This window comes from Pelodiscus sinensis, chromosome 5, assembly GCF_052426305.1.
Source record: "Pelodiscus sinensis isolate ZL-2025 chromosome 5, ASM5242630v1, whole genome shotgun sequence".
NCBI lineage: Eukaryota > Metazoa > Chordata > Testudines > Trionychidae > Pelodiscus > Pelodiscus sinensis.
This window is the reverse complement of record NC_143056.1, coordinates 116815347-116927237: the sequence shown is the minus strand read 5'-3', so window position 1 is coordinate 116927237 and position 111891 is coordinate 116815347. Positions and strand designations below refer to the sequence as shown.

General features: G+C 45.0%; 2 protein-coding genes across 2 annotated transcripts; both read right to left on the bottom strand.

Moving 5' to 3' along the window:
- Positions 1-37110: 37110 nt before the first annotated feature.
- On the bottom strand, positions 37111-42226 carry INS (insulin). Its single transcript, XM_006134914.5, has 3 exons — positions 41956-42226; positions 40453-40656; positions 37111-38129 (listed from the first exon to the last, which is right to left on the bottom strand). Exons 2-3 carry the CDS (start codon positions 40637-40639, stop codon positions 37996-37998), a joined length of 321 nt encoding a protein of 106 aa, XP_006134976.1. The 5' UTR covers positions 40640-40656; positions 41956-42226; the 3' UTR covers positions 37111-37995.
- Positions 42227-58945: 16719 nt separating this feature from the next.
- TH (tyrosine hydroxylase) lies at positions 58946-93798 on the bottom strand. Its single transcript, XM_006134913.5, has 13 exons — positions 93652-93798; positions 83693-83914; positions 78301-78475; positions 76678-76766; positions 75436-75503; positions 71722-71772; positions 70395-70540; positions 69927-70062; positions 69724-69793; positions 66842-66898; positions 65223-65318; positions 64906-65039; positions 58946-61549 (listed from the first exon to the last, which is right to left on the bottom strand). Exons 1-13 carry the CDS (start codon positions 93739-93741, stop codon positions 61390-61392), a joined length of 1494 nt encoding a protein of 497 aa, XP_006134975.1. The 5' UTR covers positions 93742-93798; the 3' UTR covers positions 58946-61389.
- Between the last annotated feature and the right edge of the window lie 18093 nt (positions 93799-111891).

The window sequence follows — 111891 nt, the reverse complement described above, 5'->3', positions numbered from 1 at the left end:
TTTAAAAAGAATCCTGAAAAGTGCTTTGAAACTTGTGAAATGGAATCCACTTCAGTGGGTGGAATTTTTTTACAACATCTTGTTACTTTCCTTGATCAATTCTATGCCTCAGTCCTCAACACATTGCCTCTGTGGGTTTGGTTGGCCACTCAGTCCTTAGTTCCTTACCAGGAGGCTGCACAGGTGCCAAATGCAATGCTTGAGAACAGTGGTTGTTGGTGAGAACAGTCACTAGGGTTGTGATCCAAAGTCTGGGGACCCCAATGGCCTTTCACCCATGTCCCAGGAAGCGATCCACTAACACCCCATCAGTAACAGCATGGTACAAGCAAACAAAAGCTGAGTTGTTGTGATACTTGACACTTCTAAGGGTTATGAGAGAAAGGGGAGTCCCAGATGACACTGCATCTGTGCATCATGGAGGAGGAAATGAAGTTCCGGAAGAATATCTAGGCTGAGGTTTAGCACCAACGTTAAATTAAAACAAAATGAGGAGCAATGGAGAAGAGTGAATAACAATGACGCACTGTAATCTCTTTGGGGCACAGTGGGATCCTGATCCATGATGTAGCCAAAGTGCTACAACAATTCAAATAATAATAACAATAAAGAGTTGCTGAAACAGACCAGAGGGAGAGAGAGCTTGTTCTACCCCATCTTGGTCATACTTCTTAAAACAGAGTTAATTACTGGAGGAATTTATCTTCTTGGGGAAGCAGCCATAATCCGGTTAACAGAAGAATCATCCCCTCACCACCACACGTGCATACACAAACACACACACACACACACACACACACACACACACAAGATTTCTAGGTGGACTAATGATTTCATGGAAAAGGTGTGGAAGATGTTGCCATTAGAAAGGCCAGCCTTTCCAATTTGTAACCTCACTACAGAGAAGTCATCCTACTCTATGAGAGGGATCAAATCCCTACAAGAACAATAGAAGAGAACAGGCAGACACTGCATTAAGCAACTGGTGTTATGAAAGAGGTCTTTAAAACAACAACGGTGATTTTCAGACTTATTTTTTTCATTTGCAGACCCTTACAGAATTCCAAAGGGAAGTGCCGACCCCTTTGGAAATCTTAGACATACTCTGCAGAGCCCTAGGGACCGCAGACCATACGCTGAAAATCACTGTTTAAAAAGAAATAAAGGCATTCAACGTGCAATTTAGATATCCAGTGCTTAAGATAAAGGTGGGTGCTACCAGGCATTCTCAAAATATCATTTCAGATGTCGTAGTGATGACAGGATCTTCCATCCGGAAGGATCCCAAGGAGCTAAAAGGCTTATATATAACACTAAAGTGCAATCACCTCTGAGGTAGAGAGCAGCAACTCCTTCCCCACATGTGGATGAGGAAAGTTTGGCCAAAGACATTGGGCCAGTGCCCCTTGCCCAATTACTTTTTTTTAACAAAATGTTCCCATGGGGATCTTAGACGCCCATGTAGAGAAGCCAGGACCTAGGTTTTATTGTCTCGTCAGAAAAATACACACAGTAAAGTGCAAGGAACTCAATTTATCTACCCGAGAAGGATGAAGAAATGAGTTGACTCTGGACCCTGGCTCCAGAGTGTCTGAGTATTTCATACCTTAGGGTTAGGTAATTCAGCACCCCCGCAGAACTTTAATGTACTTCTCAGATGTTGCTCTCAAACTGACCTCAGACTGTTAACAACCTATTTGTTGTTAACGGTTCTAAATCCTGCTGGAAAGGGATAACAAGTGGAGTTCCTCAAGGGTCTGTTTTGGGACCCGTACTGTTCAATATCTTCATCAATGATGTAGATATTGGGATAGAGAGTACGCTTATTAAGTTTGCAGATGATACCAAACTGGGTGGGGTTGCAACTTCTTTGGAGGATAGAGACATAATTCAAAATGACCTTAGCAAGTTAGAGAAATGGTCAGAGGTAAACAGGATGAGGTTTAATAAAGAGAAATGCAAAGTGCTCCACTTAGGAAGGAACAATCAGTTCCATACATACAAGATGGGAAGCGACTGTCTAGGAAGGAGCATGGCGGAAAGGGATCTAGGGGTCATAGTGGACCACAAGTTGAATATGAGTCAACAGTGTGATGCTGTTGCAAAAAAAGCAAATATGATTCTAGGTTGTATCAACAGGTGTGTTGTAAGCAAAACTTGTGAAGTCATTCTGCCGCTCTACTCTGCACTAGTTAGGCCTCAGCTGGAGTACTGTGTCCAGTTCTGGGCACCACATTTCAAGAAAGATGTGGAGAAATTGGAAAGGGTACAGAGAAGAGCGACAAGAATGATTAAAGGTCTAGAGAACATGACCTATGAAGCCAGGCTTCATGAACTGGGCTTGTTTAGTTTGGAAAAAAGAAGATTAAGGGGGGACATGATAGCGGTTTTCAAATATCTAAAAGGGTGTCACAAGGAGGAAGGAGAAAATTTGTTCCTCTTGGTTTTTGAGGACAGGACAAGGAGTAATGGGCTTAAAGTGCAGCAGGGGAGGTTTAGATTGGACATTAGGAAAAAATTCCTAACTGTCAGGGTCGTCAAATATTGGAATAAATTGCCAAGGGAGGTGGTGGAATCTCCCTCTCTGGAGATATTTAAGAACAGGTTAGATAGACATCTGTCAGGGATAGTGTAGACGGAGCTTGATCCTGCCTTGAGGGCGGGGGGCTGGACTCGATGACCTCTCGAGGTCCCTTCCAGTCCTATTATTCTATGATTCTATGATTCTAAGTCATCAACATTTCCCAAGATACTTTGTCCTCTTTTTAACATGCCCCCTCTGGTGGAGGTATGGTGTATTGCAAGGGGGCAATAGTTTGGGGAACAGTCTGGGCACCATTGTTGTGTTCTGTGCAGGCAGGCCCACTCTTTGGGAGGAGGGGAGACGAGACCAAGAGGGTAATTGCCTTGCGGCCTGGCAATTCAAAAAAGTGCTGCAGTTGCCCCTGACAGCAGCAGGCAGAGCCCCAGGCTCTAAATTGTTGCCGGAGCCATGTGCAGCATGTTCCAAGCAGCACTGAGAGTTACCTGCGGGGAGCTAGCCCCAGCCCTGCTCCTTCTGCCAGAGACCCCACCCTTTCCAAGGTGCAGAGCTGCCCCCCACATCTTGCCCAGAGGCCCAGTAAGTCTGTCAGACCCTCTGTGTACAGGAACTGAGGTAACCATCCTTGGTTGAATTAATTGGGCCATTGCTAATCATGGATGGCGTACTACAATTCAAGCAGTTTAAAGGAGTGCACAGTCTACTTCCAACGTAGACAATTAAGAGTTGAAAGTCATCCCACATGACATCAGAAAGTAAGTTTACTCTAGATTTGGAATCCATCTGTAGTACCCAGTCTTCATAGGCTCTGAGCACCTCACAACCTTTAAAATATTTGTTCTCACAATCTCCCCATGACGTTAGGAGGGGATATCTCCATTTTATAGATGGGCATCTGAGACAAAGAAACTGACTGACTTGTCCAGATTCACACAGGAAGCCTATGCCAAAACAGCAGTTTGAACTGCGGTCTCAAGTGCTAGGCACACTAACCACTGGACCCTTCTTCCTCTCATAAGAATCTGGTCTGAGTTCTATGAACTTGATGTAACAATATCTGAATAGAAATAGTAGTAAATGTGTTAACTGATTTACTTTTCAAATGTAATTTAAGCAGAAGCAAAATCTTAGTGCAAGGCCAAGACATGGTCAGAGAGTAGGTGCTGTAAATGGAGGCCTGGTGAACAGATTTGGCATACTGCATGGCAAGGATGAAATGCTGCAGGACACAGCTAGGGGACAATGTTTGCCAGACAAGGCTCTGACAACATCCCTTCATAACTTGGACCGTGCTCATAAATCTGACCGCAGCCTATTTTTAATCCCTAGGAATGATGCCTTAGGTGAGACCTGCTTGGCCCACATAGGAAAAGGTTTATTTATTTATTTATTTGAATTCCCTAACTCCACTAAGGGTATGTCTGTCTACACTGAAGTTAAAAACCCACAGCTGGCCCATGCCAGCGGGCTTAAACTAAGCAAGTGTTTAATTGTAGTGTAGACATCTGGACTCAGGACGGAGCCCTGAATCTGGGACTCTGAGGTGGGAGGGCCCCGAATTCAAGCTTCAGCCCAAGCTGGAATGTCTACATGGCAAATAGACAGCTCAAGAGCCTGAGTCTGAGTCAACTGGCACAGACCAGCCATGATTGCAATGTAGACGTACCCTTATCGGCTCACTCCCTTAGGGTACGTCTACACTACAGCGCTAGTTCGAACTAACTTAGTTCGAATTAGTTAATTCGAACTAAGCTAGTTCGAACTAACGCATCTAGAACTAAAAACTAGTTCGAATTAGCGTTTTGCTAGTTCGAACTAGTAAGTCCACATTGAGTGGACTCTGAACAGGGCTTAAGGATGGCCGGAAGCAGTGCCGGCAGGGCATAAAAGGAGGACTTAGAGCATGGAGATACTGTCTCAGGCTAGCCGAGGGCTGCGCTTAAAGGGTCCCGACCCCCACCCCGGACACACAGTTCTAAGGGGTGCCCCGCTTGCAAAGAAGTTCTGGCTTGGAGTGCCCTGAGTGCCCACACTGGGCACATCACACCACTCGGCCATCAGCCCGGCTGCACTTGCCGCAGGCTGCCATCTGGGGAGAGGGAGTAATTGGGGGGCTGCAGGAGAGCTTCCACCCCCAGAAGCCCGCAGAGCCAGCCCAGTCCTCCCCATCGGGGGCTCGTACCCCATTCCTCCCTCACCTCCTTCCACTTGCCCTTCCCTAGCCCCCCTTCTTATTGATGTACAAAATAAAGATAACGTTTCTTCCAACATTGACTCTGTCTTTATTGAAAAAAACTGGGGGAGACTGGGAAAAGGAGGTGGGAGAGGGGAAGAGAAAGGCTGGGAGAGGGGAGGGCAACTAACATGATCAGGGGTTGGGAACAGGTCCCAGATGAAGAGAGGCTACAGAGACTGGGACTGTTCAGCTTAGAAAAGAGGAGACGGAGGGGGGACAGGATAGAGGTCTCTAAAAGCAGGGGTTGGGTGGAGAGGGTGCATTCAGAAAAGTTCTTCATGAGTTCCCATAAAGAAGGACTAGAGGACACCAAAGGAAAGGAATGGGTAGCAGGCTTCAAACTAGTAAGAGAAAGTTGTTCTTGACAAAGCAAATAGTTAACCTGTGGAACTCCTTGCTGCAGGAGGCTGTGAAGGCTAGAACTAGAACAGAGTTTAAAGGGAAGTGAGATCAAGTGATGGAGGTTGGGTCCATGGAGTGGTATTAGCCAGAGGGTAGGAGTGGTGTCCCTGCCCAAAGTTTGTGGAAGGCTGGAGAGGGATGGCACGAGACAAATGGCTTGGTCATTGTCTTCGGTCCATCCCCTCCAGGGTCCCTAGGGTTGGCCGCTGTTGGCAGACAGGCTACTGGGCTAGATGGACCTTTGGTCTGACCCAGGACGGCCATTGTAAGCTCAGGGCTCAGTGTCGGGGGCCTCAGTGGACCACCTTGATTTTCATGCACACCTGGTCCTGGGTGGCCAGGCTGGCAGCTCTCCTGCCCTAGACGGCCACTTTCCTGTGCCTAGTGCGGAGATCGTGGACGAGGTCCACGATGTCCGCACTAGCCCAGGAAGGTGCCCGCCTCTTGCGGTCCAGGGCAAGCTCCCGGGAGCCGCCAGCCTGGTCCCGGCAAGAGGGGGTGGGCTGGGGGGCATCGGGTGGGTGGCTCTGTGCCGTGCCAGGTGCAGGGTCTGCTAGCTGGGTGCTGGCAGGCTTGCACCTGGCACGGGCACCGTAGCCAGCCCGTGCCCCTTTAAGGGGTCCGGGGCCGGGAGGGGGGCATAGAGTTTCCCTGGTGTTGGCCAGAGTGGCCACCAGGGAAACCTGGGGAGGGCTAGCCTCCCACTAGTTCGAACTAAAGGACTACACAGCCCTTAGTTCGAACTAGCTAGTTCGAACTAGGCGTTAGTCCTCGTAAAATGAGGTTTACCTAGTTCGAACTAAGCGCTCCGCTAGTTCGATTCAAATTCGAACTAGCGGAGCGCTAGTGTAGCGCATAGGAAAGTTAGTTCGAACTAACGTCCGTTAGTTCGAACTAACTTTCTAGTGTAGACATACCCTTACAGATTCAAAGCCCTTGTCTTTGATATGCTCTGCTTCAGTTGCAAGAGCCACACTCATCCCATCAGGGAGAATAAACAATACCTTGTGACTTAAGTGACCAATCACAGCTAGCTAACCAACACAGATTGAAATTTGAATATCAAACACTCATGGGGAGAGACTGTGCTCGCCTGTTTGGTATGTGAGGGACTGTAAACAGCCTCCAGGCAGGACTTTAACTATCATCATCATGCCTACATTGTTTGCAGCGCTGGGGTAGAGCCAGTTGCAGGAGTGTGCAGGGCGGTAATAGGGTGTGCATAGGCAGATCCCAGAGTAGCCCAGAATCTTGAGCATGCAACAGTGGCTTACAGAAGTCTTTGTACTGTCAGACATAGGCAGCCTAGGAGGGGCAGCAAAGAATCCCAGCATATATAAACTCTACCTCACTCTGCAGCCGATATAAACTCTATCTTACTCTGTGAGAAAGCTGATTACTGTGTCATCCAATTGGTAATTAAAAAGCAACCTACACCTGGCCAAAAAAACCATGAAATAAATGCAAATGAATGATAGAGGGAATTTGACATCTGCACTGACATTTCCTCAAACAGAAGCTAAATTCACCTAGTAAATAATTCCCAGTAAATTATTCACACAGCTGGAAAATTAATCCACTTTGCCAATGTCTACTTCTCCTCTAGGATGGGATTTTTTTTTTCTGTTTGGATCACAGCATTATTATTTGTTTATCCATCATCTCGGGAAGAGCAAATTTTTGAGCTTGGATTGGTAAATTCTCCTATAAGCATTGCAAAGCTGCATGGATCTACAATCATGCCAGGTGCCCCATTCCCTCCCCGCCCTTTTAAGGACCTGGTCCAAGGCCCATTGAAGTCAATTGAAAGAATCCTCTTGACTTCTGGAGAGTCTGAACCAGGCCCTAAGGGATGTGAAGTCTTCAGCATAGAAGAGTTCCAGCTATGAAAGGTTAACACACTGAGCCTCCATAGCTATGCAAATACATGAATGTCATTAATGATTAACAGGCATGTAATTACAGCAATGGAAATTGAATCAGTCTGTCAAATCTGCCCCCCTCCTTCTCGTCCCCCGAATTGGTTTATTACTCAGCCATAAACATCACCCAGGTGAAACTTTGGTGCACCAGATCTTAGCCCCAGAGTGAAACATTTAGGGTTGGTTTTGATTTGATTAAAACATTAAATTAAATTAAAATATATTACTACTGGTTTACCCTTTCAAAACAACCCAAGTGCAATAAACTGAAAATATACTTGTTCAGATTTTTTCCCCACAAGTCTAACTCAAAATAGGGGTGTGATTTCTAAAAAAAAAATAACTCCTCAAAGTGACCAAGAAAATTACAGAGACTTTGATTAGTTTAGTATGCAGAGAAAACAAAACACAGAGAGACAGAACCTCTAAAAGTCACCTAGTAGGCATCCTCAGTGCCCGCTTCTCAAAGAATTCTCATAATTAGAGTGAGCTGAAAAAACTGTTAGTCTGTAATTTCTCAACAAATAGCAGGGCCAGATTTCTTTGTGACAATGTTCATAATTTCCCCCCATACTTTAACCAGCTTTAATCTTGAAGGGAGGGATTTTCAAAGGCTCCCCCTCTGTGGATCACAAAGGAGAGCAGTCTGATTACTCCCATTTTACAGATGTGAAAACTGAGGGACAGACAGAGGAATTGACTTGGTCAAGGTCACCCAACAGACCAGTGACAGAGCAGGGAATACAATCCGGATCTCCCAAGCCCCTGTTCAGTGCTCTATGCACTGGGGCATGAAGGCCCAGATCCTTTAGGGATTTTAGTTTAATTTTAAATTAATCTCACTGGCTGTGCTCTTAAATCACTTTGGTGCTTTTAAAGTTCTCCACCAACCTCCTTACATTGAACCCTAAATTCCTATTAGAATCATAGACTCATACGGTTAGAAGAGACCTCAGGAGGTCATCAAGTCCAACCCCCTGCTAAAAGCAAGACAATTCCCAGCTAAATCATCCCAGCCAGGACTTAAAAACCTCTAGGGATGGAGATTTCACCACCTGCCTAGGTAACCCACTCCAGGCGCTTCACCAGCCTCCCAGTGAAATAGTATTTTCAATATCTGACCTAAACCTCCTCCACTGCAACTTGAGATCATTGCTGCTTGTTTTGTCATCTGTCATAACTGAGAACAGCCTCGCTCCATCCTCTTTGGCATCTCCCTTCAGGTAGTTGAAGGCTGCTATCGAATCCCCCCTCACTCTTCTCTTCTGCAGACTAAATAAGCCCAAGTCCCTCAGCCTCTCCTCATAGGTCATGTGTGCCAGCCCCCTACTCATTTTTGTTGCCGTCCTCTGGACTCTCTCCAGTGCATCCACATCCTTTCTGTAATGGGGTGGGGGGCAAGAATTGGATGCAATACTCCAAATATGGCCTCACAAGTGTGAAATAAAGGGGAATAATCACTTATCTAGATCTGCTGGCAATGCTTCTACTAATGCATCCTAATATGCCATTAGCCTTCTTGGCTACAAGGGCACACTGTTGACTCATATCCAGCTTCTCATCCACTGTAATCCCCAGGTCTTTTTCTGTCAAACTGCTATTTAGCCAGTTGGTCCCCAGCCTGTAACAGTGGTTGGGATTCTTTTGTCCCAAGTGTAGGACTCTGAACTTGTACTTGTTGAACTTCATTGAATTTCTTTTGGCACAATCCTCCAATTTCTCTAGGTAACTCTGGACTCTCTTCCTACCCAACAGCATATCTACCTCTCCCCTCCTCCTCCCACCCGCTCCCCGGCTTAATGTCATCCACAAACTTGCTGAGTGTGCAATCCATCCTCTCATCCAGGTCATTAATAAAGATGTTGAACAAAATCGGTTGCAGAACCAATCCTTGGGGACTCTCCTTGGTGCCAACCAGCTATTGAGCTATTGATCACTGCCCGTTAACCCTGTTGATCTAGTCAGCTTTCTATCCACCTTACAGTCCATTTATCCAATCCATTCTACTTTAACTTGCTCGCAAGAATACTCTGAGAGACCGTTTCAAAAGCTTTGCTAAACTCCAGGTAGCACATCCATCACCTTTCCAATATCCACATAGCCAGTTACCTCAAAGAAGGCAATCAGGTTGGTTGGGCATGATTTGCCTTTGGTGAATCCATGTTGTCATTCCTGATTACTTTCCCCTCTTCCAAGTGCTTTAAAATATATTCCTTGAGGATTCCCTCCATGATTTTTCTGGGGAATGAGGTGAGGCTGACTGGTCTATAGTTCTCTGGATTGTCCTTCTTCCCTTTTTTTAAGATGGGCAATGGATTTGCCTTTTTCCAATTGTCCGGGACCTCCCCCGATCTTCATGAGTTTTCAGAGATAATGGTCAATGGCTCAGCAATTACATATGCCAACTCGCTCAGCACCCTCGGATGCATTTGATCTGGCCCCATGGATATATGTCCAGGTTTTCTAAGTAGTTCTTAATCTGTTCTTTCTCCACTGAGGGCTGCCCACCTCCTCATACTGTGCAGTAGGCTGGGAGCTGACTTTGTCTGTGAAGACAGAGGCAAAAAAAGCTTTTCCCACATCATCTGTCACTAGCTTACCTCTCTCTTTCAGTAAGTGTCCCACTCCTTCCCTGACCACCCTCTTATTGCCAATGTGCCTGTAGAAACCTTTCTTGCTACCTTTCACATCCCTTGCTAGCTGCAATTCCAATTGCACTTTGGCCTTCCTGATTGCACCCTTCCATGCTTGAGCACTCTTGAGGCTCCACTTCAGCAAGTCGGTACACCCCCTGTGCCCAAATGGGGCCCCACTGACTTGGAAGCAGCTTGCTGGATCAGGGTATTTATTACTCACTAGGCGTCTGTCAGGAAGGTTCCCCTTGTCAACAGAAACGTAACCAGGAGGCCCACAGCCCCTTCAGTGAATAATGCATGTTTTACAGCCTGCTTTCTCCCATCCACCTCCACCCTTCTGGTACCACAGGGACTCCTCACAGTGAAGCTTTAATAGCAAAGCCAGGGAATGCAGGGTAAAAGCTGACGCACTGCAGCACTTCCAGGACGCTGTTCCCTTCACAGCTACAGGCCAAGGGGTAACACCAAGGTTAACTCTGAGTTTCCTGGATTTTGCATGTATAGAACATGACCTCAAGGGCTTAGCGGGGTGGGGGTGGGGGAGACATAGGAGAAAGAGGGTAGAATTTATTGTAATAAGCAGAATAATTAAAAAAAAACAGCGTTTGTTTAGTGAAAACAAATGGGTTTGAGATGTAGGGAAGACCATAGTGTGGTAAATCTAATGCATATTGCTGGGCCTGATTCTGTCAACTTTGGCCTGATCTACCTGTAAAATTTAAAGCTGACCCAACTGTGGTGCTCAGGAGTGTGAGAAACCCACCCCTCTGAGAGGTGTAGCTATGCCAACCTAACCCTTCACCTCAGTAGAAGAACAGGGGTTGGTGGGACACCAGCAGAAAGAGCCCTTCCTTTGCTGTAAGGTAGCCTCTATGCTACGGGGTTATGTGGCCATAGCTGTATCGAGTATCTAAGCCAGTGTGATCCCTGCAGTGTACACAGAGGAGTTGACAGGATTGCTGGCCCCCTCGGTAATGTGTGTGGGGGGGTGAGGGGGGAGGGCAGTTCTACACACCCAGAAGGAGCCAGGCCCGGGATGGAAAGGGCAGGGGCATCCAGCCCCCAATGTTGCCCAGATAGCATGGCACCTTCCTCCCCACTGGTCCTCAGCACCAACTGGAGCACGTTGTGTGGGGTTCTGGGGCGTGATGTGATGGTGCTCCTGAGATGATTTTCAAGGGCCCGGGCTTCAGCTGCCTCAGTACCAGTGGCAGTGGCCAGGAGCCTTGGGTCCCTTAGAATCGCCAAGCCTTCAAGCCTCCCTTTTCCCCCTCGTCAATGGGTCTGAATGTAGACATAGCATTACATTCTAAGTATTGGGCTATTCTTCCCGTCATCACTAACCACCCACCCCAACTGACTGTCAGCCAAATAAGGATGCCACTTACAGTACCTGTTATGAACTTTTAGTGGTACCCAACCCATTTTTGTTACCATGGCACCAGACTTTCAGAAGACTGGCTTTATGTCTGAGAATCAGTGTGGACAATGATACGTGTAGTTTAAATTACCCAGGGAAGTAGTGTTCGCTCACAGGTACAGATAAAAGCACAAAGTCTAGGGCATTGGGTTACTTATTCTTGTAGCCCCTGCTACCGTGGACTACACTGACCCTTTGTATTACAGTAATGCCTGGAGATCTCCAGCTTAGTCATTGCATTAGGTGCCAGATATACACGTGATAAGAGACAGTGCCTGCCTGTGTAATCATTTATAGGATAAATAGATAAGTTGGACAAAGATGGGAGAAAAGGAGGATGATTATTCCCATTTTATAGATGGGTAATTGAGGCCCAGGTTAGGTGTCTCCTGCAGGAATGCAGTACTTTTCAACATTTCTCATCGCTACTCTAAGCATTGTTAAATGTCATGTGGTTCAAACTGAACTCTTCCTACAGCAATGATAGTTTGTGGAATATAAGAAGGTTGGGGACTATAGGTTAAGACTGAAGTGAAATTTATAAAGCTGTGCAGGAGCCCGCAGGTCCTTCCAGGCCTAAAAAAGAGATAGTGGCCGTTTAGTTGTACTACCTGTATCTACAACTACATGTATATCACTTTCAGAAGCCCCAACATTTGATCCATAGTCATATTTTCAGATTATTTTCATTGTTTTTTTTTTCCTGTTCCATTCTGCTTCCATTCTAATTATTATAATTAAATGTGGCCCATTTCTAAAAGGCCAGCAGCCCAGCTTTGATGTGAGAACAAGTTGCGGGATTTAAATGGACCATCTATATCACAAACTGCACATGACTGCCGAGAAAACTTCTCTAAGTTGTTATTGTTTGTCTGTACCAACTTGAAACCTATCTCCGACCATCAGTGGCATTTTGAAACTGAAATCTGCTAAAGGCATGTTGCATGATCATTATGACTAGAAAGCTTGATAGTAAATCAAAGATGGGCTTTCCTACATTGGAAACCTTTAGGCTGTGTCTACATTGGCAAGATTTTGCGCAAAAATGGCCGCTTTTGCGCAAAATCTTGCCGCCTGTCTACACTGGCCTTGAGTATTTGTGCAAGAACACTGACGTTGTACAAAATCAGTGTTTCTTGTGCAAATATTCTGACGCTCCCGCTCAGGGATAAGCCCTTTTTGAGCAAGTATTCTTGCGCAAGAGGCCAGTGTAGACAGGCAATGTTAATTTCTTGCGCAAGAAAGCCCAATGGCTAAAATGGCCAGCAGAGCTTTCTTGCGCAAGAGAGAGTCTACACTGGCACAGATGCTTTTGCGCAAAAGCACATGCCAGTGTAGACGCTCTCTTGTGCAAATACTTTTAATGGAAAAACTTTTCCGTTAAAAGTATTTGCGCAAAATCATGCGAGTGTAGACGCAGCCTTAGTGTTTGTAGGAAAACCAAACAAACATGAGATTCAGAATAAAAACTCTTCTCACTCTCTCTTCAGTCAGTTGAACACTTCAGATCTCCCTTGTGTATAGAGAATGGAATAACAAAATCTGGGGATGGGAAGAGCAGTTGTGCTATGAAATCATTGCTGTGTTGAAGCTGTGAAGTAGCACAGACAGAATTCAAACATTGCCTTTCTCTAAAATTGTGGCTGTCAAACTTTTGTACTGGTGACCCCTTTCACACAGCAGGCCACTGTGTACAACACCCCTCCCCCCACCTTTATAAATTAAAACCACTTTTATATACTTAACACCATTATAAATGCTGGATGCAAAGTGGGATTTGAGGTGGAGGCCGACAACTTGTCGTGACCCACCTATGTAATAATCTCAGTTTGAGAATCCTACTGAGAATCTAGAGCATCCAAACCATCAGTCATGCAATTTGGCATGAATAAGCTCCTATAAATATTCAGGAGTCTGTATGACAGATCTGAGAGCTTAGTTTATCATGGCTCTTTCTCCACCCATACAGACAAGCGCCTACTTCAGGACAAGTGGAGCACATGAACAAAAAGTACTAGGAGGACCCATGACACTTATGGGATATGGGAGGCCTAATCAGGACAGTGCATCCTAGGAATCCATCTGAAACCTGGGCACAGAATTCTCCATCCAGAAGTGGGTATTGGAAGCCTCCATGGATAATGAAGATGTAGGGGAACTTATTGGATACTGATTTCACTTGAAGAATAAATTGTAGAAGTCCACCCACCCAATCCCAGCAGCTCATTCACACTAGGAAAATGGCTCATGGAACTAATTCATCCTCCTTCTTAGACACGGTCATCCTGCACATAATGGAGGATCAAGAGGACAGGTGCCAAGAGGGGCAATAGATTTGGGCAGGCAGGAGCAGTCGGATAGAAATGGAATGGGAGAAGCTTATCAAAAAATAAAAATGCTCGAAAGAAAAGGTGGATCAAGATACAGAAGGAAAAGTGCAGAAAAGGAAAACAAGAGGGCAGTGAACCAACAGGTATGTGTTTAGCAACGTGCTAATCTTTCTCTCATGCTTGCTACATATAATGTTCAAAATCTATGATTTAATGGTAGCTTGGGGCTCTTATAGCCAAAATAAGAAGTCTGACTATCTTCACAGGTGTGGGTGAGGAAGGAGAAATCCCTCCCCTCCACAGACCAGACATCAGCTGGATGAAGCTTTCAGGCTCTTAGGCTGTGTATAAACTACATCCGTTTTCTCGAAAAAGTGATGTAAATTAGACACTTGGAAATTGCAAATGAAGCCAGGATTTAAATTTCCCGTGCTTCATTTGTATACTGGCCGCCGCGGTTTTTTTCAAAATGGGGCTTTTCAAAAGAAAAACGGCCATTTAGACGGGGATCAATCGAAAATACAACCCTTTTTCGAAAGATCCTGTACTCCTCAAATAATGAGGAATTTTGACAATAGCTCCCTCAGCTATTGTCAAAGAAACTGAATACTGGGAGCATCAAGTAATATAATGGGACACACCTAAACACCATGTCCTTAGCTTGGTTGAGAGTGATTTTAATACAAACATGCCACCAAATGGTTCAGAAACCCAACTTTGAAATGCCAGTCCTGAGGGAGATAAAAGAACTTTTTGGTAAGCTCACCTCTAATGAAAAGCATTTCACAACTGAGGATATAAAATCAGATCATTCATCCTGAGAATGGGAATGGTCAGCACTGCCGGGTCATAGTGTGGAGTTGTACCAGCTCACTGCTTAGGAGTTAAACATTTACTAACTGAGTGGAAAAAGAAGATTTCCGAAGAACTCAGGGCCAGATTTTCATGTGCTCTGCACCCACAATTGAAATCAGATTTTGAGGAAGTCTCAAGACCCAGCACGTTGAACCCTTCTGCAAATCTGGCTACTTATTTTGGTGCCTATATAGATTTTAAGGCCAGAAGGGACCACTATGAACATTCAGTCTGTTTTTCCTGCCTAAATTAGGGCCAGAGAATGTCACCCAATGATCCTTGACTCAAACCCATCATTTCTGGCTGACCCAGTGCATAATGTTGAGAAAAAGCCAATCTTTATTTAAAGACTGCATGTGATAGACAGCCCACTGTCCCTAAATAAAACCTTCTAATGGTCATTTATCCTCACTGTTAAAAATCTGAATCTTATTTCTAAGAATATAAAAACAGCCATACTGGGTCAGACCAAAGGTCCATCTAGTCCATTATCCTGTCTTCTGACATTGGCCAATGCCCGATGCCCCTGCAGGAATGAACAGAACAGTGAACCATCAAGTGATCTATCCCCTGCCACCCATTCCCAGCTTCTGACAAACAGAAGCCTGGGACACCATTCCTACCCATCCTGCTAATAGCCATTAATGGACCTATTCACCATGAATTTATCTAGTTCTTTATTGAACGCTGTGAAAGTCCTGGTCTTCACAGCATCCTCTGGCAAGGAGTTCCAGAGGTTCTCTGTGTTGTGTGATAAAATATATCCTATTTGTTTTAAATCTGCTACCTATTAATTTCATTTGGTGATCCCTAGTTCTTGTGTTATGGGAGTAAGGGTATGTCTACACTACAAAGTTAGTTCGAACTAACGGATGTTAGTTCGAACTAACTTTCATAGGCGCTACACTAGCGCTCCGTTAGTTCGAACTAGGTAATCCTCATTCCACGACGATTAAGCCTAGTTCGAACTAGCTAGTTCGAATTAAGGGGTGTGTAGCCCCTTAATTCGAACTAGTGGGAGGCTAGCCCTCCCCAGGTTTTCCTGGTGGCCACTCTGGCCAACACCAGGGAAACTCTACTGCTCCCCTCCCGGCCCCGGACCCCTTAAAGGGGCACGGGCTGGCTACGGTGCCCATGCCAGGTGCAAGCCTGCCAGCACCCAGCCAGCAGACCCTGCACCTGGAACGGATCGAGCCACCCACCCGATGCCCCCCAGCCCTCCACCTCTTCCCGGGACCAGGCTAGCGGCTCCCGGGAGCTTGCCCGGGACCGCAAGAGGCGGGCACCCGCCTGGGCTAGTGCGGACATCATGGACCTCGTCCATGATCTCCGCACTAGGTACAGGAAAGTGGCCGGCTTGGGGAGGATAGCTGCCAGCCTGGCCACCCAGGAGCAGGTGTGCAAGAGAATCAAGGGGGTCCACTGAGCCCTGAGCCCCCGACCCTGAGCTTACAATGGCCGTCCTGGGTCAGACCAAAGGTCCATCTAGCCCAGTAGCCTGTCTGCCGACAGCAGCCAACCCTAGGGACCCTGGAGGGGATGGACCGAAGACAGTGACCAAGCCATTTGTCTCGTGCCATCCCTCTCCAGCCTTCCACAAACCTTGGGCAGGGACACCACTCTTACCCCCTGGCTAATACCACTCCATGGACCCAACCTCCATGACTTGATCTCACTTCTTTATGGGAACTAATGAAGAACTTTTCTTGATGCACCGTCTCCACCCAACTCCTGCTTTTAAAGAACTCTATCCTGTCCCCCCTTCATCTCCTCTTTTCTAAGCTGAAAAGTCCCAGTCTCTTTAGCCTCTCTTCATATGGGACCTGTTCCCAACCCCTGATCATTTTAGTTGCCCTCCCCTCTCCCACCCTCTCTCTTCCCCTCTCCCACCTCCTTTTCCCAGTCTCCCCCAGTTTTGTTCAATAAAGACAGATTCCATTTTGGAAGACACGTTATCTTTATTTTGTACATCAAGAAGAGGGGCTAGGGAAGGGTAAGTGGAAGGAGGTGAGGGAGGAATGGGGCACGAGCCCCCGATGGGGAGGACTGGGCTGGCTCTGCGGGCTTCTGGGGGTGGAAGCTCTCCTGCAGCCCCCCAATTGCCTCCTCTCCCCAGATGGCAGCCTGCGGCAAGTGCAGCCGGGCTGATGGCCGAGTGGTGTGATGTGCCAAGTGTGGGTAGTCCGGGCACTCCAAGCCAGGACTTCTTTGCAAGCGGGGCACCCCTGAGAACTGTCTGTTCGGGGTGGGGGTCGGGACCCTTTAAGCACAGCCCTCGGCTAGCCTGAGACAGCATCTCCACGCTCTAATTCCTCCTCTGATGCCCTGCCAGCACTGCTTCTGGCCATCCTTAACCCCGCTTCAGAGTCCACTTAATGTGGACGCGCTAGTTCGAATTAGCAAATGCTAATTCGAACTAGTTTTTAGTTCTAGATGCGTTAGTTTGAATTAGCTTAGTTCGAATTAACTAATTCGAACTAAGTTAGTTCGAATTAGCGCTGTAGTGTAGACATACCCTCAGTAAATAACTTTTCCTTATCTACTTTCTCCACATCATTCATGATTTTATAGACATCTTTTATATCCCTCCTTAGTCTCCTCTTTTCTAAACTGAAAAGTCCCAGTTTCATTAATAATTCCTCATATGGCAGCCATTCCAAACGTTCATTTTTGTTGCCAATTTCTGAACTTTTTCCAGTGCCAAAATAACTTTTTTTGAGATGAGGCAACCATATTTTTCTGCAGCATTCAAGATGGGGCATACCATAGATTTATAAAGAGCCAATAAGATATGCTCTGTGGGTATGTCTACACTACCCCGCTAGTTCGAACTAGCGGGGTAATGTATGCATACCGAACTTGCTAATGAAGCCCAGGATTTGAATTTCCCGAGCTTCATTAGCATAAAGCCAGCGCCGCCATTTTTAAAAGCCGGCTAGTGCGAACCCCGTGCCGCGCGGCTACACGCGGCACGGGCTAGATAGTTCGAACTACGTAGCCATTCCGAACTATCTGTACTCCTCGTGGAATGGCTACGTAGTTCGAACTATCTAGCCCGTGCCGCGTGTAGCCGCGCGGCACGGGGTTCACACTAGCCGGCTTTTAAAAATGGCGGCGCCGGCTTTATGCTAATGAAGCCCGGGAAATTCAAATCCCGGGCTTCATTAGCAAGTTCAGTATGCATACATTACCCCGCTAGTTCGAACTAGCGGGGTAGTGTAGACATACCCTGTCTTATTCTCTAAACTGAAGTTCTCTAGCTTTAGTTTCTAGCCATTGGATCTTATTATGCCTTTGTCTGAAAAACAAACCCCACACTTTGTTTTAGATCCTGGATCCATTGAGTGAGGCTTGCTCTATGGGCCTGAAAGGAGCACAGATAGACTCTGAGACTTGTTGCTCTCAAACTTGCTGCTGCAGGTGTTTTTCTGTAATGTAGATGTATTCATGTTACATCAGGCTATGTTTACATGTACAAGTTTCCAGCGACACTACTGTCCTGACACAGCTGTGCTGCTGTAAGAGCACCGGTGTAGTCACATTATGCGGATACAAGTGAGACAAAGTAATAAAACCAGCTCAACAAGTTACAATTGCTGTCACTGGGGGCATGTCTGCACTATGAAATTATTTTGAAATAATAACTCCTGAAATAACTATTTCGAAATAGCACGCCCCCTTGAGCAACATGAATTTTGCTGGAATAAGTGCTCTCTGAGCCCTGGTCTACACTAGGGAGTTATTTTTAAATGACTCCCCTTATTTCGAAATAACAAGCGGAGCGTCTCCAAGCCTGTTATTTCGAAATAATAAGTCCTGCTTTCTATGAGGAATAACACTTATTTCAAAATAGTTATTTCAAAATAGCGAGAGTGTGGTTGCTCCACTGCTGCTATTTTGAAATAACTGCTCACCCATTACCAAGACAGTTTCCCCAATTATCACCTGTAATACCATTAACTCACAAACATCCCACTCTCCCTACCTTTAATATCAGCAATTCACAGACACTTACCTTCCTTCCTCCCCCTTCCCCCCCCCCCCATCCCCCTTCTGTTCTGCAATGTGATTTGTCCTTTTCATATTTGTTCATTTTTTTTAATTGTATCCTTTGGTATATATGGTTGTGACTACTTTCTTCCACTATTTGATCTGAGGAAGTGGGTCTGGCCCACGAAAGCTCATCATCTAATAAACCATCTTGTTAGTCTTTAAAGTGCTACATTGTCCTGCATTTTGCTTCAACTACCCAAGACTAACACGGCTACATTTCTATCACTGCTCCCCAGAGTCATTCAAAGAAATTACTCCCCAGTGCTTCCTGGAGCTCTAAGTTGAGGTAGCGTGTCCATATTCAGGGAGCCTGCCATGGACTAAATTTGAAGCCTCCCTGTTTTTTTCTCACACCCTGAATGCAAAAGTTTTGCGGAGCTAAGTGCTAGTGTAGACATGGCCTATGTCTCTTTCCAGTTACCAATCTGTGTAGAAATACATTTGATAATTGCCCATTTGCTCATTCAAAGGATTCATTTAAAAACCTGGGGAATTTAAGTAATTAAGATTCTCCAGAATGTTATGTAATTATCACCACGCTTACGTGATTGTATCTGAGAACAGTGAGACTCTGTGGAGAATAAATGCAACCCTTTTACTGAGTCAAATTAAGAGCAAATTACAAATTTGCTCTTAATTGTCTTTGGACCCTTGATGGGCAAAGAAAACTTTCAAAAATTTGTGTTGCTCATTTTTCTCTGTTGTTCTGGACTTGAACAAAGCTCTAGTTAAAATGTAACGCCGGACACAAGAATTGGCTCAAACTGGAACTAAACTTGGTGCAGGTTCCAAAATATCTTAGTGTTGTTCCTGGTTGCAGCTGAAACTAGAAGCAGAACTAAAATAGTGCTTGAAAGGCCATTTCACTGGCAGTGTTATGTGCCATGGGGGTCAAAGGTAGGAGGAAGTGCTTTAATAGAAATAATAGCAGTAATGGGGGAGTTATTTTCTCTGAATGCCTGACTTGCAACAGTGACCTGAAGGAACTTGAGAATGCAAATATATGGACATAATCCTAAATTATAGTTAATGAGAGCTTTCCATTGACTTGAATGGGCTTCTGATCAGGCCATATAACAGGGCCTAATGTCCAAGAAATGATGCCATGTTGCAGGTTGTAGGAGTGTAGTGAGCAGGATGTCCCAAGGCCTTCCCATTAAAGGGGCTGGGGTTCTCCATGGAAGGCCACACCCTTTTGCTACTCCCGCTCTAGAACTAGTTCAATAGTGGGGAATGAGCATTGTCTGGCTCTAGGTCCTTCTCTAGAGTGGGACCTATGTGTTCAGTGGGTTGTGTCCTGAGCATGGGTTCCAGGCACCCAACAACACAGAGTTGAGGCACCCAGCACCAGTCTAGGGAGTGGGGGAAAAGCTTGAGGCACCTTGTCCACTGAGGAGGGGGAGTACTGCCACTCGCTGCCAGGCATAGATGGCAGCCCCGCCCCAACCCAGGGCCCTTTCAGTGGCAGAAGTGCTAGCAGGGAATCCCACCACAATACACTGACCATTGCTCGCAGAAGCCCACAGCCAAACAATACTTACGCTCCCCTGGGCTACTTCCTAAATTCCCCCTCAGTCATATTTGCATCTGCAGCTCGTCCGTGTCCTCCTTAGGGTATGCAGCGAGGAGTAGCCCCAACAGTTCCTCTGCTTTGGGTGCATCTGGTGGTCCAAGATCCCTGGAAAACCCCTCAGCATGGCAGTCGCTGCTCACTGTAATCAACCTTTACTGCTGGTCAGAGGCCCCCAGCCTGTTGTCAGCACTCCCAGAGGTAGTTTCCCAACTTGAGTGCAGGGGGGAGGGTTGTGCCTTCTCTTGCAGTTCATCCCAGAATGAGCTGCAGGTCCCACCTCTTATACTTCCTGTTCCTGCAGGGGCTCCACCCTTCCGCTTCCAGCAAGGGGTCAGAGACGTCACCAGTTGCTGCCACCAGAAGGCATTGGGTTCCTCTTCTTTGGGATTCGCCGTGGAAGGCTACGCCCCTTTGCTACACAACCGCAATACAAAGTTTTTGCACCTTTTTTCTTTTGTCTAGGGGCCAATGCTCATTAGGAGCCTTGGGTTTATTAGGGGGGCTTTGGGCTCCTAACTCACTTGAACCTCACAGATGGAGCTCCATATACAGGAGGAATGTATAACCACATGTTATTTTTAAAATGCCTTTGCATCTTAGCCAAACAAAACCTAACAGTGCTTTAAATCTGGTGTTTTTAAAATTGTGAACTCCATGCACATCAAGCCTGGTTTGAATCAGGCCATATTTTGGCCTTGATTGTGCAATGACTTTTGTATGGGCAGACCCCCGTGGGACTTCAGTGGAGCTCCATGTGGATATAATTTACATCCACAAGCAGGTTGTTACAGGCTCAGGGTCTTTGTACCAAATTTTTAACTCTTATGATCCTTTTTAAAATTTGTTTTCCTCCTGAATCCCCACTATGTTTTGTTCTGTTGATGGAACAATGTGAGCACCCTCTGCTGGCCAACACAACACATTCACATCTTTCTCAAATCTTAAATTTTCTCCGGGCAGTGTCAGTCTTACGTTGCAAAGACGCTGAGTTCAAGTCCTAGTCAAGAAGATGATTTGTTAACTTCAAAAAAATCTGTCTCAGACTTGCTTTGATTTAAAATGTTATTCCTGAATTTTTAAACACCAAATCCTTGTTCATCCCTGAATCTGCTTCATTTAACCACATATTTAGAAAAAGCTTTATGCTGAACAAAGTATAACACAGCGGTGGAGGAGAAGGGTTATATCCGCTCCCCCATCCACATCCACATCCCCATAGACCATTCATACTATTCCCCGTTCCTATGTGGAATGAGCCTTCATTAATCTCTGTCACACTATCCCCCAATTCCTTCCTTCTGCAGAGGCCTCTTTCCCCCTCCCCCACTCATCCACATAGGCTAATCCTTAACACTTACCCAAGAGCAAATCAAAGATTTTTGATCAAAGCCTGTTCATGTTTTGTTAAGCCAGCCTGAGCAGGGTGGCGGTGGGGAGTCCAGCCATTCATTGAAAGAGCATAACAGTGGTGCGAGAAACAAGGAACACTCCTGCAGTACTGCCTATCCCAAACATGTAGAGCTCATACATTAGCCATTCTCACAGATCATGAGTTTAGCTCAAGCTCAAGAGTTTGGAAAAAAAACCAACCTTATACACAACTTCACCTTATCCCCAGGACTTCAAGATGAAGGGCACTGGTGTGAAAGAATATGCTATGTACACGCTAAACAATTTACAGACATAGCAATACAAGAAACAATGAAGACACAAGAAATTCTGAAGTCCGGATCCACCAAAGCACTTAACTCTTTCCATGATGAGACTGCATACATGCTTAAATTGACACACATGATAAAGTATTGCTCCCAGGCCTGAATGACTGGCAGAGAATGCAGGTGCTAGCATGCACATGGGAGCCTGAACAAGATGCTTAGATTTCAGACACTTTTCCAATGGAGCTGCAATCTTGGCTAGGGGCTTTAGGCATTGGCATAGTGTCAATGGTAGGTAAATTCCATTTTGGTTTTGAACTTCACATTTATATACTGCACAAGGGAGGATCTGGGGGGAGGGGGGGCGGGGCTCTGGCAGCTCGACATTGTTGCAGGGACAGGCAGAAGGGTTTGCTGCGAGATGAAGGATTCTTGGGAACAAACTACCGTGATGTAGTAGAAGGAGCTGGGCCAGCGCTTTTAGTATTGCAGTCACAGCAGTTCCTTAAAAGCCAGTGTGGAAGCCTTATGTTTTCCTAGGTGGTTCCAGCTAGAATTAGCCAGTGTCACATGGACATCAGCAAATTTTAAATCTCAGGGAAGATGGTGGCTGGACACACAAACAGTTTACTTTGGAAGGGAGTTGCATCTAACCCCCTTTACATTTAGGTCATGAACTCAGACGTCCAACTTCCCTTTAAGGGGAGAAGCTAGAAGAAGAGGCGACTGCTGCAGATTGATTTACACCAAAATTTTCAGAAATGGCCATTGTTTGTGACTGGACAACATGAGATTCTTTAAAAGGGGAGAGGGGTCTGATTTTCAGAAGGGCAGAGCACCAGCAGCTGCAACGGCTGTCAAGTTTTGGAAAATCAGGTTCCAATTGGGTGTCCCATATCTGGGACCCAGTTTTGAAAGTGTGAACCCCAATTGCTAGTAAAAGCACCTGCAAGTGGGTAACAACATATAAAAACAAACCGGTGGCTGGTCCAACCACTGGGCTATTGGCTTTGTTCAGATGGGTTTCCCGTTTTTGTTTGGTTGTTTTTTTAAGGGGATCTGGTGTTCATTCTGACAGCCAATTGGAAAATTTCCAAACTCACAAACGTTTTCGCAAGCCAGGAAAATAATTTCCTACCCAGTTCTATATATGACAAGAATAAAGAATATGAGGACACACCCACTCTCTGTGTCCCACCTTGACCCAGGCCAAAGAATTGCTTACTGCAGGAGTGTTGTCTAGTAATTGGGAAAGCTGAGCAATCATCAGATTGGTTATCTCCTGCTGCTCTGACTCAGGACCTGTGCCACTGACTTGCTGTGTGAGCAGCTTAACACACATTTTCAAAGGTACTGAACATCCGTAGTTCCCCCTGACTTTAATCAGACCAGTGGGTGCTCAGGAACTCTCAGAATCAGCCCTGTAGTAGCATATCTGTATCTCAGTTTGCACCTGCCTCAAAATTCGTACAAAGCCTGGCTGGCAGGGAGTGGATTGTTGGCTGTGAAATAAATATTCTGAAGGCCATTTAAATCCTTAGATGAAAGCTGCCACATTGGGGGCAAAGGATGATCTTCATTCCTAACAGAAATACCGCCTGCAAACGCCCAGTGCTCTGGTGCTTCGAGGTCACCAAATGTGCTTCTGCAAACTGATGCCATGCAACGCCCTTCATTCTGTTTACCAAAACCACAAATCTGCTGGAATCTTTATCAGAAACACTCCATGCATTTACGCATCGCTCCCTCCATTGTTCAAGCTGTTTCTAGCTACTGTTCTGCTTTCTTTAGTCCCCTGTCCTTGATGCTAAGACTTGATGTAGTGTCACGTGCTAAGATATTGTTGGTTTACAGACACCTCGACTGTACTTTTTCGGGGAGGGAGGAAGGACTATGTTCAGCGTACAGTAACAAGGTTACTTTCTCTCTGGGAAACAAATAGCATTTTTGTTTTATTGTTCAAATAGATATGAGTGAGGCCTTGTGGTCTAGCAATCACTGCAGTGGGCTGGATCTACGTAACCATTCGTGCTGGTCAGTCCAAACAGATTTGATTTAGTTTTATTCAGCCTGTCATGGCCAACAATTTTACACACAATAGATGTGGGGATTTTAAGGCCAGAGAGGATGCATACCCATGCACTGCCCCTGCTCCTGGGCTGGCAGCCTGGTGGGCCTTATTACAGAACTTTTCCAAAATACTTCGTGGGCCGCATTTGGGAAGTGCTGGGGCCATTTGAGACCCCCTGCTTTATATGGTAGTTTGGGCTTCCTTAGCAAAATACCTTCCCAAGTCAAAAGACAGATTGTAGGTGGGTTTAAAACACATCACATCTCTATATTCTGGCCTAATCCTTTTAAAAAATAACCTGGGTCAGTTTAGCTATTTCATAGGAAAGAGGGACTCCAGGGGCCCTCAAGGCCATGGATAACATTCCTTTGTCCATGCCTTCCAGGAAAGGGAAATAATACAGTGAGATTAGCTTCAGCAAAGTGGGAAGCTTCCCTTCCTTTTTAGATAAAGCCAAGCTCCTATTCTTGAGCTCTCTGGTCACACAGCAACATCATGTGTCACTCTCTGTCTGAGGCAGCCACACAAGCAGCATTGACAGCTTCAGCCACCCACCCAGCAGCTGGTTCATCTCCCTTGGTTTCCAAAGAGGTAATTCAGATTCACAATTATACATGCCGGGTTTATGTCAGACTGATTCAACCCTGTTTCCTGGAAACTAGACCAAGGCCTTTGGGGTAAAGGCACACAATCAGAGACGGAGGGTAACTTTTATCCCTCTCTTTCTAGGCATTGTTAACAACACGTTGGCTCTGCAGCTTAGTTTCCAGTTCTCTATTCAAACAATCTGAATGAACTTAAGTCTTTGTTTGCCTTCTCTTCAAATTGACCTCCGCTGCTGGCATGAGACCTTTGTATGCTTGTTGCAAGAATAGCAGAGCCAAGATATTTTAGTCGGGCTTGAGGCCACACCACCTCCACAAAATCGCTTCAAGGGGATTGCTGAGTCAGAATAAATTGCTCAGGATAGATTCTCCTCCTCCCAAAGCACAATGATGGGGCAGAGGGTTATCACATTTTGTCACTCTGAGTCACTCACCCCTTTACGAATCTACAAGTGTTGTTGGCAGCTCTTCATTGGATTGATTATAAGGGCTGGGGAGTTGTCCCATTCCTATGTGAGTGCAATGTGCCTGCCAAACTTTTGAAGGAGGTTCCATATGTAAATTTGTCCTGAGCTACAAACTAGGACACTGTCTGTCCTAGGCATATGTCAGTTCAGGTTGCTGCTTGTCCATGTTCTTGATGTGTATCTAGGGCTGTCCTGCATGCTGCATTGTCACTGGGCTTGAGAAGCATCACACACCAAATATTCCAAACCATGGCTTCAGCTAGCATATACCGGTGTGGCATTGACTTCAGTGCTGCTGCCCCAACAGACACCAGCTGAGGATCTATCCGTGGCTGCCTAAATAGCACTGGAAAAATGTGCATGGGGAGGGATCCCAAGTGCACACAGAACTGTAGGCAAACAGAAAACACGCCAGCAAAACTGGTAACTGCAAGCACAAACAGACACACACATACCCCTGTAATTACTCATCCTGTACTTGGAAATGGCCATCAGAGCAGTGTACACACAAAATGTGTGCCACCATAAATGTGGGGAGTGCAACTTAGATGCCAAGTTTTGAAAATTTGGTCCTAAAAGTGACCCCAAAATATCTTCAAGAAGGAATCAAGATTACCATGGCTGCAGAAGCCCCTCTGGGATGAAAACATTGGGTTTCCCATGAGCAGACTATCACTGGAAATTGAAAAACCTGCATTGAAATAACGTATATAAATTAATTGTACAGCAGCTAGCTGGGACTGGGGCCTCTTGGCACTACAATAATCCCAAGTAATTAATTATAATTATAATTATAATTCTATTAGAAGATTTACATGCTGTTGCTCAGGTCCTTAACTCACATACGTTTTTTTTTTTCATTTAAATCATTGTTTTAGGGTGGGTCTGGGAATGAGGGGCTCGGGATGCAGGCTTCCCTGAAGAGAGAGGACAACCCCAGCTCTCTCACACTGCAGCAGTTTGGGTCCAGGTGAGAAGCACTCTCCATGGCTGCTGCAGCTCCAGCGGGCAGAACTGAGAGATGTGTGCATGTCCCCCAGCTGCGGGACAGAGACATACAGACAGACACACAGACAAGATCTCTAAAATATATAGTCGATAGCTGTCCCTTTCTCCACTCCTGCCCCCTGTTGGCCCAATGGAGTTATAGCTGCCTGGTCCCCATCCCTGGCCCCCTGCTGACCTCCCTCAGTGGTCATTCTTCAGTATAACTGTCCCTCCTACCAGACCCCTCCCTTTCCATTTTTTGAGAAACAATCAAATTCCAGGCACATCCCATTGTCCTGGCACCACCAAACCCTGACCCTGATTTAAGTTAGGAAAAGAGGAAGGATAAAAGCTGCATTTGTCTAGAATCTGGATGCACAGTTCTCTCCTGTTGATGTGCACCCATACCACCCACACTGCTCCTAAAACCTTGTGAGGGAAGGAAGAATTTTACCCCCTTATTACAGATGGGGAAACAGAAGCACGTGGAAATGAACTGTTTTGCCCAAAGTCACATGGGAATCAGGAGCAGACTTGAGATAAGTACTCAGGTATTCCTAGCTCCCAGTTCTTTGCTTCAGCCATTTGACGATAGCCTCTCTCAAGTTAACTCTGTCCATTACAGAATTCGTCCTAGCGGAAGGAGAGCCGCATCCCTCAGTACCTGGCAATTGGCTCAGTAAAGGGAACTTTTACTCCTGCATCCTCACAGTTCATACCTATATCCATGTTAATTTGGTCCTTGATGGTAATGCCCTGTCACTGAAACAGCTGACTACTAGCGAAGCTATATTGACATCCAGTCTTGACTCTGGGAAATAAATGGACTCCCACAATGCTTACTACAGGTGAATTACAAATTGTAACAATTTTAAATAGTTCAGACTGATTTTCAAGTCAGCAACTAATAACCTCAATTTTTGAGTTGTGCAAAGTGAATATTGGACTGACCATTGGAGTATTCCCAGGAAAAACAACCCAGATAATTAATTTGAATATCTCCTAATCACTGAGCTCTGAAAATCAAGACTCACCATGGCTCCCTGCTTACTCTAAGCCTAATAGCTGCATCCCTTTTGGGTGCTTCATATATGAATGTCTGGTGCTTACCATTTTGTATTTTCTTTGACACCATAGGAAAAAACTATTTCTCGGAAGAGAAGGAAAAGGGTGTATTTTTTATTATCAGTAGAGGGAAACAGTCATTCCTCTTGAACAAGTGTTTCAAGTTTCCATCTCCTCCTATCTAAATGATAAAATATGAAAGAACACTACTTACTTTCCGGCTGCGTCTAGACTGGCCACTTTTTCCGGAAAAGCAGGTGCTTTTCCGGAAAAACTTGCCAGCTGTCTACACTGGCCGCTTGAATTTCCGCAAAAGCACTGACGATCTCATGTAAGATTGTCAGTGCTTTTGCGGAAATACTATGTTGCTCCCGTTTAGGAAAAAGTCTTTTTCCGAAAAACTTTCACGCAAAAGGGCCAGTGTAGACAGCAGAGATTTGTTTTGTGCAAAAAAGCCCCGATCACGAAAATGGCGATTGGGGCTTTTTTGCGGAAAAGTACATCTAGATTGGCCATGGACGCTTTTCTGCAAAAAGTGCTTTTGCAGAAAAGCGTCCTGCCAATCTAGATGTGCTTTTCCGAAAATGCTTTTAATGGAAAACTTTTCCATTAAAAGTATTTCCAGAAAATCATGCCTGTGTAGACATAGCCTCCATGTTTCTCCCCACCCCTTACTGCCCTCTAAAGATCAAGCTAGCATGAAAGAGCTAGGATATCTTCTATGAGATAATCTTGATTTTCCTCTGATTTTACCTACCATTTCCATGTCAGCAACCAGAACAAATGTAAAGTGCTGGGAATTTCCCCTCCACAATCCTGCAGGATTTTGGAATAACCAAAGTCACTCCATAAATCCATTTCAAGCTTTACAGAAGACTTGTTGCATGAAGGGCTAGGAGTCTTAGTTCTAAGTAGGTATGAAGCCTGAAAAAGCTGCTAGCTGTTTACATTAAAATAAAGCATTGGTGTATTAATTAATTGGTGTATGCTCTCCGAAATAGAAGACCTGGCTCTGGTTTTATTAATATAATGGAGGTACAGCATGTCTGTGTTCATGCTTGATTGGTCAGAATAGGGAAATAGACTCTTTTGTGAAACTAAATTTTGCTCATGTCTGTCTGGGAAATCATGTCTGTCTGTCATGGCACAGCCTGCCCTAGTGATGTCTGCACTAGCAGCCCACCCTAATGATTTCTTTCTTTATGCTGATGGCTTAGATTTGTCTTTTAGGCAAGGTCTGATGAGATGCCTACTCTTGAAAGTTATAGCTTGCCTTCAAATTTTCCTATAGGCTGCGTCTAGACTGGCATGATTTTACAGAAATACTTTTAACGGAAACGTTTTTCCGTTAAAAGTATTTCCGCAAAAGAGCATCTAGATTGGCACGGATGCTTTTACGCAAAAAGTGCTTTTGTGCAAAAGCATCCGTGGCCAGTATAGACACACTTTTGTGCAAGAAAGCTCCGATGGCCATTTTAGCCATCGGGCTTTCTTGCACAAGAAATTAAGGCACCTGTCTACACTGGCCCTCTTGCGCAAGTATTCTTGTGCAAGAGGGCTTATGCCTGAGTGTGAGCATCAAAATATTTGTGCAAGAAGCACTGATTTTGTACATTTTGTGCTCTTGCGCAAATTCAAGCGGCCAGTGTAGACAGGCGGCAAGTTTTTGCGCAAAAGCGACTGCTTTTGTGCAAAATCTTGCCAGTCTAGATGCACCTATATAGTTTACCTTCTCCTTTCATTTCCCCCTTCCTCCCTCCCCCTCCTTTGCCAATATGGTGTCCTTCATGTGAATGATGAATTTTTAGCAAATACATTTCACGTGTAAAGTAGATCCTTCCCTCTTCTTCCATCCTCACCCTCTTCGAGCAGCAGGGAAAGCAAAGCTAACGGGCGAGGTTACAGTACATGTGACTCATTCCCATTCCTAGAAAAACACAGTCAAGAGCTATGATGACAGCTAAGGGCACGTTTGACCTTTTTTTTTCTGAGAAATTGCTTATGTCATCTTTAGAAAAAGGTTAGGCAATACAGGGGCCGCTAACTCACCCTTTTCTGCTCTCCTCCAGCTGTGCCTTCTCTGCAACAGAGCAGGAAGCTATGGAACGAATAGGCCATATGAGGGAATTCAATTTGGAAATGTTCAAACAGTGTCAGAAGTGGTTAAAGGTTATTGATGTGAAACCAGCTGACCCAGAGAGAATAGACTTTGGTCCTTGCTCGCTCTCTCATACCTCTGGTTACCAGAAATGCTTGCTCTGCATTCTCCCTCCTCTACCCCCACCCTAGCCTCTAGGCAGGTTTGCATGGCTAGCCTATGGACGCTCCCTGTGAAGCAAGCAGAATGCACCTTCTCAGTGATGGGTCTTGCATATCTTATCCCACTAACAGGCTCTTGTTTATGGTAATGTTGCGTGGAAAGGGGAAACATTCTCTCCCTAAAAAGGGAAGCGCCTGTTATGCCTCAGGAACTTGCCAGTTTCCTGATATGAAGACAACCACTTTGGATACAGCCCTGACACCAAGCAAGACCTCCATCTTTGCTCACTTTGCAGCCTGGCTTTAGTTCAGCTCCTCCAGACAGACTGGAGTCTGCCATGAGACTATATCTGCAGAGAGCTTTAGAGATGACCTGCAAAGGAAAACATTGCGTTGGTATTCCTCTCTCCACTATTTGATAAAGTCTGAAGGAGGGCTGAAAATGCTGTTTCTGCTTGGGATGTTTTTGTTTTCATAAGAAGTATCAGGTTTGAACTGCCCTGTTAGTGCTGGAAAATTCCATGGAGGACTGGCGATCTAGCGGTACTAAGACATGACAAGCATTGTGTAATAGGGTGTTCACCCCCATAGAAGCCTTGAGTAGATTAATCTGGGACAGAAGGGGACAATTAACATCATGGTGCATTCCATCTTTTTAATTGGCTCCTTCCATCCCAGATTAAACTACTCAGGACTTCATAGGGCCTAATGGCTGATGAAACAGCTGCGGGAGGAGCTGGTGTACAAGTATAAAGCTGAGAGGGGGCTGCAGGGAGGAGGTTGGCAGTCACTCTACAGAAGAAAGGGGAGTTGGTTAGGGAGAAGAAGGAGACCTTGCAGGAGAGGAAGCAGTGGGATCCTGCCCTGGGGTAGGGACTCTTACAAGAGGGTGAAGTAGCTAAGAGGAGTGGAGAGCCCTCTGGTGGTAAACCCCTACCATCTCTTGCAAAAGTGGCACCTGAAACTGAGGAATGCCTAAAAAGGCAAAAAAAATCTTGCCCAGTGGCAAGGGGACTCTGTTACCCTGAAGTGGGATACAATATAGTACCTTTCCAAAATCTTCTTCACTTAGCACAAAAGGGCATGGATTTATTTTTCCCAGTGGTGGGTCACCTTTAAAAAAACAGCTACTCACTATGTGAGACCCTTCATGATACCAGTTCTCCCCCTTCCTTCCCACACACACTTTCCCCGGCTCTGATATTGAATTAGAAGAGGCAGGAGAGGCATGTGACTACATCCAATGAGAACATTCAGTGGGTGCTGCTCACTGGGGTATGACACGAAGCCCTTTCTCTAGTGGGGAGTGGCCACTGCTACCAAGCAGAAGAGAGACACCAGAACGAAAAGATAATTCTTGTGGTTAAGGTGCTGACCTAGAACTTGGGTGATACAGGTTCAGTTTTTGGCTCTGGCACATGTTTCCTCTGCTACCCTGAGCAACTCACTTAATCTGCTGGTGCTTCCATTTTCCTTCTGTAAAACAGGGATGACAATAATGTTCTCTCCAACCTTTGTCCGATAAGAGCGTGTGCACGCTTTTGGGTAGAGATGCTCTACGTGTGTCTTGGCTCCATCTAGCACAGGGGGTCCTGACCTCAGCCGGGGCTTCTAGGTGTTACCGTCATACAAATAGCTAATGCGGATGAAGACACTTCTCTAATTTCCATAAGCACCTACACCATAGCAATCATGCAATGTACGAAGCTTCCCCTACCACCAGTGGAAGGGGGGCTTAAACATGATAGCACCCAGGGATGTTCAGGGATGCAAATGTGTTCATTGTTGTATTTGTAATGGGGCCCTCACTGTTTCACTCTGACAGCATGCAAGCAAATGTAACACTGCCTTCTCTCCAGGTACTGCTATTGCACTCATTGCTGAGTGCTTTAAATACACAGGAAAGTAATCCCAGGTGCCTGAGAGCTGCTGATTTTGACTAGGAGCCTTTCTCATCCCTGCTCCTCTTCTATATGCACACAAAGTAGCTAAGGGATGGGACAGGAGGAGGAGAGTGGTCATGGGAAGCAGGTGAGAGACTCCTTTCTGAGTGCTCATGTGCAAGAAAATAATGCCCAGGCTGGGAATCTCTTCTGGGAGAAGAAGCAGAGAAGGAGAGAGGAATCCTGGCATCTTTCGGGGCAGGCTCTATGGAGAGGACCAAGAGTGGGATGTGCTTTTTGGGGGGTGAGCCTCCAGGATGAACATTCTCATCCATAGCATCCAGGCTGGTGTAGTAAATCTGTGGCTCCCTGAAAAGCCCTTTGATGGGGCTTTCACCTGCAAAGCCCAGGAAGCAGTGAATAACTTTCCCCATCCACCCCAAACTGCTCTCCAGGGGTGCTGGGGCAATTTTTAGAGTGGTGGTGCTGAGAGGTGTTGAACTGGAAACCCTGTAGATAATGGAAACCACTTAAAGCCAGGGGGTGCTGCAGCACCCGCCACACCCCTAGCTCCAGCACCTATGCCGGTCTCATGCCAGCTAGAGTGAGGGAGAGGTAAGGAGGTAAGATTTCAGCCCCCGCAATAGGGTAGGATATGGGCAAAGAAGTGGTGTATGTGCTTGGCCAGGAGGAGTTGGGGGGGGGGGGGTTTCCTGAGCAGGAGGAGAAAGAGTCTGCCAAGAGAAATAGGGAGATGTCCTGGTTCCCCTTGGGGGCTTCAGACACTTCTGACCTCCCCCCAGTCTTTGTCTTCATGAAGCAGCCTCCACACTGTACCAGACAGCACTGGAGCAAGAGCGTAAATAATGGTCTAATCTAATGGGCCCCATAATGCCAGGGACTCTATTGCTGCTGTCTGGCAACACTGTGAAGCAGCCTGTGCTAAGGCGAGCAAGCGGCCCGCGAGCCAGCCCATGCAGTAGGATGATGCTCCAGGCCACTGGCTTAGCTCCAATTCCAAGGGGAGACTGCCATTTGCTGAATGGCCAGTGCCACTTGCTGCAGCCCGGGGGTGTTTCTTGAGCTTTTCACTCTCTAAAGCGCTGCTCCTGATGGAAAGTCGATCCCACACTGTGCTGCAGGTCTCAACAGACTGACCTCGAAGGAGACTTACTTAAGCCGGGCTTTTCTGCTGCTATTGCTAAGAGGACTCCAATCTGCATTTTTCTCTAAGGAAAGAACTACTCTGGCACCTCTCAATCCGGCCACAGAGGCTATGTCTACACCACAAGTTTTCTCTGCAAAAAATATGCATGAGTCGCGATCTCATTTGCATGTTTTCTGTTGATCCGTTTTGCACAAGCAGTGGGGACGTTTTCTTTTTGCGCAAAAAAAAACTTTTTCCGGAAGATCCTTATGCCCCAAAAAAGGAGGTATACCAATTTTGCAGAAAAAGGGCTGTTTTGCGCAAAAAGAAAATGTCCACACTGCTTCTTTTTGCACAAAAACCCCTAGTGCAAAAATGGATCAGCAGAAAAGATGCAAATGAGATTGTGACTCATGCAAATGAGTCCCTCATTAGCATATTTTTTGCCGAAAAAACTCGTAGTGTAGATGAAGCCGGAGGAACGCCTGCCTCACGATGATTCTTTGTTCATGCAGCTTTCCTCTTTGGAGCTGCTGGGCGTTCCACGTATGCAGGGGGAGTCTGCATCGGATTCTCGCTTCTGTCGCTGGGTCGCCATGTAGCTCTGCTCCTCTGGCATGACAGGGAGTGTGTGATGGGTGGAACGCAAGCTGACTGCCTGGATTTAATTAAATAACAGCCTTATCATTAGCGATTGCTCTTGGTATTTTTATTGCAATAATCTGAATCCGGGTGATCTCACTGTGCATTAGAGCAGCTGTGATAAGTGCTTCTCCGTGGTCTTCCCTAGAAACTAATGAAGTGCTTCTCAGATAGCCTTGTTTGGAGACCGGTTACAATGAAAGTGCCCCCCCATGCAAATGTCTTGAGGTATCTTCCCAGCTGCAGGCTTGTGGCCTGGGTCTCCCTAGCAGGGGTGCAGAACCTAAGGCCCGGAGGCTGGATCTGGCTTCTGGCTTGCCTGGGTCTGGCCCCCTAGGCTCAAGCTCCTCCCCACACAGTGGGGAGCTAGCACATGTGGTCTAGCCCCACCCCAGTTCCCCCCGCACAGCTGGAGCACCAGCACTGGTTCCCAACTGTGCAGGGAGGAACTCTGAACCTTGTGGGCTGGAGTCAAGCAAGCCAGAGCAGGATCCAACTCACAACCTTGGGTGTGCGAGGGGCATGTAGGGGAGTGTCTTTCCGCTTCTCACTTCGGGGCTATGTCAGGGGCAGGCGACCTTTGGGGGTTTTTTGGGGGGGGGGTTGGCTCAATAACTTTCCCCCTATCCTTCCCCCCTCCCCTGATTTTTTTTTTTGCTCAACCAAAGATCCTTGGTGTTCTTCATAAAATTATTGTTTGGTGTTCCTCGGTCTTAAAACATTTAAGAAACACTGCTCTAGCACAACCACAGGCAGCCATTCTACAGAAGAGAGGCAAAAGAGATGTGCTCTAGTCCAGGTTGGTGGAAGTTGCAGAAGTGAGCTGCTAAGATACGAGTGATCCTGTGGTTAAGGCACTGAACTAAGAACCCCCTGACCCAGTCTCAGTCCCTGCTTCTACCACAGGCTTCTTGTGTGATGTTAAGCAAAGCACTTAATTTCTTTAGGTGAAATCCTGACCTGGTAAGTGACTGGGAATTTTCAATAGAACTGGGCTTGAATCCTTCGTAGCTCAATTCCCCAGTAGTAGAATGGGGACAACAGCCCTGCCTTCCCTCTCGGGGTATAGTGAGGATAAATAAATCAATGCATGAGGCTGTAAAATTGGGACCATATACGTGCCTAGAGTGGAAGGAGTTATCGGGATGGAAAGTCTCATGCCGTTTGATTTTTTCCATTTTGTGCAGGTGTGGTGTTTCCTGCCTGCTCTTCTGCCAAGGTGCTCACCCAAGCCCTCATTTTTCCAGCCCTTGCATTTGTCACCAATTTTGCCAGATCGTGTCTGTGGTTGAACTAGGAAAATATTAAAAGATGACACCTGGGTTACTGTGATCCCATACTAGGAAACAGCAGTTCTGGCATCTCTGCAGCCGGGTTCTGTGAAGAGGGCTTGTGGGCAGAGTAAGGAATCTGAATCTTTGTGAGGCATATACAGGTAGAACCCAAGTAGGGCACATTATGCTTGTGAGTCTACAGACCAGCAAGGATGCTCTAGAACCCATGGCTGTGTCTAGACTGGCCAGTTTTTCCAGAAAATCAGATGCTTTTCCAGAAAAACTTGCCAGCTGTCTACACTGGCTGCTTGAATTTCCGCAAAAGTACTGACTTCCTACTGTAAGGGTATGTCTACACTACAAAGTTAATTCGAACTAACAGATGTTAGTTCTAATTAACTTTGATAGGCGCTACACTAGCAAACCGCTAGTTCGAACTTAATTTGAACTAGCGTAGCGCTTAATTCGAACTAGGTAAACCTCATTCCACGAGGACTAACGCCTAGTTCGAATTAAGTAGTTCAAATTAAGGGCTGTGTAGCCACTTAATTCGAACTAGTGGGAGGCCCAGCTTTCCCTGGTGGCCATTCTGGGCACCACCAGGGAAACTCTTCTGCCCGCCTCCCGGCCCCGGAGCCCTTAAAGGGACACGGTCTGGCTATGGTGCCCGTGCCAGGTGCAAGCCTGCCAGCACCCAGCCAGCAGACCCTGCACCTGGCACGGCTCGAACCAGCCACCCGCTGCCACCCAGCCCTCCGCCTCTTGCCGGGACCAGGCTGGCGGCTCCCGGGAGCCTGCCCAGGTCTGCAAGAGGCGGGCGCCCGCCTGGTCTAGTGCAGACATCGTGGACCTCATTCACGACCTCCGCACTAGGAACAGGAAAGTGGCCGTCTAGGGCAGGAGAGCTGCCAGCCTGGCCACCCAGGAGCAGGTGTGCATGAAAATCAAGGTGGTCCACTGAGACCCCCGACCCTGAGCCCTGAGCTTAGAATGGCCGTACTGGGTCAGACCAAAGGTCCATCTAGCCCAGTAGCCTGTCTGCCGACAGTGGCCAACACTAGGAACCCTGGAGGGGATGGACTGAAGACAATGACCAAGCCATTTGTCTCGTGCCATCCATCTCCAGCCTTCCACAAACAGAGGCCAGGGACACCATTTCTACCCCCTGGCTAATAGCACTCCATGGACCCAACCTCCATGACTTTATCTCACTTCTCTTTAAACTCTGTTCTAGTTCTAGCCTTCACAGCCTCCTGCAGCAAGGAGTTCCACTTTCTGTTAATAGTTTGAAGCCTGCTACCCATTCATTTCATTTGGTGTCCTCTAGTCCTTCTATTATGGGAACTAATGAAGAACTTTTCTTTATGCACCCTCTCCACACCACTCATGCTTTTATAGACCTCTATCATATCCCCCCTCAGTCTCCTCTTTTCTAAGCTGAGAAGTCCCAGTCTCTTTAGCCTCTCTTCATATGGGACCTGTTCCCAGCCCCTGAGCATTTTAGTTGCCCTCCCCTCTCCCAACCTCTCTCTTCCCCTCTCCCACCTCCTTTTCCCAGTCTCCCCGAGTTTAGCTCAATAAAGAGAGTTTATATTTTTGAACACACATGTTCTTTATTTTGTATATCAGGAAGGGAGGCTAGGGAGGGGTAAGTGGAAGGAGGTGAGGGAGGAATGGGGTACGAGCCCCCGATGGGGAGGACTGGGGTGGCTCTGCGGGCTCCTCGGGGTGGAAGCTCTCCTGCAGCCCCCCTATTGACCCTTCTCCCCGGATGGCACCCTGGGGCAAGTGCAGCCGGGCTGATGGCCGAGTGCTGTGATGTGCCGAGTGTGGGCACTCAGGGCACTCCAAGCCAGGACTGCTTTGCTGTCCCTCATCGAGTTAGACAAGCGAGCAGGGAACCCTGAGAATTGTCTGTCCGGGGTGGGGGTCGGGTCCCTTTAAGCACAGCCCTCGGCTAGCCTGAGACAGCAGCTCCACGCTCTAAGTCCTAATATGATGCCCTGCCGGCACTGCTTCCGGCCAGCCTTAACCTTGGTTCAGGGTCCACTCAATGTGGACATGCTAGTTCGAATTAGCAAAATGCTAATTTGAACTAGTTTTTAGGTCTAGATGCACTAGTTCGAATTAGCTTAGTTCGAATTAACTAATTCGAATTAAGTTAGTTCAAATTAGTGCTGTAGTGTAGACATACCCTAAGAAATCAGTGCTTCTTGCGGAAATATTATTCTGCTCCCATTCAGGCAAAAGTCCCTTTTGCGCAAAAGGGCAAGTGTAGACAGCTGAGATTTGTTTTCCGCAAAAAAGCCACAATCGCAAAAATGGCGATCGGGGCTTTTTTGCGGAAAAGCGCATCTAGATTGGCCAGGACGCTTTTCCGCAAAAAGTGCTTTTTCAGAAAAGTGTCCTGCCAATCTAGATGTGCTTTTCCAAAAATGCTTTTAACGGAAAACTTTTCTGTTAAAAGCATTTCTGAAAAATCATGCCAGTCTAGACGTAGCCCATATGTTTATCAGTCAATTAAAATTAACCATGGACAGTGTCGCTTCAGCGAAGACGGGTGGTCTATGTTTCAACTACTATTAGCCTGCCTCGTATACTGAACTCCAAGTGAAATTATCAGAATTTGCCTCTGAAAGGAAAGAATTGGGTTTCTTTTCCTGAAAACAAGCAACCATTCAGTGGTGACAGAGGAAAGAAAAAAATGGACGCCACAGCCACATTGAAGTGCTTGCTTTTTACTCAGTGGACCAAAAAGTCCTTCATAATGCTTGTCTCTCTCACCATCCGAAATTAAAAGAAATGATTTCTCCCATCTGTTTCTTTGCGTGGGCCGGGGGTGGGAGAGTGGTAGATCCCTGGCTGATGCTTCAGTAATGGGGCTGGCTGTGGAGCACAGGAGTGTGCAGGATCGCCCCACAAAAAGGGAAGATAAAGTCAAACACCTAGGTGCAAATATAAGATGGGAATCGTCTCCCTATGCATGCAGCATTGGAGTCTCAGTAACCTTCTTTTTATTGAATCGAGGCAGTTTAGGTTGCAGCTGAGATCGGACCAATCAAGAAATGAAACTCATGTTGTGATGCAGCCTCTTGTTTTGAGTGGAAACGGCCATTTGTTTATATGGGTTAGGAAAATCCCAGCAAAGAGAATAGAAACAACTCCATGTTCCACAACTCAAGCAGCAAGTTCTGAACAGTGAACAATCCATGAGTCGTCACTACGAATGGTTTGGGGGAAACTCCTTTCACTGAAATTAGCTTTATAGCTACAGTTTGTCAAAGACTTTTGAGAAACACATTTTTAATAACTATGAGCTCCTTGTGGGTGATTTGCAAACAGAAAGCGGGCTGGATTCATTTAATCAGGTGTTTATAATGGTTAACATAACCAGCTATATAGTTAAGAGATTACTCCACTTTCTGCTTATAATAACCTGAGCCCTGCTAGCTTCTGCTGTCTGAATGGGATCCATTTTCCTAGCAGCACTTCTGCATTTGGACTATAGACCTACAGAAAGTTAGTCAGTATCAAATGGAGATGGTACAATAATTTCCTGGCAAAACGTGCTTCCTCTTAGCCTCCTCCCCCTTTTAGCACCCATCCCTACGTCACTGATGGTAGTTCCTATTACTAACTGACATCATGCCCAGTTTAGGATTGTGTTTTCCTTGGTGCTTTTAGGATTCTCCACATCCCAAGAAGTCTTCAGAGCTGGGTAAAGGTATTGTTACGTGGTGAGTGACTCTACTCCTCTCTAATCCCTTTGAGACGGACCTATCCAACTGCAAAGGACTTTGCAACTCCGTATTCCTAAAACAAATATGGAGCAGGCGCCCAGGGCAAACATAATGGATCCCCCAGCTCCTGAAGTAGATTCACAGCATTTTTATTCAATTGCTTTGAAGGTGCAATACCAAAAGTGCCTTTTTCTCTCACAGACACACCCTTTCCCCCAATCTGTGTCTCTTCTAATTGCAGTAGTTTTCCAACTGGTACAGGGAGCAGGTGTTGTGGCAGCATTGCTCAACAATTCCCCTCTTTGCTTGCTGGAATTCCTGTTGCTGGAATGGCAGTTCCACCTCATTCTGCAGATGACCATTCACTGCCAGGAAACAAAAAAAAAAAACACACCTTATGGATACGTTTAGAATTACTGTTGGCTGTTATAGCTCGGCTGGGGCACCTCTTTCTAGTGACCAGTACTTGTGATCTAGAGCTGGTTGGAAAATAGGGACAAGCTGCATGTATTTTCCTTTGACTTGTAGCATCCAAAGGCCCTGTATTTAGGGTGACCAGATGTGCCACTTTTATCAGAACAATCCCAATATTAGGGGCTCGGTCTTGTGAGTTGGAGCAAACAACTGCACTGCCCACAGGATTGTGTACAGAGCCATCTCATCCATAGGGACAGCCACCTCAGGCCCTGCACTTTTGGGGCAAGGGGGCCCCCCATGATGGCCACCCCAACCATCCTATGGACGGGAGGGACCAGGGGATTACGGAGGCCCGGTCAGGCAGCAGGGGTCACCTCCCTGCCCCCATACACACTCACCACATAGGCAGCAGGAGCCAGAGCAGCCCAGAAGCGAGCTCGGCCTACCCCGCTGCATGTGGCTTTTCAGCAGCATCTGGAAGCAGGAAGCTCCAGTTCCTGCCGCCTGCATGGTGAGTGTGAATGGGGGGAGGAGGTGATCCCCGCTGCCTCTGCCTTGCCAGACCCCTGTAATCACCCAAGCCACATTGCTTGGGCAAGGGGGTAAAGGAGTAGCGTGAGGGGAGGAGCAGAAGTGGGATATGGAGAGGGGCGGAGGAAGCTGCCCTGACCAAGAGCCTAGGGCACTAGAGGGAGTTGCCCTAGACCCTGTGCCCACTTTAGGACAGCCCTGATTGTGGATCTTGGATAGTCTCTCTTCTTTGGCTGCACATACCCTAGGACTGGAAAGGGTACACATTTATGTTTAGTGAAACATTTTGAAAAAGAAAAAAGGAATATTTTACAAAACATTTCAACCAATTTTTCCAGATTTTTTGATTAACTGAATTTTTGGTCAATAGAAATATTTGGCTTTTTAATAGAAAACATGGAAAACTTCAAATGAAATGAAAACTTTTGCTTGGAATTAAAAAAAAAAAAACCCCAAGCAATTGTACAACTCCAAAAGTTGAGATGAAAAATTGTTGACCTTTTCTATTAGTGCATCGCGTTCCCACCTGCTCTTTGTCTTTGTTTACAAGTTCTTTGGAGCTCTTGGTTTTATGTTTGAAAAGCACCTAGCACAAAGGGGCTTCCTGCTCAATTGAAATTTTCCAGCCAGTCCTTTTACTGTCAAAGAGAGTATCTTGAAAAGGAGCCCACTTACTCCGCACCTCAGTCAGAACAATGCTACAATGCCACTGGTGCCCAAGTGAGCTCCAGATTTCAGCACCATGGTGTTTTTACCTGGGGAGCCCCTCTTTGCCTTAGGCTATGTCTATCCCTAAGGAGAAAGTCAACTTAAGATACGTAACTCCAGCTACAAGAATAGCATTGCTGGAATTGATGTACTGTACTTTACATTAAATTTCCGCAGCATCCCCATTGTAGGAGGTTGACAGGAGAAAGTCTCCCATTTACTTCCCTTACTCCTCGCGACCCTGTGGAGTACTGGGGCTGACGGAGGCGCTGTCAGTGGTCGATTTAGCAGGTCCTTACTAGACCTGCTAAAACAAACCCAGGACAATTGATCTCCAGAGCATTGCTCTCTTGAGAAGTAGAGTCAAGACCTTGGAATGCATCCAAAGTCTTGGGCCACCATGCAGACAAGCCTTGCTCTTCCTTCAAAAGTTGTGCCAGCTGTCTGAGAAGAGCCTTGGTGCCTGTCTATCACTTCCATGTAGTCCATGAGGCAGCATGAAGTGCTTCATGAGCCCATCAGGAGCTGGGAATGGCACTGTTCCTGGCTCCAGCTTTCCATGGGAGAAGACAAGTGTGAGCCTGCAGTGATAATTCCTACAGCCTGGCAGCATGTCGCTGTACTGCTTGATCAACCAGCCATCCTTTGCCTTTTAAAATAAGTGCTTCAGTTGAATGATGATTTCCCAGAATTTGTGCAGCGGCTACCACTGTGGGATCCGGATTTGTGCCTGGGATTTCTAGGCTCTCCCTCTGTACTAATCAATAATCAGCATCATTTCTATGAGGGAACTACTGAGACATGTTGTGCCCTAGTTTTCTCCCTTCCATCACTTGTCATACAGACATCCCCTTTTCTGATTGGCCACCCTCCGATGGAGAAACATCTTCTTGTTCTGTTTCAGCAATATCTTCCTACCTGCGTACACCTCACCTGTGAGTTCCTGTGTAAAGAGGAGTGGCTTACAAAGTAAAAGAGGCTCTAGCGAGCTGCAGGAGATGCAAGTGGGACTTCTGGAAAGAACTGACTTACCTAGGGGCTGCTCAAGGTCCCGTCGGGCTTTCGGAGAGTAGAAGAAGCCCCTTTCTCCACACACCAGGTAGAGGGCCTCCACTAGGTGTGAGCCACAGAGGTGCTGGTTGGCAGCAGCATGGCTGATAGGTGGGCCAGAAAGAGCAAGGAGGGCCAGGAGAGGCAGTGATCGGATCCAGAGAGCCATGGCGAAAGAGGTGAGACCTAAGAGAGCGGCAGAGAGAGGGAGAGGAGGAGAATGAGGCCGATAATGAGCTAGAGACAGGGAGGAGAGCGTTTAATATGAGGCTTGTGTCATCATGCATCTTAAACTCTTGGCAAGAGATTCAATGCAAGATGATGGGAGGGCTCTGCTACCAGTCCATGAGAATTATGGGTGAGAGGGTGCTTTTATGTATCCCAGCAACAGGAAATCTTTTGGTGCTTCCCACAAAAATAATATTTCAAAGCAGCATGTACCCAGGATGTATGGCTCATGTCTAATTTATCTGCCCCGGGGGCTCTTCTCCCAAGGAACTTGACAGGACCCTAAGTGCCTGAGTATGAAATAAGAGAGCTGCTCTTCTGTACATCAGCCACCGCTCACAGCCTCGGGAGGAGAATGCAAAGAGAGCTGAGGATCTCCCCAAATCCTGGGGCAGCAATCAGTCAGCATTCCTATCACCAGCGCTGAGGGGTTGTTCTCTAGGAGTTCTTAGAGCAGGGTGAGCCTTTTACAACCAGTAATGCTAGTCGCACGAGGCTAGCTATGGGATGGCTACTCCACACACCAGGACCGGGGCTCTAGTCTTTTGAACGGAATGCTGCAGACCCCTTCATTCGGTATGTTAATCCCAAGACGCACGCAAAAGGGTGACACAGGCCCACTCAAGCAACTTCTGCTTATCCACAGAGCAGGCACAACGTGTGCCATAGCTGTGCCAGCTTCCATACCCATCCTACCAATGCATTCAGCCATGGCCTGGATAAGAAGGCAGTCCTCACCCAGTCATAAAAAACTAAGGGGGGCACTTTAAATTTTAGCTCAAATTTGCTTAAAGCCCTGTGGGTTTTTCTCCCTTCCAGCAGGTTACCCCAGCAATAAATACTTGAGAGGAAAGCACTCAAGATCGACTTTAATTGTTCAGTCTTGTCGGTCATCTCATCCCATATCCGGTGCCTCTCTGTGCTACAAACATCACAAAACCGCGATGGCTGCGGGCACTAGCTAGCACCCTTGTTTGCTGTCCTAGCAGAGAGACCACAAAGACTGAGCAGGTGTGGATGCTGCCGTTCTAGAAGCTAGTGTCCTAGAAGTAACATATTCATGCCCAACTTTGAGATTCTTTGCCAGGGGTGCGGGAAATTTTGATTCCTGTGTTGTGCTGATACTGCAGAGAAGCGACCTCATCTGCCAGAGCTGTCAAGCCGATACTGTTCACTAGCACTACATTCTCCTAAGAAAAGGGCTTGGGAAAAAAGCACAGATAGAAGCTGAGAGGATAGCGAGGAAAATGGACTTACCTAATGAGGTGCAGCAGGACAAGGGAAGTCTGCTTGGAGAGGCAAGAGTGACTGCGCCATCCTCCTTCCCTGTATTTATATCCTTCACGTTTGTCCGAATAACACAGGAGTTATTCAGAACTCCACCTTCTCAGCATGCCCAAGCCAAAATTTTTGCTGCCTAGGCACATTAAGTCCCCAGTGCACAGTGTCAACAAAGTGTTTAGGAGGGCTAAGATAGAAGCAACAGTTTGCAGTTTCCATCTCATTTCACCTGCAAGCCTATGTTTGCTTGGCAGAAGCTCTGCCCTGAATGGTGGCAACCCTTTTAGCAGGAGATAATGCGGCTATTAAAGCGCTAACGATTACACTAATGCCGGGCAATAGGCACTGCTGGGATTGAGGAGGCTAAGTGGCTGCCAGTCTCAACAGCTGTTTCTGAAGTGTAAAATTAGAGAAGAGCAAACATGTTAATATGTTAGGTTAATTTCATCCCACTGAGTAACTGATGCTAGGCTGGAGCTGTTGATGAGATTGTGCTAGAGCCAGGTGTTAAGGAGGAAAGAAAACACTTCATTAGAAGGAAGGAAATCTGAGGCCAGGGATACTGCTTTAGGTAAAATGCAGGACAATGTAGCACTTTAAAGACTAACAAGATGGTTTATTAGATGATGAGCTTTCGTGGGCCAGACCCACTTCCTCAGATCATTTTGAAATGAGGAAGTGGGTCTGGCCCACGAAAGCTCATCATCTAATAAACCATCTTGTTAGTCTTTAAAGTGCTACATTGTCCTGCATTTTGCTTCAGCTACCCCAGACTAACACGGCTACATTTCTACCACTGCCTTAGGTAAGTCTGTGTGGGGCAAAAAAGAAGCACTGAGATGAATACGCAGGTGTGTCTTATACAAGGACTGGCTGGAAAACAGCAAAAAACATGAGACCTCTGGAATAGCCAAGTGAGTGACCCACATTCAAGTCCCTACTCCATCTGAACACCCTACTCCAACTTGAACTTGGGTTTTCCATATCCCAGCTCTATTTATTAGCCAACAGGCTATTCAGTGATGGCGTGCTTGCTTACTCTCTCTCGTTTTGACTAGAAAGTGATTCTGGCCGTGGGAAAACTTCCCTGGTGAACATTTGTTTGAGATAGACATGTTTCCATGAAACCTTTTGGTTTCAATTCAACAGCATTCAATGGAGAAAAGATCTGTCAAAAAAAATCAAGCAGCTCTATTCTAGAGCTATATTAGGAAGAATGGCTTTATTGGTAGCACTCTCACCTGTAGACCGGAAGGCAGTGAGTCCCAGAATGGGACCTATGCTTGTATGTGACCTTTAGAATGTGTGATGAGGTGGGCGATGCTGTTGTTTTCTTAGGGCTTCTCCACATTAGAGATTAGCTTTAAGTCTAGCTTACTTTTTCCCATTAACCCATCCCCCCTATCCAGACAGAAACCCCCTCAACTGTGGGTTGCTGGTAACAGTAGTCTGGGCAACTACCTTGCTTGGTGGCTTACAGCAGGCTGTTATTTTGCAGTGAAGTCACATTTTCTCATGCTAGCCTGAATCCAGGTTAAGTTAAGGCTGTAATGTAGACGTATCCTTCAAGATGGGCTATCTATGGGTATGTCTACACTACAAAGTTAATTCGAACTAACAGACGTTAGTTCGAATTAACTTTAATAGGCGCTACACTAGCACTCCGCTAGTTCGAATTTAAATCGAACTAGCGGAGCGCTTAGTTCGAACTAGGAAAACCTCATTTTACGAGGATTAAGCCTAGTTTGAACTAGCTAGTTCGAATTAAGGGGTGTGTAGCCCCTTAATTCGAACTAGTGGGAGGCTAGCCCTCCCCAGCTTTCCCTGGTGGCCACTCTGGCCAACACCAGGGAAACTCTTCTGCCCGCCATCCGGCCCCGGACCCCTTAAAGGGACACGGGCTGGCTATGGTGCCCGTGCCAGGTGCAAGTCTGCCAGCACTCAGCCAGCAGACCCTGCACCTGGCACGGATCGAGCCACCCACCCGATGCCCCCCAGCCCTCCCCCTCTTCCCGGGACCAGGCTGGCAGCTCCCGGGAGCTTGCCCGGGACCGCAAGAGGCGGGCACCCGCCTGGGCTAGTGCAGACATCATGGACCTCGTCCACGTTCTCCGCACTAGGCACAGGAAAGCGGCCGGCTAGGGCAGGAGAGCTGCCAGCCTGGCCACCCAGGAGCAGGTGTGCAAGAGATTCAAGGGGGTCCACTGAGACCCCCGACCCTGAGCCCTGAGCTTACAATGGCCGTCCTGGGTCAGACCAAAGGTCCATCTAGCCCAGTAGCCTGTCTGCCGACAGCGGCCAACCCTAGGGACCCTGGAGGGGATGGACCGAAGACAGTGACCAAGCCATTTGTCTCGTGCCATCCCTCTCTAGCCTTCCACAAACCTTGGGCAGGGACACCACTCCTACCCCCTGACTAATACCACTCCATGGACCCAACCTCCATGACTTGATCTCTCTTCCCTTTAAACTCTGTTCTAGTTCTAGCCTTCACAGCCTCCTGCAGCAAGGAGTTCCACAGGTTGACTCTTTGCTTTGTGAAGAACAACTTTCTGTTACTAGTTTGAAGCCTGCTACCCATTCCTTTCCTTTGGTGTCCTCTAGTCCTTCTTTATGGGAACTAATGAAGAACTTTTCTGTATGCACCGTCTCCACCCAACTCCTGTTTTTAGAGACCTCTATCCTGTCCCTCCTCCGTCTCCTCTTTTCTAAGCTGAGAAGTCCCAGTCTCTTTAGCCTCTCTTCATATGGGACCTGTTCTCAACCCCTGATCATTTTAGTTGCCCTCCCCTCTCCCACCCTCTCTCTTCCCCTCTCCCACCTCCTTTTCCCAGTCTCCCCCAGTTTTGTTCAATAAAGACAGATTCCATTTTTGACCACAATTGTCCTTTATTTTGTACATCAGGAAGGGGGGCTAGGGAAGGGTAAGTGGAAGGAGGTGAGGGAGGAATGGGGCACGAGCCCCCGATGGGGAGGACTGGGCTGGCTCTGTGGGTTTCTGGGGGTGGAAGCTCTCCTGCAGCCTCCCCCAGATGGCAGCCTGCGGCAAGTGCAGCCGGTCTGATGGCCGAGTGCTGTGATGTGCCCAGTGTGGGCATTCCGGGCACTACAAGCCAGGACTGGTTTTCAAGCGGGGCACCCCTGAGAACTGTCTGTCCGGGGTTGGGGGTCGGGTCCCTTTAAGCGCAGCCCTCGGCTAGCCTGAGACAGCATCTCCACGCTCTAAGTCCTCCTCTGATGCCCTGCCGGCACTGCTTCCGGCCATCTTTAACCTCGGTTCAGCGTCCACTTAATGTGGACATGCTAGTTCGAATTATCAAAACGCTAATTCGAACTAGTTTTTTAGTCTGGATCCGTTAGTTCGAATTAGCTTAGTTCGAATTAACTAATTCGAACTAAGTTAGTTCGAATTAACGTTGTAGTGTAGACATACCCGATGGTGGGATGCTGAAAATCAGGTTCCTGCTTTGTATGGACAGAGGGAGAAGTTAAAGAGAAAACAGAATATCGTTTATTATCTGAGTCTTCACTAATACTGCCCATCCTCCTATCTGAATGAAACTCCTGGACTTGTATATTCCATGGTTCTGCAGCCATGTAATTTTCTGCAAAATTCTATTAATTGCTGGCAATTTTTAAATAAAAGATTGGATATTTTGCTAAAAGATGCTCTAGGAATTATTTTGGGGGCAAGTCTATGACCTTTCTTATACAGGAGCTCAAACTAGATGATATCAATGGTCTTTTCTGGCCCTGGAATCTATTAATCTCTTCGGATTTTTTTTCTTAAGAATTAGGTTTCTTGCCTTCAGGATCCCAACAGAAAGCTTAAAACTGTGACCCCAAATGTAAAGCAGTACACTGATGTCCGCAGACAACTAGAAGGAATAGCTTGGAGAAGGTGGGAACTTTTGCCATTTATATTACTAGCATGTTAATTCTGAATCCTAATGATAACATTTATCATATTATAAATTGAAAATGTGAGGAGAAAACAAAATAAATAGAGTTTAATATCAGAATAAATAATGGAGAGTCTACAGTGCTGAATAAATTATCCATAGTCATAAAACCAAAACGCTTTTTTGAGTTCACCCTAGGATGCCACAGTATTTCCAATTTCTCTTAGAATGCTGCAGAATGCAGGGAGATAACAGCAGAATTATGTCTGTTTCTCCTCGGAGTACATGGGATGTTAATGTTGTTCCAGGTTTTTTAGGAGTTCACGTTGCTGAGTGCACAATGACAGCTACAATTACCTGTCCAGGTGCTATGTTACTCTGGAAAGCACTTGCAGCATAAAAAGGTGCTGTATAAAACACACTGAAGACAGAGTGTGGAGGTTTTATTATTATTATTCTGTACTTCCGTACTAGTATCCAAACGATACAAAATCAATAGGGGAAATACAACAGGTGGACATCTCTGCTCCTTTTAAGAGGTTTATTACCGTAGTGTCTCTATCACACAGCAATAAAAGGAATTATGGAAGGTAAAAAGCATGGGGAGTAGTTGTTTGGTTCATGGCAGAATGAAGGTTGGGTGAGACTGAGCAAAGGAAGAGATTGAAGGAACATCCTAGGGAAGAAGTTATAGTTCAAGTGTAACCAGCTCACATATAGGAAAACAACCAGACATCAGCAGAAAAGTGGATCACTCACTTTTATTTTTAGTAGCCCCCTCTTCTTACAGCCCTCCTGAAACTCATTTTACTCCCCTCCACTCAATACAGGATTATGCTGCTAAAATCACTCTTTTTTCTAACTATCTGGTCACAACACACACCTTGTCATTGAGCATTCCATTGATTTGCATTTGCCCATTGTTCCCAAAGCGCGGGATGTGGGTGGAACTCCGTATTGTTCTCCAGTCTTTAGCTGGTAGGTTTGAGAAGAAAACCTTCAGGAGAACTCCAGGAAAACATGGAAACACTGTAGAGATGTTTGCACCTGAATTTTCAGAGAGCTGGAAAGAATAGCTCACAGCAGGTGTGAATTGCTCTGATCATGTCAATGGGTGCTGACCCAGAAGCAAATGATGATACTTTAAATGTCGACATGTTTTAACTATTACACTGCTCATCAAAGAGAGGAAAGAAAGCATCATATTATGTAGATTTACACCATCATTACGCAAAATAGGCAAGGTCAAATAACTGACCAGCAAAGGATGGGCATCAGATTCATTTTCCTGAAAGTAAGCTCAACTTTGAAACACTGCAGTAGCCTACCACACCAGGTGGCACGCTTTTTGCCTCGCCCTCACAATAGGGCTACACCTCCTGTACATTTGAGCTCACACACCTGCTGCCATCAATGAGCTTGCATCACCTTCTTCAAAACATTTTTTCTGCAAAGTCCCACTGCAAAAGAATATCATTTTAAAAAACAGGACTTTTGGGATTAGACCATCTTCTGCCCTCCTGTTACACTATTCACTAGAGGCACTCAGCACCTCTGAAATTCAGGACCTTATAGCTCTTAACTTCCCTGCCTGTTTAATCTAGAAATTAAGGGCCTGATTCTCCTTTTACACCTGTATAAATCTGAATTCTTTTGAAATGACTAGTCTGACCAATGTAAAAGATGACGTGAGCTAACATCCTTAGGTAAGGGATTATGTCTTCCATAACTGCCAATGCTCAGTAAGGAGTAACTCCTGTTTGGCATCTTCATATTTTCAGGGAATATAACATCATGTGTTTGCTAAATTAGTATGTGAGCAGAACGTCTTATGAAAAGTAATAAATCTCTGATAAGTAGTTAGAGAGGATTTATGTAACCAAATGGCCATAAGACAACATTATCAATCATGTCCTCTGTTATATCTGCGCTCTTTCTTCCTCATGCTAATATATCTAAGTGATGACATTGAAATAAGTTAATAGCATCTCTACACAATGTGTAACATTATCTTCAACTACTCCTTCCAAAGGCCTTTTGATGCACTGCTGTGTAACATGTTGCATATTCCAGCATAGGATCTCAGGTTCCAAAAAGATCCGAGTACAGTGAATTCACTTAATCATGCCAACTTCCACTGATCTGTGATAGAGCAAGACCTGCTTCCTAGGTATTTGTGCCTAAACCACAAAACTGAGGTGGTACAATGGTCAAAGATTTTCAAAGCCATAAATAGAAACTGGGGCCCACCAAATCTTTGTGCTTTTGACAATTTCTCCTACTATATTGATCCCAATAAACAAATCCCACACAATGGTAAGCTTCTGACATTACGGGGGGCATCGGTAAAACCAATTTAGGAGCACAAGTTCCATTACAAGTTAGTCTTTTTGAGTTCCCCCTCCTGCAATGCGGCTATGACTACTCTATCAATATACTGCACATTTTAGGCTCTTGAAGAACAGTAGTTCACTAACCTGATTGCCTCAATAATATCCTGTAGCAATGAGTTCCAGAGATTAATTACAAGAGCTGTTATTTTAGAAAAGTGTTTCCTTTTTAAATGTTGCCCTAATGCTCCCTCATACTTGCATGACTGGTAATAGGTGTGCCATTAATTATGCCATTAATTATGTTTTAGACTTTTGTTCATATTTCCTCTTCTTCTTCTCTCTTCCACACCTTAGAACTGTGTCCTTTGAGCAGAGGCACCATGCAAGGCTCTCTGTTCTCAGCCCTGCTTGTTGTCAGTTTAATCACTAGTGACAGCTGTTAAGCATCAAAAGCATCATGATAAGAAGGCTGGACTGGAAAATCTCTCTCGGTGTTTGCGACAGATTGCTGCAGAGAAGAGACCCACATCTTCACCCTCACATCTATTGAAAACCCTGGAGGTTTTAAAGCAAGCATTGATACAACAGGACCCTTTCAGCATCCTGCTCCTGCCCGGAAAAGTCTGAATACAAGTCCCACCGCCTCAGAGTCAGGATGTCCTTGCTCCCACCCACTTATGCTAAGCAGCCTTTGCAGCCACTTGAATCTTGCATGTGTCCCTATCCAGAGTCTGCTGCTGCCTTTTGGCCACACTTCACAGCGGAAAGGCTGCCGATTTGCCTGACCTAGCCGGTAAAGTGCCTTTGGGGCTGCTTCCAGAAGCAGCCTGCTCTGGAGCAAGGGTGTGGGAGACTTTGTACATTTTAGGAAGCATCCTCAGCAGCTGTAAACTGACGTGAGTCCAGAAAGTCCATTGGACTCTTCTGATTTACACCAGCCAAGGATGGTGGCCCATATGACACTGATTCAGCAGCTGCCCCAGCTGCCTTAGTCCTATCATTTCATTGATGGGCCTTCCTCAGATGCCTGAATCACTGCTTCCAATTGCACTCAAAACCCATTTTGGTTGGTGATTACATGGACTTTGGCTACAGGCCTATCCCTCCATCTAGAGTTCCCATTAATTCTGCATTTCCAAATTCCTTAAGCAGATGTGAAAACCTCATCCTGTTTCTGTAGCAAGCACTCTTGCAGGGGAGCCGACAGCTTCCACAGGCCCCGGAGCAAGGCGGGGGAGCAGCTCTGCACTCCCAAATGGGGTGGAGCCTCAGGCAGAAGGGGCGGGGCCAAGCAGCCAGTCCTCAGTACCACCCAGAGTGCAGTGGGCCCTGCCTCCCCACCTCCCCACAGCCCTCTCCAGCAGCAATATAAAGGGCATAGGGCTCCAGCCTCCACCACAGTAGTAGTAGCAGTGGCTGGGAGCACCAATCCCCTTTGAATTGCCAGGCCCCAGGGCAACTGCTTCCTTTGCCCCCTCTGCTGTTAGCGGGCCATGCATGCATGTGGTCTATTATGGCACCAGTCTTTTCAGAAAAAAAATAACAGGTAGCTGTGAAAAAGGAGACAAACCGAACTGCACTTGTCCAGACAGTAATTCCTGTAGGTTTGAGTAGCTGAGAGCACTTGCTAAGACTCTTAGGCTATGTATACACTGGCACGATCTTGCACCAGAGCAATGCAAATGAGGCTAAGCATGGAATATCACTGAGTCTCATTTGCATATATAATGAGCCGCTATTTTTGCAAAAGAGGCTCTTGCGCAAGAAGGAGCTGTCTACACTGCCCCTTCTTGCACAAGAAAAACCCTCTTGCGCAATGCCGCTACGCTGATTATTTTCAGGAATAATGGCATTGCGCAAGAGGGTTTTTCTTGCGCAAGAAGGGGCAGTGTAGACAGCTCCTTCTTGCACAAGAGCCTCTTTTGCAAAAATGGTGGCTCATTATATATGCAAATGAGGCTCAGCGATATTCCACACTTAGTCTCATTTGCATAGCTCTGGCGCAAGATCGCGCCACTATAGACATAGCCTTAGAGTGTTACATTTTGTTCAGTTTATTTTCCATTTCTGCCAACAGCTCAGTTTTTAGAGATGGCGGGGAAGTGATTTTGGGTAAAAATTCAAAATGTCAGTCTTTTCAGGGTTCAAAATAGACCCATTTTCCACTTCAGGTGAAAGCTTTCTATGATCTTTGCCCCTCAAAATCATTATTACTTATATTGCATTTCAAACACGGACTTTCAGAAATGAGAAACATTTTATATGAATTTTAATAAAATATTCATACAAACTTTCTGGAAAATTTTGCACCAGAGGGAAGTTGTCAAGGAAGACAAATGTGTGCAAAAAGTTGTGGGTTTTGTAAGAATGTCATTTTCCAGTGAAAAATGTGTGAAAAAAACTCATCTGACTCAGTTTCTTTCTGGGGTGCACTTACCCCTAGATTTTCATTTGATTAAATGGAAATGGGCCAAAATCATAAACAATTCTTTGGTTTTAGGCCAGATTCGAACAATGTGTTCAAACCCACTGCATTGCCCCATCCTCTGGTCATTTGGACAGAAAGCCATGCTGGGTGGGGGTTGTTGAATTGCTCACGACTTCTGCCCTGTGTGACATATCAGCTCTGGACGTGACTTGAAACGATCTTCAAGTTAGACTTGTGCCTCCCCTGACCCTAAGCGCTTACATCAATGGGAACTTGGTTTAGGCAATCCTCAGCGTCGTGTAATCAGGTTTTACAGTCTGTTGCCAGCACAATAAAACCTTTACTACAGTCGATGTCTAGCATTTGCGAGCGCTGTCCTGAAAAATAACAGGACTATAAGGGGGGAACTGGTTAACAATTACAAGTTTGTGCAAGTTCGACTGAAACCAAAGGTCAGCTTCAGAGGGGAACAAGTTCTCATTGAGTAAACCAATGGGTACCACAAGTGACACCCATGGCTCTAGCTGCTGCACTTGTGTTCACCACTCACAGTGAGGGCTGCCCTGTCCCCATGCCACTGACAGCTCTCTCACCAGCCAGATCTTATCACACTGCTATTTAACAGTGTCCAACTGTTACCCATCTGCTCTCAGTTTGGAGTTAAGTGCTTGTGAAAGGATATGGATCAGCAGTAGAAAGTGAAGCCCTTTCTCCATTAAACAGGTACAGACGTGCAGTCCTTAGCTGACTGATTAGTCAATTGCTCTGTTTTTTATCCCTGCAGGAGGCTGTTCATTGTGAGGATGGTTTTTGTGCTATGAGCACATTTTTATTGGGAATGGGCAGAGACTCTAGGGTCATTCCCTTCAGGGAGCATGTGTTGTCATATCGCCATCATCTTCTTTCTTTCGAATTGCGGGGAAATTCATTGCTTACTAAAGCAATTGTAGCAGAGCTAGGCAGCATGCATGCCAGAATTCTTTGAGCTTTCCCCTTACCTGTCTGCCAATGCACCTTCACACCGATCCAACAGCAACAGGCCCCTTGAGCTGTTTGTAAGCATTGGCATCCGTGGCAGCTTTTATGATGCCCACCTAGCAAGGGCCAGGACCAGCCCACTCGTAACTGAGATCTAATCTGGGCCTAAAGCCGGGGCTCTGTTTCTCTAACTGCAGTGTGCAAGTAAATCCCCTTGGTTTCACTGGCAGTTGCTTTGTACTGGTGGTGGGAAAACTGAGCATCATGGAGTCTACTGGTAAAAGGCCAATGCATCAATTCACAGGGTCACCCAGCCCATGTCACTCTGCATGTGACCCTCTCCTACTAAATCCTTATGCTCAGCATAATGAAAAGAGGAGATGAGTCTGGTTGGACACAGAACCAGAGATCAGGAAAGGTGGGTTCTGTTCCCCTCTCTTTTGGGTGACCTTGGAAAGTCATTTCATCTCTTCCCCTCTACCCAAAGTCCTGTGTTACAATATACTGGAAGCTCCGGGGCCATTTCTCACTACGTGTTAGATTAGTTCTCTGTTACTCATATTAAATCCTCAGGGTGCTTAGCACAATGGGGCCTCAGTGTGCTACTTCCTTAAACAAGATAGCAAATCTGACAGTTTCCCTAGGTTTAAACAAAGACAAATTAACTGGATGTCCCATTATAAAACCAGACTTCCATACATTTAATACCTCATTTATATCAAAAACTAAGTATGGGACACTTCCTGTCCACTCAATTAGCCTCATTAGCACTGGCAATACAATTGACACACACTTATTTCTCTCTCTCTCTCTCTCTCTCTCTCTCTCTCTCTCTCTCATTTTTCTGTTATAAATTCTGGGTACCCTTTTTTTCACTCCAGTTCATCTGATGAAAGGGGTTGTGCCAATGAAAGTCCATGATCGAGACAGTGCTTGGTCCTGTTATGAGGGCAGGGGACTGGACTTGATGACCTCTCAAGGTCCCTTCCAGTTCTGTGATTCTATGATACTACATATATTTGTGTTAGTCTCTCAGGGCAGGTCTACACCAGGAAATTATTTCCAAACAACTTATTTTGAAATAATAACTCTCGAAGTAGCGTATCCACACTACAGGGAAGCCTCGAAATTAGTCTGAGGCAGGCTCCCTTAATATGGACGGGCTACCTCGACTTAGAGCCCTAGGAAGCACTGGGGATTAATTACTTTGAATGGCTCTGGGGAGTAGTTATTTTGAAATTGCAGCAATGAAGTGTCCACACTACTGCTGTTTTGAAATAACTATTTTGAAATAAGCGTTATCCCTCACGGAAAACAGGAGTTATTATTTCAAAATAACCAGCCCCTTCTTTTGTAATAGCAGTCCTGATAGCGTGGACACTCTGCTTGTTATTTCAAAATAACAAGGTGCCACAGGACTACTCATTATTTTGATGCAATAGCAAAACGATAGAGGAAATGAGGAATCTGCAATGGAAATGCTGGGTGGACTGGCAGCAGGAATGGGATTTAAACCCAGGATTAAAAGCATGTGGGAGCAGAACAGTGATGTAGCTTCAACCTGCAGGTGTGTCAGGGAATTTCATCCTATGAGGGAGAGATGGAGGCCCAGAGCAGTGGTGGCAAGCTATAAAAGCTTATCTGGAGCCATACAATGAGAGATATCACTGTGTCAAAAAGAACATTGTGCAAGCCAAGAAGGACTTCACTCCGCTATCTGGAATCAAAGCAAACCAGCTTGTTTCTGCAAACTAATCCAGGCTGTCAACTGGCACACCTCTTTGGAACTGACCTGATCTCCCCTCTAGCTAGGATGCTAAAGGAAGATTGTTACTACCAGACTGGATTTCACAACTTTCCAAGCTCCGTTGGGCAGGGAACTTTGTCTTCTGTGTTTGTAGAGTGCCAACCACAGCAGTGGTGCAATAATATAAAGTGGAGGGCCTACATGCTAATGAAGCGCGGGATATTTAAATCCCGCACTTCATTTGCAATTTCGGTCACCCTCATTAGCCTCCTTAATTTGAACTAAGGGGCTAGTATAGATGTACCCTCAGACACTCCCATCACATCTGATCCATTCCAAGACTGCTAGAGAAGGAAGACGGTGCATATAAGCAGTGCTATATACTAGTATATAAGAATACGTAGCATTGTTTGTTAGGCAGAAAGTTCAATAAAGTTGTTGCAATATACAGCTGATGGCTTCTTGACTCCAGCTCTTAATATGATTTCTTCATCCATCAGTGACATTGCAGAAGGGAAGAATCAGCTGGGCCAATTCCTTCATCCCTTTGCACATCCCTAGGAGTCTGGATAATTCTGCTTTCCAGCCATACTTCCCTCTTTAGTTACGCTTCTCCACATACGCTTCTTTCCAAAGCAATAAAGTAGAAGACTGGGCTGTTTGTGTGATGGAAGCCTGGCTCATGGAGGTGGTTTGGAGTTTAAGTTACACATAACATCCCATTAGTGTTCCTTACTGAAAATAAACCAGTTTGCCCTTCAGCATGTCTCTAAGCACATTGGGCTGAGTAGATTTCTTAGTAAAACCAAGCTCTGATGCATCTTTATTAGCAGATCTCAAAGCACTTCACAAAAAAGGGCCAGGGACACGATTTAGCCCCATTTTACAGATGGGAACATTGAGACACAGGGAAGGATGACTACTGTTTTGAGGCTTGTGCCTGGATTTAGTGTATTTTATCCATAACTTTATGTCTCATCCTTTACACTTAACTCTTGGATAGCCCCTGGCCCTCAGAAGCACAGTGAGGTTACAGAAGGGTTAATCCTCTCCTGTACACACACGGAGAGAGACCCAGGTCTTTAAGACTTTCCCAATTATTCTGGAAATCTATCAACTCCCTTGGGATCAGATACCAATAATAATCACTGGCTAAGTGGCTTGTTCAGAGCACTTAAGGCTTAGAGGCGCAGCAAAAACTGGGAGGTAGATTTTTGACTACTGGTTTACTGGGGTCCTAGACAACGAGGTGTAAATCCCACTGATAAGCACCCTTAGTGCTCAGGGTCCACAGAAACTAAGCCAGTGGTAGGCTGGGGAGTGGTGTGGTTGGAGACAGGCACATGAATCGCTAAGTCCTCAGAGGAGATGATTAGTGGAGAGCGGATTCTCTGCTGTGCCTTTCACCAGGCTGCCAGCTGTGCAGCCTACCTCTGGCACTTCAGCATTCACCATGGAAGTGACTCGAGGCACTGGGCTCTCACTAGTAGTGGGGGCGCTCCCGCTGAAGAGCTGCTCCCATTAGTTCAGTTACCTCCTCTCCATTCTTATCACTGTTTAGAAAGAAAGCTCCAATCTGTTCGTTAGTGGTTTAACCTTCGCTATAAATCGAGGGGCCCCCCGCACTTTGCTCTGACATCGTTGTCCTCGTTATCTTGCCTGTGTCCCAAAGGGAGGCAGAAGAGTTAGTTAGGGCTGACCTCAGTGGAATAAGAATGAACTCCCCAGTCTCACTATTTTTCTCTTTCGCTGGGGATTGTGACATCAGAGCAGGAGCCCGTATACTTCCCAGGCCATACAAATATTTTTGAAATCATTTCGTTGCTCAGTTACATAGATATAGTAAAACACCCTAAATAATAAAAGGATAAGAGGGATTAACAGCATGGCTAAAAATGGATCTTACGTCATTGTTTCTCCATGCAGCCCAATTAAGATGGTTCCTGCTTAAGTCTGAGTCATCCATTTGCCATCCCTTTGGCTCACATCTCAAAAAGTACTTGTGTTTCATTCCTAATTAGCACTTCCAGCACCTCTCTGGCTGAATTGCTGGTATATTATGTAGCGATGTATGTCCACCTCTAGCTCTTTATCATCGCAGGGCAAACCTCTGAAGGTTCAGAGTCTGAGGTGGCTGGCTTAGGATTGGATGAGCCACGACCTTGTGAATTTAGAGCAGTATCCACGTTCTTTAAAATTGTAGGATGCTCAGTGCCAGGGTTTGGGATTCTTTGGCTGGTGAGGGGGAAATGGAGCTTTCTCTAGTTAGGATAACCACAAGTTTTGAAACTCACCTATGCAAAACTCCTCTGTTCACATCAGAGCTAAAACATGGCAGTGTGTGTATAATTCCCAATGAGTACTTGCAAGTCAAGATCTGTCTGCTTATGGTCATGCATAAATCCCAATATGTATCTATGAAAGGCAGGCGTATATGAAAGGGTGTGCAAGCTTGAACATTCGGCCCCTAGCAGCTTATTTTATTCTCTTAAGTCTACAAAGCATGCTGTAAAATAATTGTAATGTGTTTGCTTAGTTTGTAATGGAAGTTGTATGTTGAGAACTCAACAATGTTCTATGACTTCTGTTTTATAGGCAGTGTTTGTGTATGTTTAATTGTCAGTCCCTATGTGATCTCTCCAAATTTAGTGAGTCAGCAAACTGGGAATGAAAATTTCTCAATCAGGCATTTTCATGAGTTCTTTGATACTTCCTCCTTTTGGCTATGCCAGAAATAGCACACGACTTTTCTTTACGACTTTTGCTTGCGGTCCCAAACATAAGAGAGCTGGACTATTGAAACTAATAAAGAAAAGTCCAGAACCAACTTTTCTTTCTTTCTTTCTTTCTTTCTTTCTTTCTTTCTTTCTTTCTTTCTTTCTTTCTTTCTTTCTTTCTTTCTTTCTTTCTGAAAAAGGTTGATTTGAGCTTGATTAGAATTTTGGGTGAGATTCAGGTTGGTTCTTATTTTATTCAAATCAATTCATATGTGCCTGTGGGCGCGCGCGCGCGCGCGCACGCGCACACACACACACACACACACACACACACACACACACACACCGGCAGTGTGACATATAGCAGGCAGAGTTTAGGTTCATGGATTGCTGTTGCGAAACAGCAAATCCAGCTGTCACAATTTTTTTAAAAAGATGCCACTGAAAAATAATAATATACAATTATTTTTTTTAAAAAGTAGTATTTGGAAATTTTTTGTTTGTTAAAGTCAAAATATTTCTTAAAAATACCTTTAGATGTTTCCAGGACAAAATCTTCTGTAATAAAAACCTGAAACATATAATTGCATTGGTTTGTGCAGTGAATTGGGCATGATCCAAAGTTTGTTTAGCTCAACAAACTGATTCAGAAAGGTACATGCCACTTTTTGCTCTCTATAATTTCCCTCTCTTGGTACCACTGGTGTGGCTCCTCTGAAGCGAGCACTAATGTACACAGTGCAGCAGATAGCTTGTCGGTAGCTCTGCCCAGCTGTAGCTGCAGCCAGTGCAATTTTCATCCCCATCAAAATCACTTTGTGTTATTACAGTTTATAACGTTCTGCTGTCATACGTGCACTTGTTATGTTATAACTAGGCTGTTCATGGTCATACCTACATGATCCCTAAGTCATCTGCAAGGATTGGACCCTGCTTGGACTTATGGATCTAGTACCTCATCTTGTACACTACATTCCTGTGTCGATCTAACCAATGCAATTTCAGCAATGCAAATAGCATAGCTGAATTTAATGTCCTTACTGTGGTGTCTTCCACGTGGTAAGGGCAGTAGGAGCTGCTCTCCCATTGACTCCAGCTACTCTTCTTATCTTGGTGGAGTACTGGCATCATCAGGAGAGTGCTTGGAGGTTGATTTATCATGTCTAAGCAGACAAGATAAATCAATCTCCAGTGGATTGATTCGGTGGATTGATCGATCTCTGGTGGATTGATCATTCACCGTGTACTGAAGACAGGCTCTAAAAATATAAGCCACTAATGTTTGAGCCAGAAGGACAACTGCATTATTGTTGAGACGGTAATAGACTCATTAACCTCCCTACGGTTAAATCTTCACAGCCCTTGGCAGCAAGCTTTCAAACGCAGGTCAATAGACTTGGGCTTGTGCTAATGTTCTAAACACAGCTGTCTAGACAGCTTTTCGTTGTTATAGCTTGAGCTGAAGTTCAGGCTGTAAGTGCAGGAAGTGGGATGGGCTTCTGACCCCAATCTCCAACTCAAGCCGCAACTTCAAAATGGCATCTGTCTACACAGCTGTTGTTCAGAGCAATAGCCCAAGCCCAAGTCTGTTGATCCAGATTGGGAGGCTGGCTGCCTTGGGTTGTGTAGACAAAGCCAAATACTTTAGCCCCTAGAGAGGGACAAAGAGACACATTGATTAAGCTAGCACTTTCACCAGTACTAATGCCTGAACTTTGGCTAGCAATAGTATTTTAGAATGGACAAAAGTTAGTCATAGAATCATAGGACTGGAAGGGACATCGAAAGATCATCAAGTCCAGTCAGCTGCACTCATGACAGGGTCAAACTCCATCAAGATCATCCCTGACAGGTGTCTGGCTAACCTGCTTTAAATATCTCCAGTGATGGAGATCCCACAACCTCCTTAGGCAATTTATTCCAGTGCTTAACCACCCCAACAGGAAATTTTTCCTAATGTCCAACCTAAACCTCCCTGCTGCAATTTAAGCCCATTGCTTCTTGTCCTGTCATCAGAGATTAAGGAGAATAATTTTTCTCCCTCCTCCTTGTAACACCCTGTTAGCTACTTGACAGTTGTTATCATGTCCCCTCTCAGTCTTCTTTTCCAATATTGAAAGCAAGGCTGAAGCAAACTTCCACTTGGTGTTACTAGTAAGAATTTTTTTTTCCTCTAATGCTTTAGAAGTAAGGGTATGTCTACACTACCCTCCTAGTTCGAACTAGGAGGGTAATGTATGCATACCGCACTTGCTAATGAAGCCCGGGATTTGAATTTCCCGGGCTTCATTAGCATAAGCGGGGAGCCGCCATTTTTAAATCCCCGCTGCTTCGAACCCCGTGTAGCGCGGCTACACGGGGCTCGAACTAGGTAGTTCGGACTAGGGTGCCTATTCCGAACTACCGGTACACCTCGTTTCACGAGGAGTACCGGTAGTTCGGAATAGGACCCTAGTCCGAACTACCTAGTTCGAGCCCCGTGTAGCCGCGCTACACGGGGTTCGAAGCAGCGGGGATTTAAAAATGGCGGCTCCCCGCTTATGCTAATGAAGCCCGGGAAATTCAAATCCCGGGCTTCATTAGCAAGTGCGGTATGCATACATTACCCCGCTAGTTCGAACTAGCGGGGTAGTGTAGACATACCCTAACTGTATAATTAATAACATCCTGGGAAAGCAACAACTAAGCCTGTTCTTTAGACAGAATGGATCACTTCTCACATCTAAGTCAACATTCTAGATAAGGGACAAATGGGAGATCTTTTGCCTTAAAGGATCCTTGTGTACGTGTCCTGCCAGCAGACATGGGGCTGGGCCTGGATTGGGAAATGAGAAAGGATACAGAAGCCCAAGTCAGGATGCTAGACCAGAAATATAATCTTTATTATTAATAATATGTGAGCAGCAGCATGACTCCAAACTGAAAAATAAATAGATTTTCTTTACACAGACAGACAGATCCATCCACAGCAGCAGTAACAACAGTGAGAGAACCATTCATTGAGGCATTTGTATACACAAAGATTAGTGAATAAATTAAAGGCTGAATCAGATGAAGGCTTTGTATCTTCCTCCTCCCTGCCTCATGTCTCCTCCTCCCAGCATGCTTCATTTAAAGGAGGGTTAAAACAGTGACCACTTGCTGGTTCATTCTCCAGGTCATATTTATCCAAACTGCCTCCACATGTCCTGAGGCCTGGGGAAACGGCATTGTAACTCCCACACCCAGCCCCAGAGCACTTAATAAGCACCTCAGCAATCTCACAATGGGTGTGATCTAACACATCTGAAGTCAGTAAAAACATTACCATTGATGGGATTACCTGCATGCTTAACTTTAAGTGCCCACTTAAGCGCTTTGCTGATTCAAAGTATCAAAAACTCTCACTAAGGCACCTTTGACCCTCGATATTCCCTTTCTGCAGCCCACTTGCCTGCAGGGCAGGGAGACAATGAAGCTACAGAATATATATTTGTATTTAATTGTGTTTTGTATTTGCACAACCTAAAATAATTAGAATCCCCCCTTTCGGAATGAGCGCCCTCACTGGTAGATGGGCAGAATGCAAACTAGCATATCCACTTGCGTTATTAACTCTCTCTGGGTATGTTTACACTGAGGAGTCATTTCGAAATAACTCCCCTTATTTCAAAATAACAATGTGAGTGTTACCAAGCCTGTTATTCGGAAATAAGGGGCTGGTTATTTCGAAATAATAGCTCCTACTTTCCTTGGGGAATAAGCTTATTTAGAAATAGCTTCTTTCGGGAGTTGTTGTTTCAGAATAAGTTATTTCAAAATCATTTTGCAGTGTAGACTTAGTCTACACATCAGGCTGAGCATGGAGGCTCCCCTGCCCCCCAGTAATTCTGTGAATGGGTTAAATGTGCAATGTGTGTTTGTTTTCATTAAGACTCCTTAATGAGTCCCAATGGGAATTAGATAAATAGAGTTCCACTGAAGGGCTGGTTTCTCCTTCTCTCCTTCTAATTATCCTTATCCTGGGGGGGAAATAGATTTTTAGGTGTTTACAGCGTGTCCTAACACACTGGTGGAGTTTTCTTGGGAGCCAGAAAAAGCCACAATGTTTGCTACTAGACTCCATTTTGGATAAGATGAAGGGGGCCAATTGACCAGACTCTACTAGGGGTGGGGCTTAAAGGTCTGTAAAACTGGCCACTAGTCCCAAGGAAGTTACTCCAGATTGGGAGTTCAGCCTAATCAGAAGACTGCTTCCATTCTAAGGTGATGGTTGTGGTTAAGGTAGCTCCGAGTTTCACTTCTACCAGTGCTCAGAAACTCATCCCAGCTTGGAAGTCTGTTGTGGCTTAGATGCTTGTTCCAGCCTGGAAGGTTAGTTGAGCTCAAGATCTTATTTTAGCTTTGGGGGGACTACTCCAGGCCAGAAAGCCCAGCCCAATTTCAGAAATTGAATTTGGGTTAGGAGTTCAGCTAAAAATAGGGCCTAGCTCTGGTAGGATTCACTTACAACTCTTTTTGCCCTCAAAGGAGATTCAATACAGGGCTGCTTGTTCTTCATGAAGCTGCTACTGGGATTTTTTTTAGTTAAATGAACATGTTTCCTGTAGAATCTTAAATTAAAAATCCCGTATGTCCAATATTTGTAATGGACTCCTGACTACTTCTGCTTTTTAATTTCCTCAATTGCACTCGAGTCTGTGACCCACAGTCTGTAATGTGATGCTGTATTTGGGACTGAGCCAAAGTCCATTGTAGGCAACAAGAATTCCAGTGACGTCAGCAGATTTGGGGCAGGCCCTTAATCCTTCCATCTTCCATTCAAACTGGATCATCTTTAAATACATCTTTAAATGACTGTGGAAATATAATGGGGATTGAGCTACAGTACAAACCTAAGGCCAGGTCTACACTGCAGGGGAAAGATCAGCTTAAGGTACACAACTGCAGCTATGTAAATAACATAGCTGGAGTCAACGTATGTTAAGCCAAGCTTGGCATCATTTCCATAGTGGGAAGTCAATGGGAGAAATGCTCCAGTCAACTTCCCTTACTCCTCATGACTGCAAGGAGGATGGGGGCACCCTCAGCATTAGATTTAGTGGGTCTAGTAAAGACCCTCTAAATCAAACCCTGAAAGATGGATCGCCAGAATGTTGATCCTCTGGTAAGTGGAGGTGTTGCCTAAGAGAAAACGGGTTGAAGCTGTTGTCCAGGACTTGGCTGAAAACACAGTGGCCAAGTGCCAGAGCAGGGCGCCATCTCTGTAAGGGTGGAAGAAAGAAGCACCAGTGGCAGAGGGAAGAGAAGGAACATGGTTTTTCTATTAACTGATAACATTCAGAGCATCGATTAAGGAGTGAAGCTCATCCCTCACATTCTCCAGAGAGTGGTGGATCTTCTGAGAGCTGTCCAGGAGGTCAATGCTGTGGGTGTAGGGATCATATTTCACCGAGAAGGGTCGCTTGATGCGTGCAGCATAACTCCTGCAGGGAGAGAGGAAAAAGCAAATGTAGGGAGTAGAAAGGGGCTGTGACTCAAGCGGGCTGAAAATATGAGGGGTGGCATGCTCCCCTCAAATACCTTCCAAGCTCTGTTTTCAATCCCTCGCCATTTTAAAATTTTGTCAACTTAAAAAAAAATCTGCACTTGTCCCAACATCAAGCTAATTTCATACAACAGTGGCAAAGACGTGGTCTCAGAATACGCCTAGCATATTTCTGTGCATTGGAGTCACGCCTGGGCTGAATTGGTCTCTGCACTGTTCGCTAAGTTAAGTTAACTCCGAGAACACAGGTTAAAATGTTGCCTTGAGTCAAATGTGAAAGTGAAGTTAGTCTGGGAGGATGTTTGCGTAGATGTCAAAGAACCGTCCATTTTGGTGTGGGGCAAAGTGAGTAACATCCAGATTTTCAGAGGTGTCAAACCAATTATTTTAATGGGAACTAGATGCTTAAATACTTCTGAGAAGCTGGGTATTAGGGTATTTGGAGACTGAGAGCTTGTGCACATGGGGAAGTTATGAGGGCTCTCAGCTGCCACAGGCCCTTTAAAATGCTATTAGCCCCATGTTGGGCTGGGTAGAGGATGGGCACTGTGTGGTCCCAGGAGCATTGAGGGTGCGCTTCCCCCCATCCTAACACTCCTGCTCAAGGCCTATCCCTTCCAGCAGCACGGAGCCACCAGAACCCAGAACCCCCCTCCTCCCCCGATCCCCACTTTGCCCAGAGGCCCAGCAATTCTGTCGGTCTCCCTGAAAGCACCTAAATGAGTAACATGGTTTTCCACTACTGAATAAATATGGATGTGGGATCTTGACATTGGACCTCCATATTTGAAACCCCCCCCCCCAAAAAAAGCTTACAGAGATGGGGGACCACGCTTGTTCTACTAAAGAGTGTTTTTGATAAACCCCGGGTACAGGATTCATTATTTCTAATGGCAATAATTGCCACAGGTAAACAGGTATCAGCAGGTTCTGGTGGGATAGAGGTGCCTGGCACCCAAAGCACATAAGAACACTAGAATAACCAATGGCATTAAACAATATCCTGTCCAGTTCACACTAATGCCAATATTTGACCAAGATGTGTAAATACCTGGCTCACCTGCAACTTTTACTGATAGTCTTTATACTATGTAGCCAGTAACATTTGTCTTTCCTTAGGTTCTGGCACCCTCTTGTGGTGCTCAAATTGTCATTCACTCGCGGTTCATTTTGGGAAATACACTCTCTTCAACAAAGCAGAATAGTAATAGAGGTGTAGCCGTGTTAGTCTGGTCTAGCTGAAACAAAAAATAGGACTATGCAGCACTTTAAAGACTAACAAGATGGTTTATTAGGTGATGAGTTTTCGTGGGCCAGACCCACTTCCTCAGATCAAATTGTGGAAGAAAATCGGCATGACCATATATACCAAAGGGATACAATAAAAAAAAAACACTTTTTTTGATTGTATCTCTTTGGTATATATGGTCATGCCAATTTTCTTCCACAATTTGATCTGAGGAAGTGGGTCTGGCCCACGAAAGCTCATCACCTAATAAACCATCTGGTTAGTCTTTAAAGTGCTGCATAGTCCTGTCTTTCATTTCAAACAAAGGAGTATTTTTCAACAAGAAATATCTGCCTGAAACCAAGCAGTGACTTGAACCAGGGCGTCTCACCATCCCAATGACTATCTTAACCACCAGACTGTAGGCTACACTGGGGTAGATGGTCTCCCTCAGTTTTCCCCCCAAAGGTCTCCTTTTTTTTCCAATGTGGAATGCAACCATATGTTGAAATGTTTCATGAAACGGAGCTCTTGTTTTCTGGCCAGGTATATTACCTTCCTCACACTCCTAATTATGCCACTGTTGAGCACTGTTGAGCATTGTTACTTGGGTTAGAATTAAGAGCTCTTTGAATGCTAGCTCTGACAAGGCACTGAAAGAGTAAGCATAATAGACAATAGTTGGTCTTATTGGAACTGCACTGGTCTACTGCAAATTGGGATGGAGGGAAATATTAATAATTAGAAATATGGGTCCTTTGAGCATCCATATCTCAATACTCAGAGATCTTCCTTCATAGGAACCAGGCCCTTTAAATCACTGCTGGAGCACTGTGCAGCATGCTTCAGGCAGCACTGAGGGTGCACCACAGTCCAGGGACACTGAGGGCTAGCTGCCCCTGGCCCTGCCTCTTCCGCCCAACCTCTCTCCCCCCTCTCGCACCTCTGCAAATTCTCCCATTGGCTTCCTTTACTCCTCACAAAAGGAGGATTACCACAGGCTAGCGGGAACTGCCCTCAGCATTCCTATAATAGACCTGCTAAATCGAACGCCAGAAGATCAACCTCCAGAGCGTCAGTCTTCCAGTATGTATAGACATGTCCTCATTGGCTGAACATTTCTATGTGGGCAGGACAGGCCTCTAGAAAGAACTGAGATGCTGGCCTTACTAATTCATCATTTCATCAGTGTCAGACATACTGCCATGTTCACGCTAAAAGACAAAGTGTTACGCTTTTCAAAGGGTAAATATAAAAATATGATTTGGCGTCATGTAACACAAAGACATTTAGATGTTGGGGAGGGAAGTTGTATGGAAGCTTATTGACTGCCAAGGACTGTTGCTTGCCTTCTCGCATAAAAATCTAGGGAAAGGAACAAACAGCCTTACAGCTCTTTCTAAATTCAGCCATATTCTCCTGCCCGATATGGGTGCTCACACAGTCATACCATTAGAGACACTTGTCAGAAGTGCTTTGGGCAGGGAACACGGCTTGAAAAAAGTGAGCATAGCCTGGAGATTCAGGGGAAAATTTGTCCACAGACCCTAGGATCCCCACCCATACTCTGCAATAACAGCATGGCTGGTAGATGTGTCGTATCACCTTTGAGTGAGGAGCTGAGGCTCCACACTGTGACCCTTCTGGTAGGAGTCAGGGAGTGGAGAGAGAAGTATCCCTTCCTTTAGCTCATTCAGTCTGTCCTCCATCTTACTGCAATCAACAGGCCTAATGCCTCTGAGCAATTAAGGGTTCCACAGGTAGGTGTTGTGGCCTCATGCTTTGAGGTCTTGGCGTGAGAATCCTGGGGTTTATTCGTGACCCTGCTGTGTGAACGATGCAGAGTTGCTTTTAACCTCCTTGTGGCTTAGTTTCCCCACCTGAACCAGGCATTAATATACTTACCTGCCTGTAGGGCCTAGGGAGGTCTCACTAATTATGGTTTCTAATGCGCTTTGAGGTCAAGGTCCCCAGCAGCAAGTGTTCCTAAGAATGATACAAGGGGAAGGCAGGCCGTGGTAGAATTAGAACTGTGTATTTAGTGGCATTTCCATTCCAGATCTTACCTGAGTTTGTCTTTGGCATCGTTGAAGCTTTCGGATACAAAATATACTGGCTGGTAGTTCTGATCCTGGTAAGGCTGCATGGCGGCTGCATCTGGGTCGAAGTTCCGGACCTCCGGCTCGTCCGACAAGGAGTGCTGAGGGAAGCACAAACAAAAGCCAAAACGTAAAGGAGGAGAAGAAAGCTTGTGTGCATGTGTGAGAGAGAAATGCAGAAAGTGGATTGGCTAAAGAAACTGGAGGTGTGCGGGGGTGGGGAGGAAGAGATCTTTTGCGGCAATGTGTCTGCACACAGAAAGGTGGGACAAATTGAGACTTACTATTAGCTCTCCATAGGAGGATAGGAGCCCAGCTCCATAAGCTTTGATTATTCCATTCTGTTTGCAGAGCCCAAACTCCACTGTAAACCAATAGAGCTGTGAAGGGAAGAGAAAAACAAGCAAGGAGTCACTCCTCTTCTCCCTCCTCTTCATTTTCCTTTCACTTCCCTGCACTAGTTCAGGTCAGAGAACAGCCTTCCTGGGGCTGTTACTTGGGTCTGAAGGGAAACAGAGAGGTCACTGGCCACAAATCCCAGTCACAACTCTCATATGCTTTTCCAAGAGCTTCCATCTCTCCAGCGTGTCTGCCTAGACTGTGCCCATTGCTGTCACATCTGACTTGCATTGACTCATTGAGACCTTCTCCAGAATAAACCCCCATTGTTGGGTGATGAAATGCCTGTTCTCTCCCACTTACTTAGGAAGCTCAGGGGGCATGGTGCCACCCTGGCTGATTTCATTGCTGGGACAGTGAGAGAGACAGTGAGTTAACGATCTTATTGGGGTCTCCAATAGCATGGGGTTCTAAGCAGTTGCTTGTATTATGGGTACTCAAGGCCAGTTAGTTTCACTGTGGCTCATCGTGTCTCTGGATAACATACTATATATTCTGGTTATGTCCCAAGTATTCAGCATTAGCAGAATACCTCTATTAATTGGCCTTGAAGCTGAACATGGTTAGGCAGACTCAAAGGAAAAGGATGTCACTTACTCCAGCTCCAAATATTCCTTTCAATGCTACCCAGTAAATCCCACATCTTTGAAAATCTGATGCCCAATGATATGGAACTGGGGGTGCCCAGTGTCCATGAAACTTAATGTGTGGTCAGGTGAATTCTGCTCGACCTTAGTCTTTGGTAATTGACTTCTGTCACTGTGGGTGCATCTACATGGCACCCTTAGCTCGAAATAAGCTATGCAAATTGTGTAGCTTATTTTGAGTGTTTTTCGAAGTAGCTTATTTTGTCATTTGGCGCTGTCTACACAGTGCCAAATTTTGAAATAAACCGCTATTCCGAAACGTCTCTTACTCCTCTTGGAACGAGATTTACAGGGACATTGGAATAGCACGCCCGTTTTTTTTTAAAGCTATTTCAAAATAACGGGTGTGCTGTCAAGATGCGGAATAGCTATTTCGGGATACTGGCAGTATCCCAAAATAGCACCGCAGTGTAGACGTACCCTTTGACTGAGGTCAACTGTTTCCCAGCATGCACTTCAACAGACACGACAGCGCTCCACCACTAAGCCCTGAGTGTTTCATTGGTGGTATGTGACACTGTGGAGAAGGCCACTTAAGAAGGGAACCAGAACTTTGTGTTCTCCCCTAATGTTCTTCAGTGGGATAATGCTGGGAAACAAGCTAAGAGAGGATCCCTGGTGACACCTCTGCTGATTGACTGGAGAGAAGATGAGGAAAGAGACAATGAAGATACTATATGTGGAGACAGGACCTTAGTGACTGACTTCAGTGAACCTGTTTGTAGCTCAGGAAAAACTATACCATTTCCTGACTAAACCACATCTCCTAATCATCCCAGCCACTGATACCCAAGGAGAGAAAAGAGGAGGAGGAGCTTAGCAGTTCGGCCAGGGAAAAGGAGTAAAGGAAAACTTACAGTGGCAAGTTTTTCAATCTCTTCCTCAGTCGCTCCCAATGATGCCAAGCCAATATCCTAGAAAGCAAAAGGAAAGAGAGTTAAAGTAAACACAGGTTGCAATCAGATCCATTTCAATCCAATTTTACTAATGGTTTTGGCTCTGATGTTACTTGTTTTATGGCCATCTCACACTATCTCCTAGTCAGTAGCTGGAAATCAGCAGCACGTGGCACTACACTAATTCTGAGCTTGGCCTGTAGCAACGTTTTTTGTCTCATTTCCTCTAGCACCTTGTGCTATGGAGGCTGAGAGTGCTGGGGGAGAAGGGTGGTCTTGTGGTTAAAGCACTGGCCTGGGATTCATGAGATCTGGATTCTATTTGCAGGTTGGCCACTGACTCCTCATGTAACCTTGGGACAGTCACTTAATCCTTTGGACCTTAGTCCCCCATCTGTAAAAGAGGGATAATATTTCCTTTCTCCCTGTCCTGTCCACATAGTTGGTAAACAGAAACGATACCACATCTCATGTTCAAAGCCTTTCATGGCCTATCTCCACCTCCCGATCATCTCTCATTCAGTACCAAGCTGTCAGCTCCCTCTGCAATCAGCAAATGTCAGCCTGTGTCACCCATGAGGCAAGCAGATTAGGCTGGTGTTGGGGCTCTCCGTTTCTGCCATGTTGATGCAAAACAACCTGGCTGGGAGAGAGCAGACCAGGCTGCTGCATCACTTCTCTTCCCGCAACTTGTGCCACCACAGTGAGTGCATTTCAGCCCGACCCCTGCCTCCACCCTGCACCAGTCCACCCAGGTAATCCTCCAGACTGCCCTGGGCCCTGTGGACTAACATCAATATGGGGAACCGTGCTGTCCATAGGACAGTGGGGGCAGTTGCAGGGGTTGGGCTGCCCAAAGCATGAGGCCTAGGGCAGTTGCCTGAAACCATTGTATGGATGGGACGGCTCTGTCACCCATGTGTTACATTTCCAAACAAGGACATTCATGCTTCTTCCAAGCTGACCCTTCTACTGGGGAAGAGCCCCCCCATAAACACCCATAAAGCTGCCTCATTATCTTCCTTCAACTCCCTCACGACAGTCTGTCATGCTGACCAAAGCTGTCTCTTTGTTTCCTTGTACGCCCCCAGTGCCCTGTATCCATCAGTTCTCAAATTTAGATTGTAACCTCTTTTGGACAGGGACCTTCTTCTGTTCTGTGTTTGCACAGCAACTAGCACAGCATGGTCCTGGTCCCTGACTAGGGCACTTAGCCAATAGTAATCAAACTACCACAGGTGTAAGTTGGGCAGTGCGCCCCCGTGCGCTGCTCCAGTAAGAAAGGGGAGTTGTGCGGTTGGGGGTACTCTGCTGTAAGTGGAAGCCACATGCTGTCAGTTGGGCTCTGCGCTACCTCTCAGGGCCCCCACAAGCAGCAGGCATGTGAAAGGGGCGGGCAGGGCGCATGCTGCAGGTGGAAGCATACACACTCTCAGCCGGGCTCCTGGTGTGATAAGTGTGTTCCAGCCTGTCCTGTTGCCCCTCTCACCAGGCCAGCTTTGCAGTGTGCACTGCTGCAGTCCCAGGGGGGGAAGGGAGCAGCAGGCCAGGGGGGTTATGTGCTGCTGCCACCTGTTTGTCTGCATGCCGGCAGAGCCACAGCTCCTCTGGCAGGAACAGTAGCAGTGTGGGGCAGGAATCACCTCCAGGCCAGCCCTCAGCCCCCACTCCCACACTCTCCCTTACATACACACACACACATAGCCCATCTCACTGCCCTGAGCCCCCAGATGCACCTCAACCCAACCTGTGGAACTCCCTGCCAGAGGATGTTGTAAAGACCAGGATTTTAACAGGGTTCAAAAAAGAACTAGATACATTCATGGAAGTTAGGTTCATCAATACTTATTAGCCAGGATGGGCAGGAATGGTGTCTTGAGCCTCTGTTTGTCAGAGTCTGGAAATGGATGACAGGGGAGGGATCACTTGATGATTCCCTGTCCTGTTCACTCCCTCTGAGGCATCTGGCATGGCCACTATCAGCAGACAGGGTACTGGGCTAGATGGACCTTTGGTCTGTCCCAGGATGGCCGTTCTTATGTTCTTATGACTCCTGCAACCCTCCCCACACCTCAACTGCCTGCCCTGAGCCTCCCCCCTCCCCCCCCCCGCCCTCCAACCCTTTACCCTGAGCCCCCTGCACTCCACGCTATACTTAAATTTCTTACAGGTACTGTCATATCACAGCTCTGTCAACCTCCTGCACTGAGTGCCCCCGTCCCCTAACCCAGGGAAGGCTGCAATATAACAGTACTCGTAAGAAATTTAAATTACTGTCACCATTCAAGACTACTACTACTACTACTACTACTAATAATAATAATAATTTAGGTGGCCACTCACACACCAGAAATGAACAAAGAGTAAAAACCACAGCTCAAAGTAGAAAGGCCACAAGCAACCTGTGGGCTGAAATATGTTCACACCAAGTACTGGAAGAACAGTTACTAAGAATGAACAAGTTCTTAAAATGCAGTTTGATCTGTGGATAATTTAGTGGGGGTGGAGAGGCCTATATGCATTGGATAAATTGTTGGCTGTGGATACTCTGTCCAGCTCTAGTCTAGGGCCCTATAGCACACCCTGCAATAACTCCTGCTAGGGCAGCGCTAGGAGTAAACTTTCATACACCTACCATTCCAATGCCATTCCCAGCCATACTGCTGGGGAAAACTGGAAATAGGGTCTAGCCAACACAACTATGCAGATCCCTGCCATAATTCCTGGTGGGGGAAGTTGGGATTGGAATAGATTTGCATTCCCACACTGTCCTCTATCATGGCTTCTGAGCATCAGGACCCACTACTGGGATCTCAAAGCAAGGGACGACCTGCCCATATTACCTGGGAGAACTGTGCAAACGTCTTGTCGGCCAGCATGGGCACGTGCCCCAGAAGTTCATGACAACAGTCCCTTCCATTGGAAAGAAAAGAGCAAGGGTTGATTAGTCACTGCTGGAGGATTGAATCCCATTTCCTGACTATACATCATATCAGGAGCAGTGTGAGGACAGGGAGGATTCTGCATTGTGCCCAGCAATACTCACGGCTCTGGGGAGTGCATGGGTGAGGATGCATGACGGATGTACTGTGTGCACTGGAATACCCTGAAGGCCAAGCTGGATAGAAAATCACGTGCAGACAGCAAGCCAGCCACAGGTCGGAGCTGGAACCCAGTTCTCTCTGAAATAATCGAAGCAAGTAGAGTTGCCAGATGTTTTAACAAAAAATACTGAACACTGCCCCCCCCCCAAAAAAAAACCACCAGGGAAAAAAAGTCCCCCCCTCCCCCCCCCGAACAGAATTGTGGAGCAAAAAAAAACAATTTAAAAAAATGTTTTTAAAGGAGGCTGCCCCTTTAAGATGGCTGCCATCTTGAGTGCCATTTTTAAAACCCCACAGCTCCACCTGGTAAGCACAGGGCAGCTGAGGGCTGGGAGCAGCTCTCGACAACAGATGCTACATTCTCACTCCTCTGCGTAGAACACACATTTCCACCTCAGGCCCACACCCACCTTTCAGGAAGCAGGAGACATCCTCCAGTTGCGGGATGTTGTTCTCGCTGTAGCCGCAGGATCTCTCTAGCAAGTAAAAGGCCTCCAGGTGCTCTTTGCAGGCATGAGTCGGGTACAGACTCTTCAGTGTGGAGTAAACCTCTCTCCTTTAGAGTGGCAGATGGGAGAGAGGGTATGAATTCAGGCCTTCATTGCTCCTCTCATCAGAACTGATATAACCCAGTACACATTCTGCTGCAGTTCCTCTCCCTTGTTTGTTTTTATAACCACTGAGTTTGTATCCATTTACACACACACCTTGGAGTCCTCAGGCACACGTACACTCCCCATCCTAACGTTTGATGCCTTACTGTGGGAGCAGAGAATTCAGATGGCTTATTGACAGGCACAATTCCTGTATCTGTAGATAATTAACTCAAGGCTCAGGTTGCCCTGGGAAAGTTCTTTCTAACTGGCAACACAAAGCCAGTCCCAGTGGCTTTATCTGTTAAAATGTCACACTTAGGGATAGACAATTAAGAGACACCGTATGGACAATGCAGAAATACACATCAGCAGCTCTCCACTGATAGGTCATCCCCATTCTCATTAGTACTCCTATCCTCTATGAGTACGTCTACATGGCAAACAACCTGCAGTAGTGAGTCTATAGACTTGTTTCTTAGGGTTTACGTGAGAACACTAAAAGCTCTAGTGAAGATAACCTGGCTCAGTCTGGAGCTAGGCTCTGAAGCCTGATCCTGTCCGCAGGCTTGAAGCCTCACTGCTGTGGGTTTTAAAGTGGTTTAGATGAACCATAATAGGAACCTCTGGAGAGAATAAGAAGTGGAACTTTCATGGACTTTAGATACATGGACTTTAGCCTTCAGAAAGGGGGAGCAGCAGAAATTGATTGATGGTACTAATGGGTTCTGGATGTGCCTTAGATTTTGTTAGGAGGCTGAGCAGCTAGCAAGCAGAGTGGCAGTACAGGTCAGGTTTCCTCACATGCTGCACCTCTTTCTGTGAGTTACAAACAATAGTATCTGACATTCTTGTTCCTTAGGGATGGACCTCCTGGACCTCCCAGTCTGGTAGTCAGAGTCCTTTACAGAGAGGTCATTAGGCAACATTCACACCTTAGTGATATATTTTGAAGATGCCCCACCATGGCCCTTCATTTCTCAACTTCCAGTACTGGCCCCAGTATATACCCCTGACTGTTTTCTGATTGCTCTATTTGCCCAAGGCACACTTTGCCACAAAGGGACAAAATCTCATTTCTTTTATTATTCCTAATTCAGCTGGACGGCATCACAAAGGTGTTTCCATTAAATCAAACACTCACCAGGTAGCTATCTCCTCTGCCCTGTACTCGACTCTAGGGATTGGCTCCCCACTGCAAAACAAACACAGTGGGAGGATAGGAGATGGGGATACACAATAGCAACATGTTTTACACTGTGGAGCCCCAGCCTTACGAAAGCTCACTCTTTGAGAAGACAGCAGTAAGTTTTTGATGCACAACATCAATGCAGTATAATATGGATGAGATAAATGTAAATGGAACACATGGCTAGCATATGAGGCACAGGGTTGGCACAGGCCTACTAAGAAACACAAGTCTCTAGAATATGGGTCAACAATAGAGTTGGGCCAAATTTTTTGACCAAAACTTCTTTTCATCAAAAAGATTCTGTGACATCAAAATTTTTAGTGAATTTCTCACAACATTGTTAGCTGTTTGGGTCAAAATGAAAGCTTAAAAAAATTCTAGAAAAATTGCAGCTTTACATTTCAACGCATCATTTCATTTATTTTAAAATGCTGAAAATGCTTAAAATCACAACAAAATGTTTTATGGTGGAACAACAAGATATTCTTTTTTAAATATTTTGATTCACTGTGCCTGTCAAAAAAATGTCCTTTTTTTCCCACCCAAAATTATCCGACCCAAATTTTTTCTTGAGTTTTCAGAATTTCCAGTGAAAACTGAAAAATCTATTATTTGCCCAGCTCTGGTCCTCAGGCTAATTAGAGACACATTAATATATGAACATAGGGGTAGCGCAGATCTAACTGGAGACATGGGGCTTAGAATTGACTCTAGGGCTAGGAGGGCTTTAAACTAGTAGTTCATCTACTGGGGTAAACTTTATGCTCAAAACACATAACTGGGACTCAACATAGCTTGACAGTAAAGAATCAGAGCATCAAGGGACATAAGGAGAAGCACTTTTTCAATTGTCTGTGCAGCAGTGCTAAAAATCTGGGACGTTAACAGAAGAATCAGAAATGCTCATTTATGGAACAAAATTGCTGTCTAGTATTACTGAAACTAGGAGGGCGGAGTCACATGACCAAAATGTTAAAATCACTGGTTAGCCTATATTCTCTTAATTGGGTCTATGTCTCCACTGAGTTAGGGATGTGATTCCCAACTTGTATGCACATATTCACATTAACTTGGGTGAATATAAATAGTATTACAGCTATGATAGCACGGGCAATGACAGCATGGTTAAGGTGTGCTGCATATGTACCCAGGGGGCTGAGGTAGGTTTGTTCTTGGCATAGCTAAGCTATGCCTCTGCTGCCACTGCCCCTGCTACCACAGATACATTACTGTTTATACTGTGTTAACCCTCATCATGCTAGTGCAAATTTGTGTATGCAGTCTAGGAATTACAACCCTAGGTCATAGCATAACTTTAAGAAGGAGAGGGAAGCGATACCCTACATTAAAGGCACTATTGTCTGCTTTTGAGTTACTGGTGATTCACAAGAACAGGAGCAGGAAAGATTATGAATCAATGTTCTTACAGGGGTGGCCAACCTGCGACTCATGAGCCACATGCGGCTCTTCAAAGGAAAAATTGCAGCTTCCTCACCCGCGGCTCTTCTCACGGTCCCCTGCTCTGACCGTTTTTTCCTTGTCTGGGCAGGGCGCCACTTGGTGCAGCGAGATCTGATGCTGTGGCCGAAGGAAGTCTGCTTGGGCCACACGCGGCTCTTAAAGGGGCAGCGGGTTTGTCTATCTGTCTGTCTGTCTGTCTGTCTGTTTGTTTGTTTGTTTGTTTTTTGCTCAACAACTTCTTTCCCTTGGCTCTTTATTCTGTATCCACCACTATTTTGGCTCTTCGTCTGTAACGGGTTGGCCACCCCTGTTCTACATGATAAATCACAAGAATTATATAGATACACACACACACACACACAAACACACACACGCATAAAAAAAACTTGGTGCTTTAAGAGGGACAATTCCCCAAAGCTGACAAATCTGAGTAAAATTGAGTGGAAGGGGAGGAAAAAATTAAATGTCAGTGATCATTGGCAGATGTTTTATTAGATGTGTCAATACACCCAAAACTTCCACAATTGCATACAAGTTTTCTTTGCTTAAAAACGATCCTGGTAAAAAGGCAAAACACAAGTAATAATTAAAAAATTATATATATATATATATATATATATATATATATATATATATATATATATATATATATATATATATATATATAAATAACAAGGGAAAGGGGAAAGTTGATAACATTAGTATTAATGGACCATTTGGAAATGCAGATTATTGATAAGGGAAGCTAACGGTGTCAATGAACAATTTATGGCCAGTAGAGGTAAGGAAAATAAGAAGAAAATCTTTAAACATACCAAAACAAACAAAATCCTAACATTGGAATAGATCTGCTATTAAATAAGGATCATAAAAATTGTCAACCATGATGCAAAAAGGAAAAAATATTCCCTTAAATATATTTATTCAATATTTGGAAAGAAGCAAGATGACATATTCATGCTTTACAGTGATAAGGAAATGCTTTCTATTCCATCAGTAACCAAGGAGGATGATAAACAGCAACTATTAAAGTTAAACAGTGGATCTCAAAGCAATTGTAAATAGAGAAACATCTTCCTATTGGGTTAGGTGGGTTACCTCAAGATCTGTTCTTTGCCCCATTGTATTCAATATTTTTGTCAATGCAGGAGTGGTAAATAATAATGTGGTCAAGTCAGCAGTGAAAACCAATTTGGTTTGCTTAGTAAGGTGAGTTCATTTGAACAATGTGACTTTAATGCAACCAAATACAAACCATACATCAGGAAACAAAGAATGTTGGTCACACTTAAAGACAGGAGAGAGTACTTCTGAATGTAGTGATACTGAAAAGGATTTGTGGTCATGCTAGATAACCAATTGAGTATGAGCTCAAAGAGCAATGCTATAGCTAAGTGGGAGGAGTTGGCCGGGAGGGGAATTAATCCCTTGGATGCATAAACAGAGGACTGGAAGGTGGTATTGCATCTGCAGATAGAATTAATGAGATTATTACTGGAATACTGTTTCTAATCTTGGTATCCATATTTCAAAAAGAATGAAAAATTGGAATGAGTTTAGAAAAGAGCTACAAGAATGCATCGAGGTTTGGAAAACATACCTTATAATGCACTAATTAAGAAGTTCAATCTATTTATTTTATCTAAGAAAAAAATTAGTGATAGCTAGTTGCAGTCTATAAATACTTCATGTGGAAAAGAGTTCAGATATTATATGGTTCTTTAATTTAGTAGAAAAATGTGTAACAAGATCTAGTGAAAGTTAAAGCTAGACAAATTCAATCTAGAAATAAAACACACATTATTCACAATGAGGATAATTAGCCGTTGAATCAGTATAATTAGGCATGGGGTTATTTCTCCATTGCTTGATGTCTTTAAATCAAGACCAAGTATCTTTCTTAAAGAGATGTTATGAACTTGATGCAGAAATTATGGCCTATGTTATGCACGAGATCTGTTCTGGCTTTAAAAATCTATGAATTAATAAACATGCAGATTTTTAAAAATGGGCGGAAGCTGGATGAGAGCAGAGAGAGCACAAGACCCGAGAAAAGAAAATGAGAAGGGAGAATGAAAGGGCAAAACATGGAAAGAAATGAAGAAAAGTTGACAGAAGACAGATTAATGGAAGTAGCATGAGATCCCAGCAGGTGGCACTGTGCTATGACATTGCTTCCACCGGTATGTTAGGAAAGTGTCTTACTACTTATAGTGGAAGGCAATTTCTGCAATCATTTTTCTTCTCTGCCGGTATGCTTGGTCAGAGAATCCCTGAGACAAAAAGGAACAGAACATGTATTTCAGTTTGTTAACATGTCATACAAAAAAGTTCTCATATTTCCTGCACTATCACGTACACTCTTAATATAAAAGATAGAACTATGCAGCACTTTAAAGACTAGTTAAAGTTAGTCAGCAAGACCAGACTAACATGGCTACATCTCTATTACTACCCTTAATATAGGAACTGTGGTGGGCAGATAAACTCACCCACACATTAGCAGGTAGCCACTGCCCCTCATTACAACAGAGACCCCTCCTTTCAGTCCTATCTCCATTCCCTATCTCAAAGTGAGAGCTCTGTATTCTCCTTACAGGTGGAGGGGATTGGATCCTGCTGCCCCAAATGCAGTCTATTTGTCTGAATGATTGTCTATTCATTTTCTGGGAAGTAAGGTCCTTCAAGCCAAATACAGGGCATCTTTACTCTTTCTCTCGGAAACCAAGTCTGAAACAGAACTAGTTAAAATTGAGGCAGGATAGCCATGAAAATTGCCTCAGAAGTGAGATCTTTTGGACTGGGGAACAATCCCCTTAGAGATGTAGTAGAAACCCATCTCTCATAAAATAATACTAGACTAAGCACCGAGGAATACAATATCCTGCAGGAACCAATCCTGTACTGGCAAGAGGGAGATAGACAAGATGGGATAACAGGCAGTGCTAGGCCAGAAATGATTTTCCCGGACTAAGAAAATGTTTGACATTTTGAAAAGCTTTCCTGTCCCAATTTTGGATGAGATGTCAAGATCTCAAAAATGTTAATGAACTGATTATCCCAGAAAAGTTTTGGTTTGAGTCTATCAAAACACTTCCTTTTTACATTGATCTTTCAATATTTTAATTCCCCCCCCCCCTCCAAATTTCAAACTGAAAAGTCATTTGGAACAAACAAACATTCTTCTGCCCAAAATTCTCATCTTGAAAATGTCAAAATGTCCCATTTTGAGAATTTTGAAATTTTTTCAAACTTTTTTTGGCTATGAAAAATGAGTCCAAACAGACCCTTTCAGGAAACCTGTTTTGCTTTTGCAGAATTAATATTTTCTGATGAAAAAAAAGGGTCAAAAAATTCCTGACCGGGCCCAATCACAGGTACTTTCCATTACTCTCTCTGTCAGAAGACATGTGGAAAGTGAGGCTATGTTTGAACTCATCAACTCACTGGATGGTCCAAATCCAAGTCAGGGTCAAACTTGGTGACTAAGTGATGACACTTGTCAAGTTCAGAGATTTTTCTTGGAAACCAGTAAACTGTAAAGAGAAATAAGATCACAGAAGTGAATGTTGAGTTAAGTACATCTCATGTCACGTGGAGAGGTCATAGCACACACATGACCTGATGTGGCACATGCATACACACATGCTCACATCAATTCTAAATAAATTGTTCATGATATCACCGTGCTTTGATGACTATGCTCCATGACGCCCATGATCCCTTTGTTTGGGGCACCTACCCTCAGCCAGACACAATAAACTAGTCTCCACCACATGATCAAACATGGATTCCCTCTCAACATCCCAGCACAATGACTGCCCTCCCCCCTCACGCACACACCTTTCGCTACTTCTGTCAATGAAGCTCAAAAACATCAAGGGTTAGGCGGTAAGGGAATAAATCTATTTTAGCAGCCTTCCCAGGCTTGTGTGAAGTTAGGGAATAATCATCCAATGATGTGGACCAGGCTATTCACCTGCATTGCTAGGTCACGTGCAGCACTGATTAGCTAAAGATGAAGGGACAAAATTGCCAGGAATGCAGGGGGAAAATGACCCCATATTAGCAGGGTGATACCAAGAATTCCAGGCACATGATCTTCTGATGCCAGGTATGGTAAAAGAAAAAACCCTCGCCCATGACTAATCACTTTCCCATCATTCCCATCTTCTGCTCTCCTTTCAATTTGTATTTCTGGCCATATATAGCTAGAGCTGTTTCCTCTCCATCTCTAATATAAGGGCAGAGATAATATCATGTTTAAAACACCTACCAATTCTCAGAGTGCTGGTATCTTATTAGGAAAGAATTAAAGATCTTAAGGAACCTCTAAGGCTACTTGACATTTTATCACCTACCTAATGGCTTCCCCATGAATCAAAATTGGGAGGAAGAGAGAAATCCTCTGATATTAGTGCTGTATCAAAATAAAATTCTAGCTCAACTAAAAAGAATTAATTTCACTAGTCCTTAAAGACAAGCAACTGGCCAAAGGTGTCTCACTGATGTAGAAAGAGCACCATCCAAACACACTTGTAGTTACTGATACGGGGGAAGAAAGATCAGAAATATAAATTAGACAACTGGTTAGAATAAGAAGCGTGAACTCTGTATAGTGTTGGGAGATGGGCATTAAATTCCTAATTCTGTTGCTTTTAGACCTGGAAGAAGGAATCTGACCAGTGTTCCCTGTTAACTGTGGGCTGGGGCAGCCACCCAGCAGAGATCTGGGTGGCACTCAACTGATTAGGCGAGTGCCCACAGCCAGCAGCATGTGTTTCTGCTGGTGGTGCACATTTGCACATGGCTTGGTGCACATAACAAACTGTATTCTGCATGTGGATGGAAAAAATTAGAGGGAACATTGAATCTGACACCTCTTAAAAGGGGAGAAGTGAGAGAGAAAAGAAGGGAATTAAGGAGTCTACTCTCATGGGAGGTGTATTCTATTCTATTTATTCTATTCTGATCCCCGGCACCTGAGTGTTGTAATCCCTATGCCAGAGTTTTTCAAGCTCAATCTTCATGTTAGAATGGAAGAAACTGAAACAGCTGCAAGTTCCTTACACTTGTCTTCCTTAGTGCTCCTCACTTCTTCTGATACCCTTTTGATGGAGCTCATGAGAGTGCTGACATCGGAGCTATGGACTTCACATCGTATAAAATATTCCAGCTCAGTGGTCCCCGCCCGAGGCTTCCTGCTGGGCCTTGTCTCCAGGTGGTGAATTTTAGCTTCAAATGTCTTTGGAGAGTGGAAGAGGGGAAAACATACAATGTAAAAATACAGGCTTTGATAACATTGCATTGCAAACTTTCCCACAGGTGAAATTAAAATCGGGAAGAAAATCCAGAAACACAAGCCTTTCCCCAGGATGCCTGCATGGCAGGCATCTGGGTATTTCTAGTCCTGATCTGATAAACTCCTAAAATCAGAACAAGACACCTTCCTGTTAATGCCATCCCTTTTATATACAGCAATGTAAGATGGTTGAAATTCTGTGACTGAAACTTTCTCCCATTACAAATGCAGCTTAATCAAGAAAATGTCCATTTTGATTAAGCTGCATTTTGTGACAGGAACATGTTTCTGCAAGAAAATGTCAATTATGTCAAAAACCACATTTTGTAATGTCAAAAATTGAGCACAGGAATATGGGAACCCTTTGAAATGTGAACCACGGGGCCATTTTTCAATTCTCCAGCTGGGAGAATTAAAATGAGAAAAAAAATCTTTGGAAACAATCGATCTCATTTTGAAGGAGTGGTTTGAAACAAGATTTTTGCTTCAGTTTAGAAGATCAAACTTTCACCATTGCAATGTAACATTTTCAGATTTCTTTTGGAGAACATTTTTTTGTATTTTGGCTTTGCACTCTCACTCGGGTAAAAAAGTTCTTTCTAACTTCTGGCATTTCCTGTGTATGGAACATTGCCCTCTTCAAACAGTGCTCTTGCCAAAGTGATGAGGACTCTGGCACTCAAGTGGCACAAGCCCTCAAATCAAATGGCTGCAATTTGTTGTAGTTGCAGAACCTTAGTACTTATTTTTGAACCACTGCGGTACATATAGGTCACCTATATGAGTGTCAAGAGGAAGTGACATTCCACCAATACATTTAATGTCTCTCAAATGCCTCCTATGGGTGTGGATTTCACCCAGTGTTACCCTAAAGGAAGCAACACTCTGGGTGAGGAGTTAGCTTTTCTTTTCCAGGCCCTGTCAGTCTTGTGCTCTGGCCAAGGTGCTGAAATGTCGAGGATAAAGAAATTGCCAATTCAGTAGATGATGTCTGAGTCGTCTTTTCTCTCTGAAGGTGCTACAGAGTCAAGCACACAGATTTACTCTCCCTTTCCAACAGGTTTTCATGCATTATACCCATTTCCACTGAATTCTTCTTTAAGGCTCTCCTACCACAACTACTACATCTCAGTTCATTCACAGACTCTTGATACCCCAGTCAAAAAAAGCTATCAGCATCTCTAAAAAGTAATAGGAAGAACCAACCATGACCTGCCCTTTCACACCTCCCAGATGGGAAGCTAGATGCTTGGCATGCAGCTTCTGCCATCTTCCCATCCCCTACTAGCCTGGAAGCAATATTTTCATTCTAATCCCCAGCATGTAAACAGGCGGGGTGATATTGCTTGGTCACTGGGCTGCCTCACAGAGCATTGTGATGGATTGGGTTAGTTTCTCTTCCAGTGCCCTGAATCCTAATACATGGAAGTAACTCCCTTAATTAGTAACTCACTTCTGCTCCATTTGGAATTAATTACTAGACACTTATGAAATATCTGAAAGAGTTCTCCTTTGGCTCCTGTTATCTTTGTTCCCCAGCAAAGGGAAAGAAGCAATGTCACAGGAGATCAGCCAGTGCCTGTGTAGCCATTAGAACATCTTACTGCTGGTGAACAATTGGAACATGGCCTCATGCTCTACCTTCCAATCTCAGTGACAAAGCTAGGAGTGCTGCTAGGGATGGCTTGTGTACTGGAGAACACCAAGGTGCCCACTAGAAATACCTGAGAAAAGGCCAGATCCTCAACAGGCATAAACTGGCATAACTTAATTAAAGTTAAATGGAGCTCAAATGAGTTACTTGTAAGCACAGATGTGGACCATCATACTAATTCTTTTATTAAACATGAAAGAAAGAACCACAAAAATCAGACATTTTAACGGAAGTCGACTAGCTTATAAATCAGTCTGTTTCTCAATAGCAACACTCAAGTGGCTCATTTTGCTCTGCTGTCTCTAGACTAACTGAACACAGGTTCAAGTTAAAATATTAATTCAAGCCATGACTATTTTTTTTTTTTGCTTACTCCTCAAGCATTTGTATAAAGGAAAACAGTAGCTTATAAACTTCATTTTAGCACATGCACTGAAATGATTAATTTAGATGGAATAAGAGACACCAAAGAATTAAAGATGTTAACATGATCCTGAAACTCTCCAACATTAAACAGACCTCACCAGGACAAACACTTTATTAATTTTTAAAACATTGGATTAAAGATACAGAAAAAAGAGAAAGAAGTAAAGCATCAGAAACTGAATACTTTTATTCTAATATCACTTGTTCCCTTTCCCTTTAGAAGCAATGAGTCTTTAGAAGGGAAAAAGCCTTCTTAGACAGTCATTTAGAAGCTGTGACAGGTGGCAGTAACTGTCCCTCTGAGCAAAAGAACAGAAGCTAGTTGGAAGGGAGCTCTTGTTATTGCTTTTGTTGTTGAAGTCTGACCCTGCTTCCATTCCGACATAAATAAATGAGCACATGTAAAATTGGCGGGGGGGAGGGAGGAGAGAAGATAATCAAAGAGAGAAAATACATTTTTTTCTCTGGTGTTTAATCTTACTTGTGGCCTCACTATGTGAGGGGGAGAGACTACAAGCACTACGCATGATCTTATTAGCCACTTCAAGACCTAGGAAACTTGTACCAGCCTCTGGCTGCTTAGGGCCTGGCTTTTAGCTGCCTTTCTGATTGCAGGATTACCACAGAGGGGCTCAAAAGAGAAGTTTGACCAGCTAAACCAGACTCTTATTAGACAGAAAGAAAAAGGAGAGGGAAATAAGGTGAGGAAGAAAATGACACATGGGAGTGCAGGAGACAAAGTCTAACATCCCAGGAAGTGTTTGGAATTTAGTCAAAGCCAATGGAAGTGGCACTGTCATCTGACTCCCACTCTTTAGCCTGGTCTGGGCAGGGCAGGGCAGGGCATCTCTCAGAATTAAGACAAAGAGGGTCCAGAGATCCAGAAGTCAGCGTGTGAAGTAGCCTGCTGGTGAAACTTAGCCTGACTTTCTTCTTGAGGACTCCAAAAGGGACTAGTGGGCAGAACAGCCCCTGCCCCTTCATTGTTTGTCCAGTAATTAGGCCTAATTTTTGACACATCAGTTTTGATTCACTGATGGCTTGTCCCACATTTTTCTTGTTTATTAGGCATGATTTTAACATAATCTTTGAGCTATATCAATAGGCCTTTTTGTTTGTACTAATTCAGGCTCTCTCTCTCCCTTTTGCATCTTTTCCTGATCACATTTATTAAGTTATTGTGACACTTCATGAACTTGCACTCATTTTTTTTCTGTGGAGTTTACAATGAAGATAAATGGATAGTCCCATTTCTTACAAAAGTTGAGTACACACAGCCAGAACTAAAGAACACTTCAGTTGCTGGTTTGTGTGTCAAAGATTTTCACAGCAATCACTGACTTTTTCTCAGACATAGAAAAAGCAGGTCTGAAACCCAGATCTTCAACTCTCAGATCATAGTTATCATCTGGCTGCTGACTAATACCCCTAGCGAATGGGCCCTGTGGGACCCAATGAGCTAGAGGTGCTGCCCATGAAGCTCCCAATTGGAAGAGATGTCTAACCTCTCCCTTTGACTCCAGCACTTAATTCACTCAGGGTACCTCTACACAGCAGCATTATTTCAGAATTACTGATGTTCTTCTGAAATAGCAAAGTGCGCATCTACACAGCAAGCCATTACTTCGAAATAGTGTCGAGCTGGAGGACTGCTTACTCCAACTCCTGTAACCCTCATTTCATGAGGACTAAGGGCAGTCAAAGGAAGAGTGTTGTTCTTCCTTCAACTTCCTGCTCTGGGCAGACAGCGCCAAAAGCTAAATTAATCTGTTTTGACTTCAGCTATGCAATTGACATAGCTGAAATTACGTATCTTAATCTGACTTTTGCCCTGTGGTGTAGACGTATCCTGAGATAAAAAGTGGAGAAGGTGGAGAGGCCTTTGGCATCCACTGGAAGATTCTGACAACTTCCTGGATAGTTTCCCTGGTGCAGTGAAGTCTGATCTTTGCAACCCCACTTCTTTGGGTGATGACCCAGTCTTTTTAAAATCTCTGCATTCTTCAGTAGAGGAAGGAGTGTGATTTTTAGTTAATGAGAGGCAGCACGAGGAGAAGGCATGGAGGCAATATCACAGATAAATTCAATTTAGGACCATGATTTTGAATGTCCCTACCCACTTCTCTATTACATTGTCCCCCCAATAATCAATACCTTAGCATTAATCTGACAGCTCTGATTGCATTACCAATGCGTTGGCCGCCTGAAATGCATACAGCAGAGGGAAACCAGCCTCCCTGCAGCCTGTTTCATGATGAGGCAAATGTCATTACACCCGTCTGTTTTCATATCTTGTACCTGCATTGCCAGAGGGACCTGAGAAATGAATCTTCCTCTCTTGTAACTTGACACGCTTGTGGCTTTAAAAAAACACAACAACTTCTCTTTGTCAATCTGAGAGGAAATTGCCCCCAAGAGAAAACAGATGCCATTTGAATAAAAGTCACTCTGAGTACTTTTTAAATTGTTCTCTGCCTTAGTGTTCAGAGAGAGAGAGAGAGAGAGAGAGAGAGAGAGAGTAAAATAACTACCCAAATCTAGTAAATGCAGAACCCTGTACAATTCACGGATGAGAAGCACTCCACATCTCACAGTGGGGAAGTAGTAAATTGTGTTTGAAATCTGTTGTTGATACACTCCTGAGCCTTTTCTGACAGCCACAAACTTCCTGGAAAGAGACAGCAACTGTGACAAGAGCAGCAGGGCTCTCCAATACTTGCCTTATGGACACTTCTGATCCATAGCTCCCACGGCAAAGGCTCAGTTTCAATTAATGTTCTTTTTCTACCTGTCCTCAGCCGCTCTGTAGCATTGCTGTGTATTGTTAATGGTAGCCTGGTTTCAGCCCCCAGAAGTGGCTTAATTTCAGTGTGGACTAAGATGTTACATGCACATGCACATGCACATGCACATGCACATGCACATGCACATGCACACACACGATCTAATTCTCCTGTCATTCACACCACAGAAGAATTTTGCTGAGTTGGCAGTGTTCCCCCATACGCTAGTCACAGATCTTCCCCCCACACCCAATGCACAGTGTTCATTGCGTGCAGTACAAGGGGCTAGCCACTCACCTCAAACACTTTAAGCGCATGGGACAGCGAGGAAGTTTTGGCTCCCTTGAGGATGAAGAAAAGGTTCAGCATGGCCTTCCCATCCTTTTCCTCAAAGACAATAGTTTCTGAGGACTCCGCAGCTTCGGTAGCTGCTGCTGCGGCTGCTGCAGCTGCTGCAGCTTCTCTCTCCTTCCTGGCATCTTCAATGAGGCTCTGCCGTCTGCCAATGAACCGTGGAGACTGGAAGGAGAGCAGAGTTAGAAAGCAGCAATCCTCTCCTTAACACAGCTGAGGGAAAATGGGACTCCCACCACTAGAGACCCACCCTACTCCTCCTTCAAGGACTAGCAAGAATAGCTATAATTGGAGACAACTAGAGCCATCTGGCTCTGCAAACCTGGGTCTGGGCCCAGCCTCATTTCAAGGTTCTGAATTTAACCGTATGTGTTGTCAAGTGTTGCAGCTGTCCCACCGCAAAGGGTGCTCTAAAGGATTCAGGTGGGCAGCCATTGGGGGAAGGTGGCAGAGCTGTTACAGACACTGTTGTAAGTAGGGTCGGATGTATTGCCCATTGATACCAGTGGAAAGACTCACATTAAGTTCAGCTGGAGTTGGTGCAAGTCTCCCGTCAACTGTGACTAGGTCAAGCCCCTAGTGCAGTGAGGGGCCCTCCTTCATCTCAGTGGGCTGCAAAATGGTCATAACCAAGGTGGTCTCCCAGGATAGGATAGTTTTGCTAATTGTACTTGCGTACCTATAATTTGTGGGCTGTGCCAACTGAACTCTAGCAGCGCTTTGACTGGCTGCGGAAGGGGTACACGGCTTTCACAGTAAATGTTGTGTGCAATCGGCACATGTCCATGCTTTACGTGCATGTCACTTTTGTAACAGTGGCAGAGAAAAAAACTACACAGACAAAAAACAGCAGAATCTGGCAACCTTGTCTGTGGGGAACAGGAAACAAAATGTCTCGTGGGCCACACATAGGACTCCAATGGATCTCATGCAGCCCTCGAGCTACTGGTTGCCCCCCATTGTCCTGGTGAGTGACCCCTTTTCTCCTGGAAGCAGATTAAGGCACATCATCTTTGCCCTTCACATTCCCCCTGTGTAGACTCCCTACTGTAGCTAAGAAAAGTGTGTGTGTATTTAGTGTATTACTAAGGCTGAGCCTGGAGTTTGCTGTGGGCATTGTGGATTCTATTATGTCTGAGATCTGTTTCACAATAAAGCAGCTTCTTCTAGAGCCTTGGGACACACTGAATGAAACCCTGGCCTCCAATGAAGACAGAAGTCCGGGTCTCACAAGTACCTACTGCAAGGAGCTGAGTAGCTTCGATTCTCATTGGTTTCCATGGGAGTTACAGGTTCCCGGTGTCTTGGAGAGTTAGTTCTCTCATGCTATGGTAGGTTCCAGTGCAGAGGGAATATGCCAACCCAATCATCTTTTACTTACGATCTTTTTATTCACTGCCCATAAAAACAGATCTTGGGCCTCATTCTCTGTTGCTGTATTTGGGCTAGATTCATTTACATCAGTAGAGAAATTGATCTATCCCTTTTTTGTGGGTGCCTTCCCATACACCAGTGGTTCTCAAAGTGCAATTTGGAAGGCGGTGGTCCATGGCTCGAGCTAATCTCTTCCCCCCCCCCCACACACACATATTCCCCTCATGCAGCAGGGAGACCACGCTGCCCCTGCAGCCTCATGTTTGACCCACAGCCACAAAGGCTACAGCACCAGCTCCAGCTTCCCACTCGGAGGGTGCAGCGGGGGCGGAGGTGGGGCCAGTGTGTGTGTGTGAAGAAAGCCCCAACCCTCCCCACCAGAGCTGGCTGGTGGAGAGAAACTCCAGCTCCTAGGAAGTTTCCTTTTGCCGAAGAAGGCTCATCTGTAGCTATGTGTGGAGGGGAAACCCAGCAATGGGGTTGTTTCACTGAAGGGGCAGAGGAGATTGCAGAGAAGCATGGATGCCAGGCAGTGGGGGTGGGGTGGGGAATTCTTACTGCTTCTCCATCCCCTCCCGCAGGAAATGTGAGAGCGGGACTCACAGGGATTTCCGGGCGGCGGCGCTTCCTAGCGTGGAGCCTCCCCCAGGCTGCTTAACCGGAGGCTCGTTCCAGCTTCCCTGGGAGCTGCTGGAGTTACCACCCTTCCCAGACACCCTGTTGGTCCCCAATGCCTCCTGCACATGGGATGGGACAACTCACTTCACCCCCACCCCCACCCCCACACCCTGCACAAAGGCAGGAGCTCCAGGAACGTGGGGCTTTCTGCTGGGATGGCATAAGAGTGCGGAGTCCCATGCCCTGCTGGTGTTGGCACAGACCCAGCCCGCCCCACCCTTACATGTGTCTGGGAGACAGACAGGAGGCATCTGAGGTGTGTCTGCCAGGCGTGGGGGTATGAACAGGGCAGGGGATCTCAGTGAGTGGGGAGGGGTTACCTGTGGGAGCCTCTCAGTAGATGAGGGGGTAGCTGTGGGAATCTCTATGTGAAGTGTGGGGGAAGAGGTGACTGTGGGATCTTGTGAGTGTAACTGTGGGGGTCTCAGTATAATGGGGTGCCCGTTTCCCTGTGTGAGGATCAGGAACAGCAGCTGTGTCAGTGACCCCTTTGGGAAGGGTGATTACCCCCCACTCCCTCCCAATCAAGTGCCTCTCACAAGCCCCAGTGCAGGGAGCATGGTACTCCTGTCTGGGGATGGGACAGGCGCAAGGCCCCAGGGAAGGTAGAAAGGGGAGCAGCAGAAAGTCCAGCCCAACCTGGGGTGGAGAAGGAGCCACAGGGCCTGGAGCAGAGAGCAGCAGGAGCAGGTGGTGGCTGCAGAGGAAGAGGAAGACTATGAGGAGAACGAGGATTTCTCCGAGCTGCCCGACACCTGCAGCATCACCCAGCGGCAAGGGGAATGAGGAGGAGAGTTGGTCTCTGGGGGAGTCCGAGGTCAGCAGCCCTGAGCCCCCGAGACTCTTCTGAGCCTGCTGCAACAACAACACTGGCAGCCTTGTCACACTGAACCCCTCATTTTTGTCCCCACAGCAGAGCCTAAGGGGGTCCACAAAATCCTGAAACCCCAGAAAAGTAAATCTGGCCTTTGGGAAGTCCTGAACCTCAGTCCTCCCTGTCCCTTCCCCTCACCCCGTGGGGCTGGAGTGCCAGAGGAGAGAGTTGTCTCAGTTGGGGGCCATATCTGTGAGGGTTGGGTTTTTTTGGCGGAGTTTTTATTTTTGCTTCTCACTTGTGTGGTCCCCAACTGATTTTTCTGTGGGTCAGTGACTCCCGACACAAAAAACTTGTAATAAATGTATTTATGCCACCTCTGCCATAAATAAAACATTGAAACCTTTGTTTTTGGCCGTAAATTTTTTTTTTTTTTGCTTTATTTTAAATGAAGTTTGATAAACTAACATGAAAAAGTTAAAAGGTTTAATCTGTTTAATAATTTAAATCAAACCATTCTCCCCAGCTGCAGCACTAGCAAAATGGCTTGGGCATAAATATGTAATTAATGGTCAGTTTTCATTAGCAACTGGTGGTCCATGGAAAGGTTTGCATTGAGCCACGTAGTCCATGGGCCAAAAAGTTTGAGAACCACTGCTATACTCTGAAGCAAGAGGTGTCTCTGTGGAGATTTATGGCCTGCACATAGCAACTTTTATAGACTCCCATTATTGTCTTTTTTTAACCGTTCTTATCAGAGATAATAGTTTCAAATACTTCTGAAATGGCCTTAACTGGACTATAAGTGAGTGAGATAGTCCATCTGTAAGCTCCCACCAGGCTTGTATCTATTGCTTATTATGTGGTTATATGTTCACAAAAAAGCTATGACCAGTGAACCTGGCAGAGCACACTTGTGGTAATATACCTCCTTGCCACGGCAAAGCTTAGCAACAGAGTGGGCTTAGCAGGTCAGATAAAATAAAACCAAACTGAATCTTTATTCCTGATTTGAAATTTCTGTGCTCCTGTTTGCAGGGAACTGAGGAAGAAGAAAGACTGTTTCAGCTAGAAACAGGAAGGATTGTGAGCTTCTGAGAAAACCTGCTCCCAGCCCAAATTTACATGTGTATAAGAGATTTTAGTTCTGCTAAAACTTTCGGATGCTTTCCCAAGTGGAAAATCTTATTTGTATGACAGTAGCCCCTACTCAGATCAGTTGTGCTAGGCATTTTATAAGCAGAGGTAGAAAGCCCCTGACCTAACATCTAGATGGACAAGGCAGACAAAGGTTGGGAGAAATGAAATGTTATCCCCATTTTAGAGATCTGGAACTGAGGCACAGAGCGCTTAAGTGGCTTGCCCAAGTTGCACAAGAAATCTGTCACAAAGCAGGAACCAAAGCCAGCTGCACTGAGTCCTTACCCAGTGCCTCAAACACAAGCCCTTCCTCCTTCTTGTATTGAAAATCTCTGAATTTTTTGAAGTTTGCCCACCCATTGTTCTTCAAATGCGTTGAATAAGCCAGAAAGAGGACTAGTAAAGATTAGTACAATTTAAAGTCACTAAATATTTTTTCCCTCCAGTTGAATATATGTGACCTTCCTTATATAAAGTCAGGTTTTAAAGCATTATAAAATCTTTCACTTCTTTTTTCTCCCCACCTGCGTAAGTGGCAAATCTCGCCCATGTGTTTGGGCAGGGCAGGGCAGGGGAGGGGAGGGAAGGGGGAAAGAGTCCTTAACAGTTTTGAAAGGATTTCCCTTCTATTTGTTTTCATAATAGAGGATTTTTCTTATTCGCTTTTGATTTGTTGTTGGTGGGTTTTTTTCAAAATATTGAACATTTTCTATGTCACAATTAGAAGTTTTCAAAATAGTAAAAAAAATCCTTTCAACTGTGGAAAAAAAAGAACCCTGCCATATGATGAATGATGACAACTCAGCATGGGCGCGTCTACACAGCACAGTTATGCAAATTGCATATCTTATTTTGAATCTATTTTGAAATTTGAAATTTAGTGGGTCTACACAGCACCAAATTGCAAAGTAACGTGCTATTTCGAGACATCCTTTAAACTTCATGAAACAAGGGTTACCAGGATGCTGAAATAGCACGCCCGTTATTTCAAAAAATATTTAGAAATAACAGGCTGCTTGTGTAGATGTGGGATAGCTCTTTCATGATACTGCCAGTATCCTGAAATAGCCATACAGTGTAGACGTACCCTATGACGAGAGGAAGAAATGACTTATGAAAAAAACACAAAAAAGACTAATACCAAGAGATTAAAACCCAAATGGCTACATTTTTCAGTTAGTTTCCATTGAAAATATTTCAAAAATGTTGATAATTTTTCCAAAAGGTTTTGTGATTCTTTTTTTTAAAATTCTTGCAAAACGTAAACCTTCTCTACCATTCAGCCTTCTTTCTTTGCTCTTGTCTTTTTTTAATTTCCTCCCCTTACTTGTGTATTTTCTTTTTGAATCAATCCGGATGATCTAATAGTATGCAGCTAGCCTCAATGCTTCCCTCTCACATTTTAAACATAGGCACTTCTGGTTTTCTGAGCAGCATATTTTTATACATCAATCCACGTACCCACCCCGACTACTTTTTATGAAAGATTCCCTTATGTGGTGATATTTGCAGCTTGTCACACACTTGTTCCTTGCAGTATGAAACACACACACACGCACATTTGAACAGTTATAGATTATCTTCATGATCAGGTACACAATGAGTATGGAAGAGTAAGTAAGTATTCATGTCCAAACAGAAAATTCATCTAACAAATATATTAGATCCCAATTCAAAAAAGCATTCCTACGTAAGAAATCAATGGAAATGCTTTAAGTCATTCAAATGCTTAATTTAAACTTCCTGATACATGGGACAAATACCTCTCTGCAACACCCACTATCTATAACAAATACACTTTTCAATAATCCAAGACAAGCAATGCTTTAGCAAATCATATCCAATGCTAAGTTCAGTCAACATTAGCTTTGGCTGGGTAGAGGAAAAGAGAAGAAGAAGAAGAAGAAGAAGAATGAACCAAGCATGACAGATATTAAGGGCAGAGTTTTATGGGCTACTGGAAAGGGCTCTGAGAGCATCATCATGTGTGTTATGTAAAAATCTGAATAGAATAAGCAGACCAGATCATTTATAAATGATCATCACTTCCATTCGGTGAGTTATGTAGCATTCAGTCCGCAGCCTAATCAGATATTGACACTGTAGCTTTGCTAAAACTTACTGTATGACACCTCCCCCTTTTCATTATTAAGGTTTGCTTCATGGATGTGCCGCAGACTGTGCTGGACCAAAATGGAATCAGTTCCCTTCCTTTTCTGCAGCTGGTTACTAGAAAGAACTATAGAATCCTCCTAGCAGCTGGCATTCACCTGCTATGGCTAGGTAAGTTAACAAGATACTAGATTTTGTTTGGGAGGGCCTGGAAAGGGGGTGATATTTGTCTGCCATCTCCACTGTTTACTCTATTCCGTCTGTTTGCTGGTTTTCTATCAGGCTGGTCTCTCCTGCTATTCTCCTTTTTCCTATTTTTAGGCTGTTATTTTAATCCAAAGGGGTTAAGTTATAACTCAGTACAGTTGCACAGGATTTTCATTACAAAGAAAACTAATTCCTCCTTCCACATTGGCAGTCCTCTCGGTTTGCCTTTTTTTTTTAAGAGGTCATTGTTTAAAAGGTTTGTTTGGAATCAGCTTGCAGATTAGTGTATGTATATTTTAGAATCCTTATTACAATAAAAGCACTTTTGTTCTTTTAGTCATCAGGTTGCTTATTCTGGACTAGATGTGGTACTTTACTCCTACAACCGCCCTTTTGAAATTGAAGTAACTCAGACCCTGACTCAGTGTGAGTAAAAATGCTGGAGTAGGGCCTTCTGAGTTTAAATAACCACAGCAAGTTGGCTTTCGCCTTGCTTATAGTTTTAAAGAATCTAGGAAATAGAGAGGATTTTACTGGTTATAAACATTTACTATAGCCTAGTATACTGATTAATATTGTGTCCTTATTTCCTTTAGCCAGTATAGCTTATTTTGTTCAGCAACTGATACAAATTATACTAGCAAAAGCACTCTTTTGCTGGTGAGTTTTTGACATTACAGTTATGATGTCAAACCCTTTTTAGGATAGACAAGGCTTAAATCATCAATGCTTAGAGACAAGCACTTTCTTTTCATTCTGTTTTCAAGCAGCACCAAGTGCAATAGGTTCGTGCTATGATCATTTTAATAATAAAGGAAACAGAACAGCTCCATTAGAACAGACTGAGTAAGAGAGTCAGGAAGCAAATCTAGGTTGTTAAAAGACTGAAACTAGATGACAGCTTGTTCTAGACATACAGGTCCAGATTTTTAAAGCTATGTAGATGTTGCTGCAGTCAGCATCACGACACCCAAATGATTCAGAAATTTAAATCTCATTTTCAAAAGGGATTTAGGCACTTAGTCTAAACCCATTAATTGGCTACAAGTTCTTGACTCTGAAGTGTCTAAATCCCTTTTGAAAAAAAGATTTAGATTCCTAAATCAGTTAGATATTGTGATGCAAAGCACAGCAACACTGACATCTCTTTAAAAATTGGGACCACAACCCGTTAATGGCAGAAATGCAGAGGCAGAGCCTCAGTGAATGAATAATGAGAATGTGGAAACCTTCCGCAAATGATGCAGTAAAAAGGATACAATCAAGAGGAAAAGATTTGCCATCTGTTATTAAATCCTAACACAGTTTTGTTCTAAGATTTTCCAAATCCCCGTCCCTTGGCAGGCAACTGTGTTTTGAAATAACTTGAAATCTGGTTATCAGCTTGTTGGTGTTGAAAGTGGTCTGAAAACGGTGTGTGTGTGTGTGTGTGTGTGTGTGTGTGTGTGTGTGTGTGTGTGTGTGTGTGTAATCTGGGTGCAGCAGCTTTAGTAAGACAGGATAGACTGTCATCCCATCCCCTCAGTCCAGTTCAATTTTTAAATTAGCCATTTCGGTGGAAGGTGAGAATCACTGAAAGAGACAGACGAAAACCATCTAACACAGTTTCATTCTGAGCTTTTCTACTCTTCCTTCCCAGGGTGCCACAAAGGAGACAGTATTACTATCACTAATTCACTTGATAAACAAGACTATTCAATGACACAAAGGTTGTCATTTAAAGATTAAATACCCACATGAATTGTACAACACCAAATAAACACTCCATCCATTGTAAGCTCCTACTGTTACCATAAGCAGAGGGGCAGGCTCCTAAGCATTAATTTAACTGGCAATCTGGAAAAAACAGTGTTCTAAGAGTTACCTGCTTTGCCAGCCAAAACAGTCATTTGCTGGTGTAAGCAGCATCTCCACTAACCGGGTTCTAAGAGTTAATTACCTTGTAGGTCACTGTTTGCTAGTTGTAAAATGCCAAAAGTGAGATGACACAACATCTGTGATTTTCAATGACTGTGTGTTATAAGAATCACACTTACCTTTTCATTTCCTAACTCTCCTTCCCTTCTTTTCTAGCATGCTACAGTGTCTAGGAAAGTTTTGTGTTTTTTGCTCAGTAGTTGATTTTACAAAATACACAGCATTGCAAAGAGCGGAGGCAAGAGTGTGCCAGCAAAATACTAAGAGCATAGAATGGAAAGTGCTATTCCCTGAAACTAGTATATCCAAAGTTTAATTCCAGTTTTACCAGGTTAAGCAACAATTATGTATTGGATGATATGACCTCCTCTGTCTTTTCTTTCCATGTCTAATATCTGTGGTTGTGGAAAATAGTAGAAAAAAAGACAACATGGGGAACTTTAATTTAGAGGATGAAGTTTGTGTGCCGCAATTCTCATCTGACTTTGGTAGGAAAAAGGTTGTACAGCCATTGCTAGGAAAAGCAAGAGGGATATTTAAACACATATATACTCTATAATATAAACATAAACTCTTACCTTATCCAGATTTTCAATATGTACTCTTTGCACATAGTAAGAGGCACATTTAAAAGTCTACTAATTTAAAAAAAAAAAACTTTGACTTCTATCTAAGCGTGTTTGGCGCAAACTTTGGAAGGTACTAAAGTGAGTTTGCCAAAGGCAGGTGCCGGTCAAAGCTATCATTTAAGATCCTACTGTGCCCTAACTTTGGGGTATTAGGAAGTTGTTCAATAGAGTTGCCTGCCCAGTGTAACAGTCAGCCATCTAGCAGAGAGAGAGCCTGCCACAAAAAGGAACACACTGTACATTAAAGGTTTCTTTTACAGAATGCTGCATGCATTGTGGTCTGAATGGCTTTAATATCTCCCAGGGACATCATTTGGCACTAGATGACAAAATTGGTTTTAATTAAAACTCCCTGCACATCCCTAGCCCCTGGCCCACTGAATCAGTGTATCTGACACTCACCTGGATTCAGATTTTAAAGGTAGTTTAAGACCCAGCATCAGATGTTACCTTCCCCTCACATATAGCTATATTGCATGTGGGATTGTCCCATGCACTGAGCCGCTGGCCCTATCTCTTTGTGGGTGGAAGCAGACCTGGCAATAATTAGATGGTACCAGTTAGCAAGTTTGCCTGAATGCCCACAACTTCGTAGCTTCACTGGAAAAAAGAAAGACCTGCATTTTCATCAACCAGGCAGGGAATAAAGCTCTTTAGCTTAGTGCCCTGAAATGAATAAGCCCTAAAGAGTGCTTAGATGTTCAAAGTGCATTTTTATCCTGGGGATTCCTTGTTACTCTTGTTTCCACTCTCTTGAGGATTATTTTATTATTGGTTATGGTTCCCCATTTTCTGCTATTGATATTTATTGTGCTGTAGTTTGTGTGCATGAATGAGTGAGGCTGGATTTTATTTCTGACTGTGTATTTTTGCCAGTCCTGGGTGCCTACTTGCCTGGGTGCAGTGATGACTGAGAGAGAAAAGGATCAGTTAGTCCGGCTAGCTAAGCTTGCAATGCCCTGGGCAGCTTTGGCCATTCTAGGGCTGGCTGGGTTTGTGCAAGCCTGGGGGTCGGGTGGGGGGTTTCTTACCATGATGGCCTCAGCTTGCTTGGAGTCCAACTCTGACACCGCCCTGCGGAAGCCTTTGGCCGAAGAAGTGGAAGAGTTGGGAGTTGGCATCCTGGCTGTCGCCCTGGCTCTGCTCTCAGCTTTGCCTTTCCTTGCCAGGCTTTTATAGGGCAGTTCTGACGTCAAAGACCCTTTCCCATCCCTCCCCCCACTTCCCATCTCCCTCCCTTTAGCCTGAGGGGGAGAAGAGAGAAGGAGGAGGGAACGTGGAGGAGAAAAACGCTTCTGTCCCATTAAATCTAATTGCTACAGAGATTGCAGACACCCTGCCTCTGCAAACCAGCCGTCAGCCCTTCTCCTCCTGCACCTAAAAGCATGTGCTTTCTAGTTCTCTTTCTCTCCTCCTGCCAATGGGAGTTTTCTTCTCTTCCACTTTCTTCTCCAGTTTGGGTGACACCAAACCAAAGGACTTTAACACTGCAAAACAATAAAAGCAAGGGAGAAAAAGAGAAACCCTTTGTAGTCCAGAGACCTACAATTACCTAGACAACGGAATTATCATGAATAATACAAGGAATGAAATTGGACGTTGGCATGCAGATTTGGGCCTGACTCTGATCTCACATAGAACCCCACCTGGTGTAAATCAGGAGTAACTGCTCAAGTCAAAGGGTGAGCTCTAGAGGTGCAGTACATAGGCACTGCTCTCTTGACTTCAGCACTGATTGACATCAGCTGAAGATCTAGCCCGAAAGCATCAGACTGGTGTGAAACCAGCATAAATAAGTCTAGGATCCCTCGGGGGGGGTGGGGGGAGGGAAGGAAGGAGGAGAGATTTCTTATTAAGAAATTGAATTGGAACAATATTTGATGGAGTCAGGGTGTTACTCCATCAAATTATTATTCCAAACCCAGTGACCCTCAGATTCACTGAGCTGTGATATTTCCACCAGCTGAGGAGCTGCCTAGGGGTTTGGGGCGGCTGCACTGGTGGTGCTAAAACTGCCTTTTTCCCTTGAGCAAGACCAGCTGGAGTCTTATTGGAAACAACCTGTGATCATTTTAAACAGTGGTGTCACTGCAGCGTGCTGGCTTGCCAGCCCTCGAACCAAGGCCAGCTAGTGTAAGTCGCAGCAGCCCCCTGGAACTCAACAGAGTTACAGGAGCCCCCGGCTTGCGACTGCCCAAGTTGCGACCCCCCCCCCCCCACACTTACAACCATTTTTGTAAGAGTGGAAGGGGCTGAAAACCCCTGACTTACATCCTCAGCCCGCATTTATGACAGCGCACGGCACCTACCATAAATGTAGATTCGACTTACGACGCCCCCAACCTGCGACGCTTTCCCCGGAACCAATCGCATCGCAAGTCGGCAGCCTCCTGTATGTCAATTTGCATTAGCTGAGGCTGTGTCTCAGAAACCCACTCTCGTTAATGACATGGGCTGCAGCATTGTAAGACTGAAGCCTAATCTACACCTCCCTCCCCCCCAGACTGCCCCGGTTGATCTAACCTCGTCAATTTGAGCTATACAAATAATGTAGCTGAAGTCAATGTACTTACTACACTGTTTTCCATGCAGTAAGGTCAGTAATGGCTGTTCTCCCATCAACTCCAGCTATTCTTCTCATCCTGATGGAGTGCAAGAGTCAACAGGAGAGTTCTCAGACGTCAATTTATCGTGTCTAAATAGACATGATAAATCGACTGCTAGTGGATCGATCACTGCAGCATTGATTCGCTGTCTAGTGTAGACAAGCCCTCATTGTCCTCCCAACCCTGGCTGGAAGGGCCTATCTTCAGTGGAGAAATAATAGACTGGTCTTGATGACCTGTAGAGTCTTTAGCCTCCCTATGAAGATGGCCAAGTTGGTGCCAATGACACTGGTTGTTGCTGGGCCATGGATTCTCCCTCACTTGAGATCCAGACTTAATAAGCCCCGTTTGTAAAGTACTTGATATTTCTTGACTGTTGCAGTTTGTTGTTTGTCATCTGCTACAGTAAAATAGGCAAGTGCAAACTGCTTGACAAAACCATACCAGTGGGCTGAGAGATTTTTGACCAGCACATTTGCGGGTGTATGGCAACTTAGCTTCTCTGACATCAGAGTTATGCCGCATTACACCAGCAGAGGGTCTGTCCCAATACAAAATGCAAATGCATTTCAAGTGAATGTGATCATTTTGGATTCCAGCACTAAACACAAGTAAATACCACTGCCAGAGGAGCATTGGCATCTTTATGGAGGAGTAAGATCCAGCGTACCTGTGATTCAATAGCTGCCTCACAATTGGGTTCAAATACACGCTGGGCCAGAGAAGTGGGGAAGTCATGAAGATGTGGGTGACAGCTGCCTGGGGCCAGAGGAGAGACAGACAATTGTCAGAGGGGAAGGAGCACCGGGAGGAGAGCAGTAGCCACAAAGTGGTGACAATGAGTGCTAAAGAAAACACACCAGGGAGGACTGGCTATCACCGGCAGGAAGGCTTGTGGTGTGGTCCCAAGGGAGAGGAAAAGAACCAGCATGGTCAGCGTAAGCCAGGCCCAGAAGCAAGCAATTGATTCTAGAGGGAGGTGTCAAGATGTGGGGTGACAGCAAGGAACCCTCAGAGGTATAACACTGCAGAGAGACCTGGGCGGAGTGCCTTGGGAAGAAACCGAGAACAAGCAACTGAGAACCTCCTGGGGGCAAGTTCTTCTGAGCAGAGACAAGAACTGAAGGTGAGGAACCCTGGGACAATGAAACACTGAGGAGCCTCTCTTTCAGGAGACCTGACCTGGGGCTATGGGAGAGGACTTGTGGGAGAGAAGTGGAGCTAGGAACTCTCAGGAAGGAGGCCTGAAGGGTGGGGCTCTGGATCAGGACAGAAGAACTGGGGTAGAACAGCTAATGACTCTTGAGTGGGTGTCCTCTGTAAGGGAGCAGAGAGCTGCTGCCTTGTAACTCTTGCACCATTTTGATGATTTTGAGAGGACCTGATTGTGCTATAAGGGGTCTGCAGAGCATGGCACTTTATCTGAATAAAAGAGTTTGGAATTTGCAATATTCCTTTGCACATGTGGAGAAAAGGGAAACTGAGGAATGCGTGTGGTTGTGCCGCAGCCTACTGCAGGATGGTGGCACTAGGAGGGGCTTCCTTAAAACAGTGACTCTTCAGAGGTAAAAACTGAAGCAAGGAGCAAAGTACAAGCCAGAGAGCCTGCTAGCTCAACTTTCATCTGATCCCAGCCACCTCTGCCTGCCTGATCTTCACGTGCAGTACCCTATCGCTCACCTTTTGAACACAGAGTTCTTTCCATGCCTTTAATTTCATCCCTAATCCCCTCTGTGCCTCTCAACCCCACTGTGCTCCTTCTGCTAAACACTGGCTGCTTGAAATGTGAGCTAAGAAAACAGTCTTACCCCACTGAAATGCAGGACAGCACTTCAGAACACTTGGGACCTTCCTACCTCAGCCCCCTTGAGTCAGATCTCAACGCACGGTGTCTGTCCTAGATCCATAGCAGTCCACTGTGCTGCTCAGTGCATGTGTGCCTCTGACATTGCTAGGTCTGGGCAGGGTGTTAAGGGAGGAGCAGAATGAGGTATACACTATGGACTCCATAAAATATTTCGGGGAAAGAAGCAGAGAGTGAGGCATGAGCGAAGTGCTGCTGAGCACCGGTGACTTTTGGATGCTTGAACAGCTCGGAAGCGAGACACAAATTAGAGTAACCCCAAGGCTGCGTTATTTTGTGCCAGTGGTTGAACTGGCCTCTGGCAACCTGTCAGACTGTAAGATGGGAGGGAGGGAGACTGAGAGAGTGGGGGAGGGGAAGAAGAGCTGCATATGGTAGATTGCTTATAGCTTGTGTTTCTTCTTTCACTGGGCACTGCATTAGGAAGTTGTTCCATAGAGTTGCCTGCCCACTCTAACAGTCAGCCATCTAGCAGAGAGGGAGCCTGCCACAATAAAGGACACCCTGTGCATTAAAGGTTTGCCTCTACAGGATGCTGCATGCATTGTGGTCTGATTGGCTTTAAAATATAGGCGACCAAAATTGCTAATGAGCGGGGATTTAAATATCCCACGCTTCATTAGCATGATCTCACCGGCGCGCTATTCCTATCGTCAGCTGATTTGAAAGTGCATGCGGGACACGTTAGTTCAAACCAAACCCCTTGGTTTGAACTAACGTTACTCCTAATTTTTGGAATGAAATGTTTTGATTTTTTTTGAAACAGCTTTATAATTAGATATTTTTATTCTGCATTACATTATACATGATAATATCTACTACGGTGAATCAAACATCTTTTTAAAAACTCTCCTGCCAATGGAGAATTTTTAATTTTGGGGTTTCACACTGATTCTGAATGAAGCCCAAATTTGAAACCCCCCCAATCCTTTGTGAAAAGCAACTTCCATCCTCCACACAAGTCTGTAATATCTACCTTTAAATTGGGAATACTTAAGCCTCTTTCATTTTGGTAACTTAGTACTACCACACACTTGGAAAAGCAGAGCTTTTCTTAAAGTAGCTTTTAGCAGGGGATGGCAGGCATTAACCAGCCACTAATAACTGCAGTTGAGGGTACATTTTTAAACTATCCGTTCAAGTGAACAGAGGATATTGGCAAAGTACTTTGCTTTTAATAAGTACACTGAGAGCACAAAGTGTCATTTAAATGTTTCTCTAGCAGACAAATATAAATCAACTGAAGATTATTTATAAGGAATACCCCAGAAAATATTGGCTTTAAAACTACATGACACCACCAGAGAAGCTTTCGAGAATAGTGCTAAAATGGGTCCATTGGGTTGTATGTTCTGTCTACCTTTTGCCTTATTCTCGATTGCTTATGTCCATATGTAAACAAAGACTTTGTTGCAGTTCATCCATTCTTTCTATGTGTTCCACTCTCCTTTCCAAAGTCTGGGTATGTCTACACTGCAGAGTTTTATCAGAAAAAGTCAATTTTTCAAAAAAAAATTGAGGTTCGTTCACACTGTAATTGCATTCTTTTGCAAGTAAATCAAAAGAACAGAGGGATTTTTGCGGTATTGGTAATCCTCATTCTACAAGGAAGAACGCCTTTTTGCAAAAGAGCTTTTTCGCAAAAAGGCGTGTGTGGATGGGGAAGAGGGAACTTTTTTCGGAAGAAGAGGGAAGAGGAAAAAGCACAGGTGCCCTGGTGGCCACTCCATCCATAACAATCACAGCTTACATGTGAACTAGTGTCCAGGCAGTGTGGATGTCATTTTTCGAAAAAGCGCATCGCTTTTTTAATGCATTTTTGCAGGGTGGACGCTGTCTTGCACATGAAGTTTTTTCAGACGATCTCTTCCGAAAAATGCTTCTTGCGCAAGAAGCCTGTAGCCTAGACATAGCTTCTGACCCTTCCTGGTATGGGGATGCAAAAAAGAAGAGATAACTCGCTGCTAGAGTGCTCCCTTGGGGCCAGCTATGCCTTAGCAGGTCTTTACCCACTTGGTACCCCCTGCTGACCATTGCTCCTGCACTGCAGTGGTCTATCTTCCCATAATTTGTCCCTCTGGACAGACCGCTAAGTCCATACCTTTCAGGTGACCAGAAACATCCAACCAACAGAATCCAAGACCTTGTAGCAAATCTTTGCTCCCCAGCTCTGGAGCAAATCTTTGTGTTTCTCATTCCCATTTCTCAGGGCTCTCCATCATTCTTGTCTGCTTCCTAGGGCTTACAAATCACCTTTCCTCATGACAGACTCTGTGCTGTCCCACTATATTAGGTTCCAGCCCAGATATCCTATAACCAGCCACCAAGGTCTGCGCCTTCAAACTACTTGCTTCTGCTTCCCTGAATTTCTTCCTACTGTGACTTTTCTCTGGCCTTCTCTCTCACCACTTCTCTAGGCTCAACCTTCCCTGAGAGCCACGATTCACATGGTTTTCCCCTGGAATCCCCAACAAAATTCCAAACAGTATGATCTTAAACACTCCACTGCCCTCCTCAGACTCCTGTTTCTTACCCTGTAGGACTTTGAGTACTGTCAAATTCCTTTCTTTATAGTAACCCCCAGGGTGGATTCCTCAGGAATTGGGGCTGGCCCACTCGTCACCTGATGCTAGGTGCCTTGAGCTTGGTAATTCTAGGTACCCTTTTCTTGCTAGTGTGGAATACATTCTCCATCCCAGGATGATATTCTTAGACATGTATCAGAGGGGTAGCCATGTTAGTCTGACTCTGCATAAACAACGAGAAGTTATGTGGTACCTTATAGACAGAGGGTATGTCTACACTACAGCACTAATTCGAACTAACTTAATTCGAATTAGTTCATTCGAACTAAGCTAATTCGAACTAGTGCATCTAGACCTAAAAACTAGTTCGAATTAGCGTTTTGCTAATTCAAACTAGCATGTCCACATTGAGTGGACCCTGAACCGAGGTTAAGGCTGGCTGGAAGCAGTGCCGGCAGGGCATCAGGTTAGGACTTAGAGCGTGGAGCTGCTGCCTCAGGCTAGTCGAGGGCTGTGTTTAAAGGGACCCGACCCCCACCCCGGACAGACAGTTCTCAGGGGTTCCCCACTCGCTTGTCTAACTCAATGAGGGACAGCAAAGCAGTCCTGGTTTGGAGTGCCCTGAATGCCAACACTCGGCACATCACAGCACTTGGCCATCAGCCCAGCTGCACTTGCCACAGGCTGCCATCTGGGGAAGGGTCATTCAGGGGGCTGCAAGAGAGCTTCCACCCCGAGGAGCCTGCAGAGCCACCCCAGTCCTCCCCATCGGGGGCTCGTACCCCATTCCTCCCTCACATCCTTCCACTTACCCTTCCCTAGCCCCCCTTCCTGATGTACAAAATAAAGGACACGTGTGTTCAAAAATAGAAACTCTCTTTATTGAACAAAACTCAGGGAGACTGGAAAAAGGAGGTGGGAGAGGGGAAGAGAGAGGGTGGGAGAGGGGAGGGCAACTAAAATGATCAGGGGTTTGGAACAGGTCCCATATGAAGAGAGGCTAAAGAGACTGGGACTTTCAGCTTAGGAAAGAGGAGACCGAGGGGGGATATGATAGAGGTCTATGAAAGCACGAGTGATGTGGAGAGGGTGCATAAAGAAAAGTTCTTCATTCATTCCCATAATAGAAGGACTAAAGGACACCAAATGAAATGAATGGGTGGCAGGCTTCAAACTAGTAACAGAAAGTTGTTCTTCACAAAGCAAATAGTCAACCTGTGGAACTCCTTGCTGCAGGAGGCTCTGAAGGCTAGAACTATAACAGTTTAAAGAGAAGTTAGATCAATTCATGGTGGCTGGGTCCATGGAGTGGTATTAGCCAGAGGATAGAAATGGTGTCCCTGGCCTCTGTTTTGGAAGGCTGGAGATGGATGGCACGAGACAAATGGCTTGGTCATTGTTTTCGGTCCATCCCCTCTGGGGTAGCTGGTGTTGGCCGCTGTCGGCAGACAGGCTACTGGGCTAGATGGACCTTTGGTCTGACCCAGTACGACCCTTTTAAGCTCAGGGCTCAGGGTCGGGGGGTCTCACTGGACCACCTTGATTTTCATGCAGACCTGCTCCTGGGTAGCCAGGCTGGCAGTTATCCTGCTCTAGACGGCCACTTTCCTGTGCCTAGTGCAGAGGTCGTGGATGAGGTCCACGATCTCCGCACTAGACCTGGCGGGCGCCCGCCTCTTGCGGCCCCAGGCAGTCTCCTGGGAGCCGCCAGCCTGGTCCCGGGAAGAGGCGGAGGGGCTGGGTGGCAGCGGGTGGCTGGCTCGTGCCATGCCAGGTGCAGGGTCTGCTGGCTGGGTGTTGGCAGGCTTGCACCTGGCACGGGCACCGTAGCCAGACTATTCCCATTTAAGAGCTCCGGGGCCGGGAGGGGGGCAGAAGAGTTTCCCTGGTGGTGCCCAGAGTGGCCACTAGGGCAAGCTGGGGAGGGCTAGCCTCCCACTAGTTCGAATTAAGTGGCTACACAGCCCTTAAGTCGAAATACTGAATTTGAATTAGGCGTTAGGTAAACCTCATTCTACGAGGACTAATTCGAATTAAGCGCTCCGCTAGTTCGAATTAAGTTCGAACTAGCGGTTTGTATGTGTAGCGCCTATCAAAGTTAATTCGAAGTAACAGTTGTTAGTTCAAATTAACTTTGTAGTGTAGACATACCCTAACAGATTTATTGGGGCATAAGCTTTTGTGGGCAAAATCCCACTTCATCAGATTCTTAGGCATATAAAACCCAACCCTTTTGTGAACTCTGCTAAGCTTTTGGCCTCAGTGATTCCTTGTGGCAATAAATTCCACAGACTAATTATTCATTGTGTGAAAAAGTTGTCTAGGATTTCCTTAGAGGCATCAGCTGGGTGGAATAGAGTGAAACTAGGGTAAAATCTGGGATTCAGTGGCAAAATTCTCTTTGATTTCATAGGGTATGTCTACACTACCCTCCTAATTCGAAATAGGAGGGTAATGTAGTCATACCGCAATTGCAAATGAAGCCCGGGATTTGAATTTCCCGGGCTTCATTTGCATAAAGCTGGCCGGCGCCATTTTTAAATGCCGGCAGTTCGAACCCCGTGCCGCGCAGCTACACGCGGCACGGAGTAGCTAGTTCGGATTAGGAAGCTCCACGAGGAGTACAGCTAGTTCGGATTAGGAAGTCTAATCCGAACTAGCTACTCCGTGCCGCGTGTAGCCGCGCGGCACAGGGTTCGAACTGCTGGCATTTAAAAATGGCGCCGGCCGCCTTTATGCAAATGAAGCCCGGGAAATTCAAATCCCGGGCTTCATTTGCAATTGCGGTATGACTACATTACCCTCCTATTTCGAATTAGGAGGGTAGTGTAGACATACCCATATACTCATAGAAGATTAAGTTTGGAAGACACCTAAGGAGCCTGATGATCTAGCGAGCTTTCTGTTCACCTTACTGTCCATTCATCCAATCCATACTTCAATAAAGATCAGAATTTCACCGAAGGTCAATCAAAAGGTTTCCTGTTCTGAATGCTCATGGATATGGATGGTAACAATTCTGTCCATAAGAGAGAGACATCCCTCCAATGGAAGTGACTTTCCTCTTCCTTTCCCCTCTGTTTTTTCTATCTTGTTTTAAATGAACCAAAATTTTATCCCCATTTTTTTTCTTTTCTAAAAGCCTCTATCCCCACTGCCCAGGAATCTTCCACTCCTTCTAAAGGCAAGGCAGACAGCCATTTGCCTAGGTGAGAGAAGAGTCAGGGGACATGCTGCTTGGGGATGGCAACACAACAGCAAGTTCTTTAACATCCACCTTTTCTCTAGCGTTCAACTGAAATCCTCTTATCTGAGCTCCAGGCAATAAGAAAATAGTTGGGTGATGCTGCCTTCTGGTGCCCCATCATCTTAGTAATGCCACGGGAAGAGCTGGAGACGCAGCTCGGAGGAGAGGCAAGCCATGACCACGTCTGTGTCTGGATAAGGAGGCCTGGGTGCGGTTCCTTTTGGAGACAGTCAGTGCTGTGCAGTGCATCTGCCAGGGAGAATGGGTCATGGCTGCATGGTAGCACTAGGTTAGCGTCCTTGCTCTGCAGCTCACCCTGTCCCTGCTTCATGGAGTTGTGTCCTCCAGTTTGGCTTCCCACCATAGTGGCAGGTTGCACAGACACTGTGAACCATCAGACGGGCTCCCCTGCTTCCCAAATTGTAATTCCTAAATAGCTCACTGATGCCTCTACTTAGGTGAATTTTGGACCTGAGCTGAGTAAGACCCAAATTATGACTTCATTGATCATTAATAGAATTTATTATTTGCATTATAGTATGTCTAAAGAAGCCATCACTGGGATCAGGTCCTCTGGTGCTAGGTGCTGCACAAACACACAGTAAGGGTCAAACAGCTTACAATGTTAATAGACAGACAAAAGGAAGAATCACTATCCTGATTATTATATATGGGAAACTGAGGCACAGAGACAGCTAGCAACCTACCAGGGCCACACAGGAAATCTGTTGAAAAGCTGGGAACTGAAGCTAGATCTCTTGAGCTGTAAGTCAGTTCCTTAAGCACAAGATAGCTTCTTCCATCTTCTATCTGACATTCTGCCAGGGTGGGTCAGATTCCTCTCCAGTTCAGAGAGAAGCAGGACAGTCCATCCAAACAAGAAGTCCGCTAAAGAAAACCAGCCCCCGCCAGCTCAGAGACAGCCTGTGACACTGACATTTCCATCCTGTGGTGTCTCTGTATCTCTGTTAATCATCTATTCTGTTGTGTGTGCAATTAGTGCTAATGTCAAATGTAATTTGCGTGCATATGCCCAGCTAAACACTAGCCCCACCAGAGCCCTGCCTGCCTGTGGCTTCACCGCTGTTTGACTCAATAGTGAACCTGTTCAGGAAGACAGAGGAGCACTTCTTTAGGAAGCATTTGAAAGGGATCAAAGATGAAACAAGAGTGCTCAGTGTTTCTGATACACAGACCACAGGATTCTCTCGGCTTGTGAATAGGCATCACGATCATACAGGAATCGTGCATGTGTATAAAGGGATTTGTCTGATGTTATTCCTGAAGCAGGGGAAATGACAAACACCCATGGAGGATGCTTAGCTGAACTGGTCTGAAAAAGGGAAAGCGCATAAACTCAGCAGCTCTGACTGTGCCTTGCTAAAGGGTAAGCCAGGGCAGAGAGAGATTAAGGAAATGGCACGATCAGTCACAGCACTGTTGGTCCTTTGGATGTTCATTTCATCTGTTGTTGGATCCTCGTGGTGCTGATACAGAAGAAGGAAGAGCAGGGAAATGTCTGTTACTTTGCACCTTTTGGATGGATTAATGTGGATGTTCATACATCTTAAAACTTTCTTTGTAATACACGCCCTTACTAAGTGGCTTGGATGCAAAGAGCAGTCCGCTTGTCTGGTGTATGCTTGTCAAAACTGCCCAGGTGGCACTCAGCTGAAAAGACCACACTCCTAATATTTTATAGCCCTCATCTAAAGCACATGATAGTTGTTGGAAAGATGTTCATTGACTTCCATTGGCCCTAGCTAAGCAAGGATATTAGAGTGTTTTTATTTGTCTTACCATAGCACCTGGGAGGCCCAGTTCTGGAGCAGGATCCCATTGTGCTAGGCATTGTATAAACATAGACAAACTCACCACTCGCCACTTGATATCTGAAGACCATGTGTTCTAGTTCAGGGCAGACTGTTCAAGAATAGGGAAGGTTTTCCCTGTGCCCGCCCGGATTGATTTTCCATTATATTACAGTGAAAGGGGCTTATTATCACAGAGGCTCGCTTACTTGGGGTCAAGAGAGGTGCGGGTGTCCAAGGGGACTGTTTAAAATTCTTTGTTAAGGCTGGCAAATAGTCCATAGAGTTCATAAGCAGTGTGGTTAGCTGGGGTGTCTGAAGAGTCAAAGTCCCTGTTTCCAAAGGATAAGGAACATGCCACAGGTCAGTTCTTTCTTAGATTTCCCTCCTTTATCCAAGAAGGCTCATTCTCAGCCTGTAATAAACTTATTTAGGCTTTATTAATTACATAAAAATGAGGCAAGAGATAAATGCTAAGAATAGCAAAGAGACAGACAGACCAAGCCAAGCAGGTTATCATCTCATAAAACTTCAAAGTAACAAACTCTTATAGGTTCGGCTTCTGAGGCTTATCCCTACTGTGAAAGCGAGGGGCCCTTTATATGGCAGGAAAAGTCCTTTCCTCTTAGGATCTAGTCTGGTAAATAAAATTTGATTTCCTTCCTCTAGGCAGCTTTCATCTGAAAACCCTACCATACGTCTGTTCAGACCCTAGGTTCACTAGTGACCAATGTGATAGGGCGGAGTAATTCTCCCAAGAAAACATCCTGACTGACTCATCCCTGGATGGGTGTTTCCTCTTCTCCACTGCTGGAGAGTGGTTTCTACCCCCCTGTATTGAGAACGGAGCTGTTTCCTTTAGACATGTTGCTTTTCAATGGGTATCAATTGACCAGTCTCACTGTAAGAGGTATCGCTATTTCTGGGAGTGAAACTCTGCAATGATTAACAACTCTTGTTATCACGGGGTCCCGGCCTTGTGAGAGTTACACAATGCATGTGCACAGATATTAGTCTTCACGTGAAAAATACAGAGATGAGCATATGCGTATTACAATTATCAGATCACCATAGAGTCAGGAAAGTAAACACTATGGCTGTGTCTACACTGGCATGAATTTCCAGAACTGCTTAAAACGGAATACTATTCCGTTTTCAGTTTTTCCGGAAAAGGAGTGTCTACATTGGCAGGCTGCTTTTCCGGAAAAGCCCTTTTTCCGGAAAAGCGTCTGTGGTCAATGTAGACGCGCTTTTCCGGAAAAGAGCCCCGATTGCCATTTTTGCGATCAGGGCTTTTTTCCGGAAAAGACTACTGGGCTGTCTACACTGGTCCTTTTCCAGAACAGTGTTCTGGAATAAGGACTTATGCCCGAGCAGGAGCAGAATAGTTTTTCCGGAATAGCGGCTGATTTTGTACAGTAGAGCGTCGTTGCTTTTCCGGAAATTCAAGGGCCAGTGTAGACAGCTCGCAGCTTATTCCGGAAAAGCTGCTGATTTTCCGGAATAAGTGGCCCAGTGTAGACACAGCCTATGGCTATGTCTACACCGGGTTATTGCGCAAGAAGGGCCGTTTTTCCGCAGAGCGTCCACACTGCCCACTCGCTCTTGAGCAAGAAGTGTTACAGTAAAGCGTGCTAAGAGAAGGCTTCTTGCGCAAGAGCTACGCTCTTTTCTAACAGGTGTAAGTCCTCTTGTTCAAGAGGGCAGTGTGGACTCGCGACAGGGGTTTCTTGCGCAAGAAAGCCCTATAGCTAAAATGGCCATCAGAGCTTTCTTGCGCAAGAGTGTGTCCACACTGCCCTGGATGCTCATGGCAGTGTGGATGTGTTCTTGCGTAAGAGTTCTTGCACAAGAACCCTTGCGCAAGATGTTCTTGTGCAAGAAGCCGCCAGTGTAGACATAACCTACATGTTTTACCACAATTTAACAACTTAATTTGAATAATATTCCGCCAGCATTATGCCTGACAGACGTTCAGCTGACACATAGGCCTAGAGTTGGCCTAAGTCTCTAGCATCACACCTGCCCCAACAAGCTTACCTCTGGCAGTGCCCAGAGTCATGCAAGCAGTTGGTGTTTCATGGTACCTCTTAATATCTCCAAAAGCATGTATATAACAGGATAGCTAGATACCCTCTCCTATTTTACTTCTTATATAGGACACCAAGCCAGTGGCCTCAGGCACTATGTGCTATGTGCAAGGGCCCATGGTATTACTGAAGCACCAACAGCCTAAGCCACGATTGACTGAAGAAGATGGAGAGATTCCTAGTGGCATCAGTGAGCTTTGGAGCAGGTCTCAAATACATCACATTCTTCTAATGGTGGCACCATTAAGTTGCTCATCACTAGCAATGTGACAGTCTAGAGGGGGATCTGTCAAGAAAGAAAGCCTTTTTCAACAGAGCCCTTATGCATTCTGCAAGGAGGTTTACAGGATCTGTTGAAAAAGGCTTTCTTTCTCGACAGTTCCCACTTTAGACTGTCGCGTTTTGCCGACAAAGTGCTGAGTCAGCAAAATGTGGTGGCCTTTTTTATGCAAATTAGACACAGGATATTTAAATCCTTGCCTCGTTTGCAATGTCGACCTGCCTAATCTGCATCCCTCTGCTGACAGAGAGATGCAGTCTAGACATACCCTGAGAGTTGGGAAAGCTATCCCTCCTGGGCTATGTCTAGACTGCAAGCCTCTTTCGAAATTTCGAAAAAGCGGCTTGCTTTTTCGAAAGAAAGCATCCAGTGAGTCTGGATGCTCTCTTTCGAAGAAGCCCTATTTACATTGAAGAACGCCTTCTTTCGAAAGAGGAACTTTCGAAAGAAGGCGTTCTTCCTCGTAAATTGAGGTTTACCGCCATCGAAAGAAAAGCCGCGTTCTTTCGAATTAATTTCGAAAGAACGCGGCTTGAGTCTGGACGCAGGGGAAGTTTTTTCGAAAAAAGGCTACTTTTTTCGAAAAAAACCCTGAGTCTGGACACAGCCCTGGGAAAATGTTATCTGTCCTCTAATAAAACATTGGCATTGTGTTAGGAACCCACACGTAAACCAAAGCTCTACTTCCCACTCAAATATCACAATGTTCCATTCCCCCAAAGGTAACTAGGCTTTATGTTTGCCATTCGTGAAAATCAAATATAAATCATACGCCGTCCTCTCTGTGACAGAATCACCTAGCTGCAACCTGGAAGTGTGGTACCACTGTGACACCTTAACTCTCCCGTATGGGCTGTCTCTCAAAATGATTTGCTAGTAACAAGCAGCAAACCCATCCAGCTGCTGTGCTCAGTACTACAGCACATGGAGCCCAATACCCAGCTAAACTGCATGAATATTCCCTGAGCCCACATATATCACACAGCCTTGCACCCCAGAACTGTCCCATCTTATCCTGGTCTGAATCCTAATCAATGTCTACCCCTTCCTCAATATGGAGAGGACTCGCACTAGCCTTTGGAAACAGAACACTTCAACCAAAACACCCTGTTTTAGGTAAAATATAAAAAAAGAATTATTAATTATGCAAAGATACATTTTAAGTGATTATAAATAGGTCTGTCAATTAATTGTAGTTAACTCGTGATTCACTAAAAAATGAATCACAAGTAATTACAGCTTTAATTGCACTGTTAAACTATAATAGAATGCCAAATAAAATGTATTATACATATTTTAGATATTTTTCCATATTTAAATATATTGATTTCAATTACAAAACACAATACAAAGTGTACAGTGCTCACCTTATATAATTTTTATTACAATATTTGCACAGTAAAAATTATTAAAAAAAGAAATGGTGTTTTTCACTTCCCCTCATACTAGCACTGTAATGCAATCGCTTTGGCTATGTCTAGAGTGCAAGCTTCTTTCGAAAGAGGCTTTTTCGAAAGATACTTTCGAAAAAGCCTCTTTCGAAAAAGAGCATATAGACTGCAAGCGGAACTTTCGAAAAAGCAAGCCGCTTTTTCAAAAGAGAGCACCCAGGCAGTCTGGATGCTCTCTTTCGAAAAACCCCTGTTTGCATTCAAGAACGCCTTTTTCCGAAAGAGCACTTTCGAAAAAAGGCGTTCTTCCTCGTGAAATTAGGTTTACCGCCGTCAAAAGAAAAGCCACATTCTTTCGATTTAATTTCGAAAGAACGCGGCTGCAGTCTAGATGCAGGTGAAGTTTTTTCGAAAAAAGGCTCCTTTTTTCGAAAAAACCCCTGAGTCTGGACACAGCCTTTGTGAAAATGCAACTCACAAAGGTAGGTTTTTTTTGTTATATAACTGTCCTCAAAAACAAAACAATGTAAAGTTTTAGCACCTATAAGTCCACTTAGTCCTACTTCTTGTTCAGACGTTTCTAAACCAGACAAATGTTTATATTTATAGGCAATTATGCTGCTCGCTTATTTATAATGTCTCCTGAAAGTGAGAACACACATTTGTAAGGCACGTTTGTAACCAGTATTGCAAGATATTTATATGCCAGATACGCTAAACATTTGTATGCACCTTCATCCTTTGGCCACCATGCCAGAGGACACACTTCCATGCTGGTGACACTTGTTAAAAATAATTTGTTAATTAAATTTGTGATTGGACAACTTGGAGGAGAATTGTGCTCTGTTTCACCTGCATTCTGCCATATGTTTCTTGTTGTAGCAGTCTCGGATAATGACCCAGCACATGTTCATTTTAAGAACACTTTCACTGCAGATTTGACAAGACACAGAGAAGGTATCAATGTGAGATTTCTAATGATAGTTACAGCATTCAATCCAAGGTTTAAAAATCTGAAGTGCCTCCCAAAATCTGAAAAGGATGAGGTGTGGAACATACTTTCAGAAGTCTTAAAAGAGAAACAGTCCAATGTGGAAACTCTGGAACCTGAGCCACCAAAAAAGAAAAAAAAATCCTTTTACTGGGGGCATCTGATTGGGATCATGAAAATGAATGTGCATTGATCCACGCTGCATTGGATTGCTATCAAACAGACTCCATGATCAGCATCGATGCATATTTTCTGTAATGGTGGTTGAAGCATAATGGGGTATATGAATCTTTAGCATGTAAATACCTTGCTGTACTCACTACAAGAATGCCATGCAAATGCCTGTTCTCACTTTCAGAGGATATTTTAAACAAGAAGTGGGCAGCATTCTCTCCTGCAAATGTAAACAAACTTATTTATTTGAGCAAAAAGTAGAACTGAGTGGACTTGTAGGCTCTAAGGTTTTACATTGTGCATAATTCTATATTTTATAAGTTCAACGTTCATGATGAAGAGATTGTACTACAGTACTTATAATAGGTGTATTGAAAAATATTGTTTCTTTTCTCTTTTACATTGCAAATATTTCTAATAAAAAATAAACATAGCACATTGAGCACTGTCCACTTTTATTCTGTTTAAAATAAATCTATTTGAAAATGTAGAAAACATGAAAGACAAATATTTAAAATAAATTATATAGTATTATTTCACATTGTGATTAATCATGATTAATTTTAAATTGTGCATTTAGTCAAAATTAACTTTTAATCACTTGAAAGCCCTCATTATAACTGATAGGCATAGAAGGTCAGAGATGATTACCAAAGGCCATGTCTACACTAGGAAAATATTTTGAAATTACTAAATTTGACTTAACTACTAATTTAACAAATTTGAATTAGCGTGTCCACACTACAGTAAAGTATCAAAATTAGTCTAAGGCAGGCTCTGCATATGTGGACATGCTATCTTGGACTTAGAGCCCCAGGAAGCACTTACTTTGAATGACTCTGGGGAGTAGTTATTTTGAAATAGCGGCACGAGAGCATCCACACTCCCATTATTTCAAAATAACTATTTTGGAATTAGCATTATTCCTGATGAAAAGGAGGAGTAAACATTTTGAATTCTTCAGCCTGTTATTTTGGAATAATGGGCTTGGTAGTGTGGACGCTCCGCTTATAAATTCAATCCTGGAGGGTTATTTTGAAATAAAGTCCTAGTGTAGACCTGGGCAAAGAAAACAAAAGGTAAGGTCACAATCTTAACACTAATCCTTATTAGACTAGGCAGTATTTGGATCAAGCAGTTTTCCTTATCCCACTGGCTGTTTCAGGAAAGCTACAGTCCTTACAAAGACTTTCTCTTTAAGCGTGGGACCAGTCTCCACAGCTCAAGCCTTTGTCTTAAGTGTTGTTCTTGTTGCTGCCAGCATAGGTGGGGGAAGAGAAAGATAAACACAAGACCCATTGTTCCTTATTTAGTACCCTCAGTCTGCCTGGACAATGGAAAATATGAGCTGAGACATTTCCTGGTGGGTTTTGCTGAGTCTAGGGTTGACAGGTGTCCGATTTTCACCAGGACAGTCCTTTATTTCTATAAAATGTCCGGTATTTTCTGTTTTTCTTGGATGGAAGGCCGACGGGGACATTCTTCCCCTGCCACATCTGGCATGGACGGGGGGAAGCAAGGAGCGCGGTGATCCTTAAAGCGACCTTTTCTTTGTTCTCCCAGGGTTTCTTTTTTTCTTCTCAACCAAGTTTTTTTCCTGCCATGTTTGGGATTTTTGGTGAAAGCATCTGGCAAGCCTAGCTGAGTCCCTGACTTGGGCAATCTCGCAGTGCTTTGCTCTTACAAAATGGTAAATCTCTTGCTCACAACACCCTGCTCTTTAAGGGTATGTCTACGCTACAAAGTTAATTTGAACTAACAGACGTTAGTTCGAATTAACTTTGATAGGCACTACACATACAAACCGCTAGTTCGAACTTAATTCAACTAGCGGAGCGCTTAATTCAAACTAGGTAAACCTCATTCTACGAGGACTAACGCCTAGTTTGAATTAAGTAGTTCAAATTAAGGGCTGTGTAGCCACTTAATTCGAACTAGTGGGAGGCTAGTCCTCCCCAGCTTTCCCTGGTGGCCACTCTGGGCACCAACAGGAAAACTCGTCTGCCCCCCTCCCAGCCCCGGAGCCCTTAAAGGGGCACGGTCTGGCTACGGTGCCCGTGCTAGGTGCAAGCCTGCCAGCACTCAGCCAGCAGACCCTGCACCTGGCACGGCTCGAGCCAGCCACCCGATGCAACCCAGCCCTCCGCCTCTTCCCAGGACCAGGCTGGCGGCTCCCAGGAGCCTGCCCAAGTCCGCAAGAGGCAGGCACCCGCCTGGTCTAGTGCAGACATCGTGGACCTCATCCACGACCTCCGCACTAGGCACAGGAAAGTAGCCATCTAGGGCAGGATA

Coding starts and splice junctions, on each gene's coding strand:
- INS (XM_006134914.5), bottom strand. CDS start 40,639: ATGGCTCTCTGGATCCGATCACTGCCTCTCCTGGCCCTCCTTGCTCTT. Junction 38,130..40,452: donor GGACCTTGAGCAGCCCCTAG/GTAAGTCAGTTC, acceptor GTTTCCTGGCAG/TGAATGGTCATCTGCAGAAT.
- TH (XM_006134913.5), bottom strand. CDS start 93,741: ATGCCAACTCCCAACTCTTCCACTTCTTCGGCCAAAGGCTTCCGCAGG. Junction 83,915..93,651: donor AGCAAGCTGAGGCCATCATG/GTAAGAAACCCC, acceptor CTCTCCTTCCAG/TCTCCACGGTTCATTGGCAG. Junction 70,063..70,394: donor TGTCTCCTGCTTCCTGAAAG/GTGGGTGTGGGC, acceptor CGATTATTTCAG/AGAGAACTGGGTTCCAGCTC.